The sequence below is a fragment of the Aricia agestis genome, chromosome 17 (genome assembly GCF_905147365.1).
Source record: "Aricia agestis chromosome 17, ilAriAges1.1, whole genome shotgun sequence".
In the NCBI taxonomy this organism is placed as follows: domain Eukaryota; kingdom Metazoa; phylum Arthropoda; class Insecta; order Lepidoptera; family Lycaenidae; genus Aricia; species Aricia agestis.
The window spans coordinates 7,113,275-7,229,084 of NC_056422.1; the positions used below are offsets into that span (position 1 = coordinate 7,113,275).

General features: G+C 36.1%; 12 protein-coding genes across 14 annotated transcripts; 9 read left to right on the forward strand and 3 right to left on the reverse strand.

The window, feature by feature from the left end:
* Positions 1–12,719: 12,719 nt before the first annotated feature.
* LOC121735396 lies at positions 12,720–13,679 on the forward strand. Its single transcript, XM_042126219.1, has 2 exons — positions 12,720–12,814; positions 13,186–13,679. Exons 1-2 carry the CDS (start codon positions 12,779–12,781, stop codon positions 13,534–13,536), a joined length of 387 nt encoding a protein of 128 aa, XP_041982153.1. The 5' UTR covers positions 12,720–12,778; the 3' UTR covers positions 13,537–13,679.
* A 4,143-nt stretch (positions 13,680–17,822) lies between these two features.
* Positions 17,823–18,718, forward strand: LOC121735398. The gene is made up of 2 exons (XM_042126222.1): positions 17,823–17,901; positions 18,316–18,718. Exons 1-2 carry the CDS (start codon positions 17,827–17,829, stop codon positions 18,538–18,540), a joined length of 300 nt encoding a protein of 99 aa, XP_041982156.1. The 5' UTR covers positions 17,823–17,826; the 3' UTR covers positions 18,541–18,718.
* A 3,384-nt stretch (positions 18,719–22,102) lies between these two features.
* On the forward strand, positions 22,103–25,389 carry LOC121735394. The gene is made up of 4 exons (XM_042126217.1): positions 22,103–22,209; positions 23,581–23,754; positions 24,173–24,402; positions 25,241–25,389. Exons 1-3 carry the CDS (start codon positions 22,168–22,170, stop codon positions 24,392–24,394), a joined length of 438 nt encoding a protein of 145 aa, XP_041982151.1. The 5' UTR covers positions 22,103–22,167; the 3' UTR covers positions 24,395–24,402; positions 25,241–25,389.
* Positions 25,390–30,464: 5,075 nt separating this feature from the next.
* Positions 30,465–32,855, forward strand: LOC121735395. The gene is made up of 4 exons (XM_042126218.1): positions 30,465–30,615; positions 31,123–31,293; positions 31,633–31,856; positions 32,702–32,855. Exons 1-3 carry the CDS (start codon positions 30,574–30,576, stop codon positions 31,846–31,848), a joined length of 429 nt encoding a protein of 142 aa, XP_041982152.1. The 5' UTR covers positions 30,465–30,573; the 3' UTR covers positions 31,849–31,856; positions 32,702–32,855.
* An 8,364-nt stretch (positions 32,856–41,219) lies between these two features.
* Positions 41,220–44,355, forward strand: LOC121735393 (GPI-anchored hemophore cfmA-like). 2 transcript variants are annotated; one of them, XM_042126216.1, is made up of 5 exons: positions 41,267–41,328; positions 41,664–41,818; positions 41,954–42,118; positions 42,812–43,149; positions 44,202–44,355. In XM_042126216.1, exons 3-4 carry the CDS (start codon positions 41,999–42,001, stop codon positions 43,139–43,141), a joined length of 450 nt encoding a protein of 149 aa, XP_041982150.1. In that variant the 5' UTR covers positions 41,267–41,328; positions 41,664–41,818; positions 41,954–41,998; the 3' UTR covers positions 43,142–43,149; positions 44,202–44,355. The 2 variants fall into 2 exon arrangements, with proteins under 2 accessions (XP_041982149.1, XP_041982150.1); XM_042126215.1 differs by lacking the exon at positions 41,664–41,818 and having other exon boundaries at positions 41,220–41,328.
* A 2,649-nt stretch (positions 44,356–47,004) lies between these two features.
* Positions 47,005–50,769, forward strand: LOC121735386. The gene is made up of 4 exons (XM_042126207.1): positions 47,005–47,076; positions 47,153–47,758; positions 49,954–50,104; positions 50,676–50,769. Exons 1-3 carry the CDS (start codon positions 47,032–47,034, stop codon positions 50,101–50,103), a joined length of 801 nt encoding a protein of 266 aa, XP_041982141.1. The 5' UTR covers positions 47,005–47,031; the 3' UTR covers position 50,104; positions 50,676–50,769.
* Positions 50,770–51,671: 902 nt separating this feature from the next.
* On the reverse strand, positions 51,672–71,771 carry LOC121735399. Its single transcript, XM_042126223.1, has 15 exons — positions 71,597–71,771; positions 71,274–71,474; positions 70,695–70,913; positions 70,150–70,269; positions 69,212–69,602; positions 68,858–69,039; positions 67,948–68,140; positions 67,072–67,668; positions 66,535–66,784; positions 62,403–62,423; positions 54,845–54,884; positions 53,961–54,729; positions 53,735–53,885; positions 53,221–53,253; positions 51,672–52,889 (listed from the first exon to the last, which is right to left on the reverse strand). The coding sequence occupies exons 1-15, from the start codon at positions 71,681–71,683 to the stop codon at positions 52,580–52,582; spliced, it is 3,564 nt and encodes a 1,187-aa protein (XP_041982157.1). The 5' UTR covers positions 71,684–71,771; the 3' UTR covers positions 51,672–52,579.
* Positions 71,772–77,712: 5,941 nt separating this feature from the next.
* On the forward strand, positions 77,713–80,095 carry LOC121735397 (myotrophin-like). The gene is made up of 4 exons (XM_042126220.1): positions 77,713–77,872; positions 78,044–78,154; positions 78,230–78,313; positions 79,651–80,095. The coding sequence occupies exons 1-4, from the start codon at positions 77,804–77,806 to the stop codon at positions 79,735–79,737; spliced, it is 351 nt and encodes a 116-aa protein (XP_041982154.1). The 5' UTR covers positions 77,713–77,803; the 3' UTR covers positions 79,738–80,095.
* Positions 80,096–80,375: 280 nt separating this feature from the next.
* LOC121735389 (group XIIA secretory phospholipase A2) lies at positions 80,376–82,291 on the reverse strand. Of its 2 annotated transcripts, XR_006036846.1 has the most exons (4): positions 81,911–82,291; positions 81,585–81,830; positions 80,589–81,096; positions 80,376–80,545 (listed from the first exon to the last, which is right to left on the reverse strand). XR_006036846.1 is itself a non-coding variant. In XM_042126210.1 (3 exons), the coding sequence occupies exons 1-3, from the start codon at positions 82,161–82,163 to the stop codon at positions 80,954–80,956; spliced, it is 642 nt and encodes a 213-aa protein (XP_041982144.1). In that variant the 5' UTR covers positions 82,164–82,291; the 3' UTR covers positions 80,376–80,953. The 2 variants fall into 2 exon arrangements, 1 of the variants encoding a protein (XP_041982144.1); XM_042126210.1 differs by having other exon boundaries at positions 80,376–81,096.
* A 16,374-nt stretch (positions 82,292–98,665) lies between these two features.
* LOC121735390 (60S ribosomal protein L13a) lies at positions 98,666–102,145 on the forward strand. Its single transcript, XM_042126211.1, has 6 exons — positions 98,666–98,751; positions 99,096–99,226; positions 99,377–99,486; positions 99,658–99,803; positions 101,189–101,311; positions 102,025–102,145. Exons 1-6 carry the CDS (start codon positions 98,731–98,733, stop codon positions 102,103–102,105), a joined length of 612 nt encoding a protein of 203 aa, XP_041982145.1. The 5' UTR covers positions 98,666–98,730; the 3' UTR covers positions 102,106–102,145.
* A 3,318-nt stretch (positions 102,146–105,463) lies between these two features.
* LOC121735378 (titin homolog) lies at positions 105,464–109,263 on the forward strand. The gene is made up of 2 exons (XM_042126190.1): positions 105,464–108,642; positions 109,076–109,263. Exons 1-2 carry the CDS (start codon positions 105,644–105,646, stop codon positions 109,119–109,121), a joined length of 3,045 nt encoding a protein of 1,014 aa, XP_041982124.1. The 5' UTR covers positions 105,464–105,643; the 3' UTR covers positions 109,122–109,263.
* On the reverse strand, positions 109,213–111,604 carry LOC121735388 (calcyclin-binding protein). The gene is made up of 5 exons (XM_042126209.1): positions 111,407–111,604; positions 111,093–111,306; positions 110,437–110,643; positions 109,810–109,975; positions 109,213–109,511 (listed from the first exon to the last, which is right to left on the reverse strand). Exons 1-5 carry the CDS (start codon positions 111,428–111,430, stop codon positions 109,418–109,420), a joined length of 705 nt encoding a protein of 234 aa, XP_041982143.1. The 5' UTR covers positions 111,431–111,604; the 3' UTR covers positions 109,213–109,417.
* Between the last annotated feature and the right edge of the window lie 4,206 nt (positions 111,605–115,810).

Genomic DNA, 115,810 nt, shown 5'->3' on the forward strand with positions numbered 1-115,810 from the left:
AGCTAACATTTTCGTCTACTGTCTTAGTATCAAACCTTTGTGTATTTTACATTGTTATTTTCCTATCTTTGCACAAGAAGTTATTTAACAATTATTGCGTATCGCATTTTTGACTATTTCAATGTTAATAATAATTTTTACTTGCTATGCAGTAACTTGCCGCTTCCACATAATATTGATTCTGTATTCTTGGTAGTTAAAACTTGAGAGCCGTAACTTAACGAAGGTTTGTAAAAACTACCTCTAAGTTTATCTTGGGCTTATATTTTAATAAATACTAGAGATCGCCCAATGGTCGAAATTCGACCTGAGTTTCAACGACATTAGGACTGCTAACTATATTTTGTAAGACAATATTGACTTTATCATATTTTTTTCAACTCTTGTCTCTGGGACTCAGCTGATCTCAGACTGGCCGTGTAAGCATTGTCTTAGTATCGATTCAATAATAAAAAAAACTATAATCCATTTTCAATTTGTCACCTTGTTGTCAATGTTGTCAACAGACTTCAACCATAAATAAAAGAGTATAATTCGTATGTATAGGCTTGTCACTCAAAAATCTGACATTTTTCCTAGTGTGTGTGTTGTAGTGTGTGTAATGTTTTGTTTGTTAAAAAAATGTATGATAAAAGCATAATTTCAAAATAATATTAGCTCGATGCACTCCTTCACCATATTTAAACTATAAACAGTGCAAAATTTCATTCACCTACGTTTCCCCATTTTTCGTCAAAAGGGATACAAAGTTTTTGGCTCACGTATTAATATATAGATTTTTGGCTCACGTATAATAATATATAGATGTAAATGTCAGAATATAATAATTTGCGTTTGGCACATGAGATGATTCTTTCTCGAGTTGGTAAAACACACTTTTGCTGCCGTTATGAGATTTATTGTCAGGAGTTTATCTATTCACTGACGATTTTGATTGGGTAGCATCAAAACATTAACCAATCAACAACGTTGTTGCTTAGATAAACTTTAAATAGAAATATTTATCTACGCACTTAAATATCTTTCTGTCTGTTAATTCTACCAACTTTTTCTCAATATTACGTCGCATGGAGCAGGGCTATGTATGATAGTCCTTGATATTTACTTGATACTTAGATATATTTAGTTTTAGAATTCACAGATAAGCAAAATGTGATACTCGTTCGTGCGTGAATATTCAGGAAATGGGTACAAATGGTCCCATTTCAGTGTTAACATCTATGTTTTGTCTCCCACGTGGTACTACCTACACGCTGTTATAAGCATGGGGTAAGCTAATACCCCACTCTTGTTCGCTTTCAAATTATACACGGTGTAGCAAAACAAAGTTGCTTTTTATGAAAAATAGAGAGAGACGGTCAGACAGAGAAACACGCGTGGCGCACGACTTATAACTATTGCAAAAATGTTTCGCAACGCGCCATAAGGAACTTCGTCCCAATACTATAGAAGTATCCGTGCTCAAAGAGTAACTTTTTTTAACTTTTGTATGGGCAAATTCATGACGCTACGGCGATTACTCATACAAATGACAAAAAATTGTTCTTTCAGCGCTGCTACTTTCACAGTAAACTCAATATAATGGACATATAATATATATACTATTATCATTTTGTTTTGTTACACCCTGTATTTAAATTACAAGCCCAAAAACAAGATCTATTAAAAATACAGTATTTTGTATTGTTTATTAAAGAGAAAGCATCAACAAATAGGGGGAAAACTCAGGAAAAACCCGGAGAAAACAGCAGAAGACAACATCGGATAACGAGGCTTAACATAAACAATTGATAAAGCTACGTTTAAATGAAAATCGTCATTTATGTCACGTCACGGGTCACCTATACTGTCTATACAACATTTATTTGTCAAGTTCGGACTGCTCTGATATAAAAATAATCGGACAATTGCGAGTCGGACTCGCGCACGAGGGTACCGTACTATTATAGAGCCTATTTTTAGGCCAAAAATTATGTTTTTCTATGGGAAATTTATAAATTTTATTTTGTTTTTAGTAGTTGTTGTTATAGCGGCAACAGAAATACACAATCTGTGAAAATTTCAAAAAGCGGAAAGACAGACAGACGGACAGACAGACAGCGAAGTCTTAGTAATAGGGTTTTTACACTTTGAGTACGGAACCCTAAAAAGAAACCTACTATGTGGTAAATGGATGCTACTCTCAGTTTTATGCAAAGCAGCTGTCTCCTAATCTGATACAAGCGTTGTTTACATTTCGGCGTACAGGTGTTTTTTTTTAATTCTTGGTTTATATTTACAGAATGGCGTTAGTCTGGGATTGCTGTTCTTCAAAGGCTCAAGTGACATTCTACAATATGACGTAGAGCCCCCGGCTGCAGACTTCGGCCAATAGTTTGGTCGGGTTGGGCTGTTAGCGCGCACACTACGCCAATACTACTAAAGTGCGCAGACTAGACAACAGTCGGACGATTGTTCTCGCACGATTCCAATCATAGCGATAGATTTTTGAATGGAAAATTTTACACGACGAATTTCTGCCGCGTCGGCCGATTAAACAATCGGTGTAGTGTGCGCGCGTGGATGAACGTAGTACTGATTAAGCATCGGCAGTTTACCGATGGTAAAGTTTGAAGGCAATCGTATAGCCCATCAGACTTGATTATCGGCCGACCTTGTATCGTTTTAATGCTGATCAAGAGCCAAACCAAACTATCAGCCGATAGAAAGTTTGCAGTCTCCGGGGCCTCTAAGTCTGTAAACAACATTCAATTGGTAAGGGTCACCGCAGACTTACAATTTAAAGTTTTTTTTTTTTAAATGAAGTAAGGGGCAAACGAGCAAACGGGTCACCTGATTAAAAGCAACTTCCGTCGCCTATGGACACTCGCAGCATCAGAAGATCTGCAGGTGCGTTGCCGGCCTTTTAAGACTGAATAGGGTAATAGGGGAGTTTAGGGAAGTGAAGGGAATAGGGGAGGGTAGGGAAGGGAATAGGGTAGGGGATTGGGCCTCCGGTAAATTCACTCACTCGGCGAAACACAGCGCAAGCGCTGTTTCACGCCGGTTTTCTGTGAGAACGTGGTATTTATCCGGTCGAGCCGGCCCATTCGTGCCGAAGCATGGCTCTCCCACGTATAAATGGCCGACTATCGTACAACTTAAATTGCGTAGTTTCACTATTTCATTGGACAACTTTTAATTGTAGGTAATCGGAAGAGTCGCGGTTCTGATACGATTGGTGGCTAATTATTTAGTTGTACAATTTAGTTGGGAAAATGTGCGAGCTCTCATAAGTCGCTATAGCTATTAGTATACGATGCGATTTAGTTGGCTAACTTGAAATTGTAAGTCTGCGGCAGCTCTAAGAGGTAACGTTGCAAATACGTCGTCAAATTTTTCGTGCTAAGGCTTTGCGGAATATTTTGTATGAATGAAAACGCTTGAAGTTAAAAATGTTTACAAATGTCACGAGATGTACAACTGATGTTGATTCTGTTGTTATCTTTACATCATATTAGTTGGGAACAAACAAACAAACCTGCCATCATAAGAATGACGTTCTAATTCTTTATAAACTAGCTGAATCCTCACCACTTCACGGCCTTTAGTTATTTATATTATGTAATGGTTCTAAGATCTTGATATCCTTTAAAAGTCTTCTATAGTTGATTGGTATTTTTTGGATAGGAGTTCAGTTATTTTGAAAATAATTCACAAGTCGTTGTATTAGTCGAGTTTCATTTCAGTGTCGGATGAATAAGTTCGAATAGACTGTATGTAGATAATAATTTAATTGTATTTTTACAACAAAGACTTCGCACCTTGTATATCTATAGGTAGGTAGGTACTAGGTACATACCAAGAAAAGAAAGAAGGAAAGTAAAAGAAAACATATCTACATAGTTTTTGCACATTTTGGTTATTGCCTACAACGTCGTTTGCGCAAAAACCTTTTTTTATGGTTTTTAGGTTAATCTACACGGCCTAACTCTACCAACCCTAACTTCAACAAATTCTACATAATAATATATCAGTAAATGGCTTGGCTGTTTCGTTACTTACTTCAGATCAGAAATAAATATTCTCATCGCCTCTACCAGTGTAACTAAACACGGCGAAGCCATACATTTACTGATATTATGTAGAATTTGTTAAAGTTAGGGTTGGTAGAGTTAGGCCGTGTAGATTCAGAATCTTGGCTCTACATGAGATCTGATATCTTTTTCACAGGGCAAACCTTATGTGGTCATCTTGGCAACATTTTACTTCAAACGTTTTTGGTGGGATACTTTTGTAGCGATAAAAACCTGTCCAATGAGTTTTTAATTTCATAAACAGTTTAGCCGGTTTAAGCGTTAACATACAGATAAACAACTCTTTCATCTCTTATGATCTGATCACTTTTTGCATCTTCATACCTCTAAGGTCGAATATTACAGAATTAATCGGTATTTTAACATCAGAATGAAAACAAACCAGGTTAAACTCAATATTTACTTAAAGATAAACGGGTTATAGCGAACATTCATTAACAGTTTTTAACTACTCTAAGTACAAATAAAAAAGTTTGATACTCACCAGCTAACATTACGCTCTTCAAGCAATCTCACTCTCGAGATCCCTCTGCACTCTACTTCTTTATGTATCTTTCGCTGTTCGTGCTGCTTCTCTTTGGAATACTTTGCCTCTAGATATTCGACGAGCCGGTTCAATAAATATTTTTAAACAAACTTAAATCTCATTTTCTTAATATGCACTAGCTTATTCCTGTCACATCTCTGCTTTATCGTCAATAATTATAGTTAACTGCCAACATAAATAGACCTGGTTTTAGTAATAGTTAGTAATAGTTTTAGAATTTGTCTTAGTTTTAGTAATATAAGCACTAGTATTAGTTTAGTTTGCGCACCTACACGATTTTTATATCATTCCCAATTTTCTATCGTAGCTGCGAAAGGTTGACTGATAGAGATTGCTTAGTAGCAATAAGTTCGCCTTTTGTACATCAATTAGTAATATTTATTATTGTATCTTTCGTATTATGTACTGTATTTTGGTGTGCAATAAAGAGTTATATTATTATATTACATTATTATTACAAAAGTACTAAGTACTATAAGCTGTTAAGTTACTAACTTTTCTACTCCCAAGTCCTACGTCATAGCTGTCTAATGTCTGTGACTATAATTTTAACTACAATCTATATTTTCAACTACAGTTAACCACTACCTAAATTCTAAATACAATTGTAACCGCCGCACTCACAGACATTTAATGATAATTTAACTTTAATTTAATGAATAGTTTGATAGATAATGTATGAGGCTTATATCAAAATCTTTGTTTAATTACAGTTAGGTAAAATTAATAATATTCGTCTCTGAATGCGGCAGTAAAATGTTAGTTTTTTACACGTTGTTGCATTGGGCTCTTAGAAGCATGGTTTTACTGTACATTATTATGAATTAAATGACGCCCGCAACTCCGTTGCGCCAAAAGTGTTGCGCTGGGACCGTACAGTTTTTCAGGATAAAAAGTATCATTTTCCTTTTCCAGGACTCAAAGTATCTCCATGCTAAATTTCAGCAATATCGGTTCAGTGGTTTGGGCGTGAAGAGGTAACAGACAGACAGACAGACACACTTTCGCATTTATAATATTAAGTATGGAAGTATAGATATGGATTATTATGATTGTTTATGAGGGCGTATTTTGTTGGGTTATGTCAAACTCAGCCTACAAATCACAAATAACACCCCGTCGAAGTAACTAAGTTATTCTATAACCATGTGAATCTAGCCCAAACATGCTTAAAATCTTTTTCTAACACTACACTTTTAAAAATAAAAATGGAAACTTCAAAAATATTTGTATTCTTTAAAGTTACAGGTTTTTCACGTTCTTCTTAAAAATTGAGATAGTCAATCTCAATTTTTAAGAAGAACGTGTGTGAAGAAAAAAACTTTGCTAATCTATACCCTACAGGTATAAATCAATTTCTCCAATTATAGTCGATACTAATCTGTCTCAATAGAGTTATATTAAATCATAACATAATCACAGAACTTTGACCTTTTATTCGTAAATTATATATTAAGCGCAGCTCCCTCGTAATCCAGCAAGCGAAGCCTTCAGAATTAATCTTCGCTATAAATATTGGAGAAAACTGCTTCAACAATTATCGTAAAAAGTCTTGAAGAATATTCTATTAAAGAACAAAATACGCTTAAGTTATTCTTTATTTAGGTTATTGTGTAATATCTTAATTCATGAAACTTTATGAACTTACAAGCTAGTTCATGGTAGTAGAAGACGACGTTTTCTTGATTCTTTATAATATGATTCGATAAAGTGCCTGATAGACGTACGACCTTAAAGTACGCGGGTTTTAAGTCCGCGAACTTACTCGGCTCGCGTCGGTGACACACGAGTACACTGGGTCACCATGTCGTCGACGGAAGAAGCTTTGTGTTATTTAAGAATAATATCATATTACGTTTTAAAAACTAAAAAGAAAAAACTAAATCGAAAAGTTTAAGTGTATACGTACGTACATATTTTTCACACAGATGAAAACCAATTTCGGTTTCGTTTGACAGCTCGAAATTGTTGCTCTGTTCCGCTAGGTATATTAACTTTATGGTACCAAGGAGATTTATAGTTTGGACAATGAATTTTCTACGTCTACATGTAGGTACATCAGCAGCATCAGCTATCGATGAACACCAATAAATTAATATTTTGTTTGATAACATAAAATAAATTGAGATTTTGTTGATTATTAAAGATTTAAAATTAAAAAACGTTTTATTTGACTGAAAAATGTTAGCATAATTTTTAGCATTAATTACAGTAAATTTTAACAGTAGCCTAGCAAATTTTCTATCAGTCGTGTTGGCAACACTCCCTGACGGCTCGCGGCTCGCGGCTCGCGGCTCGCGGCGACTTGCAGTGCTGCCAGACGTACGAGCTACGAGTAAAATTCCAAGACGGCGAACTTACGCGGCAATCTTTAAGTACGCGAACTTTAGGTGACACACAGGCGAGTAAGGTCGTCGAGCCATAAGTCCGCGTACTTACTCGCGTGTCTGTCACCCCCTTTAAATTCGAACTTCATGATTTAAGGCGGTCCCCCTACGGAGATGCCGTAAATTACCGCTTTTTAGAGTTTTCTAACTCATAATTTGAAAGCTACAAAATTATAATAAAAATACAGCAATAATCTTCAGTACGAACATTCCTTTCCATGTTATTGATTTCCTATTTTTGTTTATTATACTCATGATACCTTTCAAAGTAAAACCAATTTATTAAAATTCAAGCATACATTCAGCACCTTCCTAGGATACAAATTACTTTTATTTGAAAGTACACACCAATAGATCGGCAATATCATTAAAAATAGACCTACATATTCCACGTTTTAATTTTTTTAGGTCAATTTTATAAAAAAAATAGGGTTTTAGTTGCGACCTCGGCAACGCAGCAAATGTATGGTCGAGGTCGTTTGGTTGGGGGACGGCCTTAATTAAAGTCCTCTCTAGGTTACCTGGCCCGTTAGCCAAGACCTTTTCTTTATTGCTTATTTATAGAATTATCGATCAAAATGTATGGAATTGACATAAGCTTTCGTTAATATGACGTTGACGTTCGACTCGTCTAATGTTATTATATAAAACACTCTGATACTGGCAACTCACAAAGGAGCCATTAATAAAAAAGAAGAAATTACTAGCTCTTATTATATAAAAGTATTAAGTAAATATATTTCCGTTGTCTGGTACCCGTAACACAAGTCCTTCAGGTACTTAGCACGGGGCCAGTCTGACGTTGTGTGTAGCGTCCATAGATATTATTGTTATTATATTATTTGTTTTATGTTTATTTTATTTTCACGTATCTAACAAAAAAATACTATACAGTATATTCAGTGTACTTGACCGTGGACAGGGCTTTGCATGTTTATTTTGTTAGAGCGAATTGCATTCTCGCCGGCTACCGTCTGTTCGGGATTATTTTACCCCTGTTTCTATGAAATTGAACCTACAGTCGTTAGCACTAAGGTTCTGTCAGAGGCTCTATGTGAACAAACTAACAGAAGCAGTGACCTTTGTATAAAAACAACGCGAAATTGATTTGAAATTGATTTACACAACACGATAGTGTTTTTAAAATGAATATTTTATGTTACTACACAAGTAATACAAAAGTAAAATTTACAGAATAGGTCATATTGACTTTGTAGATTTGTGTTTTTAATTTATAAATCTAAAAGCCGCACGGCGCACTCAGACACATATTTTTATGATGACTAAACTTAAATTAATGAAAAATTTGGCAGATAATAAATTAATAATGTATCCAGGGTGGTATGGGGCTTGAAGATTTTGACATATCAAAATCTTTATTTAATTACAGTTCAGTAATGAATAGTAGGTAAACTTACGACATCAGAGTGTTCGAAAAGGACATAAAAATTAAAAAGTTTTTGACTGAAGTTTATATTTTTAATAGCGTTGCTGATTGGTTAACTTTTTGACTTAACTAATCAAAAGCGGTAGTGATATAAACTCCTGTCAGTTACTGAATAATAATGTATTGAATTATAATTGTACCAACGAAGAAATTGTTTCATAGTCAGTTGACGCACCTACGTCAATTGGTCGGATTATGTCAATTCAATATTAGCTATGATCTTTCGGATGGGTTTGACACAACACGACTTTACGTAGGTCCGCGATCTGTCTATTAATCAACTTATCTGATACTACAATTATTTTAAAGACGCCTACGTTTCTGACACCAATAATAATTTGTTTCGTAATTTATCCTATTATATCTTTTCAAACAAGATGGCTTCCTTTTTAGTAAGAAGAAGGATTTGTAATCCAATATAATATTGCTACTTTAATGCCTATTTTGCAATTTTAAAGATAATAACGCCTAGTTCATTGATATAGTGATATAGAGAGAGACCATACAAAGGGTATTGCTCTATATTTCCATCAGGCGCCTGAAATAGATATTGCATTCTTCAATACCGTATTCTTGGTGAACCTGTTTCCTTATTTTCAGGATTTCAATGGAATTTTCCGAGAAAGTCTAGCTTTTGTTAGTATTTCCTTTGTCGACTATCATAGTTTTCATTTGTGTCACACACATGACACAACCCACACAGATTTAACGGTAAAGGTTGTGAAAATAATGTTATTATTTGACTTAAAATGTTCATACCTTTATTTTTATCGTTTTTAAAGTTCCGTAGTCAACAAGGACCCTTATAGTTTCGGTCTGTCCGTCTGTTTGTCCGCGGATTTGCTTAGAGACTATAGGACCTACATAGCTGTAATTCTGCATGAATGCACATATAAATGATGCCGACTCAATAGTGTATAAAATGTAAAAAAAAATATTAATACGTCCCCTACACATCAAGAGTGGATGAAATTTTTTTCGCGTCCACCCCACCGTGTGGGGTGTCGTTTGATAGTTTTTTTTTTTAATATTACGAGTATTCATAGACCATTATCCGATAGGGATCCATTTGTGAAATATATAGTTTCAAAGCGGAAAAAATCGTTAGTGTCCAGTGTCCCCCCCTTCTACCAGCGGTTCTACAAACGGTTGATTCTGCAAATGTAAAAAAAATCACGGCAGTAGGAAATATGCTAAATTTAAAAGGAAAATTATCACGGCTAAGAAGACTTCATTAGTTATTGAGTAATAGTCGATCAACTAAAAAATAAAATATTCGGCGAAGTATAAAAAAACTTTTCGTTCAAATTCCTTTGAACGTAACTGAATTAATGATGTTATTAGTAGTGTACACATTATAAATGATCATTCATTGACCATACAAAAATTATTAAAAATTAGCAGTACTACGGAACCCTATACCTATAGCGGCTATAGCGCGTGGCCCGACTTGCACATTGGCCGGTTTTTTTTTTTTGAATAAGCATAAAAAATACGATAGAAAATCCTAATCGCATGTTTTAGGCAATGAAACAGTGAAAGATTATAGTGTTACCTAGAGTACAAGCATTATCATAGAAAATGGGTATCTATGTTTAGCACATCTGAAGGATAACGACTATATTATAATAACCCTTACGGATAACCCTTCCTAATTACTTAGGTTCGTAATCTTTCTATGAATCAATTTCTTTTATGTCATAATAAACAGCATGTGGTTTTAAAGAATCAAACCGGTTTCGGTATCCCTAATTTTTTTTTAAATATTGAAATTTTTTTAAAGATAAGAAGCCCAAAACCACCGAAAACGAATAGCTTTCTGTGGTCTCTAGACTCTTTAGAAACTGGAAATTAAAAAAAAATTGAGTTACGTATGTATGCTTTACAAAGTAAATATCATCGCAAGACTAATAATCTCAAGTCACCTACAGATGCTGTATTTGCATTTTGTAATAAAGTGTAAGCACCAGTTTTATTTCGTTATCATTTTAACTCTTATCGTAAAATATTGGTTTATTTTCGGCGTCTAAGATAAGCCTGGAACCTGCTTATTATTTTTCTATTACCAGAAATATAAACTCAAAACCCAAGGTTATGTAAAAATAATATTAGGCTATTAGCACAACCGAGTATGGGAATCACAGTCAGAATTTTAGTAGGTATACGAAAGGCTTACGTGAGCTCAACAGCTTAGTAACAAATATTTCTTTCAAAGGTCTACAAAGAAAATCACAGTATTGCCCACTTTATAATACCATTACATACCAAGGTACGAGTATCGCCCATAGACACTCGCACCTTCAGAAGGGCTGCAGGTGCGTTGCCGGCTTTTTAAGAGGGAAAAGGGGAGGGTAAGGAAAGGAATAGGGTAGGCATTGGGCCTCCGGTAAACTCACTCACTCGGCGAAACAGCGCAAGCGCTGTTTCACGCCGCTTTTCTGTAAGGCCGTGGTATTTCTCCGGTCGAGCCGGCCCATTCGTGCCGAAGCATGGCTCTACATAGCTATATCAAAGGGTAAAAAAAAAGTTTGTGATGAGTGTCAAGCGAAATACGAAAAACAAAGTTACTGCCTTTCAGTGACCTTAATTACGCCGTGTGTGGGACCGTAACCACTTATAGAAGTGGATAACTAACATTTTATAACATATTGGGCAATTATTCATTTTTAGGGTTTCGTACCTAACAGTTAAAACGGGACCCTATTGCTGAGACTTAGATGTCTGTCCGTCTGTCTCCAGGCTGCAACTCAAAAACTGCTATAGCTAGACTTCTGAAATTTTCACAGATTGTGTATTTTGGTTGCTGCTATTACAACAAATACTGAAAACTAAATAAAAATAATATTTAAGGGGGGCTCCCATACAAAAACGGGATTTTTTGCCTTTTTTGCTCGTAATCAATAACGGCAACAGGTAGGCACTTAAAATACACACAAAATGTTTAATTATATTATATTTTGTACTTTAATAATTAATTATTATTATTATTATTATTATTATTATTATTATTATTAGCCCACTGTGTCCCACTGCTGGGCGAAGGCCTCCCCTCTTTTGTTTCCATAATTAATAATAATAATAAAATAAAATAAATATTTAAGGGTGGTTTTAAAAACATTTTTGGCCGATTATATAACGGTACAGAACCCTTCGTGCGCGAGTCCGACTCGCGCTTGGCCGTTTTTTTTTTCATAATTTGAACAAACCTTGTAACTAACCTATGTAGGTAATAATCTGACTAATGTATCTGGCTTTACATAAAATTGACATACTTATATTTTTTAATTTTAACCCATTTTACCGGAAAGCCTCTATTTTGTAGAAAATTTCCAAAATTTTAAATTATTAGTTACCCACTTCATCCACTTACGTCAACATTTAGGAGAAAAAAACCACATAACCTGTGTTTCCATGAAAACCCATGAAAAATGTTCGCAGTCTTAGCGACAAACTCGGCGGGTTCACTTTCGCTTTGGGCGGGCGGTGACTTTTTACGTCATTAACTCAGTATTATTTAATTTAATTTAAAGCGGGGAATTGACTATCAGGTCGCATGTCTGCTCGTCAATTCCTAGGTACGGGCACAGACTCTGTGCCCGTACCTAGGAACGAGCGAGGAAGGAAAATGACGAGCAGATATGCGACAGACCTGCCCGTGACGGGCGGCCCGTAGCGGGCGGCCCGATAGTCAATTTCCCGCTTAAAGTATCTACAGTTTGTATATAATTTGCATTGCTTTGTTTGCAAATGAAGTAACGATATTCATTGTTATCTTTTTATCACCAGCAAAATATTAGACTGCAGTCTATCAAGTTTTAAATACATAATATATAATCTATATAGTGAACAAATGATGATAATGTTAAGCAGCAACGAAGGCATTATATTGGAAAAAAAACATTTATACGTCTTGGCGGGGTCACTACCGTGCGCCCAGATGTCTTAACTCTTAACTGAAATTAAATATATTAGTAACATTGGTTATAGTAGAGCCTATGAAATTCTTGTACTGAACTACTGATAAGAGCAGGCTGATGCTGATTAATTGAGCATTTACCTCATGCAGCTAATAAAGCAATAAAACTTGTGTACACGATGATACAATATAACCCCCGTGAACAATATTTGTTCGGCAAATATTAGTGTAAATTATCTGTTTTTCAGTTTCTAATGGAAAAACCGTATGGTATCTATCTAGGTTTCTCAGCGCTATCTCCGCAAATAAAACCACATATATAAGAAGAGGTAAAACATTTTTCACAACATTGTACATACAGCAGTTTGAAATTACTTGTATAACAATATATTAAAATAAATCAACATGTCTGCTAAGCTATTCGTCGCGTTGTTTGTTGTTGTGAGTATAGATTTTTTTTTTTAATAATTTTCGAAATTTAAATAGAAGCCCACGAATCTTTTGTATTTTAAAACTTAAAAATGGATCAAATTCTATGAAAACCACTTTGAATATAGATTTACCTAGCACATAGTTTGCAAACAGAACTTATTTTTGCTGTTAAAATACCAAGCAGTGACCAAGCATCACAACCTATGGAGCCCCTATAACTCTTTTACTATACACATAATGCTTATTGTGCCTCTTATATTTTAAAACAGTTACCGTAATATCTAGTGATGTCATGAGTTCTTAATTTAATTTTTAATATCTACCTACATCCCTTAGATGCCTGCCAACTACTGCCACTAATAGAAAATTTCTCATTCCAGGCCTTAACCTCAGCCGCGTTCGCGCAGCCCGGCCCAGTCGGCCCAGGTGGTCCAGGTGGACCAGGTGGTCCAGGTGGTCCAGGAGGCGCGTGGCCTGGCGTGTGGTCTGGCGCAGGCGGAATGAACCCCTGGATGCCATCCTGGCTCTACATGCAGCCCTGGTACCCGCAGTGGAGGGCTTGCACCACCATCGGAGCTTCCTGCGTCGACTGCAACACGCGCCAGGTCTGCACCAAGGTCGGCGGTCTCCAGAAGGCCTGCACCGACCCCACCCTCCCCTACTGCGACCTGGGCCAGTGCTCCGCTACCCCCTCCGCCGAGTGTGCGCCAGTTCCCGCTACCAATGCCTAATTTTCAAAAATGGAATACTCATGAGTTCTTAATTTAATTTTTCAAGAATGGAATACTCATTTAAAATGTAATTTCAAACCCTACCATGTCCCTTCGGGAATCTATACAGTCAAGTCACTATTTAATAAAGTTTTTGCAATTAATTAATATTTATTTTCATATTACCTTCTAAATACTTACCTAATTTATGAAATTCAATACAACAATAATACTTAATATTATAATGTTATTTTGAATAGCCAACATAATAATTATTAATTTCTTAAAACTATTATGTAATGAGCTAACTGCTTTAATATTATTTTTTATTTTCTTCGTGTGTTATTTTTTAATAAATACTACTACAAATAAGAACTTTGTACGAAACACATGAAACAATAAACATGCTACGAAACCTATAGAAGTTGACAATGCGATAGAGATAAGAATTTACAATGCGTATCCATAGTAGAGTTACAGAAGCAAAATTCTAATAATTTTTAGTAAGTAGTAGCTGCAGTTAAAAAATACATTTTATGAATTAATCTCTCTTAATTAATAGTATGTACTTCCTATTTAAGTGATTAAAACTATAAACCACTAGCGACCCGCCCCTGCTTTGCACGGGTATAAAATATAATATTAAAGCCTTTGTCACTCACTGAAGAAATGATTAAAATCGATTCAGTAGTTTTTAATTATAGTAATTACTACCCGTGGCTCGCATTGGTCGGTACCACGAAGCTAAAACAAAGGTCGGTACCGCCGCAAAAGCTACTTAAAAAAAATATAGCCTTCCTCGATAAATTGGCTATCTAACACTGAAAGAATCATCAAAATCCGTTCGGTAGTTTTAAAGATTAAAGGGAACAAAGGGACATGAGGGAAAAAAGCGACTTTATTTTATAATATGTATAGAAAGATATAGATGTAGTGATAATATTATGTAGATTAGTACCCAGCATCGTGAATTTGCCCTTATAAAATTAAAAAAAAATACTCTTTCAGAGGGTATACTACTTTGACCATAAAGTTAATATACCTAGCGGAATAGAGAAACAAAGGGCTGAGCAAGAGAGATGTCACTATGAGTAACTCTGCGTGGTAAAAAGAGACGTGTCATACATGACAGCAGCACTTTTTTTTTGACGTCCAGTCGGCACGTGCCGCACGTTGACAATTTAATCTCATAGAAATCACGTTCGATCATGCTTGTGTAAGTGTATACGTACACATATTTTTACACACAGATGAAACCAATTTCGGTTACGTTTGACAGCTCGAGATTGTTGCTCTATTCCGCTAGGTCAGTGGTTCCCAATTAGTTTTTGCTGCGTACCACTTCAAAAAAGACCTCAAACCTGCGTACCCCTTATTGTAGCAATCACACTAATAATATTATAAATGCGAAAGTTTGTGAGTGTGTGTATGTTCGTTACTTTTTCATTCTCAAACGCTTGGACCAATTTTGATGAAATTACCAATACACCCTGGATTAACATCCGGAAATTGTTCTTGTTTTTACTGATAGCCGCACGTACCCCTTGATGCAATTTCACGTACCCCTGGGGGTACGCGTACCACTAATTGGGAAACACTGCGCTAGGTATATTAACTTTATGACTTTGACAGAGAGCTCTATACAGGGGATACTAATATTATCTCTGTGTTTTATTATGACCCTGTACATTATGGATTTTCGTAAGTAATGAATTTTCCGCAAGGAAGATGACAAGGGTTAACAGAATATATCGTCAGCTTAGCACAGTATTATATGGATAAACAGAAAATGTTTTATGGATAACAGTACTTCTTTTTGCAATACAAGAGTCTAAACATACTCTACGGTAATAACAAAAAAATTGGTCCATATTAGATTGAGTCCGTGACCGTAACCGTAACACACGTCAATATCGTACTCCCACTATAATAATATATCAACTGTAATAACTGTCATTACTTTAAAGGGTACCTATGTTTTAAAATACAACCCAATCACACTCGCCACTGCTCCCATGAGCAGTGACACTTGTCTCACCCTGGTATAATATTATGATATCGGATACATGACGTCACGAGCACTGGTCTTGCTGGCCGTAGTAATGCATTGCAGCTAAGAAGGCGACCACCACAGACACGACCCTTCACCACATATGGAACGCCATAGGGCTGCAGAGGTTTTTTTTATGAAATAAGGGGGCAAACGAGCAAACGGGTCACCTGATGGAAAGCAACATCCGTCGCCCATGGACACTCGCAGCATCAGAAGAGCTGCAGGTGCGTTGCCGGCCTTTTAATTTCATTTAAAAAAACCTTAAGCTAACTTCAAAGTAAATACTCTAGAAACTTTAACTGCATGCCGAAAATAATATAAAAAATTCCTAAAACGTTTACCTACATATTTAGTGAGGGGTGAACAGGGTGCTTTGAACTTTGGACGAGATTTTGTTTGCACTGACACGGAGTCAAGGTTAGAGAATATTCCGGCACGTGTAGAGGATTTAGTAAAATGGTGATGGTAATGTAAAATATAGGTAATAGTAACATTATTTTATTTCTGACAATCCAGATAATTTATAAGCTAAAAACTGTTGTTTTCGTCCGAAAATGTAGATTCGTAGTTTTTATATAATTTTATGATTACGGTATATGACGATATCATAAAATCATATAAAATTGAAAAGATTATAGCTTTTGTATAATATTGTACTTACTCCTTTTTGGGATGGGTACAAAATGATAAGCAAGTTAACTAATCTGACCGAATTTTCGTAAGACGAACCTTCGTCTTACGAAAATTCGGAAATTTTAAAATTTTTAAATAAAAAAAAATTGAGCGCCGGCACGCGCGTAGTAAAGGGAGCTTAATAAACAGATCATCATGGACATGTAATGTTAGTCATTGTAAGGGAATAATGATTTTCTCGTTTATTGAACACACACTTAAGCATTTTAAAATAAACTCCTGTAGAGCTAGCTTGGACTCAATAAAAGCGCCCACCGACACCAAAATCAACGTGGGAACTATAAAAGTTCATATAATAATCAATCACATTATTGTTACAATATCTTATTGTAGAAAAGACTTTGTAAATAATCCAAACAAATTAATTTTGTTACACTTACGGCTTACCTGTAATATTATTTGAACTGTCTCGATTTAAGACTATTGTGTAGTGCCACGAGCGTAGAAAATAGGTATTTGGAAAACCATTCTCTGTCGCCACAGCGCTGGGCCCCCGCGCAAACGTGCGATAGAGAATTAGGAACGATGACATTATTTTTTTCTTATCGGTAATTAAAGGCACTTAAAAAATAGAAACATCGTTGGAAGAATGACTCTGATAGCTTAAAAATTCACCAAGATATGACAATTCAAATATCTCATAAAAAAGACCTGCCCGAAACTCTCCATACAAAGTGCTACGAAAGTATGACGTCAGTCTTTCGTAGTTTGTACGCATCGGGAGACAACTTTGTTCGACAGGTATATGTATTGCGTTTATGAAAGTGGTTTCATAACAAAAGTTGCTTTTAATTGCATAAGTTATCGAATTGTTTACAAATATTAAGAAATTTAATAAAAAAAAATTATTCGAGTTGAATATCCAACTTTGAAGGCGCATAACAAAAAAGATACAAATGCTATCAAGCTGAAATTTTGGGAACACTTATTTTTTACCGTGATTCGTTTATTTTATTAACAAAATTCGCTAATCTTTGACCTCGTCATCATCCCTATTCTGGGTATTTACTATTTTTAGACAAAAATCGCGTTTCGGGGTATAACGTTTTGCATCCCCTATACTGTACTAAAACTAATATTTTTTGGTTTCAATCTTTTCAGCAGAATCTAATCTACGCTTGTACCGCCCTGCTTTGTTTGAAATTTAACGTTGTTTTTCAAATACAAACCATTTAATATGAGAAAGATTTTAGTCTAAAAACCTAGATTTCAGAAGCTCGTAACTTTCAAACTAACAAAAATTTTGATAAAAGGAAAACGTAGAAGCATATTTTTCACTAGAGACAATAACATAGTGAAAAATCGTTAAAATCGGATAAGTTTTAGGGGTAGCAAATCGTTATGGCTTTTTGTATGGAGATGGACCCGGTAGTCGATCCTCTTAATGAGCTGTGAGTTTCCAATACCTACAATATTAACTAATTAACTGAACTCGTGAACGTAGACGTAATTTCCGTAGAAACAACAAACAAAAACAATGCTGTTGACACTGCGCAGGAAAACCCGTGTGTTTTCTATTTCCTTTATTTGTTTTATCTGTGATTATTTGATATCTACCGCTATAAATGCACAATGCAGTGAACGAGTTAGCAGAAACCATAATGGCTCGTTTTAATAAAGTTGCCACTCTCTTTGTGCTGGTAAGTTTATTTTATTTCTCAATTTTTTTATGTAATAAGCTACGAATAATAAAATTTGTAGGTAATAAGTATCCTAATCGATGATAAATTGAGATTTCCTGCAAGACAGCATATAGAACTGCTTAATACTCGTGGTAAGTATGTCTTTTAAATTCAATTAATCTTAAGAATAAGAATAATATCTATTTCAACTTAAGCTGAAACCGCACAACTGATTTTGTTCAAAAGCATCTCCGTTATAGAAATTGAGTCTCGGAAAATTACAAAATAGTTTTAATCCCGAAAAGATGTACGATTTCCGTACGAACTTCCGCAACGAAGTTGTAGGAAACATCTAGTTGTTTTAAATATAAAAAAAGTTTACTGTCAAACTTTTTAACAATTATCTACTTACACAAGCAATAACTATTTCAGTTGGCGCTGCTAGCCGTCACTTGGGCACAAACGCCTCAAGATGACGCTCCTCCGGAATGGACCACCTGTGACATATTGGGGCCGAAGATATCGTGCCAGGACTGCAACACCAGGCTGATCTGCAAGCCAGTAGGTGGACTGCTCAAACCCTGCAACAACCCCTACAGACCACACTGCAATAATGGCATCTGTTCTGCTGTACCTAGCCCCGACTGCGCGGTGTAGAAATTGAGAAAGAATTCAGGGATTTCGGGAAGAATTATAAATTGGTCTAGAAATAAATAAGAATTCTAAATGGTCTAAATGGTCCAGATTTTTTAAATTGAATTGATTGTATTCTAAAATTCTTCGAGTAAATTGTATTTTTTTTTTTATCTTTTAATAATATAATTTTGTCAAAATACCTGTTTGATTCTTTTGAATACGCCTTCTTAGTCCATGTCCATATACTAATATATGTTTCAGTGAATTTTGATCCAAAATCCAAATGTAAATATGGGAGCTATATTGCTAGAGATAAAAGTTTTGTATATTTACTAGTTTACGCGCTATAAAGAAACACGTCTGAATATTAAATTCAAATAAATGTAATTGTTTTGTTTACATTGTAATAAAATTATACTGGAACGCAATATACTAGAAAATTCTTAAATCTTTACTCCTTGCTAAAAAAATAGCAGACTTTTTCATTACTATTCACACAACATTTTTGTTTATGTGACTGACATACAATTTTAATCTCGAGCACAAGGATTTGTAAGGAATTAATGAAAATTCCTTACTCCTTTACTCCGACGACATTTACCCTCGTCAGCTCACTGCTTGGAATCCCTTAAGTATACACCATTCAAGAGAAGTTTCTGCTCTCACAAACACGTCAAAGTTATGTAAACGAATTTTATTTAACAAGACGGCAACATTCCTGATTCCTCTTACATAGATTTCAGAAGTGGATTCCATAGTGTACTGAAATTAGTTGTGGAGAGACTTAAATTTCCGGAAAAGGACATAGGATACTTTTTATTCCGGAAAAATGTACAGTTCCCGCACAAATTAATTTTGTTGCAATGGAGTTGCGGGCGTCATTTAGTAAAATATTGATTTTATATTATGCTTCAGACATGCTGCGGTATCAAACGTTATAGTAGTCAGCAAGAATTAGGTAGCGGTTAGCACGTTCCTCCTCTTTAAATGTTAAATAATCGGCCAAGTGCGAGTCGCACTCGCTCATGAAGGGTTCCGTACTAGAGTAAAAAAAAAAAAAACATATTAGAGTAAAAATAGACCAAAAATTTTGTTTTTTTGTATGGGCGCCCCCTTTAATTTTTTATTTCATTTATTTCATTTTAATGTTTTTAATAATTAATAAACAAAAATGTTGTGTGAATAGTAATAAATAAAGAATTTTATGAACATTTTAAGTGCCTACATATTACTGTTATTGATATCGAGTTCATATATGTATCGAGATATCAAAATTTCATAAAATTTCATAAGTTTAGCTATAGCGGTTCTTGAGATACAGCCTGGAGACAGACAGACGGACAGACGGAGAGACAGACAGACAGACAGACAGACAGACAGACAGACAGACGGACAGACATCGAAGTCTCAGTAATAGGGTCCCGTTTTTACCCTTTGGGTACGGAACCCTAAAAATGACTAAAATGTTAATAATATTAGAACTAAGTTTTAACATAATAATATGTTTACACATTTTCCGCGATAAGAAGTAGCCTGTCTCCTTCTGGGTCTAGTCTGCTACTACTCTATGTTCCAAATCCCTTCTTCTTATATAAAATGTAACAATAAATGTGTAGATATTTTCCAGACTCTAATTATTCTATTCTGTGTACATTTTCCGAAACTGCGTGTCACGTTTCCACGTGCTATTTTCCACAATAGCACAATGTAATATTATTGTATTGTAAAGTTACAGTATTCAGTGAAATATCAATGGATATTCACAAGCTAGCATTCACTATCAACAAGGAAGTAAAAGTAAATGTTTCTCGAATTGACACATGCAGGGCTTTCATTCAATAAAAATCTACATAATATTTAAAATAAAATTTTAAAAACTCGAAAACGGCTAAACCGATTTGGTTAATTTGGTCCTTAAACATTCATGGAAGTCCAGAGAAGGTTTACAGGAAAGTAATACGAAGTTCACCGGGTTGTCTAGTTAATAATAAGACGAATGTCGTTTTCTTTCAAAATTATAATTTTGTTTTGTACTAGATGTTGCCCTTGGAATATCGCGCAGCAACTGTTATTTTATCGGAGACAAAAAAATAACTTATCCCACCCCGACATATGAAAATTTTCATCCAAATCGACTCAGCGATTAAGTGTTAAGGTGTAGCCGAGAGACTTATATTTTTACAGTTCTAATATAAGTGCGTCTATGCATTTAAAGAATACGATATTTATTATTTGGCTCTACATTATTATTTTAATTGCAAAATACAAACAAAATGTTACGAAAATGTTTCACTGTTTATGATAATAGTGATAAAAATATTATATCCTTAAATTGGCCCATCAAAGGGAAAGGCTCATCACTTAATTGTTACGGCCGAATTTTAGGTTAAGTTGATGTAAAGATAAGATGGATGAGATTACGCGAGTAATAACCAACTTTCTGCATAATTTGCCAAAGTTTTTTACAATAAAATGTGATTTATTGCAACATTTTTCTTATAAATATTCTTACTTGTAAGTTGTAATACTGGGGTTATAAGTACTAACGGTAAAGATTAACTTAAATAAAGGTCAATTAGATGTTAGACATCCAAATCGGGTACACAGATCTCATGCACGAAAATCCCGTTGACTTGTGTAATAAATCTAAAGAGATGATTCTCTTTGGATTAAATGTATCCCACACTAAGATAGTTTTGCCAAAAGAAACCTTCCTGTTTTTGTTTAATTTTTGTTAGAAATAGTAGTAATTTATAACATAATTATGTTTGTATGCATAGAATAAATTACAAAATATACTATTGTAAATTAAATTTACTTAAAATAACAAACAGTTTTAAAGAGTACACAATATTAATAAAAACGGCTTTTTCTCAAAACTGTCATCATGTGGGTTGGACTTGTTATGCATAAATAGGTCCATTATTTACAATATCATTGGCATTTGGAGTATGAAAGTAAACTTATTTAGTGGATACATATGGTTTTCGAATCTCTAAATTCTAAAACGTTCCCTTGCGATGGATTGTTTCGGTCGAAGTTTATACGTGGGAGAGCCATGCTTCGGCACGAATGGGCCGGCTCGACCGGAGAAATACCACGTTCTCACAGAAAACCGGCGTGAAACAGCGCTTGCGCTGTGTTTCGCCGAGTGAGTGAGTTTACCGGAGGCCCAATTTTCTTCCCTATCCTCCCCTATTCCCTTCCCTTCCCATCCCTACCCTCCCCTATTACCCTATTCCCTCTTAAAAGGCCGGCAACGCACCTGCAGCTCTTCTGATGCTGTGAGTGTCCATGGGCGACGGAAGTTGCTTTCCATCAGGTGACTCGTTTGCTCGTTTGCCCCCTTCTTTCATAAAAAAAAAAGTGAAATGAATAATGGGACCGTGTGGCCGCCGTGCACAGCGTGCGCCGCGGTGGAATCGCGCCTTTACAATGTTTTGTCGAACTTGCTAATATGTTGTTAACACTATGTCCATTGTCTACAAAGACTAACTTTGTACCAACCCTAATTCTTTTCAAAAGAGCCATGACTTGTGATGAAAAACACGATTCAGTCAGTTAGATATATAAACTGAGGAGAATTGGAGGAAATCAATAACATAACCACTGCAGTACTTACAACAGCAAGAACAAAGAAGATCCAAAATGGCCTTCCGCAACTTCTGTGTCTGCGTTCTGCTTGCTTTGGTAAGTTTCATTATGAATTAGCGCTCTTATAACGGAACGGCACGTGTCGGCGGCATGTGTCGGCGGCAGTCAGCGGCACCTGTCGGCGGCGGTCGACGGCAGTCGACGGCAGCCGTTGACAATTTATGACGCTTGCAGGGGACCTACCACGACCTTTCCTAAAACGATCATGTTTCCAGAAAGCTTTGTTGTAAGATTACAATAACATTACCGTACTCACTTTTCAAATATAATTTTACTAAAAAACAGTAAAAATGCAAAATATTGTTAAATCCGCTGTTAAATATCAACTTTCTTAAGATCGCTAGCTTGACGTTAAAGTAATTATTGCTTATCTGTCAAACGGTGTCGTTAATAGAGGTGGTGGTAGGCCCCCAGTTGTGATGTACCGCCTAAAGGTAAGCGGCCACAGGTCGGTATCATACGCAACGGACGTCTCGCATCAAACGGATAATTTTTTCACAGTACTTCCGCTGAATCGGCAGCGTACGGATTATCGAATAGCCTAGTAAATAAATGCTCAAAAGGGGGGGTGTGAATGGAATAGTCGAAAGCAGAAATTTTGACTTAGAAACTTTGTTTGGACTAATTTGAAGATAAACATACTGACTAGTCGGTAATCCATACGCTGCCGATACAGTGGACGTACTGTAAAAAAATATCCGTTTGATGCGAGACGTCCGTTGCGTACGGTACAGACCTGTGGACCTTTTCCTTTACGCACTACGTCACAACTGCAAGGTCGACGGCTGCCGTCGACTGCCGCCGACTGCCGCCGACACGTGCCGCCGACTGCCGTCGACTGCCGCCGACACGTGCCGGCGTCTGCCGTCAACTGCCACCGACGCGTGCCGCCGACACGTGCCGTTCGTCTGTAAGCGCTCGTTAAATAATTACCTAGGAAAGAAAAGATAATAAATATATAGAGCTTTGTTTTGGTGAGTTCAATTTAGAAGAATTAGCCTGTTTCACCACTTCCTGATAAGTGCCAGATAGGATTAAGCCTTACAGAACCTCGATGGATAGCCATGATAACATAGCTGTCAGCTGCCTAGTGTCTACGGTAAAATTAAAAGTAAAAATCGAGCAATCAGAGATCACGACTCTACCTACATGTTCTTATTGTATGGTCCATGATGCGCCTATATAAAAAGCCGTCATATAGAACAGAATTCGCTTTTCTATTTTTAACCCCCGACGCAAAACACACAGACAGACAGACACGTCAAACTTATAACACCCCTCGTGTTATAACTTATAAGTTTGACGTGTATGTCTGTCTGTATGTGGCATCATAGCTTCCGAACGGATAAACCGATTTCAATTTAGTTTTTTCCTCAAAACCCATTGCCTCTTATTATCATCTTTCAGGCAGCGGGAAACCTTATCACGGCTGATGAGCTGGAGAGGTCTTGGCCCACGTCTTTGAACATGTCCATTGGGGACTTCTTCAACATGTTCTTCGGCAGTAGCATCGGTAACAGCTCCCGAACCAAGAGGGCCCTACCTTACTTCGCCAGCTGCAACTATACCAATTCTAGCCAGGTGAGAAGAGTCTCCTTGATTGTGCAAGGAATATGTTTTCTTATGACACCTGTTGCGAGGATTCCTCCATTAATTTATAATAGGATTCGTTCGCTGTTGGGTGCGCTGCAATGTTATAAAGACAAGAGATCTTTTAAATTCCTCTACATATCATACATATCTCTATAACTACCTCTACAATCACTTATGTCTTCAGACAATAACCACCCAATGCCGCTCTTAAGCGACGTTAATTCTCTCGGAAAACATTGTCTGTGATCAAATACTACGTTAAAATACACAAGCAACCAAAGTTTAAGCTTTCATTTTAATAAGAAAAGTTTATGCTGAAAATATGTAAATAATGTTTTTGAGACCGGAAAGGTATTAACCAAATTGTTTTTTAAGCCGGAAACATATTAACCTAATTGTTTTTCAGACCGGATTGCACTGCCGCGACTGCAACACGGCGTCCCGCTGCTACCCCAACAACATGGCGCTAGTGAGGTCCTGCAGCGGGTTCTTTCCGTACTGCAACAACGGCCGCTGCTCCTTCCAGCCCGGACCGCTGTGCAGCTCCGGCTCGTCCGGCTCCGGATCCGGATCCGGATCCGGATCCGGCAGCTCCAACTCCAGTAGCACCAACTCCACCTCCGGCTAGATGTAAAGGTAAGTGCACTGAAGCCCGCAGGATGACTGCTATCTCGCGAGAGCAATGCAACAGGATTTTGATAGCAGGTATTATACGATATTTGCTGAGTGTCAGAAATATTTCGACAGGTATAAATATTATGCAATAGCTGCTGTCAAATGTATATTGCAGAGTAAGGCCGCGTTTCCACTGAAGCGGAGAGGAGAGGAGCTTAGCGGTGCCGAATTGACCAATAACCATGCTCGAAATCTTCGCTCCGCTTCGCTGTCATTCCGCTGGAATAGCACGATTGGTCAATTCGGGCACCGCTAAGCTCCTCTCCGCTCCGCTTCAGTGAAAACGCAGCCTAAACAGGACTAACGAGTAGGCCGACTCAGAATAGATCTCGAAATTTAAATATGTTTGACGTAGTATGTTATATCGACCGGCACGCGCTGCGTTGCATTGTGAAACATGTTGAGAGTGACAGTCGCGCCCAACTCGTATTCGCCCGTTTGTTTGAAGTCGAGGTACTCAGTTCTGTGATCTACCTACTCTACCTGTTGCGTTGCTGTCGCAATATACGCAATCATCATGCTGATTGTGCTATTTATATTCCCTACAAGAAGGTGTAAGCTAAAGTGATTACTATTTCTTTGGAAGCTTACGCATTTAAAACAACATATTTACTCGTATTTCATAGACTATTTTCTTCTATATTGTCTGTTCAATGTTAATAATACGTTTAGAACGTGTTCTTGCTTCAACTTGTAGTTACTATTGTAAGCTCCTGTTTGAAATTTGTTATAGTTCTATTAGTTATTTAATATTCTTTCACTGATTGTCTTATCTTATTACTTACATTTTGTTTTTCAGACGCGGCTGGTTACGTTATTGCGAAAACTCCGATTTTACATCAATCAATCAAATCATTTTCAAATTTAGTTAACCCTGTCTAAATATGGTCAATTACTGTAATTCTTATTGATATTATTGGTGTGAAAATAAATAAATTGTTTCGAACATTACCTTTTTAATTGATCCTTTCCAACTTTAATATTTTCAGTCTCTAATTCTTACGTATTAAAAACTACGAATAATAAAAAAATATAATATCAAGATTTTATACTTCACAGTTCACACACATGGGCGTACCAGGGGGGGCAGCTCCCCCCCCCCCCCCTGGATCATGTCGACGTCCCTACTAAGTATATTATCTAGTACTTTCGTCTATAAAAATAATAAAACGAATTTTTGCCATTCGTTTCCAATACAATATTTTTACAACTAAAAAATTATTAATTTTTTATTCTTTATAAACACCTAGTTTAAAAAAAACTGATCTGCCCCCCTGGCCCAGAATCTGCGTAATTTAGAATAGAATAGAATAGAATAAACGTTTATTTGCAGCTAAAACTATAGAAATACATAAATTATAAATTAAAGAAATAAGAATAAAAAATATAAAATCGTTGAATTATTATCATAAAAATATTGAGTATATTAGCCGCAAATTGGACCAAGCTCGGCAGTGTTGGCACACCCAGCAGGTAACCAACGCCGGTCTTCCGCTTGACCCATTCCGTGACCTCACAGCCGTTCCAACCTTTTAGTGACACAAGTCTTAAATAATATTATGAATAACTCAAATCACTATTTAAAAACAATAATATACAATCAACTTTAAGTAAACATATTTCACCAATCATAAAAAAAAACAATTAAATTCATTTCAATCTTACTAACAATTATTATTACATTAATTAAAATTTATTAATCCAGGACATTATAAATATCTATTCCAATTTCTAATATTATTATAATTATGAATAAAACCTATTGCATTATATTTACAGAAAATAAAATTTTAATTAAGTACATAAAAAAAAAGTAAAAAAAAAAAAAAAAAAAAATATATATATATATATATATATATATATATATATATATATATATATATATATATATATATATATATATATATATATATATATATATATATAAAACTGCATAGTATACACAAAACAAAAAGTAGACGAAGTAGATAACGACAAGACTTCAAAATATTTTGACAGTGACATAATATGACAGTTCCATAAGTTAAAACAACAATAATATTACAAACATTGAACTTTGATTATGTATAATAAGATGATACATCCATGAATTAAACTAAATATTATTAAAATAATTAAAAGTGTTGAAAAATAAATATAATATTATAACAGAATATAAAAACATTATTAGGAAACAACAGTATTACAAGGAATATGTGATGGCAATCGAATCCAACAATACTAGAATAATTTGTTCAAAAGTGGAAAAAAAAAAATATAATAACAACGCAAAACACCTACAACACACTAATATCTAGGCGAATACTTTCCTGTGCCTTTTGTGCTTGTAACATACATTTTTGGAGATGTTTCCTGAATGATGCCAGACTATTAAGATTTCTAATAGGCGGAGGTATATTGTTCCAGCATTTAGAAGCCGTGTAACGAAAGCTTCCTCTGAACGACGATGTCTGGTGTTTCTCAATGGCTAATTGGGTTGAACATTGCCTTGGACCGCAGGACCTAAGACTAGTCGTTCGTGAAAGCTTTTCGTAGAGATATGCAGGCTTTTTATACTTTAACACACCAAATAAAAGACAAGCCAGATGGAGTTTACGTCGGTGTTTCATTTTTAACATAGAATGCTCATTGAGGAAGGGTGTAACGTGACTTCTAGGTGGTATATCAAAACAGAAACGTGCACAAGCATTCTGAACTCTTTGTATGAGTCTTTTAGTTCCTGATGCATCCTGAGGATCCTCAGTCTGTAAAAGGAGTTACTAACTAGACTGGTGATATGTTCCTGAAACCGTAAATTACAGTCCAAGAGCAATCCCAGATTACGTGCTACATACACCCGTTCAATAGGTGCACCCATCATGGTAACAGGGGGCGAAAAATTCAAGTGTCTTATCTGGTTAATGGAACCACAAATCAAGTATTTAGACTTAACAGGATTAAGACACAGACTGTTTTTTTGGGCCCAGCCCACTGTACTATCAAGATCTTCATTAAGCAATGCAACTGTTTTTTCAAGATCACAAGGCTTACAAGATATGTAAATTTGAGTGTCATCAGCATAAAAATCAAATTTACAGTGCCTAATGTGTTTTTTTAAGTCTGCTACATATAATATAAACAGCAATGGACCCAAGTTAGAACCCTGTGGGACTCCATCCTCTACATCCAAACAGTCTGATAACACTATGGACCCATCACTAAGAGAGAGCTGCACATACTGGCGACGATCACTGAGGTAACTGTTAAACCATTTGATAGTAGCGTCGTCAAAGCCATAATATCTTAATTTTGATAGTAATATGCTTATATTAATTGTGTCAAATGCCCTTGTAAAGTCCAAGAGGACGAGTAGAGTGCAGTGACCTTTATCTTGTGCGCACAAAATATTGTCAGTCACATTAAGTAATGCAGTCACGGTACTCCGACCTTTCCTAAAGCCTGATTGTGTCTCAGGTAACAAATCATTTTTTTCCAGGTAGCCTGCCACTTGCTCACACACTACCTTTTCCAAAATTTTAGAGAGGCAAGGCAAGATACTAATAGGCCTAAGATCTTTTATTGCTGCCGGATTTGTGATTTTAGGCAAAGGCTTTACTATAGCCTGCTTCCAGTGATGAGGATAAACACCACTTTCAATAGATGTATTTATGATGCATTTAATTACATCCAAAGAATTCGGCAGAGTCAACAACAACATATGCAAACTGATGCCATCACAACCTACAGCGTTGGATTTTAATTTTTTTATAGTTTTAAGTATTGTGCTTGTAGAATTTGGCCCCCCCTGGTCCGGAACCTGGGTAATTTGCCCCCCCCGGCCCAGAACCTGGGTACGCCCATGTTCACACATGTATGAATTTTAAGTTCATAACTCTTTTTCTTCTTGGGATTTGCACTGCTAAACAATTTCAATAGATAAACAATATTCAGATGAAAATAGTCGCTTAAATGTAAAATATTAAAATGTGAATTATTAAAGGACACACATAATTGAGGATTTTGTGAAAATTTCAAGCGCCTACTTGTTAGTTGTTACCATTACTGTTATAGAGCAAAAAAAATCACATTTATTGTATGGGAGTACCGTTAATTTTTAATTTTATTTTGTTTTTAGTATAATATGTTGTTATAGCGGCAACCGGAATACACAATCTGTGAAATTGTCGTAAGTCTACCTATAGCGGTTTTTGAGCTGATCAGCCTGGAGACAGACAGACAGACAGACAGACAACGAAGTCTCAGTAATAGGGTCTCGTTTTTACCCTTTGGGTACGGAACCCTAAAAATAGCCGACTTTTTAATTACTATTCACACAACATTTTAGTTTAGGTACTGACAGACAATAATAATAATTATTATGAAATTTTAGTTTAATAATAAGTATAATAATAATTCTTATGTATAATAATAATTTAATAATTATAATTATATCATTTAAATTTAATTTTAATCTCGAGCACAAGGATTCGTGAGGAGTTAATGAAAATTTCTTACTTCTTTACTCGGCGACATTTACCCTCGTCAATTACATAAAAATTAGCAGGTCCGATGTCTGTCAGTACGAATATCAACGTTAAGGACATTAAAATAACATTCTTAATAGCGCGCCTTGTACAGTGGCGGTTACGACGCTCGCCGCGTTCTTGATAGGGCGAAAATGTATGAAGTAATTTGAGAGCGTTGCTTATTTTTCTGGAAATGTTATTTATTTTTATATAAAATATTTAGCTATTCGTACAGTGGACTAAATAAGCAACAATTTTTTGTATATTTATTTTCCTTAGTTCAGCTTCAGCGTATTTAGCTATAATGGTACCAAATCAAACCCCATTTTTTTAAACTTTTGCGATTATTGTGATGGTTGAAACGTATTTATTTTTTATTATAAAATTGTGGCCGTCTATGGACTGTTCGTCCATATCCTTTTTTTGTTATTTTATTATTTAGATTTTTCGCACCAAGGATAATTGAAATAATATTATGAATTTTAATTAATTGTGGTCCATCACGCCATGGACACTTTTTTTTTTTTTTTTTTAACATAAGTAATCTATATATATATATATATATATATATATATATATATATATATATATATATATATATATATATATATATATAAATATAGATTACTTATATATATAAACATAGAACTATGTTATTAACATGAGTTTTGAATCAAATATTTTCCGCGATAAGAAATAGACTATCTCCTTCTGGGTCTAGTCTGCTACTACTACTGCATATTCCAAATCCCTTCTTATAGTTAAATGTAACAATAAATGAACAGTATTTTTCAGTCTCTATTTATTCTATTCTGTGTACATTTTCCGAAACTACGTGTCACGTTTCTACGAGCTACTTTCTAGCTACAATAGCACAATGTAATATTATTGTATTGTAAAGTTACAGTATTCAATGAAATGTCAATGGATATTCACAAGCTAGTACAGCAGACAACAAGGAAGTAAAAGTAAATGTTTCTCGAATAAACACATACAGGGCTTTCAATAAATTAAAATCTATATGAAAAAAAGTTAAAAAAAAAACTCGAGAACGGCTAAACTGATATTGCTAATATTTCTATGTCTTGAAATATTTATGGAAGTCCAGTACTGAGAAAAGTTATACTAAGTAATTAAAATAACTAACACTTTTACAATGTTTTGTCGAACTTGCCAATATGTTGTTACACTATGTCCATTGTATACAAGGACTAAGAGCCAGTCCACACGGCGCGTTGCGTCAGCGTTGCATCGAAGCAGCGATGCCGTTGCGTTGTTTTACATACAAATAACCAAGGTGTTCACACGGCACGCTGCGTCGCGTTGTCGCAACGCAAACATGAAGCGGGAGGAGGTGTTGACGTTAAGACTGCTTCGTAATAACGCTGCGATGGCGCAGAAATAGGCGTCAGAATATTTGCGTTGCGACGACGCATCACGCAATGCAATACGCCATGTGGACTGGCTCTGACTTTGTACCAACCCTATTTCTTTTCAAAAGAGCCATGACTTGTGATCAAAAACACCATTCAGTCAGTTAGATATATAAACTGAGAAAGATTTAAGGAAATTGATAACGACTTAACTACTGCAGTGCATACAATAGTAAGAACAAAGAAGATCCAAAATGGCCTTCCGCAACTTCTGTGTCTGCGTTCTGCTTGCTTTGGTAAGTTTCATTAAGAATTAGTAAAATAATCACCTAGGAAAGGAAAGATAATAGATATAGAGCTTTGTTTTGGTGAGTTCAATTTAGAAGAATTAGATCCTGTATCACCACTTCCTGATAAATGCCGGATAGGATGAAGCCTTAAAGAACCTCGATGGATAGCCATGATCGGCACGATGATAACATAGCTGTCAGCTGTCTAGTGTCTACGGTAAAATTAAAACTAAAAATCGATCATAAGCAATCAGAGTTCACTACTCTACATGTTCTTATTGTATGGTCCATGATGAGTCAATGTAAAAAGCCGTCATATAGAACAGAATTCGCTTTTCTATTTTTAACCCCCGGGCCCCGACGCAAAAAGAGGGGTGTTATAAGTTTGACGTGTCTGTCTGTGTGTCTGTCGACATGTCTGTCTGTCTGTGGCATCACAGCTTCCGAACGGATAAACCGATTTCAATTTAGTTTTTTCCTAAAAACCCATTGCCTCTTTTTATCATCTTTCAGGCAGCGGGAAACCTTATCACGGCTGAGGAGGAGAGGTCTTGGCCCACGTCTTTGAACATGTCCATGGGGGACTTCTTCAACATGTTCTTCGGCAGTAGCATCGGTAACAGCTCCCGAACCAAGAGGGCCCTACCTTACTTCGCCAGCTGCAACTATACCAATTCTAGCCAGGTGAGAAGGGTCTCCTTGATTGTGCAAGGAATATGTTTTCTTATGACACCTGTTGCGAGGATTCCTCCATTAATTTATAATAGGATTCGTTCGCTGTTGGGTGCGCTGCAATGTTATAAAGACAAGAGATCTTTTAAATTCCTTAACATATAACTACCTCTACAATCACTTATGTCTTCAGCCAATAACCACCCAATGCCGCTCTTAAGCGACTTTAATTTTCGCGGAAAACATTGTCTGTGATCAAATACTACGTTAAATTACACAGTTTTAAGGCCGGAAACGTTTTAAACAAATTGTTTTTGAGGCCGGAAACATATTAACCTAATTGTTTGTCAGACCGGATTGCAATGCCGCGACTGCAACACGGCGTCCCGCTGCTACCCCAACAACATGGCGCTAGTGAGGTCCTGCAGCGGGATCTTTCCGTACTGCAACAACGGCCGCTGCTCCTTCCAGCCCGGACCGCTGTGCAGCTCCGGCTCGTCCGGCTCCGGATCCGGATCCGGATCCGGCAGCTCCAACTCCAGTAGCACCAACTCCACCTCCGGCTAGATGTAAAGGTGAGTGCACTGAAGCGCGCAGGATGACTGCTATCTCGCGAGAGCAATGCAACAGAATTTTGATAGCAGGTATTATACAATATTTGCTGAGTGTCAGAAATATTTGGACAGGTATAAATATTATGCAATAGCTGCTGTCAAATGTCTATTGCAGAGTAAGGCCGCGTTTCCACTGAAGCGGAGAGGAGCTTAGCGGTGCCGAATTGACCAATAACCATGCTCGAAATCTTCGCTCCACTTCGCTGTCATTCCGCTGGAATAGCACGATTCGTCAATTCGGGCACCGCTAAGCTCCTCTCCGCTCCGCTTCAGTGGAAACGCAGCCTAAACAGGACTAACGAGTAGGTCGACTCAGAAGAGATCTCGAAATTTAAATATGTTTGACGTAGTATGTTATATCGACCGGCGCGCGCTGCGTTGCATTGTGAAACATGTTGAGAGTGACAATCGCGCAGTTCGCGCCCAACTCGTATTCGCCCGTTTGTTTGAAGTCGAGGTACTCCGTTCTGTTATCTACCTACTCTACCTGTTGCGTTGCTGTCGCAATATACGCAATCATCCTGCTGATTGAGCTATGTATATTCCCTACAAGAAGGTGTAAGCTAAAGTGATTATTATTTGTTTGGAAGCTTACGCATTTAAAACAACATATTTACTCGTATTTCATAGACTATTTTCTTCTATATTGTCTGTTCAATGTTAATAATACGTTTAGAACGTGTTCTTGCTTCAACTTGTAGTTACTATTGTAAGCTCCTGTTTGAAATTTGTTATAGTTCTATTAGTTAATCAATATTATTCCTTCACTGATTGTCTTATCTTATTACTTACATTTTGTTTTTCAGACGCGGCTGGTTACGTTATTGCGAAAACTCCGATTTTACATCAATCAATCAAATAATTTTCAAATTTAGTTAACCCTGTCTAAATATGGTCAATTACTGTAATTCTTATTGATATTATTGGTGTGAAAATAAAAAAAAACTGTTTCGAACATTACCTTTTTAATTTATCCTTTCCAACTTTAATATTTTCAATCTCTTATTCTTACATGATAAAAAAATAGGGTAGTATTTAATCGAGTGACTGTAAATTACAGTTTTAGGTGTCAAAATTACTAAATTTGGGTTACAGAATTACTATTTGAGCGACTGAGAGTGAGTGACGAGAAATTAACAGAACAGCTACCTAGAAATTATTTATTTGGGTTAATTAAAATACAAAATGAGCAACTTTATAATTTTTGAGCGACCTAATATCTGTTTGAGTGTCAACGTTACGTCCTGCATTTTTTTCAATATTTGGCAAATGTAATTTTTATACTGAGCGGCATTTTATCTTAAATGAAGTGTTTCGAATACCAAAAACCACTTTGAAAAATACACTAATAAGCAGAGTATAATGAGCACACATTAAAACAAAAAAAAAAATTATATGAAATAACTATTTGCTAAAACACTTTTATTCAGGGACTACTACGGACAGGGATAGAACAATTATTTTTTTTTATTACTATCAATTAAATTTTTTGTGAGTAGCTTCATTTGAATAAGAGGAACAACAATTTTATATGTGAAAAAAAGCGGTAGCTAACAGAGAAAGAAAGGATTTCATACTTTGATTTGATGATCCCATTTTTTTTTTTAAATGAAATAAAGGGGCAAACGACCAAACGGGTCACCTGATGGAAAGCAACTTCCGTCGCCCATGGACACTCGCAGCATCAGAAGAGCGGCAAGTGCCTTGCCGGCCTTTTAAGAGGGAACAGGGTAATAGGGGAGGGTAAGGAAGGAAAGGGAAGGGAATAGGGGAGGGTAAGGAAGGAAAGGGAAGGGAATAGGGGAGGGTAGGGAAGGGAATAGGGTAGGGGATTGGGCCTCCGGTAAACTCACTCACTCGGCGAAACACAGCGCAAGCGCTGTTTTTCGCCGTGAGAACGTGGTATTTCTCCGGTCGAGCCGGCCCATTCGTGCCGAAGTATGGCTCTCCCACGTATATATGTATAATATGTATTGTTGTATATGTTATCTATACTATAATAATATTATAAAGAGGTAAACTTCGTTTGTTTGTATGTTTGTTTGTTTAATTGTAATGAATAGGCTCAAAAACTACTGGACCGATTTTAAAAATACTTTCACCATTCGAAAGCTACATTATTTACGAGTAACATAGGCTACTTTTTATTTTGGAAAATATAGGGTTCCGTAAGATATTTCAGTTTTTTGGAAACAACCAGAAAATTTACTTATTTTGCGTACGCTGCCTAAACTATAAAAGATAGAACTATACAATGTTCTAAGTAAATGTAGATCTTATAAATATCTACAAAAATGTCCGCAACATACTATACCTATCTATGTCAAGTGAGGCACAACAACCATTTTTTTATTTAAAAATCTTGATTTTTATTGGACTACATTTAAACGGATTTATTTTACTCATGCTAATAATCCTTATCAAAATAAATTATTTCATCACTAAGTACAGTTTATGTAGAATATATTTGGTCTGTGAATTATTAAAATTTGACTTTTGGTGTAGAAGTTATGGCGAAACTAAAATATTGCGATGTACGCCCGTTTCGAAGTGGGCGCCACCAATGCGGCGATGCGCTCGCGGGAAGGGTATCACTATGTACAATATACATCGCCCGCGTAATTTAGGAATGTCACGGAAACCGTACATTTTTTCGCAAAAAAGAAACCTATGTCCTTTCATGTAAATAATGTACCAAGTATTGTACACATTGAAAAGGTCTACAGAAAACTCCGCGATGGTATATTATACGTCTAAGGATATCCCACATTTTTTTGTCATTTACTTTTAACTTCAAATAATGGCTAATTTTCGAAGCGATTTTAACCAATACGGCAATAATCCTTATTTAATTAAATACTTTAAGAGGATACACCAAGGGCGTGAGAAATTGAAAATAGTTATTTGAAAATGTATTGCTGTCTCACCAATCTCAAGTCTCCCACCGCAGAGCGCGATAGAGACAACAAGACAAAAGTTCTAATAAAAGAACAGAAAATTCGTTGTCCGCTAATTTTTTTTCCAAAACTTAACTGATTTTAGTATTTTTTTCATCAAGAATTAAAGCAAGGCTTGAGCTGTGTTCCTATGTTTTAATTTTTTTGTATATTTTAGCCAGTTTTGTGTTCTGGGTGTTTGAACTTTTGGACGTTCTTATCTTTTTTTAATAATAAAATCATGAAAAAAAAAAAAAGAAAACATAGGGACATGTTAATAGTGGCCATAGATATTCAGGGAAAAAATCATAACTCTACCGGCATCATCCAGGGAGGAAACAGGAGACAACGTTTGTATGGAAAACGGCGGTGTGGACTCCTCTTGAATACATTATTGATTATGGTCCTTTACACCTTGATGCCATGATCAAGGTGTATAGCTTTTCGAAGCAGTACCAGGTTTTTATACCTTCCAGGGAGGACTGGGAAAGAAAAATCCCAATCGATGTCCGCCCTAGCGACATAGTTTGGTACACGGATGGATCAAGGAAAGACAACCGTGCGGGAGCCGGATTCTACGGGGGCAGGCCACCAAAAGGCATATACGCCTGTTTGGGGGAGTTTGCGACCGTGTTTCAGGCTGAAGTCTTCGCTATCCTCGGTTGTTCACTAGAAAGCCTGGAGATGGCCCTAGTTAATAAAAACGTTTTTATCTTCTCCGATAGTCAAGCTGCACTTAAAGCACTGACTGCCGCAGAAGTCTCGTCCAAATTAGTTCTGGAATGCGTTGAGACGTTAAACATGCTAGGAAGGAACAACAACATCCGCCTAGTATGGGTCCCGGGATACAGCAACGTCCCCGGCAATGAAACCGCTGACGAACTGGCTAGGCTTGGGGCCGAGAGTCTCATATATGGTCCAGAACCAGTCTGTGGTATAACTCCCAGTACCACAAAGCAAGTGCTCAAGGAATGGGGTCACAGACTATGCAGGAAGCAATGGGCTGAGACCCCTGGCCTTGAACACTCCAAGGCACTAATTCCTGACTTCAACAAGAAACAATCAGAATTAGTGCTCATCTTGGGTAGGAACCAATTAAGAATCCTTACCAGAAGCCTAACTGGGCACTGCAAGCTCAACAAACACCTAAACAGAATGGGTATTTGTAGCATAACGACTTGCAGATTCTGTGAGGAGGAGGATGAAACACCTATTCACCTTCTCCTTGACTGCCCTGCTCTACTACAGAGCAGGAACAGGCACCTTGGTCACCACGAATACTCGTCCACAGAGGAAATTCATGGCACCAACCCCAACCATATCGTTCAATTTATGAGCAGTATTGGGCTGGGGATGATACTCTAGTGCGAAGGAGTCACAATAGATCCTCATGGGTCGCAGTGACGTCAGGGCTACAGCGACCTGCCTTCTTTAAAAAAAAATTGCCCTTTACAGCATTTTTTAATGAAATAAGGGGGCAAACGAGCAAACGGGTCACCTGATGGAAAGCAACTTCCGTCGCCCATGGACACTTGCAGCATCAGAAGAGCTGCAGGTGCGTTGCCGGCCTTTTAGAGGGAATAGGGTAATAGGGGAGGGTAGGGATGAGAAGGGAAGGGAATAGGGGAGGGCAGGAAACGGAATAGGGTAGGGGATTGGGCCTCCGGTAAACTTAGTCACTCGGTGCAAACGCTGTTTCACGCCCGTTTTCTGTGAGAACGTGGTATTTCTCCGGTCGAGCCGGCCCATTCGTGCCGAAGTATGGCTCTCCCACGTATGAAAGCGTATAAAGCATAGGTATTATGATTTAAATTTTAAATGAATATTTTCGAAGATATTACAGATTTAAAAATTGCGGGACGTAGCTTTTGCGGCAATAGTTACCGACCAATGCGGGCCACGGGTAGTAATGAATATAAATTATTTATCAAAACTACTGAATCGATTTAAATAATTTTTGGTGACATAGGCTGTAATATATTTTATACCCGTGCGAAGCCGGGGCGGGTCGCTATATATGTATATATGTATAATACGTAGGTACTGTTCTATTTGTAGGAACTTAAATTATATAACGGTAAAAGTTTAGAACGATTTAGAGGGGCAGGGGAGGAGGGGGGGGGAGGGGGAGATTAATGATTTTATATATAAACCCCGTTTATATATAAAATCATTAATAAAGTACACAAATTATAATCCTTAACGGAACGTCAAAGAAATGGGTAAATTTTTAATATTGTTTTTTTTGTGTCAGTTGTTTTTTTTTTAATATATAGGTCGCTATATCAAAAAAAAAACAACTGGCTTCAATTATGATTCGACGGAGTACACCTACTTCTGGGTGGTTTACAAAAAAATAACCTCGATGGCTAAGGCGGGAGCGTAGCGCAGCGATAGTCGGCCAACTTTAAATTGTAAGTCTGCGGTGACACTTAGTATACACCATTCAAGAGATGTTTTTGCTCTCACAAATACGTCAAAGTTACATAAACAACGATTTTATGTAGCAAGACGCCTCATACACACTTCTCATATGGCGGCTCTCGACATAGGCGAACGCGTTGGCCAACGCGTCTGCAGACGCGTTGGCCCAATGTGTAGAACGGGCGTTCGCGCGTTGGCCAACGTCTAAATACCTACGGCCAACGCGCGAACGCCCGTTCTACACATTGGGCCAACGCGTCTGCAGACGCGTTGGCCAACGCGTTCGCCTATGTCGAGAGCCGCCATTACACATATTCCCAAAGTGGGTCTCAACTCTCACTCAGCGTTCAAATTCAAATTTCAAATTCTTTATTAAGCGTTGCCAGACGTCCTGATTTTGGCGGAACGTCACGATTTTTAAGTTAAAATTTAATGTCCCGCGCGGGACATGCGCAGTCCCGCAGCCCGCTTTTCGGGGATAACTCGAACGTACGCGTGCTGAGAAAGACAGGTCTGTAACGACGATGAGTGTGGGAGATAGAGGGGTGGATTTTCTAAGGCTACTTTTGCTATCTATAATTTTAAGTTAAATAAAATGTATATAATGTGTTTATTTTACTTTGAATTGTATATATGATTATCAATATATATCTATAATTGTATTATTAATTTTAAGATATTTTTAATCACTTGTCCTCTAAGGGTTTGCATCTACCTCACATTCTCTGCAACACCCTAAGGTTTGGCTGGAAGATAATGCCACGAGGCATTAAGCCCGCCTTTGTACAGAAACGTGCAAAAGTTTTAAATAAAAAAAAAAAAAAAAGATAAAAATTCGAAAACTTATGATTTTATACGTTTTTACTTTTTTTCTATGTCCCGCTTTTGACGGAAGAATCCCGCTATTTTCACTCAAAAAGTTCCAAATTCCTGACTTGACACAAAAAAAAATCGGGCAACGCTGGTCTCACTTAAAAATAGTGAGACCCAATATTAAATATTTCGCATTAATTATAATATGATATAAAATTTATATCATATTATAATTAATGCGAAATATTTAATAGTTAATGCGAAAGTGTTGACTGTCTATTATATCTTTATGCCCAAACCGCTAAACCAATTTTGCTGATTTGGTGTAGAGATACTTAAAGACCCGGGAAAGGACACAGGATACTATTTATTCCGGAAAAGTGTACAGTTTCCGTATGAATGAATTTTGGCGTAAGGGAATTGCGGGTGCCTAGTAAGTATTTACTATTTTACATGCGACATACCGCATGTAAAATAGAGATATCAAACGTTAGTAGTCAGCAATTATTAGATGGCACGTTCCTCCTTAAGGCGCTGTGGTTGAGAAAATTTCCTATACGCAAAGGTATATCAGTACACAATTTGACAAATTCTGCTCGATAGAAAAAAATCTCAAAGATGACTGTTATAACGCTGTTTTTCATAATTAAATCATTTTATGGCTAAATTACACACTTTCTAGAAAAAACTAAAAATGTAGTACATTTGTCGTAACCTAACCTAAACGACTTGATATATTTGATTTGTGTAATACTAAAAACAAAAGGTTTTTTCTCCTATTTCCTATTATCAAGTAACCGCCACTGTACAAGTCGCGCTGATATGAATGTTATTTTAATGTCCTTTACGTCGATATTCGTACTGACAGACATCGACCGGCTAATTTTAGGAACTACTGGGCCTTAATCGTTTAAAACTTAATGACCAACCAATGTATACGTGTATAACTAAAAGAAAAAATAATAGAAGTATGTTATTAACATACGTTTTGAAATACATACATATTTTTCGATATTTTTCGATATGAAGTTGCCTATTATAAGGACATAGGCAACTTCATATCATTCGATATGAAGTTGCCTATGTCCTTTCACATCGTCTAGTCTACTTCTACTGCAGCTACTGTATATTCCAAATCCCTAACATATAGGTAAAATGTAACAATAAAATATGAACAGTATTTTTCAGTCTCCATTCTTTCTATTCTATCTACATTTTCCGCGATAAGAAGTAGCCTTCTGGGTCTAGTCTGTTACTACTACTGCATATTGCAAATCCCTTCTTATAGTTAAATGTAACAATAAATGAACAGTATTTTCCAGTCTCCATTTATCCGATTCTATCTACATTCTTCAAAACTGCGTGTCACGTTTCCACGAGCTATTTTCCAGCGACAACGACAATAGCGCAATGTTTTATTGTATTGTAAAGTTACAATATTCAATATAAAATATCAATGGATATTTACAAGCTAGTATTTACTACTACTTATCAACAAGGAAGTAAAAGTAAATATTTCTTGAATTAACACATACAGGGCTTTCATTTAATAAAAATCTATATAATATTCAAAATAAAATTTTAAAAACTCAAGGACGGCTAAGCCGATCTGGTCAATTTGGTCCTTAAACATTCATGGCAGTCCAGGGATGGTTTGGAGGAAAGTGATACGAAATTCACCAGGTCATCTTGTGTATGATAAAATTAATGTCGTTTTCCTTCAAAATCATAATTTTCTTTTGTACTTGATATTGTCTTCGGAGTGTCGCGCAGCAACTGCTCTATTATCGGAGAAAAAAATTAACTTGTATCCCTGTCTGGTGCTCTAAGTATCAAAAGTTTCATCCAAACCGGCTCAGCCATTACAGCGTTAAGGTGTAGCCGAGAGACAAATATTTTTGCATTTTTAATATATAAAGTAGGTAGTAGTACGTCTATGGATTTATAGAATACGATATTTTTGATTTGATGATATTTTTTATTTAATTATTTTGTATACATAACAAACAAAATGCTATGAAAATGATTCCACAGTTGATGATATTATAGTCATAAAAATATTATATCCTTATCAAATATCCTTAAATTGACCCATCAAAATGAAAGGCCCACCACTTAATTGTTACGGCCGAATTTTAGGTTAAGTTGATGTAAAGATAAGATGGATGAGATTACGCGAGTAATAACCAACTTTCTGCATAATTTGCCAAAGTTTTTTACAATAAAGTGTGATTTATTACAACATATTTCTTATAAATATTCTTACTCCTTTATTTTACTTGTAACACCGGGGTTATAAGTAGGTACTAACGGTAAAAGTTAACTTAAAATATAAAGGTCAACATTTTAATAACTCTACACTAATTACAATTTACAATATCCATTGGCATTTGCAGTATGAAAGTAAACTTGTTTAGTGGATAAATGTGGATTCCGAATCTCAAAATCATTATCTTCTGATGGATGGTTTCGGTCATAGTAGAATGAATAATGGCTTTTATTAAAATAACTCTAACACTTTTACAATGTTTTGTCGAACTTGCTAATTATGTTGTCCTATATCCATAACGCCTCCGTGGTCTAGTGGTATAGAGCGCGGCTCTTGACTCGGAGTTCGTGGATTCTATTCCCGCGTTGGAAACATGTTATTTCCAAGTTTGGTTAGGACAATGCAGGCTGATCACCTGATTGTCTGACAAGTAAGATGATCCATGCGTCGGATGGGCATGTAAAAAGTCGGTCCTGCGCCTGATCTCTCGCCAGTCGTCGTCGTCGTCTTCCGTCCCACTGGGTTATGAGAGTAAAGGAATAGAGAGTGCTCTTGTATACTGCGCACACACTTGGGCACTATAAAATTACTGCGCAGCTGGCCTGGTTTCACTGAAACCGGCCACCGTCACCGAAACCGGTGTGGGAGCTGTTATGTTATACTATGTCCATTGTCTACAAGGACTAAGAGCCAGTCCACAGGGTGCGCTGCGTCAGCATTGCGTCGAAGCAGCGATGCCGTTGCGTTGTTTTACATACAAATAACCAAGGTGTTCACACGGCTGGACTGGTTTTCACTATGTACCAACCCTATTTCTTTTCAAAGGAGCCATGACTTGTGATGAAAAACACCATTCAGTCAGTTAGATATATAAACTGAGGAGAATTGGAGGAAATCAATAACATAACCACTGCAGTACTTACAACAGCAAGAACAAAGAAGATCCAAAATGGCCTTCCGCAACTTCTGTGTCTGCGTTCTGCTTGCTTTGGTAAGTTTCATTATGAATATAATTAGTAATATAATCAGGTCATTATATTACTCATTATAATATATACTTATAGGTATATATAGCTTTGCTTTGATGAGTTCAATTTAGAAGAATTAGGTACTATTTCACCACTTATTGATAAGTGCCGGATAGGCTATTCACAAATTATCCGACAGATCATCAGTATATGTCAGATAAGTTGTGTGTGTTGTGTGTGTGTGTTGTGTGTGTGTGTGTGTAGCCTATCCGACACTTATCAGGAAGTGGTGAAACTGGCTCTTAATAAAATAACTGCCTAGGATACAATTAAATAGATAACATTAGATATCTTTCAGGAGCAATGGTTTTCAGACATACTTCACTATTAAGCTTGATGATAATGACCATGATAATGATCTTGATGGATGGTGCCATGATTGGCAGGATGAGAGCATAGCTGTCGGCTGTCTACAGTAAATTTAAGAGTCGAAATCGATTTTAAGTATCAGAGGTGACGAATCTACATATTGTTCTTGTTGTATAGTCCATAATTGGCCGACGTAAAGAGCCCATGTCATATTTAAACAGAATTTGCTTTTTATATTTTTTTCCTAAAAACCAAATGCCTCCTTTTACCATCTTTCAGGCAGTGGGAAACGTCATCACGGCTGAGGAGGAGAGGTTTTGGCCCATGTCTTTCAACCCCTTGGACTTCTTCAACATGTTCTTCAGCGGTAGCATCGGTAACAGCTCCCGAACCAAGAGGGCCTTACCTTACTTCGCCAGCTGCAACTATACCAATTCTAGCCAGGTGAGAAGAGACTTGATACTCATTAGTAAACGAATATGTTTACTTATGACACCTGTTGCGGGAATGCCCATTTTTACTTATAATGGGATTCGGTCGCTGTTGGGTGCAATGCTTTTAACCAATCAAGCCCCATAAGCTCACCGGTGAGCGAGACACAATAGAATAACAATAGATTTCCAAGAATCCACGATCGAAGGATTAAATTCCTTATTATAAAACTACCTCTACAACTTTTCTACAGTCACTTATGTCTTCAGCCAGTAACCGCAATGCAGAACATAAGCGACTATAATTTGACGACCTCTGTGGCTCAGTTGGTGGGCTGTTGGTAGCTCAAGCCGGGGGTCGCGGGTTCGAATCCCGCCGACGGAACAAAAAGTTTTCAAAGTTCCTGGGTCATGGATGTGTATTAAATATGTGTATCATATAATAAAAATCTTAAATATATGTATAGTATAAAAGTATTAAATATATTTCCGTTATCTGGTACCCGTAGCACAAGTCCTTCAGGTACTTAGCATGGGGCCAGACTGACGCCAGAAGCGTCCATAGATATAAAATATCTATGGACGCTTCACACCACGTCAGTCTTTGAAGTCGGAAACGTATTAACCAAATTGTTTTTTGAAGGCGGAAACGTATTAACCAGATTGTTTTTGAAGCCGGAAACGTATTACCCAAATTATTTTTCAGGCCGGATTGCAATGCCGCGACTGTAACACAGCATCCCGCTGCTACCCCAACAACAGGGCGCTAGTGAGGTCCTGCAGCGGGTTCTTTCCGTACTGCAACAACGGCCGCTGCTCCTTCCAGCCCGGACCGCTGTGCAGCTCCGGCTCGTCCAGCTCCGGATCTGGATCCGGATCTGGATCTGGATCTGGATCTGGATCTGGATCTGGATCTGGATCTGGATCCGGATCGGGATCTGGATCCGGATCTGGATCCGGATCCGGCTCCGGATCTGGATCCGGGTCCGGCTCCGACAGCTCCAACTCCAGTAGCACCAACTCTACCTCCGGCTAAATGTAAAGGTGAGTGCACTGAACCTCGGACTCGCATAGTAATTATGTACTTTGCGACAGCAACGCAACAGGCCTTTGATAGCTGCAGTCATTGTACCATCGAGGAAATTGATTCCTATGCAGTTGACGGACCTACGGCATGCGGTCAACTTATGTCAATAATTCAATGTTAGCTGTGATCGGTCAATATGGGTTTGACATAACGCGACCAAATTACTTAGGTCTCCCATCTGCCTAGGAATCAACTTCTCTGATAGTACAATATTTGCTATTTGTTTTTTTTTCACGGTCACGAGGAGCGCGGGAGAATCCGGGTCTCCTTATGGGCCGGCCCATAAGGATACTTATATCCAACTTTACTGTGGTGTTTGCTGTTTGTCAAAAATAATTTGACAGATAAAGTAAATATCGCGCAATAGCTGCTATCAAATACCTGTTGCATTGCTGTCGCAAGATACGTAATCTTCTGATGATTCTGCTATTTCCGTACAATTAATATTACCTTAAAGTGATAGCTAACTTTCGGAGCTTGCGCATTTTTGCTGTCAGTTTTACCACAGTCATGGCTGTAACTGATGGATAACCTACGACATATAAGTAAGAGCGTGACAGACGGTTGCATGAGGTTGATCGACGAAAATCTGGATATCTTGATTTTAGCTTCATGCAACCATCAGTCACGGGTTTTTGAGAGAGTGTTGTCACAATGATGAAAAAACAAAATAGGAAAAAATTAGAAACGTATACCTTTAAAAATTTTGGCTTTGACTGACATAAAACTGAAGAGAATTGAGTGATCGTCTAATACCATTCGTCAGTCCATCAGTCACCATCAATCAAACATAATTCATGATTGACGGAATTCAGAATTGTCGCTTGCATGAGCGTGTAATGGATGCCTTAGACTATTATTCTTCATTATTGTCTGTTCAAAATAGGCATTTAGCACGTTTAGAATATATTCTCTCTTCTTGCAATTACTATTGTAAGTTTATGTTCAGATTCATTAAGGTTCTATTACTAAATGCACTCGATCTAATCATTCATATTTTGTTTTTCAGACGCGGCTGGTTACGTTTTTGCGAAAACTCCGATTTACATCATTCAATTAAATAATTTTCAAATTTAGTTAACCCTATCTAAATATGGTCAATTATTGTAATTCCTATTGACACTCGTATAATTGGTGTGAAAATAAATAAACATTTTCGAACATTACCTTTTTAATTTATCCTTTCCAACTCCTATACTATTTTCAGTCTCTAATTCTCACATTTAATGTAAAGATTTTACTGTTTATGAATGCATTTAAGTATGAATTTTAAGTTTTTTAATCTTTTTTCTCTTGCGATTTGGACAGCTAAACAATTTCAATAAGTGAAACATATTCAGTTAGAAATAATCGCTTTAAAATTTCAAAACCTTTTATAAAATGTAGAGTAGAAATTAGATTTATCATTTCACCAATATATAGTAATATTATTATAGAAGGTTTTTGCTAATATATGCATTATTTGCATCTTAAATATTTTAATAAACATTATTTGCCTGTCATCTACTTAATAATTTAAAAAACTGTTTTGTTTAGCTAATTATAGTTATTTTTAATTAAGTTAAGAACACTGAACAACCTTCTGTTATTGAGAGCTTAAAATTATTGCCTTGGAGTAAAAATAGGATATTACATAAAAAAAGTTATTAAAATAATAGGAAACACATAAAATGTGAAAGGTTATTTATTATTATCCTCCAACGTGTTGTAGAGTATTTACGACCGCGGGGAGCTATTTCGTACAAAGCCTCCAAAGCCTTTTAGGTCATAGAGACATTACGATTAGAAAAAAGTTTGTATATTTCTGACTTATCGTTATGTAAGATTTTAGACGATTGATAACCACGATTGCTATCACAATTGCTACAGTGTGGCATAAAAACTAAGCGAAGAAAGTATAAGCACATGTAAATTGTACAATCTACATTGTATAGTCGACAAACGTTTAACTTGTAGAGTCTACAAGTTGGCCGTTTATGGACAAGCCCTGGAAAAAATTGGCAGGGAGGTTTAATTGCAGGTGGTTATGAACCTTTGAATAGAAAGAATAATAATTATTTCGGTTAAGAATATTTGTTTGTAATATTGCGCATGACAGGATAAATTTTATCCCTATAAAAACAAAAATACCTCTCTCCAGGTTTTTAAAAACCTGTATATTTTGTCCATAACCGGCCAACTTGTAGAGTTTACACGTACTTACACTTTCTTTCCTTAGATTTAGTGCGACACTTTGAACTTCTGAAAATCTGAATACACCTTTATTCTTAAGCGGCCTTTCCACCCATTATTGACAAAATAATATGCAGTAGATTATGTAGGTTACTGATTATTTATAATAACACTAAGATTGTATCTTTCTATTATGGTCTTGGCATGAAAAATTTAGAAATATTTAAACATTATAATATGGTTTCTTAGTACTTGGACAAGAAAAATCTAAAGACTCTTTCTACTCGAATGGAGCCATTTTAACACCATTTTCTAGCGCGGATATTGTACTCTTGACCAAGCTATTGTCAATTCAAGATAGAACCTTATTGAATGGACTGAAAACGATATCAGGTTTCTGAAAAGCTAGTTGAGTGGCGAGTGGAAAAGGATGTATAATATCCATATCCACACTAATATTATAAATGCGAAAGTGTGTCTGTCTGTCTGTCCATCTATCTGACTGTTTGTCTGTTACCTCTTCACGCTTAAACCGCTGAGATACCTTGAGTCCCGGAAAAGGACATAGGATAGTTTTTATCCCGGATGATCCATGCGTCGGATGGGCATGTAAAAAGTCGGTCCTGCGCCTGATCTCTCGCCAGTCGTGTCGGTCTTCCGTCCCACTGGGTTATGAGAGTAAAGGAATAGAGAGTGCTCTTGTGTACTGCGCACACACCTGGGTACTATAAAATTACTCCTGCGTACCTGGCCCGGTTTCAATGAAACCAGCCACCGTCACCGAAACCGGTGTGGGGAGTATTATAAGAGAAAGAAGTCGTATATTTTTCATCGATCCCAAGTTAAATTGGTTTGTAGTCACAGAATAGGTACATATTAGATATAATAAAATAAAAATACATTTTTGTCTTTTTATCTAATTATATAAAGTATATAATATTATTGTGTCTATTACAATAAAACCTTTTTTCATTGTAGTTGTGAAGTGTACACACTACACAAAGACTTACAAGTTCACATATCAGTTGAAAATCACGCCTCATGCCCTCACGAGTTGTTTACAGTTATTGCACGAGTTATTGTATGAAATTGTATGAGACTTTATGAAATTGTATGAAAGGCTTTCACGAAGTTATTCCTCGGTTACAGAACATTGTTTCCATTTGACTTGCATTAATATCGCTTCAGGGCTGAAACTTGAAATTGATTGTACTACATCTCAGTTTGTCATTCTTCGTATTGATGGTATCGTTATTTAAAATATGTTTACTGTAGTAACGCAGTAAGTCTACCTTTTAAATAATCTTAAAAGGTAGATCCTATTAAAATTATTTAAAAGAAAAAAACGCAACATTTTCTTACAGAAACTCTTGGAAGCTACGTTTTACATGGAGTTGTACCTCAGTCTGCTTATGCCTTTATAAAATGTATAATGCTTCATTACCATCCAATTCATAATTCATTTATCGCCATCAAATATATTATGAGTAATTAAAAATAACCTAAATTCTAGCATAGGCTAAGGAAATTCTAGGTAGTAATAATAATAATTTATCAGCCATGATAAAAGTGCCATCCCTGAACAAGAAAAACAATAATGTCCACTCATACGAGTATATAAAGAGCTGTTACTACTTTACCTAAGCTTGCAGCTAAGTTCAAACAATATGACTGCAACAAATCAAATGCTTTTTCATATCTTTCTGGCTACGGTAAGAATTTTGACAATGTATTAATTAGAAATAATCTGAAATAACTATAATTTTATTTGATAATATTCTCATTCAGGTGCTAGTAAATGCGTTACTAGAAACTTCTGTAGCATATGAACATGGTCCAGAACATGATGAAGATCCAAAGCATCATCACAGCGATGCAGCAAATGAAACTGATGGTCATGAACGAAAATTCCATTGGCCTAGCTCAGTGACCATAGGAATTCATCGTGAAGCAAATGTCGATGGGCCAGACCATTCTAATCCAGGAAATGACACTGTTGATGGGGCTAGGAAATTCCATTGGCCAAGTTCTGCCTCTTTAACTATCCATCGTGCTGGCCAAGTCGATTCAGATGCTGCAAGACAAATGGATGGACCAAATGCTCCAGGAAACTACACAGATGGTGAAAGAAAATTTCACTGGCCAGGCTCAGTAAGCTTTGAAATCCATCGTGAAGCAAAAGTCGACGGACCAGACCATCCAACTCCAGGGAATGACACTGAAGATGGTGAAAGAAGATTCCGTTGGCCGAGCTCAATGGGTTTCACAATCAGTCGCGCTGGACCAGCAATGCATCATGGGAATCCACTAGCACCAGAAGGTGACAAACCTGACCAAGAGGATAAGTCATTCGGATTCTCACCGGTATTAGTGCCATGCAATCATACAACTCAGGTTCGTAATTTTACTTAACCAGCCGCAGTCAAAGACATTTAACGGGCCTAGTCTATATATATAAAACTCAAAGGTGACTGACTGATTGACATAGTGATCTATCAACGCACAGCCCAAACCACTGGACGGATCGGGCTGAAATTTGGCATGCAGGTAGATGTTATGACGTAGGCATCCGCTAAGAAAGGATTTTGATAAATTCCACCCCAAAGGGTTCAAATAGGGGGTGAAAGTTTGTATATAATAATACTTCTTAACGCGAGCGAAGCCGCGGGCAAAAGCTCGTACCTAATAATTTGACAGAAACTGTATGCAAATTGTTGTAAAAATCATTTAAGTTACATAATCGTTTAATCTCTCTGAGTGTGGCTGTTAGTGTATATCCATAGTTTAAACTTTACCCGTTGCATTAAATGTAACAAAGCTTAAAAATAAAATATCCGAAGAGAAATTCGGAAGTACAGAAAGTAAAATTATGTTGAAAGTATGACGCGAATAACAATTTATCAAATGGCCTAACAAAGAAATTCTTTAGCTAACGAATTTGTTCCTAGGTATTTGAGGCGAATAATTCTTTGATGTTAATGTTCAGCATTAGGCAAGTAATTCCTTTTGAAGAAATGTTTTAAAGTTTATTAATATTAATTTTGCATCACAAAGGCTGAGGCACATCATAAATATAAACCTTATGAGAGATTTGCTATAGGAAAAATATTATATACTTAGGGCCTGTTTAACCACTTTCAGATAAAGTTCCGAATAGGCTATTCAAAAATTTTTCGACAGATTCTCCATACTTGATCTGTCAAGTTAAAAATTGGTGGATAGCCTTATGTCTGTGCCTATTCGTCACTTATCAGGAAGTGGTAAAACAGGCCCTTAGTCTCGTTCTATTTTGTTGTATGTATATCTCGTTATTGTTAATACCTATTACATGACGCCCGCAACTCCGTTGCGCCATAATTCGTTTATCGCGCGGAAACCGTATATTTTCCGGGATAAAAAATATCCCATGTCCTTTATCGGAACTCAACATATTTCCATACCAAATTGCAGAAAAATTGGTTCACTGATTTGGGCGTGAAGAGGTAAAAGACACACACACTTTAGCATGTATATTATTAAAGATATAAATTTAAAGGGGACAAGATGATATTCAACACAGTTTCTGAAAGTGTCTGCCTAATTTACTTTATTTACCATGACCTGACCCAAGGTTCGATTGTGCTGGCACAATAAGTCTGTGCTCATTAGGGCGCATTTTTATAACGGCCGTTCCCAATATTTGATCTATCTCTGGTTTTGCCCTACTAGAGATAGGAATAGCTCACATTAGACATTAGAGACATATATTTTATGTCAACTGTGAGCTATTCCTATCTCTAGTAGGGCAAAACCAGAGATAGATCAAATATTGGGAACGGCCGTTAGTCGTTAACTCGTACGGTATACAGCATACGTGGAGTCTATGACAACGAATGGCGCATGTCTATTGGTCGTGCCATGATCTCCCGCACCCCACATGCGTGCCCTATCGACCAGTGAAAATGCGCCATTACAGTTAGTGTCACGAATATGTCTGTCTTAATACAGTAGGGCCTTGATAGTCCGTACCGCTGACTAATCGAGGGTAATCCGAATACCTCTATAATCCGAACGACCTCCCTTCACAAATCACTCCTATGACCGCGCCGCGCCGCCGCATTCTAGTGCCGAGAATCGAGATAGACGTCTTAAGAGGCCGGGTACCATCGAAATTCTCATACATACGTAATACCAAAAGCATTTTCTCATACGGAAATATTTAACATTTTTCAGCTTAAAATAGTAATTACTTAGGTTTCTGCTTAAAAATTTACTACAAAATATTTAAACACAAAAAAATATAGTGAAACACCAAAAATATATAAATAAATAGTTTTACTACAAAATATTTAAACTTTAGAAAATGTATAATATTATTCAACGTCTGAAATGACGTCATTGGGCTTCGGCTTGACTGAGCATGCCATCTCGCTCGGTCTCAAGATCTCCAAAATCTTTTATTCAGAGTTAATTTTTAACATTTTTTTTCTGAACGTCGAAACTACTCGGTGCCTATCACCGGTTTGGAAACTAACCCGGCGACCACGCAAATTCCCAAAAATATTAACAATAACACCTGACTTATGTTTGTAAGTTTCGATTATCCACAGGCCGGCCATAGATGTGCTGACTGCACCCACACCCTGCTGTGTTACTCCAACAACCTGGGTGTCAAACGCGACTGCGGCCCGCGGTACTGTGATGATGGGAGATGCTCCTCGCAACCCACTGCCAATTGTGCCGACGCATCAAACGAATAATGTAACTTTTAATATGCTATCTGTAAATCTATATGTATCTAATTCTAGTATGAAGCCAGGCCAGCTGGAGAGCTATTTTGTACTGCTTATGTACCATCGAGGAAATTAATCCTAGGCAGTTGACGGACGTACGTCATGTGGTCGGCTTATGTCAATTCTATGTTAGCTGTGATCGGTCGAACGGGTTTGACATTGCTTAGGTCCGCCATCTGCCTAGGAATCAACTTCTCTGATAGTACTATCAGAGAAGTTGATTGATTGCGGATTGACAGCCGGCAGATTGCGACTAATATTGAATTAGCACAAACAAACCAAATGACGTAGGTCCGTCAACTGCCTATGAGTACTTGTACTATTATCTATTCTGTGCTATGAGTCAATTTCTTCAATGGTACTTGAGCAGTACACACTAGCCCCTATTTCCTTACTCTAGTAAGTCTAATTGTTTTTTGGTTTTATTTTTTTTTTTGTTTTTTTTTTGGTTTTTTTTTTAGTAAGTCTAGTAAGTAGTAAATAATATTAGTGAGATATTTATGTGGATTCTTCTAAATGAATTCTTGTTATTTTTTCAGATTTAAAAACATCTACCAAATAATACCAAATGCTGTTATACTGTTACCGAATTGTTAAACCAGAATTTATCAATAAATATAATCACGCAAAGTATATTTTATTTTTACTATTGACATATTAATAAGGTTATAAAATAGAAACTTAAAAAGAAAATGGATAACGCAAAACGAAAAAGGTTTACTGTTCCTTAGTACCTAATTTACTTCTGAATATGCATATTCAGAAAATGTAACTAGATCAAACCTTTTGTTATAAAATTGATTCATTATTCGTCACTTGTTTCTGACATATCTAACAAACGCCTACGTGTTGCCATTTATGTAACAGCGACATATTTTTAGAATTTAGCCTGTGGTATTCAAAGCACGTGCACTGTGCAGATGGATAATTACACTCATATTTCACAACACGTTTTCCCTACATTTTCCGCGTCAGCACGTCTTTTGTTCAAACGATTTAACCCGGCCGCACATTGTCCGAAATTTCTGCAAACAGTTGAACGTCCGCGCTGTCTCTTACATTTTGCACTGAGCCGAGTGAACTCGAACTCGCCGGAAGGATATTTCGGATAGTGTGCGGGGTGGCGCGGCGGTCCGGCGAAATTCAACTGTTTCTGATCAGAATTCGGACAATGTGCGGCCGGGCTTAAGGTATTGGTTTGTAAAGAAAACTATTATCTCTCTCTTTGATACTTTTTACAAATGACAGTAACTAACGTCACATTAAGCGCTATATATAAAACTTTGAAATACATTTTTGAAACTCTTGTAATATAAATTCTTTTACATCAAAAATATAAGTAAATAAAATGGCATTAAACAAGGTAATTTAACGTTACAAAGGCTAAGAAAATTGTCTTAATATTTCAAAATTTCTATGGCCTATACGGGATAATTTTGATCTCACCCTGGTCGAATGAAACTAATCATTAATTAGCTTTGTAAATTGTAACCAATCAGGATTTTAAAGGAATTCAAATGAAAATTTAAAAAAAAATCTGTCGTGAGTTTTTCTTTATTTACAATAAATAGGACACTAGAGTTAATCCAACTAGTACTTATATTTAAAAATACATTTCGATAACGAATAGGACTTGTATAAGGAGACTACAATATAAATATTTTAAAATTATTATCCAAGTGGTCGCCATATTTTCGATTATTGTCCGAATCCTATAATTAGTGGATTCTATTAAAGCTTCAAGCTACAATAGGAGTCAAATCGAAAAGTTTAAGAATATAAAAATATTTAGTTTAATTTATTTGTCAAACACAGCTAAAATGGATGTTATTCCAAAGGAGGAAATTGTAGGTATACTTATTGTACAGATATGTGAATAGATAATAGATATTAATGTTTAAAGCACACAATATTATTGTTTAACGAAATTCGGACGTCGAAAAGTGATGATGTAAAGAGAATTCCTTGATAACTGCTATGTAACAATTACCTAATCATTAATCACATCAATTATTTGACTAGCTATTACATTAAAATAGACTTAATCTAATTTGCGATTGGCAACACAATTATATTACTATCTGATAGTCGTTATGTAATGGCCGAAGTCGTCTTTAGATCCCGAATGACTTACACCGCTAGCCTAATATAAAAGTTACAAGTTTTGATGTTACAACTATGGATATCAAGGAACATAACACAACTTTCATATATCAGGCCAATCAGGGTAAGTCCGGAAGAAGGTAAGCCCGGATAATTGAAGTAAACACTAAACCAGCGCAAGCTAAAATACTTGCTAGCCTTACCTTGAATTATCCGGACTAGCTCTGAGTGCGAACTAACCCTGATTATCCCCATAATTCAATACAATTTGATATAATTGATAGAGTTCCTTAGACGGAGTTTAGCCGCGCAGCTGTCTGCCCAGCTTGCAAGCACACAGCTACTGGTTCTTCCGACGGCTGGGCAGGCTCGCGTTGGTGTGGGATTTCCTCATCTTCATATCGGGCTCAACGAGATACCTCTTGCCGGAAGCGTGGTAGGGGACTTTGAGGGACCTGAAGTAGTAGTATTTGGGGCTGTTGGGCTGCCAGCGGTCGTAGTCGAGCTTGTGCGGGTAGTGGGGGATGTGGTTGTCGCTCAATCGGTGGAGGAGGCGGCCGGTCGGGTGCGTGTGAGCAGATACTGCCGGCGGCGGTACGTCGGCGTCGTCAGAGCCGGGTGCGTCAGCTTCGGTATCAGAGATATATTGCCTGGAAACGTGCTCTATGTTATCATTTTTTTTTAATAATTGACCTTGAAATTTCAAAATTAGGCGCAAGTGCTCTAGAATAATCTCAATAACCTCATATTTTTCTATCAATTATATTCAAAGTTCGAGATTCAAAATTAAGCACGTACTGCTCTACGAATTATTATTCATCTTTTGTAATTGGAAGTTTACACCTATTTTCATTGTTACTTCTTTCAGTTTAAAACTCGTAGGTGTGTACATTTTTGAAGATATTATTTTATTAATTGAACTAAGATGCTATTATTATTATGTTTATTACTATTATTATTTTTAGAAGACACTTGACTTACCTAAACCCGAAATTCTCGTTAGGGGAATGCTTCCTGAAAACACATTTATCGTTAATTCATTGTGCCTAATGAATTGTTATTCTAAACATATAACACTCTAAGTTTAACAGTTAAGACGATTCTATTTCAAGCAGTCATCTAAAGCAGTCTCTATGAAGAATCATCACCACGGGTCATCGATCTTAAAATTAAGACATCCTAGAACTAAACACTATTAGGCACACTTGCACCAGCCTTATAGCTAATCTTTACTTCAAGTATCATAATGTTTCTTTCGGTTATACGAAGAATGAGGGAGACAACATAAAAAATTCTTTTCTGTTTTTAGTCTTAATCGAGACTGGCGCAAGTTGCACTTTGATGGAATATTAACTAAACACGTATCAGAAGATTCATCTAAACATTGACATGCCTAGTCTACCCTCGCTCAGCACTACCGTGTCACAAGCCGCAAGCACTTGCCTATCCATAAACTACACATTAAACGGCAACGGAACTTCACAATTTACAAGACCTGTATAACTCCTGGCTAGGCAATAATAATCTCGCCCGTCCAGACCTACTATAGCGGCCGCCAGTAAATCTAAACGAAGGCAATAACCCTAAGCGAGCCAAGGACCCAATGTGGCGCTTTTCAAAATTGTCACGGAAAGCTTCATCAAAATCTGTAACAGGTATAAATGAGGAAGCAGAAAATATAATAAAAAATATCTAAAACTAAAAACTAATGGCAGACTTACCGACTGATCGCTTATCATCATTTTCGGTGTCGTAATCGTCAGGCACGTCGACGTCATTTCGGTCCAGGACGTCCGGGATCGAGTAGATGGACCTCTTGTTCCTGTCGCTGCTGTTCAGGTCAATGTAGACCGGTCTGTATAGTCCATGGGCGGGCAGACCGGCTGCGCCCCTCTTCAAATTCCACTTCGAATCGTAGTCCATCTTCGAATTGAACTCCGGGAAGTAGTCGACGTCGCTCTTCTTGAAAACTTGGGACAGCGGTGGCAGCATTTCTGGATTGATAGACTGCTGGAAGTCGTACAGCTCATTGAAATCGAGTGGGCCGTCCATTTCAGCCAGCGGAGGTACCGAATTCTGGTAGAAAGGGTAGTAGTACTCGTCGCCGCCTAGAACGTTCCTCTTGTGTATGTACCCATTGCGTGCCATCGATTGGATGTTGCGTTTGTCGGTCTGCTGGTTTCTGCCGAAGCGGTGCCCGTCTCGAGCCAGCGCTTGGATGTTTCTCTTGTAGCCGGAGAAGCTCGGCAGCTCGGCTAGCGCAGCCAAGTCCCTTTTCTCGTGGGACCCTTCATCATCAGGGTCATCCTTAACGGCTTCACCGTATGGAGACCGGAAGGTCGGGAGCTGACCGTTTTTGGCCAGGGTCGAGATGCTCCGCTTGTCGCTGCCCCCCACTCCTTTCAGATATCCCTCCCTAGCTAAGCTCGCCAAGTTCCTCCTTTGGAATACTGGCCATTGATTAGAAGTGTCTGCCGGTAGACTGGAGACCTGTGCAATGATTGATGTGTGTTATATCTGCTTTTAGCGTAAAGTCATGTGATCAACATGAATAGGAAAAGATTTATCTGTTATTAAAATTCTACTCTAGGTAAATTAAACATACCTGGCCGACGTAGAATGAACAGGCGACAAACAGTGACACGCTTGCAAAAAAACAACCGCTGCTTCTCCGCAGACTATCCCGCAAGTTGTCTCTCATCTAGAAAAACAAAAAAGTTTAACAAACGATTTCTTATTAGCAAATACCTGCATCAAAAGGAAGCGACAAAATAATATGACAATTGGTTTGATCTCTGTTTTCCAAACACTTGAGACCTATCCTCTAATTTACCAAGTATTTACGAATATTTAATTCTTGTTTATATAATATTACTAGCTGTCCCGGCAAACGTTTCTTTGCCATATAAAGTATTTCGCCTTCGCGGTTCTCCCGTATTATTTTATTGAAGCGACTAAATAAGTATGTCACCATGGCAACGTCCATCGCTATCCCGTCGCACAAACAATGGTCGCCGTCAGTCTCGAGTTGTAATAATTTACTATTATTGATTCAACAAATGCAGTTATCAATATAATAAGTACCCAGTAGCCGATTCTCAGACCCACTGAATATGCATATAAAATTTGGTTAAAATCAGTAAAGCCGTTTCGGAGGAGTACGCGGCCTAACATTGTGACACGAGAATTTTATATATAAGATACCATTGTAAATATTTAATTTAAACATCACAATAATTCATAAGAACGTCAAATAAACCGCCAGATCTCTCACAGAGCTGTCAGATTTAATTAATTTGGTGACAAAGTGTGCACTGCCGTCTGCCTGCATCAGACATTTCATTACTCTCGAATCGCCCAATATTTCTACAAGCATTTAAATCAATTAACTAAAAGTTTTGTTTCTTATAATTTCCCTGTAATTATTTAAGTTTCAAGGATTTTGTCTCGAAAAGTTGACTTTAAACATGAAAATTAACTACCTACCCATGGTAGGTAGGTATAAGAACTATGCTATTCAAATTTAAATTATTTATTATATTCAGACTATGTATATTTAATATTGTACTTATATCTATTATAAACAATATAATTTCACTTTAATTTTATATAGGCATCTTAATTATTTCAATGTTTAGAAACCCAACATTCATTTCTACAATGTTACATAAATCTGTGGTAGGTACATATGGAATATGATTTGAATAAATACACAATTTCTATAATAGTGCCCAACCAATAAAACATATTATATTGCGATTAGCGGGATGTGTTTTGCCAATATGAAAATATTTTATCATTTTATTGGAATTTCATGCGCGAGCCGCGGTTGAAAGCTCTTTTGTGATATATAACAGATTGTTTCACATGAAATTCCATTCCGAAACTATTAGGGGCTTTTAGCGAGTGACGCACTTGCACACCGCCGCGCATATTTTCAACGTCATAGCGGCCGCAAAAATGCATATTATTATGACTATCGAAATTGTATAGAAGAGTAACCGAATCCATATCCATACTAATACTAATATTATAAGTGCAAAAGTGTGTCTGTCTGTCTGTTACCTCTTCACGTCCAAACCCCTGAACCGATTTTGCTAAAATTTGGTATGGAGATACTTTGAGTCTCGGGAAAGAACATAGGATACTTTTTATCCCGGAAAAATATTAGAATATTTCTAAATTAGAATATTAAATTAAAAAACGTAAAATAATATAGGTAAGTACACGTTGGCTTGAGACTTCCTCATGTTTTTTGTCGGTTAAAATCGATGAAGTAGCAATGGCGAAAGTTTTCTCATTTTACTTGAAGTTTGAGTACATTTTAATCAAATGTTTAGAACATCTTTAAAAGATTTCGTTGAGAGTCATCTGACGGTAATTTCTTAAGGCGAGGATAAAACCCAATTTGTTATTCCGTGACTCCCGGTTTACCAACCCGGTTTCCAATATAATAACGAAGTGTTAAAAAATATGAGATATAAAGCCCGTCACAGACTTAGCTATAATATATATTAATATATTTATAGCTCGGCATATTAATATATATTTTCTATACTAATTTCGCGTGACCACACACTCAGCTATAATATATATTTCTGTGGCATGTGGATTTAGTATAGAAAATATGTCTAGCTATAAATATATTAATATATATTATAGCTTAAGTCTGTGACGGGGTTTAAGCGCAATATTTAAAATACCATAAACCATAAACATTTTAATAAAACGTAATACTTTTGCTGTAATTAATTTACAAACTCACCTCCGATAAAAATCTATTCCATCGAAATATAAGTATTAACTAGGATAATTATACATTTTATTTGAATAAATTGTTAGTAAATCTATATTTAAATCTCCTTAACCGAACAATTTTGTTTCTCAATGTTTATTTCCAAAGATATTTAAAAAAAAACATGAAAAATAGAGAAGATCCGCCCGAGTAACTACAGTTTTGTGCTAAGCTAAAATGAATCATATTGCGATGCGTATACGCTTGGTCTTTGTGCAGATTATCGTTTTGGATTGAGATTAATCCCCGCCTTAAGTAAAACCTGGTAAAACTTCTTTCTTCAAACGCCGCTGCGTTGTGCACTATATTTTTTACCGACTTCCAAAAAGGAGAAGGTTATATTATGTTCGGCTGTGGATATTTTTTTCTTAGTTAAGAAAAAAATTGTCTCTCTAGCCGCCAATGTTAGAGCAACAAGATAAAGACTTGACAGCACTTCACAAACGCGGTTCTTGTGTTGTTATTAGCTTACGAAATTGTTTTTTAATCTTATTTTCTCCAAACCTGTATTACCTTATTATTACAGGAATAAGTACTTCATCATTCATGTTGCTTGTGTTGTGTTGTTGTTGTATTTACAACATAGAGGATGAACACAGCAACATGTAATCCGTGTTAGCCTTGTCTTAATCTTCGTTTATTAATAAGGAAGTTATAATAATAAGTAAGTTGTAATATTATGTTTGTTTGACGACCTCTGTGGCTCAGTTGGTCGGCTGTTGGTAACTTGGTAGCTCAAGCCGGGAGTCGCGGGTTCAAATCCCGCCGACGGAACAAAACGTTTTCAAAGTTCCTGGGTCATAGATGTGTATCATATAATAAACTGTGTGTGTATGGTCTGGTACCCGTAACACAAGTCCTTCAGGTACCTACTTACCACTGGGCCAGACTGACGTGATGTGAAGCGTTCATAGATATTATGATTATTATTATTATTATTATATATTGTACGGAATACCGATGTGTAGGCACTAAGCTTGTTCAAAGCTTTGAAGATTAAAAAGTAGGGCTCTACCCTCCGAAATTCTCTCTATAATATTATATCGGTTATAAACTCATATCCATACTAATATCTCTGTCTGTCTGTATGTTACCGCTGAACCGATTTTGCTAAAATTTGGCATGAAGTTACTATTTGTGTCCCGGGAAAGGACATAGGATATTTTCATCCCGGAAAATGTACGGTCCCCGCGCGATAAACGAATTTTGACGCAACAGAGTTGCCGGCGTCATCTAGTTGATAAATAATAATTTATGTACTTAGTTACTTTCTCTACAAAGTTGTTCGTTAAGTATATTTTTTTTATTTCTTTGTCCGGAGTAATTTTTTTTATTAGTTTTGAGACTTTTAGGAAAGAAATTATAATTTAGAAAGCGTTAGTGTCCTTTGGTAAGTTGGTTTGTCGCCTGTGTTCTTAGATCAATAATATAATTTTTATCATGTATCACAAAATTCACAAATCACAATGTAGCTAAGTGTCTAATAAAAAAAAACTTTTTTTTTTTTTAATACCTTTTTAGTTAATTGATTGACGTTAGGAACAATGAAATAATTAAGATTACCTATAAAGAGAGGTTGTAATTGAATAGAGTGTTTCTTAGATAATTTTTTGTGCAAATCATAAATTGCACATAAAAACTAAGTCTAACAAAATTTAACACCGTAATTAGTTTAGATAAAGTGTTCTGTGAATACTATATATTTTGTAGTTATAAGTTTTTAAAAAGCCCTTAAAACTTTTTAACTTAATGCTTTAAATCAATTTATATTTTTTGTAATTTTTATGACAGCTTCAGAGTTTCCGCTTTACGAATTAACTTTAAAAAGTTTACCACCGAAAATATTTTTGAATTGGTGCAAAAAAAACATTTTAATAAAAAAAACTTTTCCATACTTACTTTGCTAGCACTCCACGATCACAGTCACTTAGGCCAGTAGCTGGCTTGGCGGGAATGGTGGTGGAGCAGACTTCACCAACCTTTTATAGTGGGCCAGTCGCTGGCGCCTGCGCGTTGGCCGGGGGAGGAGTTTGCACAAGTTGCCATGCCAGGCGCAACAACTTTGGTTATAACTTATACCTGGAAGTTAGTATAATGCTGTCACAGAAAAAAATAGGCCAAATGCGAGTCTGACTCGCACACGAAGGGTTCCGTACCCTTAAGAGGATTCCACACCGCCGTTTTTCCATACAAACGCTCTCCCCTGTTTCCTCCCTGGATAATGCCGGTAGAGTTATGATTTTTTTCCTGAATATCTATGGCCACTATTAGCATGTCCCTATGTTTTCTTTTTTTCATAATTTTATTAATAAAAAAGATAAGGACGTCCAAAAACCCAAAAAAATGGCCAGATTTTCCTCTGTGTTCAAACACCCAGAAAACAAAACTGGCTAAAATATACAAAAAAAATAAAACATAGGAACACAGCTCAAGCCTTGCTTTAATTCTTAATGAAAAAAGTACTTAAATCGGTTAAGTTTTGGAGAAGGAATCAGCGGACAACGAATCGAAGATTTTCTGTTCTTTTATTAGAACTTTTGTCGTGTTGTCTTTATCGCGCTCTGCGGTGGGAGACTTGAGATTGGTGAGACAGCTATACATTTTCAAATACCTATTTTCAATTTCTCTCGCCCCTGGTGTATCCTCTTAAATATTAATTAAGGATTTTGTGAATATTTCAAGAGCCCACCTGTTTCCATTGTTGATTACGAGCAAAAAAGGGCAAAATTTTCACGTTTATTGTATGTAAGGCCCCTGAAATATTTATTTTATTTTATTTTTAGTACTTAGTTGTTATAGCGGTAACAGAAATATACAATCCCACCAAAAACATTTCATGTAAAATGTTACCTCGACGACCACGAAAGGTTTGCCCTGTGAAAAAGACATCAGATCTAATGTAGAGCCAAGCTTCTGAACAGTAACGAAACAGCCAAGCCATACACACTCCCTGATATTATGTAGAATTTGTTGGAGCTAAGGTCGATAGAGTTAGGCCGCGTAGATTCAGAAGCTTCGCTATTAGATCTGATGTATTTTTCACAGGGCAAAACTTTCGTGGTCGTCGAGATAACATTTATTATTTACATGAAAAGTTTTTGGTGGGATTTCAGTCCTTTCGTAAGTTGCTACTTGCCAGGCAGTCTTTCCCGTGTACCTATATAACTTTCATGTTCTATTTCATAAAATTGGTGAAAGTCTTATATTAATTAAACTTCCAATTACTAAACTTATTTTACGGCGTATAACTAAATTTCGGCGTATTTTAGATATTAATAAAATCTAAAGTATTAGACCTATTCAATTGAAACTGTGTATGTCTAATAACTCTATTATTGACATCATATCCTGAGAATATAAACTATCTGGCATATCGGAAACCAACTCTATGAGGGGTCAACTTCCACCCCCCCATTTTAGGGGATGGGGGACGAAAATTACAAGTTTATGAATTTTTTGTTGATTGTATACTAAACATAGATTACATACCAAATTTCAGCTTTCTAGCACTTCAGGAAGTAGCCAAACATTTTGATGATCATCAGTGTGTCAGTGTATGAGTGTGTCAGTGTCGAAATCGGTGTATTTTAATTTAACAAAAAATATCAATAAAATCTAAAGTAAATCTAAAATATTCAATCGAGACTTTGTACGCTTAATAAACTGTCTATTGATGACATCATATCCTGAAAATATGAACTATCTGCTAAACAACGGAAACCAGTTCTATGAAGGTTCAAAAAAACCGGCCAAGTGCGAGTTGGACTCGCCCATGAAGGGTTCCGCAGCAACAATAAGCTCTATGTTTTATGAAATTAAAAGTTTTAGATTTATTTTTAATTTTTATGTTTCAGTTGATTTAATGAAAGTTAATTTAAGGTCTACCATTTATGACGTATAAAAAAAACTACTTGCTAGATTTGGTTCAAACCAATTTTCGTTGGTAGTTTTAATAGTAATGTACATCATATATTTTTTCTAGACTTATCATGCCCCTACCTTAGAAATTAGAGGGGGGGACACAAATTTTACCACTTTGGAAGAATCTCTCTCGCAAACTATTCAGGTTAGAAAAAAAATATATTTGAAACTTCAATATGATTTTTGAAGACCTATTCATAGATACCCCACACGCATGAAATTTTTATTTCAGTTGTACCTACCCCACCCCTAAATTTTTTAATAATTTTTCCATTTTTGTATCAAAATCTTAATTCGTTTCACAGACTACATCTACTTATCAAGTTTCAATAGTATAGCTCTTATAGTTTCTGAGAAAAGTGGCTGTGACATACGGACGGAATGACAGACAGACAGACAGACATGACGAATCTATAAGGGTTCCGTTTTTTGCCATTTGGCTACGGAACCCTAAAAACACTTCGAGGAAAGGTTAGGTAGTGCCCTTGCGCTTCGCTTGGCTCGTCTCGGCAGGTGCACTACCGTGCACCCAGATCTGTGAAATTTTACAACAGACAGACAGACAGAAGGGCAGAGCCGACAGACATCCAAGTCTACGGAATCCATCCAATGACCAAGTTTTTCTAGTAGAGAATTTGAGGCTAAACTTAAAAGTAATATAATATTTACAACACCTTTCAGCATTTTTTGCTATTCGTGATTTCAGTTCGCCTACGATGTCCACTTGAAAATGTCTATCTGCGTTCAAACAGGACCTGACTTTCAACAAGGGCATATTGCACAAACCCTTTTCCCAGAAGACAACACTTGGCTAATCGAACTTGTACAGTCGAAGAAATAAATAAACATGAACTCCGAAGGACTAACTGAAGGACTGCAGTCTGCAATCCATCTATGTTTGAAGGTTACATGGCTTTTGTCATGCAGAAAGGCTTTCCAGTGATTACTTACGCGATTTAACTAACCTAAGAGATTTGCAACAAAAGTTCATAAAAACATAGAAAGTTTTAGATAGAGCCTTATCTCTGCAAAAACCCCAAATTTTTTTGCAGGTTTTTTGTTCTTCACAACACAAGCAACTGCAAATGTAGGTAAATATATTACTTAATACATTTTTTTTATGAAATAAGGGGGCAAACGAGCAAACGGGTCACCTGATGGAAAGCAACTTCCGTCGCCCATGGACACTCGCAGCATCAGAAGAGCTGCAGGTGCGTTGCCGGCCTTTTAAGAGGATTTAGGGTAATAGGAGAAGGTAGGGAAGGGAATAGGGGAGGGTAGGGAAGGAAATAGGAGAGGGTAGGGAAGGGAAAAGGATAGAGGATTGGGCCTCCGGTAAACTCACTCACTCGGCGAAACTAAAAAAAAAAGGAATTTGAACGAAAAGCTCCTTTATACTTTGCCGAAGCCCGAATACATTTTTTTTTGTTGATCGACTGTTAGGTACTTCAATAATTTATGAAGTCTTCTTAGCCATGATAATTTTCCTTTTAAATTTAGCATATTTCCTACTCCCGTCAATTTTTTCACATTTCCAAAAGCACCCGTTTAGCTGGTAGAAGTGGGGAACACTGGACTCTAACGATTTTTTCCACTTTAGAACTTAATATTTTTTATTTTACTTTTATTATTTTTAATTTCACAAATGAATCCCTAAATCGGAAAATGATCTGAGATCTCGTAATATTTTTTTAAAACGTATCCAACGATACTCCACACGGTGGGGTGGATGTGAAAAAAGAAACCATCCCCGCTTCATGTATAGGGGAAACCATAAAAAAAATAAGATTTTATGTACCTAATATTTTGTTGGCATCATTAATATGTACATTCATGCCAATTTACATCTTTGTAGGCCCTATAGTCTCTGAGCAAAACCGCAGACAGAAAGACGGACAGACAGACGGACAGACAGACGGACAGACAGACAGACAGACATACAGACAGACAGACAGACAGACGGACGGACAGACCGAAACTATAAGGGTTTCTCGTTCACTACGGAACCCTAAAAACTAGGTAATAAGAATTTTCCGCCCTTCAACTTTGGCCTAAGAACTTTAAAAATTGATTTTAGCTTCGGTCTATTTAATTATCTTAAAGTCCTAATCGGACACTGCGAACAGCCGCAGGTGTTTTCCATTCATGTGTCTATTATAATCAATAGTGCAGGTGATCGGTAACTAGATCTCGTATTGTCGGAGCACTACAGAACTGACACGATGGGGTGTTCCCATTATGTCTAGTGTATAATGGCAAATACGTCATTATATAGATACGTAAATACTAAATACTTACTATAAACGTTTATACGTATTATAAACGTAGTTCGAGCATACTATACCTAGACGCAGCAATTTGGGCGTGGGCAATGCAGTTACAGTTTTTTATCATCATCATCATCCTCCGACACCTCGCAATAACCAAAACATCCAAATATTCAAGATAGTAAGTGCATAGACCGAATTGTATATTTCCTCCATGGCCGAGCCAAAGTAAAGTAAAGCCCACACCGTTACACCAATTTTGAGACTCTTTCATCGCTCGAAAAAAGTGTTAAGGTACATTTAAAACGTGAATTTAGAATTGACACGAACGGAAGCTAATAATATTATTACTTACCTATAAATTATTAATACTTTTTTAACTGATAATAATATTAATCTGCTTATGAATCAAGTTTTTGATACTTAATCTTAGTTACTTAATACTTACTATTGTATTGAGGTATTTTTAGAGACTATCTAGGGAGTAATAACCATCAAAACATTCTAAAAAAATCTGCTGCAAAACAGATCTTAATTAAACAAACCTAGGTAAATATTTATTATTTTTGACGAATTTTCCGCCTACTAGGTTTTCGACCTTTATAAAAACCCAAACAACTACGTCGCATTCTAAAAATAGTCCGGGAGGCAGTATCATTATGGGACGAAATAAATCAAAAATGATAAGCCACAGTGGGACCAGTTACTAATGCTTCATATTACAATATTATAACTAGAAGCTTCTGGAAGAAATTTTAAACCAATTTACTGTCTCATATATCCTAAAAGATATCCATGCTAATAATATTATAAACTACATGTCGCCCGCGGCTTGCAACTCCGTTGCGCCAAAATTCGTTTATCGCGCGGGAACCGTACATTTTTTCGGGATATAAAGTGTCATATGTCCTTTCTTGGGCCTCAAAGTATATCCGTGCCAAATTGAAGATGTAACAGACAGACTGACAGACAGACAGACAGATAGACGGACAGACAATATGTAACACACTTTCGCATTTATAATATTATGTATGGATTTGTTTATCTGTGTGTCAACTATATGTATGTAAGTATCTCTGTTACCTCTTCACACTTAGGTACCGATTGATTAATTTGGTAGTGTGGCGGTACCCTCAATCAATTCGCCTAACAATCCAGCGCGCTTAGATCGAAGTTTCGGAGAACGTCAAGATATACCGTAAGTAAGATGATCCATGCGTCGGATGGGCATTATAGTGAGTATAATAATTTGGCCACCGACGCGTCAATTATTATACTCACTATAAGAATAGTAAGTATAATAATATCACTCTCATTACCCAGTGGGACGGAAGACCGACACGACAGCTGGCGCGAGAGATCAGTAGGCCTAATATGAAACAGTTTTGAGACTCAAACAATCGGACGAGAATGCGGCGTCCTGCTCTAACAACGTCATTTCACGTTTGTTAGAGTAGGGAGCGACATTTTCGTACGATTGTTTGAGTCTCAAAACGGTTTCGTGGTACGGCCCCAGGCGCAGGACCGATTTTTTACATGCCCATCCGACGCATGGATCATCTTACATGTCAGACAATCAGGTGATCCTGCATTTTCCTAACCTCAGATTGGAAATAACATGTTTCCAACGCGGGAATCGAACCCACGACCTCCGAGCTAGACTCGGAGGCGTCAAAATTTTATTACAAATAAGCATTTAAAACTTTAAAGTTAATTTCATCGACAAAATATCAATACAGTGCTATCAGCTGTGCGAGCTGTTTGACGCCATATTTGTTTTAGTGACTACTAGCGCCGCAGTGGGAAAAAAATGAAATACGTTCAATTACCTTCATGTCCGCTATCTTCAAAGGGCTATGTTACAAATCGCTAACTAGTTGGATGTTGAGTGATGATCGTTCAATCGACGTTCGGCCGAGTCATTCAATTGAATGGTGTCATTCAATGAATGCGCTAGTCATTCAATCGAATCGCAGACTGAACCAGATGACTGCGACATATACAACGTCTGAAATTACGTCAGTGGGCTTCGGCCTGATCAATCACCGAGCATACCACCTCGCTCGGTCGGAAGATCTTCCTTTTCGGCCGCCACTGCATCGTTAAATATCCATCTAATAGTTTAAGCTAAATTATTATGAGTTATGACTATGACGACTTTACAAAAAGAGTAACAGCCATTTTGGTGTTATTTGTTGAGTCCTTCCAAGACATCCATACTTCCATACTAATATTATAAATGTGAAAGTGCGTCTGTCTGTCTGTCTGTTACCGCTTCACGCTCAAACCGCTGAACCGATTTTGCTGAAATTTGGCATGGAGATACTTTGAGTCCCGGGAAAGGATATAGGATACTTTTTATCCCGGAAAAATGTAACGTTTTCGCGCGATAAACGAGTTTTGGCGCAACGAAGTTGCGGGCTTCATCTAGTTCTTCATATATTAACAATATCAACTCCAACCCTTTCCTAAGTGCAATGAAGTTTAACACCCTTATTTTTCCATTGTGGTTCAAGTACCATAGGCGAGCATGGTCATGCCACTTGTCCCCAAAATTCTGGACACTTGGATAAGGACTAAGTACTTATATGAAAATAAAATTTTCTGTAAAAGTATTTTAATAATAATTGATTGTATAAAAAAATCATAGAATTGTTACAATATATTTAAAGTAATATAATATGGACGGACTTAATTACGATTTTTTAAGCGCGTGCGGACAACAAAAATGCCGATCGACTTTAGCTCAGGCAAAATAGTCTACTCCGCATAACTTGGTATTGAAGAATAATTATGTTTTGTGGAGAAAAATTCGTTATTTTGCGTGCGCTAAAGTTGGTCAGAAAGCAAATGGTGGGCCAAGGAGATAATTTTGTCCCACATGCGCGCTTAGATTATCTCTTAGAAATTCAAGTTACATTTACAACCATTTATTACAATCATTGTTATTATTAGACTTAAAAACTAAAGAAGAAGCTTACAAACCTTACACCTTATTTCTTGTCCAACATACACATTACTAATAAAGATTTGAGGTCCGCTGCCTTTATCTCTCCAGTGAATTATCCAATATGAGAGACAAAGACAAATGTACTATCAGAGAAGTTGATTCCTAGGCAGATAGCGGACCTAATTAATTTGGTCACGTTCAGTCAAGCCCATCTGACCAATCACAGCTAACATTGAATTGACATAAGCCCACCAAATGACGTGGGTCTGTTTACTGCTTAGGAATCAATTTCCCTGATGGTACCTTGTACTGATAACTGGGAATAATCCCAGCATTCATATTTTAATTAGTAAGGGGGCTACAGACTTGTTTCAATATGTCCAAATCTTAAATCACTGAGTTTACTCTCAACAAGTTCCAGGTCTTTTATTCGTTCCAAAGTATTAACTTCTGACGGTTGAGTTATATTCAGACTGTCTACTTCTTTTCTGGCAGTATTAACTTCTTGACGGTTGGGACGGTCTTCTCTGTCAATGATAGCAGTGGAATTGAAAGGTCGTCTCATATTCGCAGCCACGCTAGTTGTTAAATCGTTCAGCTGGTTTAGGACATCTGAAATTATAACTTTAAGTTAATATGACTTGTATTATAATATAAATCAATATAACGTAGAAAACTGTATGTAAATACACTTGTATAATAATCTAATATTTAGTGTTAGTTTGAAGTAGTTCTCAATTTTATAATTACGTATATAGTATCATACAGGAAACATGCATCTCTCCATATTAAAAAATATCCCATATCCTTAGAAAAGATTTAAAGTATTTTAGATATCATTTGAGCCTTGAGAGGTAAAAGATAGACTTTCGCATTTGTAATAATGGGTGTGAAATTACCTGTTATTTGTAAGTTCATAGAATCATCCATGAAACTATCCTTAGAACCTCTCTCAGATTGATCTTGCATCACATTATCCATTTCACATTTGGCTGTTAAATGCTTGCTAAGTACCGCCTTTCTTAGTGACCTAGGTTTTACATTTGGATGATACAATATTGAAGATTCACGCTTCTTCATATCTGAGAGATCAATTTCATCGAGTTTGATGGAAAAACTCAAATCCGTCTTAGTTTTCAAGTGCCTTGTTAAAATGGCCAATGGTAGCTTTCGTGGAGTATTTCTTAAGTTGATAGTCCGCGCGAATATACTTTTTGTTATGTTAGCTGGTTTTCTGGGTGACTGTACATAGGTTTGCTTCTTTATGTTTAAAGTGTACGTGTCATTTCTCACTTCAGCTGGTTCATCATTATAGAAGTCATCATCATTTTCTTTAGGCACAAATATAAAGTATATTCTCTTTACGATTGTATATAGAAGTTGCAGTCTTTTAATAAGTTTGTTGTAGCCAACTGTAATGTTTGCTTTCTTTATGTCGTAGACAAAATCTCCTTCGGAGCAAAGACTGTTGCTTACAATCTTACATTCCATTTGGGCTGAAATGGGAAAATCATTAAATTAGTTTTGCTAGCATTTTGTCTAAAGTCTAGAGTAAGTGACAATGCCAATTTGAATTTAAAAAACCTGCCACCAAACTTTGAACATGCTCCTATTTGGAGCTTGGTTGAAAAAAAATGTTAAAATGCAAAATTTTTTTACTCCTGAGCAGTACAAATTCCAATGTCCGACTTACGATTCGATTTATAATATTCGACATCGATTTATTTCTATTCACACAATTTTTTATAGTAAATAGTAAAACATAAAATAATTACCTTTGTACAAATTATCAAGGAGACATTTCAGGTCATCACTTTGAGGCAGAGCCTCCGGTTCATTCTTGTTGTAAACATCAAAGAACTCATACACCAAGTAACCAATGTTGATGACCTCACATGTTCTGCTGTTATCGTAGCTTTTTCCTTTCATTAACTCCAACAACTTTTGTTGCATTATTTGCTTCGTTTTCTGGAGAATAGAAACTACTCTTAAAACATAATGTTTACTAGTTATAGCCCGCGAAAAAATTATTCTTGGCATACAAACTTTGATCTCCTATTTAATTGCCAGTTGAATTTTTTAAATTCTAAATGAAGACACATTAAGAGCATACAACAGGGGCTAGAGAATGAAAAAAAAGTACGTGTAATATCTATAGCTGTCTCCCTTACCTCAAGCCTATACCGCAGAACGCGATAGAGACAACTGCAGAAAATCCAGAAAATCAACGATTCGTTGTCCCCTGATTCCTTCTCCAAAACTTAACCGATTTAAGTACTTTTTTCATTAAAGATTAAAAAAAGGCTTGAGCTGTGTTCCTATGTTTTGCTTTTTTTGTATAATCTAGCCAAATCTGTTTTCTGGACGTTTGAACACAGCGGAAAATCTGGCCATTTTTTTGGGTTTTTGAATGTTCATATCTTATTTAATAATTAAATTATGAAAAAAAAAAAAACATAGGGACATTGTATTAGTGGCCGTAGATATTCAGGAAAAAAATTATAACTCTACTAGCATTATCCAGGGAGGAAACAGGGGACAATGTTTGTATGGAAAAAAGGGCGGTGTGGAATCCTCTTAAAAGTGATATGTTTTTATATTATCCTTTATACAAAAATATAATTCAGCACCATCTCTTGACAATAATAATATAAGTATGTCGCTAAAATTAATGAGAAACTTTACCTCAGCAAAAGCAGAAGGATCGACAATAAGGAAGACATTATTTCTTATCTGCATCACTTCTTCAGACCAAATATTCAAAAGCACTGCAGAATGGTGGCTGGTAGGAGACAGCATCAGGGCAGGTACTAGATGGGGATCTAGTGCTTCTAAGCTAGCTAGACCACTTCGGAGACCTAGGATTCCTGGGAGAAGGAGCAAAGAAAAAATTAAAATGTATACTGTCAATGTTGCTACACTCCTTCAACATATAAACTGTAACTGTGCAAAATTTCATGCACCTACGTTTCCCCATTTTTCGTAAAAAGGGTTACAAAGTTTTTCTCTCACGTATTAATATATAGATATAATACTTACTTTTCTCATCACAAGAGCATGACATAGCAAAAGTACCAATTTGCAGCAACCTTTCATTGTATGTATCAAATTTTTTCACAAATTCACATGTCTCCTCAATATCTTCAGAACTTTCTGACAAGCAGGAACATGATAAGTGGGACTTTTTGAGATGTTCTTGGAGCATATGTGCTGGTGACACATTCTGACTGAATGAATGCACTAGTAATGCTAGTAGAGATGTGTTTGTATTCGTTTCTAATGCATACAAAACATCCTTCAATACATCTATCAGCACACTTACATTGAAAGGCATGATGGGTAATTTCAAATTCTCCCTAGTAGCTTGATATTCAGAGTCTACATCACCTTCTATTAAATCACTTAAAAGTGCCTTTGTTTCTCTTAGAACCTAAAAAATTATATTATATACTTAATGTTTTATTTGAAACCTTATATTTATGGATTTAGGCCTGTTTTACTTATGTACGTAAGTATAGGTCTACCAGAATCTGATGGGTAAAAGCGAGAAAAGAAATTGACTCTAGCAATACCGTGGGGAATTGGAATAAAACATTTTGATCCTTTTATTTCCTTTTAGCAGCTGATTCTGTGTGTGAAACATGTAAATATAAAGTTTTATCCAATGATCAGGGTCCATATTTTTTGAAAATCTGCCATCCAAAGCCATCAGATCCTGGTAGACCTATAACTGTTGAGTGAAATTGCAAAAATATGTTATGACTACCAATCAAAACAAAATGAACGAGTGGCTGCTGTAACTGTATATAAAGTTAATAATTATGCAAAAATTTTATAAAGTTGTGTTGCATACTGTGAAATTCGCCAGCAAACTGTTATGCAATTTGGCAATTTGTATTCTATAAGATAAAAATATGTAAATTTATTTTGAATAAATGAAAAAAAAAAACAAATAAATGAATAATCAGCATACTCACTACTTCACAGCGAGCCTTAACAACAACTTGGTCAGATGGTAGACAGTATCTGCACAGCGTCATGGCAGATAGCAGCAGCTCATCTATGGACGTGTGCAAGCCTCTCACACACTCCACCAGCTGTAATTGATAAGATACAGATATAATAGGAGTTTACTAATTCCAAAGTATTTATTATATTATGAGTATATGCCACTTTAAAATAAATATGCAAATGTTTGCAATGTCGATCTATCAGAAGCATTGGCAGTATCCCATAGCCATAATAAATTCTTCTATTATGTCTATATATTATATCTATATGCTTGACATTTATTTAAAAAAAACCCTCTTATTTCTAGATTTTTTTTCAGTTTCAGTTGTTACTCTAACTGCCGCACTCAGAGTGGAACATTAATTACTTAAATGTAATTAATTCAAAATTTGACATAAGCCCCATACATTATCTGTCAAACTCTTCATTAAATTGAAGGTTAATCATAATTAAATGTCTCTGAGTATGGCGGTAAATTACATAAAATATTTAACTGGAGGAAAATATTTACCTCATCTTCAAAATTAGTTTTGTAAACAATACTTGACATTTTACTGAGTATCTCGAATGTTTGGTCTACCCAGTTGACAAAATACATGGAATCCAGAAGTAAGGAGTCATTTGATTGGTTCAATGGATCATTATTCTTGAGGTTGTTCAGTTGCTCCTCAGTGGTAAGCAACCTTTGGTAACACCAGGAAATTCTCTCAAACAAACAATTTCTGCTCTCCTGTAAATATTTACAAAAGCTAAAATTAAAAATAATAAAAATAGAAAATAATAATTACAAGGAAGTGTGAATGAGGCACCTGTAACCCCACAGCACGTAAATAGATTTTGTAGATTAGTTTGAGGAGTCTTTGTTGCTGTTGTTTGTATTCATAATAGTAATATGAATACAAACAAAACTTATATAAAAGTATAAGTAATGTAAAGATTAACCCTTCGATTGTGAAAAAACGAGACACAATAGAATTTCTATTGTATCTCGGTCACCGGTGACCGTTACATGGGGCTTGATGAATAAGGGTCTAATAACTGATTTGATAATTAAAATCAGAAATACCCAAATACTTTTGAACATACATACCGAAATACAATATCCACCCCTGTTTTCTATTCTTATAAGGTCCAGAAAGTTAATTAAACATTTTTTTATTTGATCTGAACACAGGACATAAACATTATGAATTTTCTGCAAAGATTCTTCTGAGACGTCTTCTTTTTTAACTTCTTTCAATTGGTTTGCTAAATTCCTCATAAACGGGTGAATATCACCAACCAATAGATTCTAAAATCATCGTTTAGGTAAGACACATTAATAAAAACTAAAATAAACAAAATTATGAGTAGCAAAAAGAAAAACAACGATAAACATTTTACTTTAATTATTTCAAATCACAAAATACATACCAAAACGAATTGTAAAGCCACAAATGAATCTACATTTTTACGACTTTTAAACTCCATGCACTTTGCTTCTATTTCATTAGATTCCATAGTTTATAAGATTGAATGCAGTGATTATAGTTACAGTGAATGTATAAAGGTTAAATTACAATATTAAATTACAACAAACTGAAATAAACAATTAAAATAATAAAAACAACAAAATTTATCTTTTGAAAATAACGACTGGCGTTTTTGGAGTTTGGACTTTGACGACTGTTGACGACTGTCTTGCTGTCTGTCAAGTGCACAGATTACTAGTAATAAAGTATATATTGGTCAAGTGTCACCGTGTCACGCATACAGTTCGACAAGGCTTTAATTGAATGTGTCAATGTCAGTCAATGTGCGCTGCTGGTAAAGGAGAACTGTCAAAAATGACGTTTTTGTATGATAGCAGCGTTAGTTCCTTTTCTCGCCACGTTCATAAACAGCCTTGTCGAACTCTAGAAAAAGTATTATTGCGGCTCTTCACGATGGGCCAGCGTAGTGGGCCATCACGATGGCCCAGCGTGTGGAGGGCGTAGTGGCGTAGGATGGCCGAGGTGCCAGCGCTGGCCGTGGAATAGCGGCGGTGTCGGTTTTTCGGCGATCGAATGGCGCATGGGATGGCTATGCATGATCCGCCTCTACATGATGGCCGTGTTCAGTTGTGACTTAGAGCATTAAACCAGCCCAGAGGCGCCACTCATAGGCGTACCCCTCTGCCAAAGTTACAAGAGCGGCGGTCACACCCGCTAAATAAATAAAGTTACAAGAGCGGCGGTCACACCCGCTTATATAAAACTAATTGCCGCGCGTCGTCCGCCATTAGTCGGGTTACATTACGCGCCGAATAAGCTCTGGTAAAAATGCCGAATTGCAGTGTTTTTTGGTGTAAAAATAGGTCACAAACTTCAAACCTACAAAAGGATAATATTACATTTCATCTGTAAGTATTAAATTGTTCAAATACTATTAAATAATGCACTTTTTTTAGATAGAGACAATAGAAAAATATTCATTTGTACTAAGGTGTTGCCAGTATCTTATAGAATGCTATATTCTGAGCAAGTTTTGTAGTTAAGTGTGAAACTAAAACTGATTTTTTTCGTTTACAGTTATTATTTAAATTTTTCTATTGTATTGAATTAATAATGATTATTATAGATTCGTGTGAATTTTCAAGGAAATGCTGCAATATCACCGCATTTATATCGGTATATTATTTAAAAAAACACATAATATTATAACAATTTTATTAGCATGCTTATTATTATTTATAACACTTTCCGATTGAATTTTCAGTCAATATTTTATAAAAAATATCAGTTTCAACTTGAAGAATCTGGCAGCACCTCAACAAATTTAGTGATGTGACTGCACTATCACAAAATATATCGATATTTTTTTGTTTTTATCTCTTTCCGCCGTACTCAGAGACATTAAATTATGATTAACCCTCAATTTAATGAAGAGTTTGACAGTTAATGTATGGGACTTATGTCAAAATTTTGAATTAATTATATATTTTAAGTAATTAATGTTCCACTCTGAGTACGGTAGGAGCATTAAACCAGCTTGGTTTATTGCTCTAAATTTCATCTAGATATTTTTTTTTAATTTGTAAAAGAAGTTTTAATCCTTCAATCGCGGGTTCTCTTATTGTTCTCGCGGCCAGATGTGGCCGCTTGGGAGTTGAAGCAAAAATTAGTGCTGTTACAGCACAATGGCAAATTTTTCGCGAAACCGGATAGCAAAAAACATTCTTTCTCTGCGAGATTTCGTCCTATTGTTATAAAAATAGCCTTAAATGAAGGGTAATATAACTTACCATAAGAAACAAAAAAGGGTTTTGTTATGCAAAAAGTTTAAATAAGTCATAAAGTTTTAAAAAAAATAGGAGAAAACACGTGCAAATTTTACAACTATTGTATTTTTTTACAGAAACAGCCCCCATAACCCATTTTTATTGATTATTATAATATCCAAAGAGCTTAGAGCATTAAACCAGCCAAATATAAATAAGCCAAAGAGCGAGCGTAATTTTGTGAGTCATTTCTTTATTTTTTCTTACAGATTTCCAAAAGATATTGTGATTCGATGTGTGTGGGTTAAATCATGTGGGAACCATGAAACATGGACTCCTAAAAGAACGAGCACAATTTGCTCCGCACATTTTGTAACTTCGTGTTTCATCACACAGTCAAATAATAAGAGAAGATTGAAACAGAACTCCATTCCAGCTTTAAAATTGTCATCCGAGGTAATTTTCATTTACTTGCCCACGACTATGTGTGCATAAAATATAATATGATCTGCAGCTTTTAAAGTAGTGCGAGGGTAAACAACCTGTACTTATATTTTTTGTTCGTTTCAGGTTCAACCTTGCGAAAACTCTGAAGGTGAACAAGAACCAAAACGGAAAAAAATTGAAACTCCTCAGCCAGTTCAAATTGAAGAAGGTAAAACTCGCAAACTACAAACCCATCCACCGGAACACAACATTTGTATTGCAACCACTTCAACTGTCAATCCATAATTACACGATACGCCAAGAAAGAAAAAATTGAAGAAACAGCTACAGATGAAAAATAAGCAAATAAAAAGACTTCTGTCGCAAAAAAGTTAGGTATTTAAAGAAAAAAGTAGCAGGACTGCAAGAAATATTAAAAACTCTTTCAGATAAATCTTTGATCGATAAAGAAGAGCGTCAAGTTTTAGAAAAAATTGGCGTAGAAGAGAAAGAACTTCTTAAGAGACAGTTAATTAAAAGCAAAACAGGAAAAATCCCTACAACCAAATATTGTTCGGAACTTAGATGTTTTGCTTTAACGCTACATTTCTATTCGCCCAAAGCCTATAGGTACGTGCGAAAAACTTTTGGGACATGTTTACCTGCACCAAGGACTTTTACAAGATGGTACAGTTCTATCGACGGGCAAGGTTTTACAAAAGAAGCGTTGGTTGCATTAAAACTAAGAGCTGAGTGTAATCCTGAGCAGAAAATATATTGTACTTTGGTTTTTGATGAAATGAAAATAAAAAAATCTACGGAGTATATATCAAGCACTCAAAGACATTACGGCTACGTGAACCATGGATTTGATTTTATTTCTGATCATTCTGAAGAGGCAACTGACGCTTTAGTATTTTTGTTAGTTGGGATAAATACTACGTGGAAGTTACCCATTGCCTACTTTTTAATAAAAGGCATTAATGCTAGTCTAAAAGCGCGACTTGTGACACAAGCTTTCCATTTAGTCCATGAAACTGGTGTAGAGATCAAAGCATTGACTTGTGACGGTACTAAAGCTAATCTTGCTATGGCTGAAGAGCTAGGCTGCTGTTTGGACGTTAAAAATTTACAAACCACAATTCTAGATCCACAAACAGGACAACAATTCTTCTTTTTTTTAGATCCCTGCCATATGCTCAAGCTTGTGCGAAATTCATTCGAGCATTACAAGTTCTTTTCCAAACCAAACTCAGAAAATTACATTCAGTGGTCTTTAATTCAAAGATTGCACGAAACACAGCATTTCAGCACAAGTGTGGCCGATGCATTGACATTTTGTAAAAATGAGATGAAGTTGCCCATGCTTGATAGTGACAACGTCCTTGAAACTGCAGAATTTTTAAAATTGATTATTGATTTATTTGACATACTTGATAGTAAAACTTGGGGCGATCGGCTTAAACAAGCTTTAAATCCAAAAAACTATGAAACTGCTTTTGCGAAATTAGACGAAACAAAAGCAGTTCTTTTGAATTTGGAGACTGACGTTCAAAACCGTCAACAAATTACAAAAAGAGTTAATCTTTTGGAGTCTCTTCGCACGGCCGTAGCTAGGGGGGGCATTGTGGGGCAATGCCCTACCTTAAAATCATAATGCCCTACCATAAAAATACCAAAACCCAAGAAAATCAATCAATTATGATTTTTCTTTTACTTCCGCCCTACCTGTAACCAATGCTGCCCTACCTCATCATAATCTGACTTTAGCTACAGCCCTGTCTCCTCGTTACACAGGTTTTCTTGGATTTCTTGTGTGCATAGAAAGTGCAAAACGCTTATTTGAAAACTTAGTTTTGGCACCTAATGCACAAATGAATTACTTACCCCTGCACAAAACGAGCCAGGATCATATAGAGATATTTTTTTTAGTTGTTAGAAGTCACGGTGGTTATTCAGATAATCCATCTGCTCGTCAATTTGAAACCATTTATTAAAAATTGTTAGTCCATACTGAATTGATCCGGAATGAGAGGGGTACAAACTGTATCCCACTAGAAAAAAATTCAATTCTTAATTGTACGTCCGCGATTAAAAAAAATCAATTCTAGCTCGAAACAAAAGGACTTCGAAATACCTTTAACGAACAATCATTCAGAAGAGATTAACATGATCACAGAAATAGAGGCACAAACATACTTATCACCTTTTGGCTTGGCATACTTTATTGGCAAGCAATGTTTTCATAACATCGGGGGTCACTATTTTGATAATGATTTCATTGTGCACAATATTGAACTAGCAAAACTTGTAACAGAAAAATATACCAATGTTAAAATTACTTATTTGTCTAAGAAAAGTGTCCCTCAAAAGTGTATAAGGCATGTATACACAAAGCTTATTCACTTCAAAAATCAATAAAATTGTATCTTCTTTTTTTACTATTCTTTCCTTTACTATCCCCTAGTCTTTACGTTTTATATACTATCGTGACAAATAAAATTATTAAACTATATACATAATTTGTTTCTATATTTCCTTACCCATACCCAACTGCAGTATTTTACTGTGCAATTTATCTTTTTAAAATTACGTTTCAAAACATACATGTAGTGTATATTTTGTAATTAAAATCCTTTGTTTTGACACCCTACTTGATGGGTTGCTTATGACAAAATAATATTAGTAAATTATTATTCTGCTTTAATATTAGTAAATTATTATTTATTAACCTTCGCTTTTTCGGCAATTGGGTAAAAATAATTAAGTGTTTCTGGTAGACCTAAGAATTCATCGATAGTCGAATATCGATAATGTCATGCACCAGCTTGTTTAATTTTGCTGCTATTGTTTTACTTTTTACTATGCCATTGTGTTGTATACTGACATCATTACGTGGGCGACTGTGTGAGTATGCGATTGTGTGCGTGCATAGCGACATGATTGAAAAGTCTATGTGTGCTACCTCACCCCGCACCAAAAGTGGCAGAAATTTTTGCTTACAAATTGTTACGCGTGGCTCCTCCGGGCTGGTTTGATGCTCTAAGAGTTGTGATCTAAACGTCGTTCAAGATGGACGTGTAAGCATTAGCCATTGCGGCAATGCAAAACGTGCATTTTTAATAATTTATGACTTCACCAGATGACCCGGTGACCTTCGTATCACTAATATGAACCTTCTCTTGAATTCTACGAATAATTATTTCGAGACTAAAATTAAAATAATGGTTTATGGTAGCGATGATGATGACAATGATGAATGTAATAATAGCATAATATGCTTTCCGTTCTTACAACATCGCCGAAACTCCCAAAATTGTATTTTTAAAGAGTTAGGAGTTATGTACATATATAATGTAAAAGCTATAATAATTATTGTAAAGTTTCATTAAAATCCGTTCAGTAGTTTTGAGTAAAAGAGTACCTTACAAAAGTAACAAACATCCATACAAACTTTCGGCTTTATCATATTAATATAGTTTCATTTATTATGAGACCACGTACTTGTCATTTTGAATGAAATTCGTAAATTGTAATACGAATTACGACGTCCTCACTCGACCGCGGTCAGGCACCAACTGTCGTATCGCCAACGTGTAGAGGCGTACCGCCATCGCTAGGCCATCATCCTTTGATGTGCGGCTGAAAAACCGACACCGCCGCCATTCCACGGCCAGCGCTGGCGCCATCGGCCATCCTACGCCACTACGTCCTCCACACGCTGGGCCATCGTGATGGCCCACTACGCTGGCCCATCGTGAAGAGCCGCAATTATAAAATCATTTGACATAACTTTTTTTTTAATTAATTTGCCAATATTTTTAATCTGTTCTCTATTTTGTGAATTGTGATACAGCTCTACAAATATAACTAGTAATCTATGGATACAGCATTTCATTCGATTTATTACTTTTTCCGAGCCTAATTTTTAAAATAAATTTACAAATAACGAAACAATGAGTGAATTAGTGTGGGGTATTAAAAATGGAGATATAGATCAAGTAAAGGATATCGTAGAAAAGAACGTATGTACCGTTAGAAATCAGATAACAATGTTTCCGACAAAATATCTTGTTTACGTAAAACTCATCGAAAGTAGACCATTTTAAACAATAGAAATATGACCCTGCTATTTTCTAATGTTATTTGAACTCATAGCATAAACATAGTAAACTAATTTTGTACTTACGTTGTAGAAAATTGATGTAAACGCACTTATTGACGGCCGGGTACCACTCCACTATGCAGCCGATTATGGTCAAACTGCTGTCGTTAATTATTTATTAGACAAAGGAGCAGACCCTAATGTAAGTTATCCTCTACTTTAACAAAGTATTGTAACTGAGTAAGAAAATTTATATCTAACTGAACTTTATTTCCAGATGGTTGACAAACATGGTATATCTGTTATTTTAGCAGCAATATGGGAAGGCCACACTGACTGTGTTAAAACTTTACTGAAACATGTAAGTATTTGAGTCATTGCAGGATATTATGTAATGGTTGATAGATAACTTACAATATACAGCCACACCTGGATAAGCTAGAGTTCAATGGAACACGATTTCATTCTCGCTCATAGAGGTTTCTCACTAACCCGAGTTTCTCTTTTATAGAGATACACAGAAATGACAAGTCAAAAATTCATGGACTATGTAATTTTATTTTGTTTAGAACTTATTTACATTAAAAAAAAATCTGTTAATTTCATTTGGTTTTCTGTTTTTCTATATTGAATGTTTTTCTCTAACTCATATTTTGTCGGATATTGCTTGATGAACAACCGCATTCAAACACATTCACTGTTTTAAGTTTATCACTCAATGACAGTACTTTGATACAGAACAGAACTTTCTTTCGCAATTGGTTAACCATAAACTGAGTAAGTTCGTTAAAAAAGAATGCGATAAAAAACAAAGTTTTTTAGCTCAACCAGAGACCATTGACGAGAAAACAATACAAAAACAATGGTAGGAAGTTAACGAAAGTTAAGAATGAGTCATAAAATAGCAGATGTTAAATTGTAGCAGATGTTCAATTTGTAATTTGTTTTCTCATTTGTTACTGTGTACGTAAATAAAAAAATAAACCTCGACTGTCGCTTATAGAGGTATAGAAAAGAACCAGTCTCGCTCACAGAGGTCCATGAGAGAAAACAACTCTCTCTAACAGAGGTTTCTATTTCTCGCTAATAGAGGTTTTGAGTGCTAAAAATGTCGGGTCCTAGCTATTACTCTCACTTATACAGTTTTCTCACTTATCCAGTTGTCACTTACCCAGGTTTAGCTGTACTAATTTTTACCATAATAACATTAAAAATTCTAGCTTTTGCTTGTGGCTAGCTGTGTATGGAACACTTACCCAGCAGAGCCTATCTCTATGTAGAACGTAATACCTTGATCGTGGGAATTACAGACACATTAGATATTCAATTGTTAGGAAGCGTCTGGTGGCCTCTTAGGACTTGATGGGTTAAACCGTCTCTTTACCAAATTTTTTCAAAATCTGCCCAAAATGTAAGCCATACACACTACGGTCTATCAGATAGGTCACCTGTGCAGGTATGCCTGCGCAGGTGTCATTTGAAAGAATTGATTTTCGATTTCGCGCCTGTCACCTGCGTAGATCCAAAAAACTACACAGGTCTATTCTCACAAACATTCCGATCTACCTGCACAGGTGGACCTTTCAGTAAACCTTAGTGTGTAATAGCAGCCATTAGGTTGGGCATAAAGGAGTAACAAAAACACACACTCACAAACATACGGTTTCAGTGTTTATAATGTGTTGTTTACTTTTACAGGGTGCATCTAAAAATGGTAAGACTCCTGATGGAACACCATACATTGAGGCTGCTGAAAAAGAGGAAATCAAAGAATTGCTAACATAGAACACTAACAATTTCCATTATTTTATACATTATTTAACATTTATGAAATATAAAATATGAACTAATATCACCCATCAAAAATTATATTACATAAAGCATTTATTTATATTGCAATGCAATTAATTATTTTTATATGCTCAACATAATATGTATAAACTATTATGTTTTATGTCTGCGTCCATTAGTTGTATTTTTTGTGGAATTAAAATATTTATAAGACAAAGTGCAGAGATGATTTAAATTTTAAACTTATTTAATATTTAAAAGCTTTTCTAAATTAAATGTAAGGCCTACTCTCAAAATTTAGTGGATAAATTTATGTTATATGAATGAAAAGTGATTAATACAATATAAGGAAAGAAGAAATTGTTATTATTTTTCACAATTTTGTTCTTTTCTATTTCATATTGATTTTTATCGTATAAAAAATACCAGTTGTATCAAACTGTTGCTGGCTAAAACTTATATCAATGACAAAAACTCTAATTAGCTTTACAAATTTTATATACTTTTAAAAATTAGGTACAGGACAGGTAATATATTTATGTGTTTTTGGTGTGAAGGACCGCTTGAAACTTATTTTTCCAGATTATAAACCTAGAATAGCATGCTGGCAGTCATGTAAGTAAAACAATCAGTTAAACTTGTAAAAACTTTATTGCTATATCACAACTAAATACTTCACTTCTAATTCCTAATAAACATTCCATTGAATTCAATTTATAAGTTATCTTCAATTAATCAATTTTGGGCAAGATAAGTGATAAATAAAATACAAGAGTTCTAACAATTTATAAATCTATCAAAGCTACTTCATAGATAGATCTATTAGCTATATTATATAAAGCTACTTCATTTGAAAATACAAATTGTAATTTCATGTCTTTGGTTACAGTTTTAAGCTTGGAACTTTTGTATTTAATATAAAGTGCCTGACAGACGTACAAACTTAAAGTACACGGGTTTTAAGTTCGTGATCTTACTCAGCTCGCGTCTGTGACACACGAGAATCGCACACACTGGATTACCAATTTACCATACCCCCAGGCTTGCGGCTCGCTGCTCTTTGCTAACACACAGGCGATTAAGATTGTCGAGCCATAAGTCTGTGTACTTACTCGCATGTCTGTCACCTCCTTAAAATTGTTGACTGGTGCATATTATAAATTAAATCAAATTCACTTGAAACTTGTGGCAACATCTAATACAAAGCAATCTACAACTCATCTCCGGCTGCAAACTTTTTGTATTTGTTCTTGACTGGTGGACAGTAGCAGGCATTCTTCTGAGCATCCAAATAAGATTTACAACCAAGAGTCAATGTTCCTGTAAACAGGAGTTTAGCTGCCCCTTTGCAACCTGAAATATCATTAGTAGCATTACTAGACATAACATACATTACTACTAATATACTTCTAAACCTTTCCTGGACTTCTTCAAATATTTCAAGACTTAAATTAGCTGAATCGGTTCGTCCATTCCCAGGTTTAAGCAAGGCTAATAAAATTGCCAATGCGTTTCTGTTTGTACAGAAAATTAAGTCTCATCTAAACTAACAAACATGATGAAAAATGTCTATTTATGGCATAGAGATATGAAAAGGATAGGTCCATTTTCATTGCTATAAAATAGCAAATATTTCAACCTTATTACCAAAAAATAACATTAGAAAGAAGTAAGTTATTATATTGTACAATTACTATTTCACCACTTTTCAATATTTTTAGACTATGTTTCAGTTTTTGTTTACATTATCATAGTACTAAAATTACAATATAAATACTGTTTTCTTTTAAAGTCTACATTATCAAAACATTCTGGTTTGCACAGGCAAGTTACATGCTTACCTTTAGTAATTGTTTCTCCACCTACTTTTACACTTTTATATGTATCACAGTAATTGTAAAGGCATCTTTTAAATTCTAGATCACACACTTCCTTCCCGCTATTACATGTATCATAACAAATATCATGGGCATCGCAACATTTCGTCATCTGCTCAATGGGCAGGTATTCTGAAGATAGTTCGAACCCAAGGGAGCCACATCCATCAGATTTTGGTATGTGGTTTCGGTTACGAACGGGTTTCTGACCTGTAACAATGTTTTGTTCTTTAGTTGAAGATTTAAAAAGGTAGACTTTCTTTCAACTAAGAAAATTACATGGAAATTACCTTCAGGACAAGAATACATGCATTCTTCTTCTATGGCCGCATCAAAAACATCATGAAGTGATCTGAATTTCTCAGCAACTGTTATAACGTTTTTAAACACGTCCCCAAATACTGTTTCAGCTGATAATACTGCATCCTTCAAATTTTTCAAAATACTCGATCCTATTCCCGTATAAGCATACGCAGCAAATGTAAGCGCGTAAATAAAAATCTTTTTATACGGAATTTCCATTTTACAAATCTTGGATATCATGAAGCGATAGTTTCATAGTTGCACCATAATACTGACGTGGTTTTAAGAAATTATCATATAATACAGCGCTGGTAATTGGTATTTATAACTATAATTCGTTTCCTATCCCGGCCCAAAAAATACTTTTGAAACTTCTTCTTCTTCTTCTTTTTTTTTTTTTTTTTTTTTATATGGCGACTAGCATATAACTATTGCCAGTGTCGAGTGTTAAAGGTTGGGAAACTTATGACGCGGTAAAGGTAGGGATAGCAGGGACGAAATTTTGGATAGGATCAGGAAAATTTTGGTATACAAATAAAATATTAATTATAATAAAAATAATAAAATACGAAACATCAGTGATTACATATTTTATAAACTTAAATTATTACTTAATATAAATTCAGATAAAATACTTAAATATTTAATAGGGTCACTTAATATACACATCATACTAGTAGGAAGAGGAACATGAAGGGCGTGTAAAGAGGATAAAAACGATGTATGATCAAGCAAAGGACACGAGAAAAATATGTGATCTAAAGTTCCCGTGTCCTCCCCACAATCACACATATCATTATTGATTACGCCAATTCTATTTAGATGGCTAGGAATACACGCGTGTCCTAATCGCATTCTGATTATAGATGAAATCACTCGTTTTGAACTATTGATTCTATTAAACCAAGACTTTTTTGGTACTAGAGGCTGCAGATTGTACATCCGGTTACCCTTATGTTGTCCAGTAAATTCCCAATATTTATTCCATTCTCTATATAAATCAATTGCCGGTAAACTCAAAAGGTCACTGGGATAAATTTGAAATGGATACATGTCGCCACTCTGTACTGCATCCTTAGCTATTTCATCTGCTTTTTCATTGCCTAAAATTCCTGAGTGGCTAGGAACCCAAGAAAATGACACTGTATATCCTTTCTCAATGCATTTATAAAGTTTATATCTGATATCAAAAATAATATGGTGATAGGGTTTACTGCGAAATGGAAATTTTTCAATACCCTGTAATGCACTTTTTGAGTCTGAAAAGATATTGGTTTGTGTTAATTTAAACATTAATACGTATTCTAAAGCTTTGTATATGGCTAAACATTCCCCGGAATATACTGAACTTTCTACAGGCATTTTAACTTTTTGATGTATTTTATATTGACTGTGATAAACACCAACTCCTACATTTCCTGTTTCTTGTAACTTAGAAGCATCGGTATAAATATGATGCCAATTACTATATTGGGTGTTTATAAAATTATCTCTATTATTATCTTTAATTACACCTAAATTATATTTTACATCCGGTTCAATCAACAGACTTTCAAAATTATAAGAGAACAAAGGTAGTACATCAGATTGATAAATGGGAGCAGATATTGAAAGAAGTTTACGATAACTTACAATAAGACATGGCAGAGACCTTTTATAAAAGGGATGTGACTCTAAAACAGTATTCAGTTGAGCTAGTTTTTCTAATAAAGGATGGAATTTGTACTGTTTTAAACGAAAAACGAATCTGTCACTTAAATATTGTCTCCTTAGACTCAAAGGTGCCTCAGTGCATTCTACCTGTAAGGCATTAATGGGACTTGACTTCATAGCTCCACCTATTATTCGGAGAGCTTTAGATTGAATTTTATCTAATTTCTTCATTACACACAAATTATCACCTACTAATAAAAATATACCGTAGTCTAAGACACTTCTAATAACAGCATTATAAATGAGTTTTAAACAGAACGGATGAGCTCCCCACCAAACTCCCGCAAGACATCTTAACATATTCAAATTACGTTCACATTTAGAAATCACATAATCAATATGTGAGTTACCATTTAATTTATTATCAAGATGAACACCTAGGAATTTTGCACTTGTTTTAACCGGAATTGATTTATTATCATAGGAGATGTTTACTTTTGGAATAGAAAGCTTTTTGGTAAATACTACTACACTACTTTTCTCCACAGTTAAATCTAGTCCATTATCAAAAACCCACTGTTTAAGGGCAACAAGACTTTGGTTTAATGAATTGCAAGCGGCATGAATGTCTGCACTGATAGCGTAAATAGTTAAATCATCTGCGTATTGTAATTTTTTCACAAATTTCGCAATTACCGAAGCCAAATCATACGTGTAAATATTATAAAGAACAGGACTTAAAACCGAACCCTGTGGCAGTCCTTTAAATATGGTACGAATAAGACATTCAGTATCGTTAAAAAATATAGAAATTAATCTTTCTTTAATTAAATTAATTATGAACGTAATAAGGATGGGAGGAATATTTAATTTGTACATTTTTTTCTCTAGAATTGAAATAATAACATTATCATAGGCAGACTTAATATCTAAAAAGGCAGCTACAACGTATTGTTTATTTATAAAAGCTAATCGAATATCTGTAGTAAATATACTTAAATTGTCCATGGTGGATTTACCTTTTCTAAAACCGAACTGACTGTTTGACAATAATTTATGATGCTCAAGGAACCATTCTAATCTATTTTTAATTAGGTTTTCAGCAACTTTAATTAAAACTGATGATAGTGCTATTGGTCTATATGAAGTAATTTTGTCTGCGGGTTTATTAGGTTTTAATATTGGAATTACTTCCTGAGATTTCCAAGAGCCAGGAATGTTTCCAGAAATCATGACCGTATTAATAAGATTTAAGTAGTACCCTAATGCTTTATCCCCCAAATTAGTCAAAAAAGAATACGGAATACCATCCATGCCTGGAGTAGAATCATTTACACTTGATAAAACACCTTTGAGCTCAACCATTGTAAATGGAGAATCTAATGCAGAATACGAATGTTCTCTTATGTAACAGGATGGAGAAGGGATCGGAAAATATTCTGCTACTGAAGATGGAGCTAATAGATTAATGTAATTACTTAAAAAGTCTTTAGGAAGTACCATGGTCTGTTCTTTGAATACAGATCGAAATCGTTTTATACTTTTCCACACTTCTGATGGACATGTGGATGGGGATAGAGATGAACAGAAATTTTTCCAACCCTGTTGCTTCTTTTGTTTTAAAAAAATTCGAGTGGCTTTATTAATTTGTGTTAATTTATCAAAATTTTCATTAGACATATTATTAGCATATTCCTTCTCAATGATTTTTCTTTCTTTAACTGCTTCCGAACATTCGGAGTCCCACCACGGAGGGAATGGAACTTTGGTTCCCATTGCTTTTTTTGTAGGGAAATGCTTATCAGCAACTTCAATAATTGTCTTAGCTAGCAATTCAGAAGCAGTTACTTCGTTTCCTACTCGAATTTCAGGAAGATTCTTAACTTCACAATCTATTTCATTTTTAAAATTACTCCAATCAACCTTATCCAATTTAAATCTATTTCTTATTCTTTTATTATTTATACTATTACTTTTATAAGCCAAAGATAAACGAATAGGGTAGTGATCACTACCATATGAAGAAGACAAAGTTTGCCAAGATATATTCGGTGCTAATGAAGGAGAACATATGGAAACATCAACTGCACTTTTGTTTTCATTAATGTTCACGACCCGTGTGGGATCCCCCGTATTAAGTACACATAAATTAAATTTATCTATGATATCTAATAAATCCTCACCATCCCTATTGGACACATCGCTTCCCCAACACTGATGATGAGCATTAAAGTCGCCCATTACTAACTTTGGGCCAGAAAAAGAATTAAGCAAATTATTTACATCTAAAAATGTGGAAGAAGAATTTTGTGCTATATACAATGAGAAAATATACATATTAGGATTTAGTAACTGTACACCGACTCTATTGAAATTAGTACTATTTACATGTGGCAATGTCAATACTTTAAAAGGTATGGTATTTTTTATCAACATGGCAGCCCCACCATATCCGTCAGGTCTGTCATCTCGTACACAATAATAACCTGGAATACGAAACGCAAAATATGGTCGTAACCAAGTTTCAGAAAGGGCAATAACTATTGGGTTATATTTATTTATTAAGTAAATCAAATCAGTTTTTTTAGTAAGTATACTTCTACAATTCCATTGCATTATGTTGGAATCCATTGTTGATGTTGTTATCAAAAGAGTTAATCAAATTGTTTAAAGAAGCAACGTTGGACGGTTTAAGTGTATTATTTTGTTGCAAAGCACTAACAAGAGCAGATAATACGTTTAACCTTTTAATCCCCAAGCGGCCGGATCCGGCCGCCACAGATTATACTGCAGCCATTCCGTCTACACCCAAGCGGCCGGATGTGGCCGCGCTCTTTCGTTCGATTGAATTACGTATTTCGTCGACTTAGAGACTACTTTTGTATGAAGAAGTTTGGTTAGTTATGATCTACGATAAATTTGCCACATTCTGAATGCAAAATATTATACAATCTGTGGTCGACGAATATTTGTCAGTCATTTGAAAATCGTGAATTTTTCGTGTGTGTTCTGCCATGTTGTGTTGTATGTTTGATATTATTGATGGATTTAACGAATGTAAGTAGTAAAATAGTTTTATTTATTAATTATAATTTATAAATAGTTTTAGATAATCATTTGAAAGAAATACTTACATCGTAATAACTTCTAGTTTACACGAGAAAATTTGGTTTTTATTTATGTGATTTGAACGCGATTTGTTTAATATTTTTGTAAATAATTGACGTTAAAAGCGTATATTATCGTGTACAAAACGATTTAGATCCTAGTAATAGTATATAATAGTATCGTTTTAGTAAAATAATCAAGATAAAAATTACCTATTTATAACGGCTTTTTGCCGGCCGCGGCCATTTTGAACTTTATTTGTATTGCACTAAGGACGAAGTTTGCTTGTGTATAATACCAAAACCGGTTTTTATTACTCTTATCTCTTATCTGTTTATTGATAACAAGTTAAGTTATTTCAAAGAATTGTTTACATAAACAGTTTGTATAGCTCTGTGTTATTGAGATTATAATAATGTATTAATATATTTGTTGCGAAATAGTTAGAAACATTGATTTCAAAGTTTACAGTGGTGAGACAAATATCACATCTGACTAAATACTATATTATGATGGCTTGATAGATAGAAAATTTAACATATATTATAATATTTTTCACACAAACATAAAATATGGATTAGATGTAAGGTTATTACATTATTTGTACAAAGAGGGTAGGCCGGGGGCCATTTTTTTTTTGCAAACCACGTACCCTACATTTTTGCAAAGATTTTGGCACTTACTGAAGGGTAATTGTGTTTGTGTCAATCTTTTTGTCTGATAATTCCTTTTTTGTTTCAGAGTCAACATATGCACAGCCGTTTTTAGATGATGGAATTTGATATTCTCTGATAATACTGTTATGAAAACTTTTGTCATACCCTTTACCAGTTGGAATTTGTGGAGTACGCTTTGAATAAAAAGTTTTTTTATAAGATCGAACATTATTATCCTGAGATGTCATAAAAGAATCAGAGAATTGTCCATTGGATGTCAAAACATCACCATAAGACCTTCTACCGGTTAGAATAGGAGGCTGCAATTTATTAGCCTCACCATAAGATATATTTTTTTCAGCCATACAAGTTTTTATTGCTTTCTGTCTAGAAAACTCGGGACAGTTTTTATTCGTAGCATAATGATTACCTAAACAATTTATACAACTTTCTGATTCACTCACACATGAATCTGCTGAATGCTCTTGACCACATTTGAAACATCGTGGAGTTGAACGACAAATTGTCTTTGTATGGCCAAATCTACAACAATTGTAGCACTGAATAGTTGGATATATATACAAATCTACAGGTAATGAATTGTAGCAAATATAAACTTTAGGAGGCAAGATTTGTCCATCAAAAGTAACAACCACAGAACGAGAAGGTTTCCATTCGACAATGTTTTCTACTTTGACCTTATAATTAATCCTCCTAATTTTTAATACTTTGCCAAAACCTACTGGTGTTTCTAAATTTTCTAATATTTCAGTATCAGTCCATTCTGTTGGGATATTTTTAACTACACCCATTCTGGTTACATTAAAATTAGGAATAAATGCCTTTAACTTAAAAGACTCTAAATTTTTATTAGTAACAAAATTATTGGCATCCATGTATGACTTAAAAGCTACTGTACATCGGTTCCTACCTATTTTCTTAATACTACCTGGTACTATATTACTTACATTATTCGTTTTAAAAAATTTGCCTAAAATAAGGGGGTGCAGAGTGGTACCATCCTGTAAAGATGATGTTATCCTTTGAACATGTACAACATATGGGTAACTATCAGTAGTAGTGTACATACGAGGTTTAATAATTTGTGAATCAATAGATTCTGATGGTTTTGTTGGCGTATTCGATACTATATTATCTGTTAAAAAGTCTTGTTTGAAAGTTGTTTTCGGCCGTTTGCGACTCCCACTCATATCATGTTCATAGTCCATATCCGTCGTAATAGTTACATTCAGGCCTACATCAGGACCGGGCCCCGGGCCCGGCCCCGACGTAGGGTCGGGCGGCTCATTCATTGAACCACCCAAAATAGTTTATTTTTTACAATTTATACAACAGGACCTACTAATATATACAAGAAAAAAAACTTACCAATTATATACAGCTAACTACACTAAATTTATTTATACAAGTAATAAATAATAAAAATACTTAATAATTTACAACTTTAACCCTCCTTATCCTATTTATAATAATTTTGCAAAAATTTTTCCGAGAAAACACTCCCGCCTACTCCGAAGTTTCCCGCGCTTTTTTTTTCTTCTTCTTCTTTAATCCTTCTTCTTCTTATTTAAAAATAGCCCCGTAGTGAGTTACCAATATCAAAGTGGTTGATGTGACTCTGCTTTAAGATGGGTTGGCTTTATGAACAAACAAGGTATGATTTGAGACGCGTACGGATGTTGAAAAATCTAAAACAAGCACAAACATTTAGGGTTAGTACTAACCCTAAATGTTTGTGCTTGTTTTAGATTTGAATGATAAACCTATAATGCTAAAGACCAACAAAGAGTGCGAGAGAGAAGAAAATCCTTTATGGAATTATAACAAGATGAAAAGAGAGAGGCAGTCTAATGAAAATTGTAACAACTTTTATTTGACAGGTCGTCAAAAGTCGTCAATCGTTTTTATGCCCTTTAGGTATTTGCAATTTATTATTTAAATCGTATGTTATTTTCAACAACTACTATTATATATAACAATAATAACTTGTGCTGTGAGTGATTGCAGTGTAAATCATAGGAATAATCCTGAAAAATATACATTCCTAATTGCTACGATGTGTTTATTTTTGCTATATTTTGTCTTTAGTTTATATTACAAATAAAATATTGTGAATTCTCCCTTTTACTTTCATATTTTGCGTAACTAAAGCTACTATTGTTCCTATATTACACAAATTTTGAAGAAAAATTTTTCATCAAATTTTTTTACATATACGCTAGTGCTTGAATCAAATTTATCGATATGCTTATTGATATTTTACAATAACATAAATCTAAAATAAAAATCATTTACCTTTATATTTATCACCTTAAGCCCGCCGCACATTATCCGAAATTTCTGATCAGAAAAATTCGGACGCCCGGCGGTACGCACTCTGTTCATACATTTTGTTGTAGACCCATCATACTAAAAGAATTTCTGACGTGTCAAAATGTATGAGCGGGGCGGGGCGTCCGAATTTTTGTGATCAGAAATTCGGAAAATGTCCGGCCGGACTAAAAAGGACATATTATCTTATTTTAACTAATATAATATAGTATAGTATAATATAGCTAATATAATAGCTAATATAATGTAACTACTATAATATAGAGTGACTCCGGGGTGGGAAGGACGGCTGGAGTCACGAAACTCTTTTTCCCAAGCGCTGCTGCTGCATACAAAATAGTCAAAAAGATAGACATCACACACCACACCACACAGATTCTGACTGGACACGGCGGATTCGCATTCTACTTGCACAGATTCAAGTTGAAGGAGGATCCGTCGTGCCTGTGTCAGCCAGGAGTTGAGGAGACGGTTCCTCACCTGTTATTCGAGTGTCCAATTTTTGCTAGAAATAGATATGATATTGAGCAAGAATTGGGCACATCGATGACGGGTGAGAATCTGCCTGCCATCCTGGGGGGAAAAAAGAGAGATTTGTTTCTCTCTTTTTGTAAGAGGATAGTGTGTGTTGTGAACAAGAGAAATTCTAGTAAACTATTGTGATTGTAAGCTGTGATATTAGGGTAGTTGAATGTTGTGCCGTATTATTATTATTTTTTATTGTTTAATTTTATAGTATTTTGTAGCAATTTATTGGAAATTTTTATGTTTAAGAAATTTTAATACTAAAGAACAAATTAATGTAATAAGAAGATAGCAACAAGCCCTGACACAGTTAGGGGGATGAGAAATTATAAAAAAAAAAAAAAAATATATAGAGTGACTCTAAAACTAGAGGAAGGTTTATATTTATATATTATAATCATTTGTTTTACAGATTCCCTCAAGATCCTCTAATAAGAGGAAAATGGCTGAAATTAATTGGGCGTGTTGGTTGGAATCCCAAGAAAAATTCAACAATATGTAGCAAACATTTCATTTAAAATAATTAAAGAAAAATTAGAATAAATACTATTTTGGTTAAAGGAGCTATCCCAACTTTATTTGTGCCAGTAAGTTTGACATACTGTTGCACTTGTTACTGAAGCAATTATAAAAAATAAGCAATTATAAGCAATTAATGCTTTTTAGTTCATTTAAGATTATACTTATATGAACTAAAAAGTATTAAATAATCCTTATTCTGTACTCAATCTTCATAATTTTGAAGTCGGTACCAGTCCTAAGTATATAAGTTGCTGTTATACCTATTCTGTCAGAGAACTGGCGATTAGGTTAGCTGGTACCGATTGCAAAATAATGAAGATTGAGAACAGAATTAATACTGAGTACAGAATAAGAATTATTTAATACTTTTTAGTTCATTTAAGTATAATATTACTATTGTCATTGCCTTGGAAGTCGGTTTTAATTTTTTGTTTAAAAATAATAATTTTACTCATTTTAGCTGTCCTTAAGGTTTTCTATACTTACAGTTGGTGTTTTAAAAAATCAAAATCAAAATTGCTGAACAAATCTAAAATAAAATATATTTTCAGAATACATGGTGCCTACCACCGGTTCGGTAATCAAGCCGACGAGAAGAACCGGCGTAAGAAACTCGCACGCCCACTTTTTACCAAAAAAAGTGAGAAAAAAAAATAATCTTTTAAAACAAAATTTACAATGCTGTAACTAAAAATTATACAATGTAAACATAGATAGATACATAATAATTGTAAGTCATGTAGAAGTAGCCTTGCAAGCAGTCATTCAGCATTCTACTCCCAAGATGTGCCATCAATTATGAAATCATTTTGGCTTTGGCACAAAACGTTCTTTGACTACTTTTTTAAATTTATTAATCGAAAGATTTTGAACGTTTTCTGGGACCATATGTTCCCATTTGAATATCAAGGAGTCACTTCGATTTCTCATTGTTTCCATCACCAGACCACCACTTTTGTGAACATGATACCTACTCGGAACAATACAATGTACAGCAAAAGAAAAAATTTGAAAATCGGTTCATAAACGGCGGAGTAATCGTTGAACATACATAAAAATATATCCACAGGCGAACGTCTAGACTCCTCCTGTTTGGAAGTCGGTTCAAAATAATTGTAATAAAATATTATGATATTTTATAATATATTGTATTTAATTTAAGAATACAATATAATATACTATGTGTGTTGTTTACTTTCAACGTTTACTTTCAATGTAAGGACTGATTTACCAGATAGATTTTACCTGAGTAATAAATAAGTAACTTTATAATGTGTTAAGTGTAAATTATTTACCCCTTTAAGAACCTCATGTCATAACATATCCGACGATTGAAAAATCATTCCAAAAGAAAATGTGTATCTACTTTTCAATCGTCACCTTTTTTTGCCAATTAAAATTTATGATACCTAATTTGAAATACAAATCTATCAAAGTTGCATATTATTTATTTCTTATAGAAACTCAGGTAAAATAACTCGAACGGACTAAACTATCGATAGCAAAATACTATAATATCGATAGTAAAATATACATCACTAGCACACGCACACATTGACAGATCAAAAATGGTCACGCATTTTCGAGTTGTCAGGTGGTCTTTACGACAGTATATATTATGTCTATGGTTAGTACTATACATAACTATACACCTCACAGTTTTATTTTGTTAGAATCTTTTGAAACTTGTCAACATTGATTTGTTATGTCAAGTTCAATGTCAAGTGTCAGACGTCAGTTTTTTTTTTTCTTATTATGGCGCTCGGATTTTTAACTATGGCCAGTGTCAAGTAAAATATGGCGGGGAAAAAAAATTGTAAAATGATTACAAAAAAAGTCCTTTTTGCAGATTATCGTCAAGTCGAGTCTAGTAAAAGTCTAAAAAAGTAGTCAGTAAAGTCAACGAGTCAAGTCAGTTGTTTTAGTAAAGTGGTAGATTCTTTATTAAAACTTTCGATGGAGTTTTGGAGGGAACACAAAATGGCACGTTTCTTGAAGTCGTAACACTTGCCCACAATAATTGTGCACAACATCGAATATTTAATGGTTAATATTCTACCAACATTACACATTAAAAACCAAAATAACACAATTTTAGGAAAATATTACAAAAACACAACTTCACTCTTTCGTATTTCCGGCAAAACTAAGAAGTCAGTCGTCACTCGTCAGATTGAAATTGACAAAATCAAGGCTCCCGCAGACAGACGTGATATATCGCGCGATTTAACGCGCAATATAACGCGCGTTAAATCGCGCGATTCCTTGCACACAGCTGCGATCTTGGCTGCGATTTCTTTTTTTTTATTATGGCACTTCGGCTTAGACATCGACCTCCATTATACAAGTACTCTGGACTTAATGATACCCTTTGAAATGACAGCTATTTTTTGTGCCTTTTTGAAGCGGAATCAGCGCCCCCAATGCGGGGGAAAAAAACAAAATATGACATGAAAATGACGTTTGAAAGTCGCCATATTAGCGCTGATAGCCCTACTTGCAACTAACAACTAGTTTCTACAACCAATAGCGGCCATGTGCAAGTTTCGTCAGATTTAGTTCTCTTCCCCCGCATTGGGGGCGCTGATTCCACTTTAAATAGGCACAAAAAACAGTTGGGTATCATAAGTCCAGCGTACCTATAACGACTACGTCAAGAACCGCTATAGCTAGAAATCTGAAATTTTTACAGCAGCACAGCAGCTACAACAACAACAACAACAAAAAACAAAATAAAGTTAATATTTTAAGGGGGCTCCCATACAACAAACATTATTTTTTTTGGCCTTTTTTGCTCGATATCAATAATGGCAACAGGTAGGCTCTTGATATTATCACAAAAGCCTTAATTATTCAAATTCAAATTCTTTATTAAGCATACAAGAATATACAATAGTATAAAGGTAGGTAGCGTACATCACGTCGTCTAATCCCATGCTAAGTAAAAACTTGTGTTATGGCAATCAGACAACAGATGCACGCCGAACAATTTTATCCCAATATATATTATTTACACATTCACACACACAATCACACTACATTTTATCACGTAAAGTCTCTTTCGGTGACGTGATGCGCGCTTCGTTCGGGAGCCTCCCCCGGAACCTCCGGTAAACTACACCGGCGGGCCAGAACTCCTCCACCTCGAAGATGGATAAAACTTAAGTCGGCACTCTCACCACAAAGGAACTGAAATTCACTTTGTGACGAGAGTGCAGACGCTCCACCCTCAAGGTGTAGGTGGTCTTCTCGCGAATGTAGTTTACGACGTCTTCGACCGTCATGGACCAGTGCAGGCGCGACACGTAGAGCGGCGTCGCGGGCACCTCGCTCCGCAGGCGCAGCTCGGGCACATAAGGTGCGGTGCTGCGGTGGTTGCGGACGGTGGGCTTCCTCTTCTTCCTCCTCTCCACCAGAACGAAGCCCTCCACATCGCACCTCCTGCTCTCGTCCCTGTCGAGTCGAAGATGTTCAGCCTTGCGGCCCTCCTTTGCACCCCTCGCCTTTGCCCGCGGGGGTGACGCGGGGCAAACAGCGACGCTTGCATAGTTTTTCGCTTGAGTCGATGACCTCAATTTCGTGTTGACGTCATGCGGTGACGCGGACGGCGAGCTGACGGAGGCGGCTGTTGCTGACCCACTTGATTTTGCTGACGTGCGAAACGGCGAGTCGCGTTGAGCTCCGCGACGCATATTTATCGAGTCGATCGGATGCTCGGGTGACCTACATAATGAATTATTACTTTTTAATTGTAATAATTCACTACGTAACTCACTGATGGTGGATTCCGAGGCATCCAATCTACCTCGCATCTCGTCCAGCTCTGCCCTCAAGATGTTGAACTTCTGGAGCAGGCTGGAGACGCTGACGTGGTCCGTCGATACCGCCGGCAGTTTGTGGAGCTGCTTGGCCACAAACACCGGCAACTCCGCAGGATTAGTCTGCTTGAGCAGGGAGATGATGTCCTGCAAGCTTCGTTCGCTTCCGTCTCTCCTCCGGGACGTCATCTGTGCTGTCTTCCCGAACGCTTCATACAGCACGAGCCTGCCCTTGCAGATCTCCTCGTTGGTGTAGGTGGACCTGCATAGCTGCACGATGCCGTCTTCGTCCATGGTGTTGACGACGTGTTGTACGAACGCCAGCAGCTCGTTGGATACGAGCGCCATGGTGTCGGTGCAGCGGCTGTGAGCCGCGCGACTCGCGAAATATTAATTAATTTTATTAATATTTGCTACGTGTGTTGCTGAGCGGTGCGCGACTGTTCCCTACCGCGATCAAAACAACACATAATCATTATATATGTCTACTTCGATATTTAAGAATAATATTAAAATAAAATAAAAAAATAAGGGGGGCTCCCATACAAAAACACAATTTTTTTCTATGTTTGCTCTATAACAGTAAGTAACCCTTCGCGCGCGAGTCCGACTCGCACTTGGCCGATTTTTTAATAGCTGTTGGCTATAAATAAGTTGGCTATAATAAAGTAGTATGGGTATGTTCCTTTATATCTATAACTAGCTGTTGCCCGCGACTTCGTCCGTGTGGACTTCAGTTTATAGCGCGCGATGTCAACAAAATTGGTGTCAAAAGCTTTTATAAAAAAACCCTGGTACCCCTTAAATCAATACAGCTGTGCAGTGTGCACACAATAAGAATTTAATTTTTTTATATTAAACTTTATATTTTATGCCAAATTTTAAAGCTTATTTAGCCCTCCAATTACACAACTTTACCCATAGACTATTTATCATTGATAGGTTTAAGGTTACGTCACTGCACAGATAAAGTACTGAGTTATTTAATACCGTAGAATATAACCATCGAAAAAAATCGAAACTTAAATGTAAGATGATACCACGTCTTATAGAAAGACTTTTGAGCAAGCGTCAGCGCGATGTAGAAGACGCACGGCGCCATCTATTATGAATTGTTGGAACTAACTTAATTTGAACAAATTTACGCATTTTCACCCCCTTACAATCCTTTTTTCCACTAAAAAAGTAGCCTATGTCCTATCTCAGGCTTTAGACTATCTGTATACAAAATTTCATTACAATCGGTTCGGTAGTTTTGGCGTTTGGCGTTTATAATACTTTCGCATTTATAATATTAGCATAGATTATGTGCACACTGCACAGCTGTTTTTGGGTATTTTGATTAATTAAGGGCCGCGCTACACCAGAATGGCAGCGGCGAGGCGAGCACTTTAAGCGCTGCCATTCCGGTGAAGCGCGGCCCTAAGAGGGGTATCACTTACCAGGGTTTTAAAAAGTTTTTAAATTTGACACAAATTTTGTTGACACCGCGCGATATAAACTAAAGTCCATGCGGACGAAGTCGCGGGCAACAGCTAGTTATGAATAAAAACAATATATAATAAAGTAGGTACAATATATAATAAAGTAGGTATGATTAGTTCTGACTTCTGTTACAATAATGAAGTAAAAAATAAAACGCCATCTGTTTTCATATATTAGAATTAAAATGTTGATTGCATTGATATATTTTCTGGATGGATTAAAGGCCAACACGGTACACTTGAACTCCTTTATTTTAGAGCGCCTTCTGTTGTCAACTTGTCACATATATTAGAAATGCAGTAGGAGTTCTACATAAGATAAGATAGATTGATTATTATTATACCAAGTGATAATATTATTAAACATAATATTCTAACGTATTAAAAACTATAAACAAAAACATACTAACTAATAAGTATGATTAGTTCTATGTTACAATGAAGTAAAAAATAAAACGCCATCTGTTAAATCGTATTAGAACTAAAATGTTCATTGCATCGATATATTTCTGGATTTTTTATAATATTATACATAAAATATATTTAAGATTTTTGAAATATTATTTTAATACACATCCAAGACTCAGGAACATTGAAAACTTTTTGTTCCGCCTGCAGGACTCGAACCCAGGACCCCCGGGATGAGCGCTGACCACGCGCAATGCGAATTAATTTTCATCGATATTTTCATGGAAATAAGATATTTTCACACATCAAAATGTAGCCTATGTCCTTTCTCAGACTCTAGAATAACTGTGTACAAAATTTCATTGCAATCGGTTCAGTAGTTTTGGCGTGAAAGCGAGACAGACAGACAGGCAGACAGACAGACAGACAGAGATACTTTCGCATTTATAATATTAGTATGGATAATATAAAAATGAGTCGCTGAATGTGTTGCTAAGCGCAACACTCGAGAACGGTTGGAACGATTTCGCTAATTCTTTTTTTTAAATATTCCTTGAAGTACAAGGATGGTTCTTACGGAGAGAAAAATTCTAAAAAAAAAATAAATTTCCTGAAAAAGTCTAAAAACAACACTTTTATATATAAACGGATTGGGCTAATTTTAGTCTTAAAATATTCGTAGATGTCCAGGGAAGGTTTTAAAGTGACACGAAGTTCACCGGGACAGCTAGTTTATAAATAAAATACATAAGACTATAGTCTGTCAAGAAAGTGAAGAAATTAAAAAGTGGCAACATCGTAGTATCATCCTTTTCAAATCAATCTAAGAAAAAGGGATAACACATTTACTTTCTTGACGGGCTATATATACTGTAATATTATTATAATATTGAATATTATATATTATATATTATATATTATACTAGAAATCAACAAAAGCTTGTGGATTAACGGCCGTTCCCAATATTTGATCTATCTCTGGTTTTGCCCTACTAGAGATAGGAATAGCTCACAATTGACATAAAATATATGTCTCTTATGTCTAATGTGAGCTATTCCTATCTCTAGTAGGGCAAAACCAGAAATAGATCAAATATTGGGAACGGCCGTAAATCTGTTTCATTCTTTAATTTACCTTATTAGGCTATTATGCTATGTTATATGTACAATAATTTTTAATGAAATGAAACATTAATTATTTTATTTGAGCTCTTTTCTATTTTTTTTAAATTTTTGGTATGTTTAGAGTGAAAGGTATTGCACTTAAAAATTTTATACAGCAGCAGCACTCTTTTTTTGACGTCCAGTCGGCACGTGCCACACATTGACAATTTAATCTCATAGAAATCACGTTCAATCATGCTTGTGTAAGTGTAGACGTACACATATTTTTATACACAGATGAAACCAAATTCGGTTACGTTTGACTGCTGAATACTAGCTGTCCCGGTCAACTTCGTGTCACTTTAAAACCTTCCTGGGACTTCTACGAATATTTTAAGACTAAAATCAGCCCAATCGGTTCAGCTGTTTTCGAGTTTTAGCGCGACTAACACATTTGAATATCCATTTTTATATATAAGAGTTTTTAGACTTTTTCAGGAAATTTAAATTTTTTTTTAGAATTTTTTCTCCGTAAGAACCATCCTCGTACTTCAAGGAATATTTAAAAAAAAGAATTAGCGAAATCGGTCCAACCGTTCTCGAGTTTTGCGCTTAGCAACACATTCAGTGACTCATTTTTATATTATAGATGACACTCAATTATGAAGTTGACAGTCAGCTGCCAAACTGCGAAAAAATGAAACGAACACAGCTACTGTAAAATGCGTTAAATTAGGGTGGCGCTATAGTAGCAACAGGGTAAATTTTAAATCATTTATCATTTCAGCTATTTTAGGTTATATTTTAATATACTTTAATTTGTATTTTGTCAGCTATTTTAGGTTATATTTTAATATACTTCAATTTATATTTTGTCACCAACGGCTTCATTCATTCCGTACCTTTTGCCGCAGCTAGCGCCACTCTTGGAGGATTTTTCAACTGTTATGTACTGCGTACAGCTGGACACTTTTTCAGATATCCCCCATATAAGATAGTTCTCCTCCATCTACACTCCATAGTCCACACCACAGTATAGCAATATATATTATGTCATATTGTTATACAATAGACAAAATATTTTGACATATTGGTTTTTTCACGAGACGTATATTGTAATTGTATCCGGTGGCCATCTTGCGTCAAACTATTTCTTTTCCGTTTTGTTGTCGTGAAAATGACGGGCTTTAGTAATAAGGTGAGGTTAAAAATGTCTGAAATAAGTATTAAATCTTTTATAATTTAACAAAAGTGACTCTTATTTAACGCGAAAATATAGTGATTAATTAGTTTTTCTCTAAAGTATTATAAACTCGCTAGTGAAATTTTACATGACGTGCGGTTCTATGTACACGTGCTAGATCGGTACCGTATTCAATCAGAAATAAATGTTAGTTATTCATAAAATAACCATTCTCGTTATAATGTAGCTACCGCTGGACTTATTATATTGAATAATGTAAATGGATTTCATGTATTGTGATAATGAATTTTGAGGTTAGTTTTCTTTGACGATTGACCTAACGTGTTGTTTTATTTCAGGCCATCGTTATTGATGGCAGAGGCCATCTGCTGGGGCGCTTGGCCGCCGTGATAGCCAAGGTCCTGTTGGAGGGAAACAAAGTGGTCGTTGTGAGATGTGAACAGATCAACATCTCAGGAAACTTCTTCAGGTAAATACTGACGAGACTATCACCAAACAAAACCTCCTTATTGCTAGAGTACCTACAAACTATAATTATACATACTACCTACTAATTCATAGTCAAATTTACTATTCACAAGTTGGAAACTATAAATCCTAAACAATTTTTTCATTTCAGGAACAAGTTGAAGTTTATGTCATTTTTGCGTAAACGGTGCAATGTTAACCCTGCCCGTGGTCCATTCCACTTCAGAGCACCATCCAAAATCCTGTGGAAGACTGTCAGAGGTGGGTTCTTACCAGATGGTTACTTGCATTATTTCATTGCTGTACATGATTATTCTAATTTTACCTACATTATTTGAGTGCTATGATAATACAACTTATTATGATTTGAAATCTACCAAAAAAAAAAAACTTGCATTGTGTTGTGTATCCTTATGGAACTTTTTATCATAGGCATGATCCCACACAAGACCGAGCGCGGAAAGGATGCGCTCAGAAGGCTCCGTGCCTATGACGGTTGCCCACCACCTTATGACAACAGACGCCGTGTCGTTGTACCTGCTGCATTAAGAGTCTTCTGCCTGAAGCCAGGACGCAAGGTATTTTATTAATAAATTACTTGATCTAAGCTCCTTAAAAGATTAAAGAAAGAAAATATATAGCAAAAGTTGATGTTTTGTCAGTAGTATCAATGTTTGAAGATTGAGTTTTATTTTACACTAGCTGTTGCCCGTGACTTCGTCCGTGTAAACTGCATACACAAAAAGTTAAATACATCATCCTCCTTTTCGGCAGTTGGTTAAAAAGTAGCCTAAGTTATTCCTTACTACATCAGCTATCTGCCAAAAAAAGTCCCATCAAAATCTTTCCAGCCATTTTGGAGATTAACCGGAACAAACAGACAAACAGATATACAGACAAAAAATGTTTTGGTGTATGTAGCGCATATACATTCATATGCATGTAGTAAAAAATGGTTCTTTCAATATTACAAACAGACACTCCAATTTTATTTATATGTATGGATGTATAGATGATTTCTTTCTTTACTCTTCTCTTTCTAATAAATAGATTCACACTGTATACAGAAGTTACATTTTAATGCCTCGATCGTGGGAATCACAGACACATTTTTTTTTTTTTTTTATGAACAAAGGGGGCAAACGAGCAAACGGGTCACCTGATGGAAAGCAACTTCCGTCGCCCATGGACACTCGCAGCATCAGAAGAGCTGCATGTGCGTTGCCGGCCTTTTAAGAGGGAATAGGGTAATAGGGGAGGGTAGGGAATAGGGGAGGGTAGGAAAGGGAATAGGGTAGGGGATTGGGCCTCCGGTAAACTCACTCACTCGGCGAAACACAGCGCAAGCGCTGTTTCACGCCGGTTTTCTGTGAGAACGTGGTATTTATCCGGTCGAGCCGGCCCATTCGTGCCGAAGCATGGCTCTCCCACGTATTATGATATTCAATTTTTATGTGACACCTGGGGTGACGCTTGAGAGTGGAGGGGTTAATATTTGGGGGCACGGGAGTGCCTCCGCCAAGATGAGCCTTGAATTAACATGATCCGACCAAATGATGTTGGTCCTTCAACTGCCTAGGAATCACTTTCGTCATGGTACATGAGTAAATAGGTTTTATCATTACCTGTCTGGTTAATAATATATTAAATTAATAACGAGTGTGTGAATTACAACACTGTGTGATATGGTCATTATCAGCTAAATGCTGCTAGATCATTAACAATAAATAAAATAAATAAATAAATAATTTTTTGATACAGCCGATAAGAACAAGACACTAATTCTGTATATCTACAGTGTGAATTTTTTTTCTTTTCTTTTAGTTAACATGATGTTTCATTTTGGGTAATTTGCGACTGAATGTACATATGTTGCAACTTTTTAAATCTGATTATACTTTTCCGACTATCTGAAAACAAAATATTAAAAATTGGTGTTTGAGTAATATTTGTTTGCTTTCAGTACTGTCACGTTGGCCGTCTTTCCCACGAGGTTGGCTGGAAGTACAGAGATGTTGTCCGCAAACTCGAAGACAAGAGGAAGTTCAATGCAGTCCACAAAGTTGCATATGAAAAGAAACTTAAGGTATGTACAAATGTTCTAGACCTTCTTAAACTTCTAAAAATTTCCAGTCTTACCACAAAAAACTAAACATCTGTCTTGTTTTGAGACCATTTTGTACTGAATTTTTCTCTAATCAACTGCTCAACAGGTGTTTAAATCTTTTGTAGTAAGACCATAGGTATGTGGTTAACATAAAAATAAGGTTGCTGTAATTCCTTCAATTTTGTATATCCCCCCCCCTATCGTATCGATAAAGCTTTTCTTAATTTTCACATTTCCTGAGCGTGTAGTTCGAAAACGGAGAGAATTTGGAAAAACTGTATAAAATCTAATTTAGAGAATTTAATAAGCTTTAATGTCGTCATAGAATATTTTTTGCTTCAATGCATAGTTTTTTAGTTATTGACGAAAAACCAAAAATTTTGACTCCGGCTCACCTCCTAGACGTCAGGACTTTTAGTATGTTTTGTCCCTCCTCCCTGAATAAGTTCCAGCAGAAATCGCTTAGGTTCCAGCTCACGCACTCTATACCCTCTTTTGAGTAATTCGTTAACCGGACTACATGCCTAAATCGAAATTATATTTTGAGTACAACATTTTAAATGATGAATAATTTTCTTACCTACATTATTTGATGTTATTATGAAAATATTTGAACACTGATTTATTTTATAACTATTATTATGCTTTAAGCGCCAAGAAAACATTTTGCTAATTTTAGTGTTTCTTTACAGAAAATCACCAAGGAAGCCGGTGAAAAGGTAGCAAAGGTGACTGCGCCATTCACAGCCGTCATGCAATCCTATGGATACTAAGATTTAAGATATAAAAAAATAAACCTTTTGGTTACCCAAACTGGAATTTTTATTTCCCTTTCTATTGTAATTTGTAACTCAAGCTTTACGTTTATTACACTGGCTGCCGCACTAAGGTGACAGACGTGCGAGTAAGTACGCGGACTTTGGCTCGACGATCTTAATCGTCTGTGTGTCAGCAAAGAGCCGCGAGCCTGGGGCATGATAATCCAGTGTGAGCGATTCTCGTGAGTCGCCGACGCGAGCCGTGTAGGGGTCAATTTATAATAGCGCAGTCGAAGCGAATTTCCAAAAACTGTTGGTCTGGCGTATTCACGCGAATTCGCGCGCCCTTTCAAATTTTCAGAAGTAATAAAGTGTGTTAACGCTTTGGAGTTAAGGTTGAATTTGTTATATGTTCAGTTTTAATAATTCGCTTCCATGCGCTTCGACTCTGCACTAGTATAAAATTATTGACCCTAAGTTCGCGAACTTAAAACCCGCGTACGGTACTTCTATGTTGTATATTCGTACGTCTATGAGGCACTTTAGTGCTCCCACGTAAACTGAATTCGCATCGCATCGTTATGTCTAGAGATGTTATCATGACTAATTGTTTCTTTGTTTAAGAGGAGTCCACACCGCCCTTTTTTCCATACAAACGTTGTCCCCTGTTTCCTCCCTGGATAATGCTAGTAGAGTTATATTTTTTTTCCTGAATATCTACGGCCACTAATACAATGTCCCTATGTTTTCATTTTTTTCATAATTTAATTATTAAATAAGATATGAACGTTCAAAAACCCAAAAAAATGGTCAGATTTTCCGCTGTGTTCAAACGTCCAGAAAACAGATTTGGCTAGATTATACAAAAAAAAGCAAACCATAGGAACACAGCTCAAGCCTTTCTTTAATCTTTAGTGAAAAAAGTACTTAAATCGGTTAAGTTTTGGAGAAGGAATCAGGGGACAACGAATCGTTGATTTTCTGGATTTTCGGCAGTTGTCTCTATCGCGTTCTGCGGTATAGGCTTGAGGTAAGGGAGACAGCTATAGATATTACACGTACTTTTTATTTATTTCTCTAGCCCCTGGTGTATCCTCTTAATTATTTTGTTTTATATAAAATGTGTGGACCGCGAAGGTCATTTCATTTCTTAAAATGGACCCCCAGAGAAAATAACTGGTGACCCCTCTGATGTAGTCTGCAGAGGTTTGGCAAGTTTTGGAAGCGATTTCCTGATTCCGGGATTGGAAAAAATTGGGGAATGCAAATTCAGTCGATGGTAGGTGATTTGAGCGTATTTTGGAGAGCGCCTTATATTTTGACAGTTGATAATGTTACTCTTGCACTAACGATGCGATAAGTCGAGTAAGGCGCGCACTAGCGGCCAAGTCGCGGCGGCCATCGAGATAGATCATACCAGTATGTAACCGCCATAGACGTAAGACGACGCGCACCTGGGCCACAACGCGGTCAGCGGCCACACCATACTTTCGATGGCTGCCGCGACCTGGCCGCTATGCTAGTGCGCGCCCGGGCTAAGGCCAGTGGGCAGTGACGTAACTATAACATCCGGGGCCCGTAGCAAATTGATGGGGCCCTATAAGAAAAAATCGTCACGTCGATTTTGTAACATGTAAAAAATATAGGGGTTACCACTTAGGTAAGTACTCACCAGATTTTTAACATTTTTCAATATTCTGCTAATGTGAAAAAATGCACTAATTTCGTATACTTAATGAAAAAAGATGCTGGAAATAATGTTACAAGGTGTCGAAAATTCTGGCTCTTACCATTACCATTATTTGGGACCTTGGCTGCAATACTGTGATAAGATCATAAGGGACCATAAAAATATGAAAGCCCACGCTTTTCTTTTTCAATAATACGCAACTGGGGTATTGAATTCAAATAAACGGCCCCAATCAATTGCTTCAGTGGACTACATCAGATAATTCAACTGGTGAGGACAATTTTTCTTGTGCAGCTGCGGCCCGCGATAACACTTGGGAAGGGTGTATACTGTTCGCATGTCTTGATACTTTATATTTTAGCAAAATGTTTTATACAAAAAAACGTGGCGCCTTTCAGTTACAAAAAATACGTGTGGCACACGGGCAAGTTATGTAGCGGTAAAGCTATTGCATTGCATTTTTTTTTATTAAGGGGGCGACTAACTCTAAATTGCACTGAAAGTTCTGCACTTAAAGCACTGACTGCTGCAGAAGTTTCGTCGAAATTGGTTCTGGAATGCATAGAGACGTTGAACATGCTAGGAAGGGACAACAAAATACGCCTAGTATGGGTCCCGGGCCACAGTAACGTCCTCGGCAACGAAACCGCAGACGAACTGGCTAGGCTTGAGGCCGAGAGTCTCATATATAGCCCAGAACCGGTCTGCGGAATATCTCCCAGTTTGCCAGTCCGAGCACTTGCTTTGTAAGCAAGTGCTCGAGGAATGGGTTCGCGAACTAAGCAGAAAGCAATGGGTTGAGACCCCTGGCCTTGAACACTCCAAGGCACTAATTCCTGGCTTTAACAAGAAACTGTCAGCAATAGTGCTCACCATGGGTGAATCAATCAATTAAATGGGTGAAAAAAGTCAATTAAGAATCCTTACCAGAAGCCTAACTGGGTACTGCAAGCTCAATGAGCACCTTAACAGAATAGGTGTTAGTAGCTTAACGACTTGCAGATTCTGCGAGGAGGAGGATGAGACCTATACAAGGTGTATAGGTCTCATCCTCCTCCTCGCATATTCCTCCTTGTATATTTATCGAGTTATTGAGAAAAAACTAATAAGGCGTCGTCCTTTTTCACCTGAAACCTATATGAAACACGGGCGTGAGTGTGAAGAGAGAAGGAGGATGCAATTATTATAATTCGTATACGTCGCACGCACACAGACACGGTGCCGAAGTCTGGCAACGCCGCACGTTTTTTCGTTACGGAATTTCTTGACTGAATTTGAAAATAAAGGGCCAAGACGCCTGAATTAATAATAAATAAGGATATAAAAATCAATTATAACCATCTGGGTATAGGGGCGTACGGCAGTACGAGTACGACTTAGGCCGGTATAGTCAGTACTCAAGATGCATCTCGATCTCAAGACACGGTTCAGGCTCTGTGATTGGTTGGCTCTCAGGCCCTATCACAGAGCCGAACCGCGTCTTGAGACCGGGTCGCATCTTAAGTACTGCCTATTTATACCAGCCTTAGTTTCACCAGCTTTAAAAATCATTTATTTTGAGATGCATTATAAGTATAACTTAATAAATATTTGCATTGCCAAAAATATTATATAAAAAATAATATTGTACCTATTCATTACATCATAACTTATCTTAAAGTATGAAATACGTTGCGGCGAAGTAAGCTAAGTATGTCGCGAATTGTCTGAAAATTGAATGCCTTCTAGCGTTAAATAGCAGTTTACTGAAATAGTACCCGGCGGGGTATAAAAGCACCACCACGGGCCTCGGATAGTCAGTACAGCAGCAGTTCTCAGTTCAGATAGAACAGGAAGACAACATACAGCACACATACAGTGACTATGAATAAGTGGCGTTTACTACTCTTTGCAGTATTTTGCATATTTCAACCCACCTACACCGAAAATCTGTTTAATGGCAGAGAAAGGTGCTTGCAGCGCCCCGACTTCTACCGTCAAGATTCACGATTGCTGGACCACTCCAAAGCCAGACCCGAAGTCCGAGTAGATCGAAGCTTCTCCGAAAGGATAAACAACGACGGACTCAGGTATTCTGATAGGAATAACCGCGATGAAAATATACGCTCAGAGGATCGTCGTGTACCTCCTAATGACCGTATACGAGTAAGCCCCTTTCGTCAACAAATCACAGAACATGTAGATCAGCGTTCCTTAAGAAACACAAAACCGGAATTACGAAATATCCGAGAAGAACGCGAAGAACAACGCTCAAATACCGAAAGGGAAGTAAGGAACGTGCGGCTCACCCGCAGCTTGTCGCAAGAAAATCGACGCAACGAAAGAGAAGACAGAACACGCAATACATTCTTCAGAGATTCCCGGGTTGTGTATGCGCCAAACAGAAGAAGTGTTGAACGGCGCTTTGACGACATTCAGGATCCACTTATCCGCTCCCGACAAGGCAGAGACTTAAATGCACGAAGAGAATTGCGCAGCAGATCAAGGGCTCGAGAAGATGTTAGAGATGATTCAGAGATTTCTGATCGATTCGTGAGGCGAGCTGACTCCAGCCGCCGCAATAATGAACGATCAATGCGCGAGTTCCAAAGTGTACCTGACAATCGGCGCCAGAATTTAAGATCTGAAACTGTTATTCGTGAAACAAATAATGAAATCGGACGACAAAGGACTGCAACTACGAGCCGAAAGGATCTCGAACGAAGAAGTGCTGTCCAAAGAGAAACTGACGAATCTCGTGCTTTCCAAAGGGAATCAAGAGAAAGCTCAGATGAAGCTAGCCAAAGAATCGTAAGGTTTGATGACTCACGGCGACAAATAAACGAACGACTAACGCGAGCACAACTTATTGTAACTGATGAGATAAGACGCAATAATGCAAGATTAGAATTATCACGTGATTATAAAGAAGAAAAGAACAGACGTTCCCCTGCTACGATAAACCGAGCATTTGAACGAAGAGAATCGGCACAAAGGACTGACGAATCTCGACAGATCCGAAGGAAATTAAGGGCCTATTCAGACAGAGCTTATGAAAGGGAAATTGTACAAAGGAGAGAATCTGACGCATCTAGGGATTCGCGAAAAGAATCAAGGGATAGTGGCGACAAAACTAACGCACGGTATACAACATCAGACGATTCAATTCGACAAACAAATGAACGACGATATGCTCAAGCTCAACGAAATGTTAGATCAGAATTTATTCGTACTCATGATAACGCTGAAGTTAACCGAAGGAGTTCTCCTTTTACTAGGGATGACACCGAACGACCGAATGAAGCTAACGAAAACCGTTATCTCCGAAGGGAAGCAAGGAACTCCGATGAAGCTGATTCCAGATACAATTTCCATACTTCACGAAATCCACGTCAGGTTGCACGGGAGAATTCTAGGATGGATGTTACTCGTAGTAGTGAAGTAGTAAGCCGCAGAATTTCTCCTGTTTCTGAAAGGAATGTTGATAACCGCGTAGATTACTTGCAGAGAAGGGATACATCTCGTGAAATTCGAAGGGAAACTAGAGCCCCACGAAGCGAGGACGGTTACGTTGTTCGCGCCTCGAATCGTAGAACTAATAATGTGCATAACATTTCGGAACGAAGAGAATCTGCTGAAACGAGCGACGTTACACGACAATTCCGCATAGAATCTAGGAGGATCTCCGACATCAGATTTGAAAACTTAGCTCAACGAATCAACGAACGATTACAATCCCAGAATCGTCGTGAACGTCAAAGAAGCTACACCCCAATTTCTGACGCTGAAAAGCGCAGATTCGTAGCTATTGCCCGTGATGTAGTTGAAACAAGGGAACGGGATAACTTAGACGCACAACGCAATTCCCGACGAGAAGTAAGAGACTTCGTACCTATCGCTCGTGATGTAGTAGAAAAAAAGGAACGGGATAATTTAGAAGCACGACGCGACTTCCGACGAGCAGCAAGAAACTTCATACCTATTGCTCGTGATGTAGTTGAAAAAAGGGAACGTGATAACTTGGACGCACGCCGCAATTTCCGACGAGAAGTAAGAGACTTTCTGCCTATTGCTCGGGATGTAGTAGAAAAAAGGGAACGAGATAACTTGGACGCACGACGTAATTTCCAACCACAAGCTAGAGATGTCAGGTTGGACGACAGCAGCCGACGAGACAGTGAAATATTTGCCCGAGTTCGACGTGAGGTACTAAGCAAGCGTATAAGGGATACTGATATTCGAGCACTTAATGAACTTAGACAAGATAGCCGACGTGTTGATGAAGACAGGAGAACTGCTAGGGCAATAAGAGATAACAGAAGGCAAGCAAGGGAAGAAATTGAACCAGCGAGATATAGCATCCGAGACAATGAAAGTACGAAAGAACGATCCTTGGATAGGACCATTTCTATGCCAATTCGAAGAATCCAGCGCGATGATAAGTCTAGACGTGAAAGGGGCACATTTGACCAAAGAATTAGATCATCACAAAACAATCGCATATCGAAAGTGGAGCGAATTATGGAAGTTGACAGAAACGTTGAACATCGTGTTAACAGGGCAAGTCAGGATTATCGCTTTGAAAGCCGGTTTATAAAGAATACTTTCGAACGAAATATGGAGAGAGATAGCAGCAAAAGACTTGTCGATGGTAACCGACAAAAAAGAGACAGTCGTGTTGCCCTTTCACGCGATGATCAAAATTCTGCAAAAGACACCAGAGACCTACAGGAAGAAATACTATCAATGCCGACCCACGATGTTGATGAGGAAGAGTCAGTATGTTTCAAATGGCAACATCTGTTGTATCTCCTGCAAGCTGTTTATATCGTCGGGCTTCTCGCAAAACCGCATGCCAAGAAAAACTTCGGAAAGAAAACTGGGTAAGTTATATTCACAACACGGTCAAATTAACTTGACACATCGCTGGAATGCATTAAGATGCCCGCTCCATAATGACGCCATCAAACCATGCATCAAGTTAATGTGACCGTCTTATAGAAATAGAAAATGCTTTATTTGTACAAAACTAAACTAAATTACAATTTAAAATAAGTAAAGTAACATAAGAACATATACAAACAGGCGGTCTTGCCGCTGGAAGCGGTTTCTTCCTATACAATCTAGAAATCGGAAACTAATGCGGTGCTACTATCAAACAAAGAACCATGTTCATAGGAATGTAGAACAATAAAGTTCTTGTTACATGCAGTGTAAATTGGCTGGTTAAATTACAAGTTCTAATTTTCGTAATCATTGATAGTATGTTTTTATCAAATGTAATTTACTTCTATTAAAATTATATATTTTTTTCAGATTTGGAATATGGAGCCACTCTCCTAAGCTTATTAAGGTGGATTGAAGATTTTAGACTCAAGAGTTTTATTATAATAGATATTAAGGATTATTATATTATTATTATGCTTAAAATGTTAATCTCATGTTATAAATTGTGGATGTTTATGTAATGTTTACTCTAAATAAAAAGTGTATAGCATATTTAATATGAATTTTATTTATATATAAACTTAAGCATACAATTAATTCTCATGTGTCAAGAGAAATTATACAAAAAAGAAGTTTCTATACTTCTAAAAATTCACTCACCCTACATTCATACACAAATTAAACTTACATCTAGAATTTGTTTCTAGGGCATTAAAGATCCAAGGTATCAGTTCTCTTTTTGTGTTGGCTCTCGTACCATGCCTTTGATATCATTTTCTTCATTTCATCATCACCGGTTTCATACCTGAAAAAGATTATACACAATTTAAAATTCACAGATTTTTGAGTAATTGAGAGATAATATTGAACTTGATTACAACTGTCCAGTCCAGTCAGTAGATAAAGTAAATTTTTATAATGTAAATAAGGTCTAATGAAACTTGTCTCTTTTATACAGCATGAAAATGTTGCTGTCTCAGTCTTTACAGTGTTAAATTTGTATGTGAGTAAAAGAGACAAGTAGCATTAGGCCCTTCTCTCTCCATCTACTATTTAGTCTTCTTATAACTTTATCTAGAAAAATATTATGATCAATATCTTACATATTTCTCATGAGACCCATAATAGACTCTTGTGGATCTTTATTGTCCATGTTGTCAGCAGGCTTGAACCTGTTGTTCTTCTGATCTTCAAATTTCTTTTCCACTTCAGTCATGTGAGACCACTTGATGTTCGGCTGAGATTTTGCCAAAAATACAACTACCATGTCTGAAAAAATATTTCTCATTTATTGAACACTATATTACCACTCAATATTACTTTAATAGCTTCTGAAAAATATAAATCTTATGCTTCTTATTTAACCAAGTAGAGTTAGCTTGTAGACTTAATTTTTTTTTATGGAGCTCTAGTATACGCAACACAATGGTTAAGGCCTGTATTCACTTTGATTAGTGATAGGTGCAGGTGATTAGTGCTGGTAATTAGTGCTGGTGATTAGTAATCAGGAGAAAGCAAGTGTGGACAGCGACTGATTAGTGCAAGTCCTTTCATTTCTCCTAATCACTAATTACCTACACTCACACTAATCAAAGTGAATACAGGCCCTTACTTAAAAGTTATTTGTCATAAACACAATACACTTGGCATAACAAAGCAAATCAAAGTAAAATCTTTTTGTTATATTATGTTGACATATTACTAAATATATTAATAATAATAATTTATACCTGTTTTCTGTTTCCAATGGCTGTCTACAACATTGATGTCATTAAGTAGTTTGTTGATAACTAGCAAGTAGTCTTTTCCATCCAAATCTTGAACATGTAGCTCCATAGATCTCTCTGTGAGTTTGCAGAAGACTTGCTCTTTTGGCACATTCTGGACATCCTTGAGAGTTACGAAAATCTTTACATATTTATCAGATTGATCCCATCCTAAAAATATTGAATGCATACATTAAAACGATTTGAACACACAAAGGGAAACAATAGTTTAAAGGTTCCCCCCCACATAGGCGCGTTATTATCGGTCGATAATATCACATGCGGTATTGCAATAATGCATCCCGATTCCTTGCAAACAGCTGCGTTTTTATTGTCCAATATTTCTTACGAGAGCATCGGTTATTATCGCAGGTGTGTGTACGGTCATTTGCATTCTGATACAAAACATTCTAGAACTTATATCGGAATATCGCAGGATGGAGAAACACAACATCCTACTTCCATTACAGCATTATTATCGCAGCAGTGTGTAACTACATGACCATCCAATACAAAATGCACCATACTGAAAACAGATATCGCAATAACGCATGCGATATTATCAAGCGATAATAACGCACCTGTATGGGGGAGTCTTCATGAAACAAAAAATAAATTACCATATCCATTTAATTTTATTTGGTATCTCTTTTTTTGTTGTGTTACAGAAGAGCTAGGTGTAGGGGTAACTTCCATCGGTTCCGTTTTCAGGCTTTCCTTTACTGATATCCATTCAGTTTCTAATTTTCTGATCTCTAAGGACAGGAAATCTTGAACCTTCTTGCGTTTAGCGAGTTTGAGTAATTCATTCAACTCATCTAAATCTTTTCGCAACTGTAAAAATATTATCATAAGTGAAGTTTCATATGTTATACTTGTGTACTTCATGTAAAAATTACGCAAATAGAATAAAAATTAATTAATAAACACCTACCTCGGTCATCTTTGCCTCGGACATTATTGATGAATTACGACGATTTTATAACCTTGAAAATTCTAGCTACACAGCAATGGACAGTGTTTGATGTAGATTTTAACTTGGCAATAATTTATTTCAAGTTTCGGCGAAATTTATTGAAATATTTTACGAAAATTCAAGAGACAAGTAGGTAACCGCTAGCGATTTTTTTTTGACAATTGACTTTTTTAAGCAGTGTTGCCAGATGGTTTCAACTTTTTATCTGTAGTGGGAACTGCTAAAATCTGTATAAAATCTGTATGTTAAATTGTTTCAATATTCTGTATAAAATCTGTATTAAAGTCAACAAAAAAAAACTATTAATCATTATCTACGCTTTTTTATGAAAAAAAAAATGAATACGTATTGACGTGATAAGGTGACAATCGTATAGGGACCGTGCAGAAACTATAGAGGGCGTCGTAATTCGACAGCAGCGATACGATGCGAGTAAAAGAAGTAACTTGTGAGTGACTTTGGCTTCGCATTCTCTTTGACCCCGGCTAGTTTATAAGTGTTTTATTATGTTTTAGACTATAAAATGATTTAATACTAACACTCCCAAGTTGCCACATGCGGCCGCGAGAACAACAACAGATTTCCAAGAATCGGCGATCGAAGGATTAAAGTAAAAGACTAGATGACGCCCGCAACTCCGTTGCGCCAAAAATCATTTATCGCGCGAGAATCGTACATTTTCCCAGAATAAAAAGTATCCTATGTCCTTTCCCGGGGCTCAAAGTAAATCCATAGCAAATTTCAGCAAAAGTGGTTCAGCGGTTTGGGCGTGAAGTGCTAACAGACAGACACACTTTCGCATTTATAGTATTGAGTATGGATGAGTTTCTAACCGTAAACAAAGAACGAAAGCGTGAATAAAAATGTATAAAGCTTATCTAGTTATCTAAGAAAATATCTGAAAAAGTTATTAGTAGCATCCATCAGCATAAAAAGTAAAAACTTGATAAATATTGCAATAAAATAATGAAGATGCAAAAATACTTATAATAATTACTGAAAATGCTTGTGGATTAATAAAATAAAACAAGGTCACTAAAATAAATGCTTTTATTTCATCAACCTTCTGCCATTCGCTCGATACCATCTTTACAACTTTTGTCTGTCACTATTTTTAACTAGTGTACCTCATCAGTGCAAACACTATATAAGTATTCTTTATATAACACACAAAGACTGCACTATTAATCTTTTTCCTACTTGAAGAATCATCCTTTTGAGAACCAACACTTTGACAAGATGGTTCAAGTTCAATACTATCCTCAGTGTTGAATTCCTGGCAGGACTTCTCCAAATTATCCTTACTTTTGATGCAAATTTATGCCAATTAAATGAACGGTGCTCATGTATGTACCTATATCAATTTAGATGGAAGCCAGTTTGGATGTTTACTGAAAGAAGCAACGGTTATAGGTTAGGTTTATATGTGTTCATCAAAAATGAATTTACTTTTATAATCTACAAAATTCAGTGTTTTTACAAGTCTACACATAACATTCATGGAACTTTTTAAATGCTTACGTATGTTTTTACCGCATTTTATCCATTTCTTTCGTTTTTCAATAAGCCAAGGCATGTGAATACTTTTGGCAGGAAAATAGTAAAATTTTACATCGTTCGATTTGCCTTTATTTTTCTTGTATGTAGAACATCCGGGAATACAACAATCACTGAAACAATTCTTGAAAATACTCAAATTTCTCAAGAAATCTTATAATTTTCCGTAGCTTGACTAAAGCTTGACAATAAAATTTTCGTAAAAGTTTCGGCTACTCGTCACTAGTGGCAGTGTCATCGCTCTGCACGGTCCCTATAATAAATAAAAATATACATAAATTGGTAACTTTTTATTTTAAATAAAAATTTTAAATCTAATAGAAAAAAAATAATTAAACACACTAAGGGCATGTTTCACCACTTCCTGATAAAGTACCGGATAGGATATCCACAACTTTTTTGACAGATTCTCCATACTTTATCTGTCAAGTTAAGTATCCGGCACTTATCCGGAAGTGGTGAAACAGGCCCTTAAAAAGATAGCAATAAGATAGAATTAATATTCTTTTCATCTGTATTTTTTTTATTTTTCGACAGCAATTACTGCTCATCAACCTCTAGATTGTAGCATGGTTTTGCACCAGTCAATTACTTTGTATCATGTATGCAAAAGACCTTCAATGGTGTCTGTATTTAGCCTGTTTCGTTGTTGAATCTTTACAAAATTAATCATATTAACAAAATTCTGTAATTCTGTATAAATATCTGTATCCAGTACTTATCTGTATTACTCACCAAAAATCTGTATAAATACGGAGAAATCTGTATATATGGCAACACTGTTTTTAAGAAACTGACAGCTGACAGAGACGTTTCTGGCAAATTCTCGAAATGTGCTTCTTCTTCCTCTCTCCTAATGTAAGAAAACAGGCCATTTAGCCGAAACTTGATGCAATGGATACCAACTCTGACAGAAAAGTAGTTTCAGCCATAGACACTGTATATTGGTTTCAGCATAATTCGACTTAAGCGCCACTGAGTCGCATTATGCTCTCTAATTGGAAAACTAGGTTAGAATCACCGATCAAAATGTATGGAATTGACATAAGACGAGTCGAACGTCAACGTCATATTAACGAACGCTTATGTCAATTCCATACATTTTCATCGGCGATTTACCCCGCGTTCCACTTGACGTTAAAAACGATCAAAACGCTCAAAATAGGAGGCATTTTGAGCGTTTTGATCGTTTTTAACGTCAAGTGGAACGCGGGGTTCATAACGAAGCGAAAACGAAAATATTTTGGCTCACCCCCCAGAATTTGTTGCAAAAATTAAAAAAAAAATTTCAAGATTCTTTCTCGGCTTCATAGTCCATACCACGGAGCCACGGCCTCAGTAATGAGTAAACAGTCGTAACAATCCGTAAAACACTAGCGTGAAGCGTCTACTATCATCGCATTGTTATAGAGGAGTTTCATGTGTAACTTCTTAAGGCCCAGTAGTCCCTAAAATAAGCAGGTCGATGTCTGTCAGTACGAATATCAACGTTAAGGACATTAAAATAACATTAATATCAGCGCGCCTTGTACAGTGGCTGTTACGCGCTCGCCGCGTGCCTTGATAATAGAAAATAGGAGTAAAAACCTTTTGTTTTTAGTATTACACAAATCAAATATATCAATTCGTTTACGTTTGGTTACGACACATATACTACATTTTTTGTTTTTTCTAGAAAGTGTGTAATTTAGCCATAAAATGATTTAATTATGAAAAACAGCGTTATAACAGTCATCTTTGAGATTTTTTTCGATCGAGCAGAATTTAACAAATTGTGTACTAATATACCTTCGCGTATAGGAAAATTTCTCAATTTTAAAACGGTACTTATTTTATACTTAAATAATAACATTTCCTTTACTAAAAACGTGTTTTAAAAAACCCATTTTACGTAGTTGCAACAACCACAGCGCCTTAATGCTTACCATCAGGTAATCCGTCTGCTCAGATCAACTAAATAAATAAAAGTTAAAAAAAAGTTTATTTATTACAAAGTTTATTTTTGCAGTATTCGTACCGTACTTAATATATTATAATATCTTTACGCTCTTATTGATAAATTTCTTACCATATAAAATAATTCGCTGTGTTAATATTATATTTTTATTAGATAAAGGTTTACAAGGGCGTCCCCAGGATTTCAGCTGAGCAGGTTTCACTTATAATATTCATAATTTATTCTCAGTAAGTAAAATTAAATAAGACCACTAGTTTATTCAGTAAAAAAATACAAAATTGTATACCATTCAATATTTTTATTATATCGTAATATCATTAATATAAGCTTTTACAATACCTACTAAAAGGAAGGATTTTGTGTTGATTCAGACAAAGAGGACCATAAAATATAGTTATTCGTTATAAAAAAAAAACAGAATTATGGGGTTTATTTATTATGGAGGTTTTTTAATTTTGAGTTTTTTGATTTTTCGATACAAATAAATAAATCCTTCCTCTTTATAATATTAAGTAGATTTAGATATGGGAAATAAGCCCAAGGGACATAAGCATGGCCACAGCTGTAGGGTATTTTTCTGGGCCACAGCCCAGGGCGCCGGTTAAAAAGGGGCGCTGAAGGCAAATAAAAGGGGCGCCAAATTTTTTCAGCACTATCAGCACCCTGAGCGCGGAAGAAATCTCGCCCAGGGCGCTAGTAGTGCTAAAACCGGCCCTGGGTAAAATATTGTATAGTTAATGTGTTATTTAAATTTTTATTAACAAGTAGGTAGGTAACAGATTTTTAGGATTCCGTACCCAAAGGGTAAAAACGGGACCTTATTACTAAGAATCGTTGTCTGTCCGTCT

Bases quoted from the DNA above. Each gene is read 5' to 3' on its own strand.
- LOC121735396 (XM_042126219.1), top strand. From the start codon at position 12,779: ATGTCTGCTAAGCTATTCGTCGCGTTGTTTGTTGTT. The intron at 12,815-13,185 runs GTGAGTATAGAT...TTCTCATTCCAG, and splicing joins TCGTCGCGTTGTTTGTTGTT to GCCTTAACCTCAGCCGCGTT.
- LOC121735398 (XM_042126222.1), top strand. From the start codon at position 17,827: ATGCACAATGCAGTGAACGAGTTAGCAGAAACCATAATGGCTCGTTTT. The intron at 17,902-18,315 runs GTAAGTTTATTT...TAACTATTTCAG, and splicing joins TTGCCACTCTCTTTGTGCTG to TTGGCGCTGCTAGCCGTCAC.
- LOC121735394 (XM_042126217.1), top strand. From the start codon at position 22,168: ATGGCCTTCCGCAACTTCTGTGTCTGCGTTCTGCTTGCTTTG. The intron at 22,210-23,580 runs GTAAGTTTCATT...ATCATCTTTCAG, and splicing joins TCTGCGTTCTGCTTGCTTTG to GCAGCGGGAAACCTTATCAC. The intron at 23,755-24,172 runs GTGAGAAGAGTC...ATTGTTTTTCAG, and splicing joins ACTATACCAATTCTAGCCAG to ACCGGATTGCACTGCCGCGA.
- LOC121735395 (XM_042126218.1), top strand. From the start codon at position 30,574: ATGGCCTTCCGCAACTTCTGTGTCTGCGTTCTGCTTGCTTTG. The intron at 30,616-31,122 runs GTAAGTTTCATT...ATCATCTTTCAG, and splicing joins TCTGCGTTCTGCTTGCTTTG to GCAGCGGGAAACCTTATCAC. The intron at 31,294-31,632 runs GTGAGAAGGGTC...ATTGTTTGTCAG, and splicing joins ACTATACCAATTCTAGCCAG to ACCGGATTGCAATGCCGCGA.
- LOC121735393 (XM_042126215.1), top strand. From the start codon at position 41,287: ATGGCCTTCCGCAACTTCTGTGTCTGCGTTCTGCTTGCTTTG. The intron at 41,329-41,953 runs GTAAGTTTCATT...ACCATCTTTCAG, and splicing joins TCTGCGTTCTGCTTGCTTTG to GCAGTGGGAAACGTCATCAC. The intron at 42,119-42,811 runs GTGAGAAGAGAC...ATTATTTTTCAG, and splicing joins ACTATACCAATTCTAGCCAG to GCCGGATTGCAATGCCGCGA.
- LOC121735386 (XM_042126207.1), top strand. From the start codon at position 47,032: ATGACTGCAACAAATCAAATGCTTTTTCATATCTTTCTGGCTACG. The intron at 47,077-47,152 runs GTAAGAATTTTG...ATTCTCATTCAG, and splicing joins TTCATATCTTTCTGGCTACG to GTGCTAGTAAATGCGTTACT. The intron at 47,759-49,953 runs GTTCGTAATTTT...GATTATCCACAG, and splicing joins CATGCAATCATACAACTCAG to GCCGGCCATAGATGTGCTGA.
- LOC121735399 (XM_042126223.1), bottom strand. From the start codon at position 71,683: ATGGAATCTAATGAAATAGAAGCAAAGTGCATGGAGTTTAAAAGTCGT. The intron at 70,914-71,273 runs GTATGTATGTTC...AAATATTTACAG, and splicing joins GGGGTGGATATTGTATTTCG to GAGAGCAGAAATTGTTTGTT. The intron at 70,270-70,694 runs GTAAATATTTTC...TATCAATTACAG, and splicing joins AAACTAATTTTGAAGATGAG to CTGGTGGAGTGTGTGAGAGG.
- LOC121735397 (XM_042126220.1), top strand. From the start codon at position 77,804: ATGAGTGAATTAGTGTGGGGTATTAAAAATGGAGATATAGATCAAGTA. The intron at 77,873-78,043 runs GTATGTACCGTT...CTTACGTTGTAG, and splicing joins AGGATATCGTAGAAAAGAAC to AAAATTGATGTAAACGCACT. The intron at 78,314-79,650 runs GTAAGTATTTGA...TTACTTTTACAG, and splicing joins TTAAAACTTTACTGAAACAT to GGTGCATCTAAAAATGGTAA.
- LOC121735389 (XM_042126210.1), bottom strand. From the start codon at position 82,163: ATGATATCCAAGATTTGTAAAATGGAAATTCCGTATAAAAAGATTTTT. The intron at 81,831-81,910 runs GTAATTTCCATG...ACATTGTTACAG, and splicing joins CATGTATTCTTGTCCTGAAG to GTCAGAAACCCGTTCGTAAC. The intron at 81,097-81,584 runs GTAAGCATGTAA...ATGATATTTCAG, and splicing joins TGGAGAAACAATTACTAAAG to GTTGCAAAGGGGCAGCTAAA.
- LOC121735390 (XM_042126211.1), top strand. From the start codon at position 98,731: ATGACGGGCTTTAGTAATAAG. The intron at 99,227-99,376 runs GTAAATACTGAC...TTTTCATTTCAG, and splicing joins ATCTCAGGAAACTTCTTCAG to GAACAAGTTGAAGTTTATGT. The intron at 99,487-99,657 runs GTGGGTTCTTAC...TTTTTATCATAG, and splicing joins CCTGTGGAAGACTGTCAGAG to GCATGATCCCACACAAGACC.
- LOC121735378 (XM_042126190.1), top strand. From the start codon at position 105,644: ATGAATAAGTGGCGTTTACTACTCTTTGCAGTATTTTGCATATTTCAA. The intron at 108,643-109,075 runs GTAAGTTATATT...TATTTTTTTCAG, and splicing joins AACTTCGGAAAGAAAACTGG to ATTTGGAATATGGAGCCACT.
- LOC121735388 (XM_042126209.1), bottom strand. From the start codon at position 111,430: ATGTCCGAGGCAAAGATGACCGAG. The intron at 111,307-111,406 runs GTAGGTGTTTAT...ATATTTTTACAG, and splicing joins CCGAGGCAAAGATGACCGAG to TTGCGAAAAGATTTAGATGA. The intron at 110,644-111,092 runs GTAATTTATTTT...CAATATTTTTAG, and splicing joins AATAAAATTAAATGGATATG to GATGGGATCAATCTGATAAA.